This window comes from Hemiscyllium ocellatum, chromosome 10 (assembly GCF_020745735.1).
Source record: "Hemiscyllium ocellatum isolate sHemOce1 chromosome 10, sHemOce1.pat.X.cur, whole genome shotgun sequence".
Classification (NCBI taxonomy): Eukaryota; Metazoa; Chordata; class Chondrichthyes; order Orectolobiformes; family Hemiscylliidae; genus Hemiscyllium; species Hemiscyllium ocellatum.
In genome coordinates, this window is record NC_083410.1 from 88,616,280 (window position 1) to 88,760,458 (window position 144,179).

The 144,179-nt window shown below is 42.7% G+C and overlaps 1 protein-coding gene across 4 annotated transcripts; it reads right to left on the reverse strand.

Annotated features, from left to right (window-relative positions):
- Positions 1 to 18,258: 18,258 nt before the first annotated feature.
- LOC132819499 (synapse differentiation-inducing gene protein 1-like) lies at positions 18,259 to 84,291 on the reverse strand. 4 transcript variants are annotated; one of them, XM_060831046.1, is made up of 4 exons: positions 84,174 to 84,291; positions 63,128 to 63,707; positions 48,343 to 48,480; positions 18,259 to 20,825 (listed from the first exon to the last, which is right to left on the reverse strand). In XM_060831046.1, the coding sequence occupies exons 2-4, from the start codon at positions 63,608 to 63,610 to the stop codon at positions 20,667 to 20,669; spliced, it is 780 nt and encodes a 259-aa protein (XP_060687029.1). In that variant the 5' UTR covers positions 63,611 to 63,707; positions 84,174 to 84,291; the 3' UTR covers positions 18,259 to 20,666. The 4 variants fall into 4 exon arrangements, with proteins under 4 accessions (XP_060687029.1, XP_060687031.1, XP_060687030.1 ...); XM_060831048.1 differs by lacking the exon at positions 84,174 to 84,291 and adding an exon at positions 80,866 to 80,949; XM_060831047.1 differs by lacking the exon at positions 84,174 to 84,291 and adding an exon at positions 68,894 to 68,948.
- Between the last annotated feature and the right edge of the window lie 59,888 nt (positions 84,292 to 144,179).

The window sequence follows — 144,179 nt, forward strand, 5'->3', positions numbered from 1 at the left end:
ACTCCCAAGGTAAGTCCCTTTTAATGCGGAAAAACTCACCCTTCTCGGCAGCCCTCGCTCCACCTCTCCTTCTCTCCTCGCTGCTCTGGCAAAATGTTAATGTAGATAAGTCACTAAAGGTGGAAAGACAAATAGAGGGAACTTATGAAAGCATATAGTGTTCTAGGCCCCAAAAGTGGGGGCATAGATTACAGGGAGGTTCTGATGAATTATATAAGGCACTAGTTAGGCCTCAGCAGGAGCATTGTGTACAATTCTGGGCACCACACTTTAGGAAGAGAGAGTGCAACAGTTTACAAGAATGGTTCCAGAGATGTGACGCTTCAGATCTGAAGAAAGATTGGAGTGGTTGTAACTGTTCTGCTTGGAGAGGAGAAGGCAAGGAGGGGATTTGATCGAAGTTTCAATATCACAAAGATTCAAAATCATGACATCTAGCACTCTCCAGGGAAGGAGTTTGCCTTCCTTATTGGTCTGGCCTATATGTGAATCCAGATCCACAGCAAGATGGTTGACTCTTAGCTGCCCTCTAGGCAATTAAGGATGGGCAGTAGGTGCTGGCCTAGCCAGCAACATCCTCATCCTGTAAATGCATTTTAAAAAATCATAAGGGGTCTGGACAAAGTAGATAAGGGGAAACAGTTCCCAGTCGTAAGTGGATCAAAAACTAAAGGGTATAGTTATAAAACATTTTGCAAAAGGGGCAAGTGCAAGATGAGAATAATAGTTAGGGTCTAAAATGCACTGCTTGGGAGAGTGCTGGAGGCAAGTTCAATTGAGGCATTTAAGAGGACAATAGATAATCGTTTTAATATTGGATTTTGATTTGATTTGATTTATTTATTGCCACAAACATTTTGTTGCAAAATACAGTGAAAAATGGTTGTGCAGCATTGTTGCTCTCTGGTGCCACCTTAAAACACAGAAAAATGAACCAAAACGTAGAACATGAAGACATAAAAACAGAGAAATAGAGAAACAAAGTTCATCTCCACAGCCCTTCTTGCTAAACGCTCAGCCATAGGCTTGGATTTCCCCCTCCATGAGTGCTTGCTGGAAGTGGCCAATGCAGCTACTGCTGATGCCCCAGGGTCTCACCCTGGATGGTGACTTGCCTCTGCTGCAACCACCAAGAGTCTGCTCTGGCCCACTTCATCAATGCAGAAACCACCAGGAACACTTCAAAGGATTCAGTAGATATTTACAAGGATGTTGCCAGGGTTGGAGGGTTTGAGCTACAAGGAGAGGCTGAACAAGCTGGGGCTGTTTTCCCTGGAGCATCGGAGGCTGAGGGGTGACCTTATCGAGGTTTACAAAATTATGAAAGGTACGGATAGGAGTAAATAGACAAGGTCTTTTCTCTGGGTTGGGGGAGTCAAGAACTAGAGGGCATAGGCTTAAGGAGAAAGGGGAAAGATTTAAAAGGGATCTAAGGGGCAACTTTTTCACACAGAGGATGGTGCATGTCTGGGATGAACTTCCAGAGATGTGGTAGTGGCTGGTACAATATTAAGATTTAAAAGGCATCTGGATGAGTACATGAATAAGAAGTGTTTAGAGGGATATTGGCCAAATGCTGGCAAATAGGACTAGATCAGTTTAGGATATCTGGCCAGCATGGACAACTTGGACTGAAGGGTCTGTTTTCATGTTGCACATCTCTATCACTCTATGACTCTAATACTTGCAAGTTTGTGTTAGCTGCAAATTTTGAAATTGGACCACAAGTTTACATCATTAATATATATCAAGGGAAGCATTGATGCCAGTCCTGACCCAGAGCAAACTTATTATATATTAGTCTTCAGTCCAACAAAGAACTGTTCACCACTGTTCACCTCTGTGAATATCGTCTGTTTCCTGTGGACTTGCCAATTACATATTCATTCATTTTTTATTCTGTGGCTTCAATTTTGCTGACAGTTTTATTATGAGACAATTTTGTCAAATGCCTTCTGCAAGTCTATATATATCTCATCAACTGCATTATCCGCATCAATTCTCCTTGTTACTGCTTGAAAAAATCTCATCCAAGTTAGTTTTGTACAATTTGTCTTTAACAAGGAAATAAATCTGCTTCTTTAAAAATCTTGATCCAAGTACAGTCTTCTGTATTGGAATGAAATGTTATTTTCTGCACAGTTTTTCAGTCAGTTTTAGCAATCTATTTTAATGCATGGTGCAATACTGGGTTGCTGCTCTCTATGCATAATAATAGTACTAATCTCCTTGAAACTGAGAAATCTCCGTATTCTCTGTAATATTGATTTACTCTTTTATAGTCAAATTAATTCATATTGTGCTTAAACTAGAATTCCTGTTTGTTCTTCATTACAATGTATATTGCAGAGGCCCACCTGATTAAATAAGTCTGTGTCCATGCAATGGATATGTCTTTGTGAAAGGTACAATGACGGGAGGAGGCCGGTTGCAGAACTGACATAGCTCTCCTCAGCCAGGCTCTCTCTCGGAATGGAATTGCTGGTCAATTCAGTAACTTATTTAAAACACACACACTGCAATAATTGATGCTGAACAGTTGAAGGATCCATGTGCTTTATCTGACATATGAAGAAAAGATGGATCAGTTTTGAATAAAGTCCATGCCAACAGTTAACAATTCTTTCACTCAGTGATACCTTGAGTCAGAAGATGCAGGTTGTTTTAGATTAGATTACAGTGAGGAGTTCTGGTGAGCATCTAGTTAATTAGATTCCCTTCAGCCCAACAAGTCCACACCTACCCTCCGAAGAGCAACCCACCCAAACCCATTCCTCTATACCGATCCCTATGGGCAGTTTAGCATGGCCAATTCACCTAACCTGCACATCTTTGGACTGTGGGAGGAAACCAGAGCACACCCACGCAGACACAGGGAGAACGTGTAAACTCCACACAGACCGTTGCTTGAGGTGGGAATTGAACCCAGGTCTCTGGCACTGTGAGGCAGCAGTGCTAACCACAGTGCCACCGTGCTGCCCACTTTTAAACACTGTCATTGAGAGTCACATGAATGGAAACAGGATGTATGGATCCCAATTCTAGATCATTAACCAACAGTAGTGGCTGTGGATGATTCCTCCTAAACTTCCATCATACTGGTTGTGAGAGCACAGAAAACCTACCCAACACAGAGGTCCACCATCTGGGATAAATGGGTTGAATAGACATGGAAGGGAGTTCATGTTGTGACTTATCAGACTGTTAATCAGACCATAAACATTTCAAATTTCACTCTGCTTTTCCAAGAGAACACTTTGGAGACACAAAAAACAATCAAACTACCATCCTGTGATATTATTAATCAGTTTATGAAGGTACAAAGTCAACAAAAGCTTAGTTTGCACAGCACAGTGAGGGCTGGAATTGAGAAGGCAATTGAAAACCCATCTAAGTTTGGCAAAAGTTAATAAGCCATGTGTATCAATCTAAAATATTTGACCTGATTGGTTCAAGTGAACCTCGAGAGATTTCAGATTGATCACTGATGTAATGCGTTAGAGTATTATTGAAGTGGCTCATATAGGATTATAAATGCTTTCTCCAAAAAAACAGATATGGAACCATGCAAGAGTGGAGAGCTAATTTACTTTGGTTGCACCATGAAATGGAAAGGATAATTGAAAACAGAACAATTTGATTTGCATCCGTGACTGAAGTTTTTCTCTGAGAAGATGTTTTATAGTTTATCTGTAAATTCTGAGCCACATAACACCACTGCAAACATTGGTAACTAGTCAATTTTTTTTTAAAAACAAAAACAGAAGTTGCTGGTAACGCCTCAGCAGGTCTGTCAGCATCTGTGTAGAGAAATTAAAGTTAATGCTTTGGGTTCGGTGACCTTTGCTCAGGAGTGTTTTCCAAATCCTTTTTGAGATGTGGCATTTATTATCGATCCTTACTTGCTAATATTGGTGTCATAGAGTCATCCTTCACATACCTAATGGGCTTTACACAAAATTACATAAAATATTTTAATTAATTATGTGGTTACAGAACAGGAACAGGCAATTCAAGCGAACAGGCCTTTGCTCTGTTTATGCTTTGCCTCTGCCTCCCCACATTTTTCATCATGTCTCCTTATTAGTGTATCCTTATATGTCTTTTCCCCTTGTATAATAAAACCATAAGACATAGGAGTGGAAGTAAGGCCATTTGGCCCGTTGAGTCCACTCCGCCATTCAATCATGGCTGATGGACATTTCAACTCCACTTACCCGCATTCTCCCATTAGCCTTTAATTCCTTGTGACATCAAGAATTTATCAATCTCTGCCCTGAAGACATTTAGCGTCCCGGCCTCCACTGCACTCTGTGGCAATGAATTCCACAGGCCCACCACTCTCTGGCTGAAGAGATGTCTCTGCATTTCTGTTCTGAATTTACCCTCGCTAATTCTCAGGCTGTGTCCACGGGTCCTAGTCTCCTTGCCTAACGGAAACAATTTCCTAGCATCCACCCTCTCCAAGCCATGTATTATCTTGTAAATTTCTATTAGATCTCCCCTTAATCTTCTAAACTCTAATGAATACAATCCCAGGATCCTCAGCCGTTCCTCGTATGTTAGACCAACCATTCCAGGGATCATCCGTGTGAAGTCCGCTGGACATGCTCCAGTGCCAGTATGTCCTTCCTGAGGTGTGGGGACCAAAACTGGACACAGTATTCCAAATGGGGCCTAACCAGAGCTTTATAAAGTCTCAGTAGCACAACAGTGCTTTTGCATTCCAACCCTCTTGAGATAAATGACAACATTACATTTGCTTTCTGAATTATGGACTCAACCTGCATGTTTACCTTTAGAGAATCCTCGACTAGCACTCCCAGATCCCTTTGTACTTTGGCTTTATGAATTTTCTTGCCATTTAGAAAGTAGTCCATGCTTGTATTCTTTTTTCCAAAGTGCAAGACCTCGCATTTGCTCACATTGAATTCCATCAGCTATTTCCTGGACCACTCTCCCAAACTGTCTAGATCCGTCTGCAGCCTCCCCACTTCCTCAGTACTACCTGCCTGTCCACATAACTTTGTATCATCGGCAAACTTCGCTAGAATGCCCCCAGTCCCTTCATCCAGATCATTAATATATAACGTGAACACCCTTTGGCCCCAACACTGAACCCTGCGGGACACCGATTGTCACCAGTTGCCATTCCAAAAAAGAACTTTTTATCCCAACTCTGTGCCTTCTGTCAGACAGCCAATCATCAATCCATACCAGCCTAGACTCCTTTTACCTTCATCTTCCTACATTCAAGAATTGAACTTGGCCTTTGAATCCTTAATAATGAAAGTTAGAATTCTAAAAGTTCTGCAGATCCACGTTCAAAAATCAATTTGCTTCAACAGTAAGTGGCAGATTTATTACATTTGCTCTGATGTGTGACCTCCAAAAGGAATTGTACATATATCTGTTTTAGCTGGATCTTTGTTATGAACTGGCTTGATAGACTTTCAAAAAACAGAATGTGTCGAAGAATAATTGTCAGGGTTCTATTGTAAAATCAAATGCAACTTACACAAACCTGAACATAAGCAATAACTACTAATGTATATATTGAACAGGTTTTGGAACTGATTCTAAACCAATACACTATATATACAACTTAGATTCTAATATTCTGGATATACATGAGGCAAATATGGGTTAATAGACAAACTGTGGCTGAACACTCCTCAGACTGCACTTTAAATGGCTAATGTTTCAAGGCAGATTCTACCCAAACATATTGGTCACAAATCACCAATAAATTTCTGTCTCATTTGCAAGGGATTCCAAGTCTTCAGTTGGAAGATCCATCCTTGGAATGTTTTGATGGTTTGATCTCTTATTTCAAGCCTCAGTTCTCCAAGACTCCTGAGTCTACTCCCAAAAGTCTAAATACCAACAAAATTTCAGCTTTTATTCAACATCTGCTTTACCAGGTGTCTCTCAGTTTCTTTAAACTCTAATCTTTCTCTATCTACACCAAGCAAATGCAGCTTGTGGGCTTCCTTCATTGCTGTCTCAGTTGCACTGAACTTTCAATGGCTTCCAGGGATTTGTTTTAGCCCGATCTTTCTATATGGCAAGGAGACACAACTCCCTTTGACTTCTCTTGAGCTTTAATTGCCCATAGTCGCTGAAACTCTTATGCTTAGTAGGTATTTTGCATCCTCACTTCCCACACTTCAACCTTTGAGCCCCACCCTTCCAATCGCAACAAAGATGGAACCTTCCTGGTTCTCACCTTCCAACCCACCAACCTCCAGATCCAACGTTCATCCTCCGCCATTTCTGCCATCTACAAACAGATTCTACCACCAGAAATATCTTGCCTTCCCCATCCCTCTCTGCATTCCGCAGAGACCATTCCCTCTGTGACTCCCTTGTCCAAGCCCACCACCAACCCACCCACCACTCCTGGCACCTTCTCCTGCTACTGCAAGAGGTGTAAAGCCTGCGCCCATACTTCTCACCTTACCTCCATCTAAGGCCCCAAAGGATCTAGCAGAGATTTCCCTGCACCTCCAAACACCTCATCTACTGTGTCCATGACTCTTGAGGTGGTCTCCTTTACATTAGGGAGACAGGATGCCAACTTGTGGAATGTTTCAGAGAACATCTCTGGGATACACGCACTAAACATCCCCACCGCCCTGTCGACGAACACTTCAACACCCTCTCCTATTCTGCCAAGGGCATGCAAGTCCTGGATGTCCTCTACAACCAAATTCTAGCCACCCGGTGGCTGGAGGAAGAGAGCCTCAACTTCTGCCTTGGGACACAAGGGATCAATGTTGATTTCACTAGTTTCCTCATCTCCCTTCCCCTACCTTATCCCAGATCCAACTCTCAAACTTGGCACCGCCCTCTTGAACTGTCCTACCTGCCCATCTTCCTTCCCACCTATCTGCTCCACTCTCCATTCCGACCTATCACCATCACCCCCACCTTCATCGACCTATTGTATTTCCAGCTACCTTTCGCTCAATCCCACCCCCCCCTCCCATTTATCTCTCAGCCCCCTTGGGCCTCCCCACATTCATGATGAAGAGCTTATGCTCAAAATGTCGACTCACCTGCTCCTCAGATGCTGCCTGACCCACTGTGCTTTTCCAGCACCACACTTGTTGACTTTGCACGCTTCAACAATTTCCCAGCCACGAAACTTACAATGAACTGATCTCCCAGCAAACACACAGATTAATTGAAACTGAACAGTGAATGGGATGGTTTGAGGAGTGACAATCTCAATCTCAAGCAGATTGTCACTGTGGTCCTCTTCTTACAAAAACAAGGGAGCTCAGCATTTCTGAGAAGAGATTTCACTTGGGGATCCCACAGAAATACAGAAGCATTCTTCCACCACATGTAGATGAAGGTAAATCATGTTCCCTCTCCACAGCAGTCAGCTGCCGTATCCTGAAGTGTAAAGGTTCTGAAGGCCACTTTGCCAGTTACTGTCAAACCGTATGTACAGGAGGGCAGTGTGATGTTAAGATGCCAATGGATAGGGCTAAAGGTCAGTAGGATGCCAGCTGGGAAATGAGTCAGTTGTCAAGTGGTGGGGTGGCATGTGAACATTCCAGATGAGTAGGTAGCAAGGTGCTAGGAAATAAGGAGCCAGACAGGAAGGGGATGGGTGCCAGGTAAGTTGGATGCCAGGAAAATAGAGACCAAGATAATAACTGTGTAGGGTTCCAAGCTGAGGAGGAGGATAAGGTGTTAGGTGGATCGAATGCCAAGGGTGAGGGGGTAGCATGCCATGCAGTAGGGAACAAAACTGTAAGGTGGCAAGGTAAATGATTTGAGGTAGTTTGAGCTATTGGGCAAAATTGGGTTTGCAGGGGAAGGTGGGTGTCGGGTCTGTGTGTCTTGGGTTTGGCAGGTTTTGGGGTTTTGAGTCAGTTTGGGTAAGAGTGGGTGTGGAATTGGGTCAGGTCTAATGGCAGAGGGGGTCAGGATGTGTACAGCAATAGGAAGGGGAGTGTGGGAATGGTGGGCTGGTCCCAGTGGGGGGAATTGGGTTGGCATTGGATTGTGAATGACAGGACGTGGCAGGTTGGGTCCCACTGTGGAATTGGGGAGGGGTGTGTTGGGTCAGTTTCAGGGGCAAAAATGTGTGGGGGGTTGGGTTCTATGTTGTGCCAGAGACTCAGGGGTGTAAGTGGTTTGGAGAACGTATGGTTGGTTTTGGGGACTGTGAGGTATGAGTGGTGTCTGTTAAGTAGTTACTCTGAAGTTAGACTACATATGTAACAGTTTAACACTTCCTGAGTCACCATCTTACATAATTTCATTGGAAACCTCCAAAATCTTCTACGTAAGTGGACACTTTTGGAGAATTCCAGATATTGAGGAATTTCCCAGTGGGAAATTCAATTTCCTGGACAATTCCTTTGGAGTCTGCTATAATGGAGATTGCCAATCTGCAATTCCTACAACTCTGGAATAATGACTGCCTGGCCAGTGGAAAAAACCTGGGACAGCATTCCTCAGATTTACCCAGTTCTCATCTGTCCTTATCCTATCTTTTACTTTAAATGTCCCTTGTGAACTGTTTCTTTGCAGCCTTTTAAGATTCATGGAATACTTTTGCTCTCAAAACAAACAATCTCTCTGGACTGCTTTGATTACGAAAAGCAGCATAGACACCATGAGCAGAACTTTCATCAAAAATCAGCCTGAGTGTCAATCGTGGGGAGTTTCATGGGAGGGGGAGAGGTGATCTCTCTCTATGAGCTTTAGTGAGTTTTCTTGTGCTGTTCTCTGCCTCATTAACTATGCACCACGCCTCCATGCTACCCCACACACACTACCTTCCACTCAGCGATGACAAAAATATTCGCTACTGCCTGGACTTCCTGGAATTCCTGACACTGGTATCATTTTTATTACCGGAAATGGTCGAAAAGGATAACTTCTCTAGAATGTCAGCACAAAGAACGAAACAAACACATGCTGTAGTGGCTTCTGGGACAAGCACAGGGTCCACTTGCTTGTTGAGCATTAACAGATTTAGAGTCAGTGTCATCTCTGCACCCAACTCATGTCTGTTGGAACTGGATGTCAATAAAATCCTGTCCGACTTGTTATGTCTGAGACTGCAGCACTTTATCATGCAGGAGGCAATGTCTCTCCTGCATGGTGTTGCTGCTGCTGCTTTCCCAGCACTTCACAGTCCATCTCATTCACTCCTTGCCTCCAGATGTGCAGTGCCCAGCATCCTATGATTATGCGACACTGTCTTCAGATCGTACTGTAAGGACCCCAACCCCCTCCTGCTCCCCAGACTTAACCAGGCATCAAAACCTCATTTTCAGGAGGCCTTTGATCTGCTCTATGAGAACCCTGGTTGAAGAATAGGTTGCAATGTATCTACACTCAGCCTCAGTCAGGGTGTTGCATGTTGGAGTCACCAGTTGCCAAGGAAAGCCCTTGTCTCCCCATCTCCTGTTAACCAGCTTGTAAAGCACCTGCACCTTGAAGCAAGAGCATGATAGTCCTCAAGGATATTGGGGTCAAGGCAGCTCTCAGGTTACCTGCCGCATACCTGTATCAGTCAAAAGTCAAGAGTAGTTTTATTTGTAATTTCTACCTTATAGTAAAAACAAAGCAGCATTTCTCTAGGACCAGGGCGCTACATGGACAGCTCAAGCTACATGATCATACACAGGGCAGCATAAGGAGCATAAGAAGTGCAAAACCTGCAAGGCAGCAAGGTAATACCTGACTCTCAAGACAGTAGGCAGAGTGGTGTACAAATTACAGCGTAATAAAAGAATGATAATGAATAAAACATTGTTCTAGCAGCAATTCGAAGTCTTGCAAAGAATTTAAGATGGAATAGAGTCCGATCATACTGTGTTAAGGAGCCTGATGGCTCAGGGGACGAAATTGTTGCATAGTCTGGCCGTTAGAGACCAAATTCTCCAGTATCTGCTGCCAGATGGCAGGAGGGAAAAGACTTTGAGTGAGAGGTGTGTGGGTCTTCCGCAATACTCTTAGCCTTTCGGATGCAGCGACTGGTCTCAATGTCTGTAATGGAAGGAAGAGAGACTCTGGTGACTTGTTTATTAATTGAATAGAAATCTTTTCTGTGGATGAAATCAACTGCCTGATGATACAGTGCTCTCAATGTGATGTTTGGCATCCCGGCCCTGGGGGAGGGCAGCTTTGTTTGTAAAGTTAACTGCCCAGGCTGCAACTCTGACCGCGTCACAGGGAAACATGTGATCTGGCACAAATTCCATCTTCAATATCCTTGATCCATTTCTGGATTGAGGATTGTGAGACCCCTCACAGGTCCCCAGTGGAACTCCAGAAGCAGCCAGTTGTATAAAGTCTAGCACAGGTCTCACCTTGACCACTTGACTAACCACTCCATCAGGCCCCACTCCAGCAGTTCTGTGATGGTGCCCCGGAACATTCACAGCCTGTGATGGACTTGTCCCCTCGGGCACCTGGAGGAAATGACATCGAGGATGATAGACTCTGGGCCTCCTCTGCACCTGGAGGAGATCTTCAGCTGTGACTTCATCTTGCAACTGCTGCTGACTATGACTTGTTGAACTGTTGCCATCATGCTTAATATTTGCCCTGCTGCTAAGTTTTGAATCCTCCCCAAACTTTGAAATGATGTTCCAGGCCTAGGAAAACTATAGTGGCAATACTGACACCTGTGGAGCCCATTATGAGTTTCTGTCTACGCTGAAAAACATTTGTTCATCATTACCTTACAACTATGTGCACCGGTAATTACCGGTCTCTTTAATAACATGTTTTTCTATTTTTCCAATGAAACTTTGAAAGCCCATGTGTGTAACCTCTGTTGCCTACCTCCATGAACCATCTGTGTTACTTCATAAGAGAACTCAGTCAGGTTCATTGGACACAATGTTTCAGTTACAAATTCATCCTATCCCTTATTAATTTCTGTTTCTGCGAGAATTAATTTAGTCCTTGACCAACCGTGCCTGGTAGTTTTTCAGCATGAGTTAGATGGACTGGCCTGTCATTATCAGACTTAATTCTGACGTTTTTTTTCAACAAGAGTGTAATGTTTGTAATCTTCTGCTGTGACTCTGATTGGAAGGAGGACTGAAATACTGTGGCCAGAACGTCAGTGATCTCCATCTTACCTTCCCTCAGCAATCCCATCTGGACCAGGTGGCTTGGTAACTTTGGATGACGTCAAATTGTCAACCACTTGTCTATTCAATGTCACCAACCTGCTTCCTGTACTGTGATACTAATCTCCTCTTCTCTATTTTCTGAAAACAGTTCATCCAGTACTACAGTAATGTCCTTTGGCTCTACATGACTTTCTTGTCCTCTCTACCTATAAAACTAATTGTATTATTTATGACTTATTTATATCACAACGTTGCAGAACTGTTACAGTGCAGAAGGATACTGTTCAATTTCTTTTGATGGTCTTTACTTGAATGGATGTTAGTCACTAGTCTGAGAGGCACACTATGACCTTGTTTCCTTTAACACATGAAATAAGAAATTTCTTTAACTTCTAGATAATGGGAATTCATTCCTCTTCAATGATTAATGAGAAGAATCGTTGTCTGTGGGAATAAAACAGAATTGTGAAGACACCTCAGCATGAAATATAAATCATCATTATCTTGTCCTTGAAAGATAAGGTGCGTTTAAGCCCTGGCACATGAGATTGGTTGGCAATGTCAAATTGTTAATAACTGCGTTTATATATGATGACTGCGGCAGTGCTAAAGAAAGAATGATGTGGATCCTATTAAAAATAATCCAGTCAGAAGCCAAACTGTTGATGATAGAAAATGTTCTCTTATGACTAGAATGCCAATTCAGCAAGTAATCCATTTAAAAAGTAGGATTTTTTTAAAAATAGCAAAAATTGCAAGCAACCATGCTGCTGTACCAAATAAAGGGATAACTCTCACTTCACATCATGGTTCCAGGATAGAGTTAGTGAGATAACAATGTACAACATTAAAGACAACAACTAACATTTATATAGCAGACTTCCTGGCCTCAGACATCCAACCTTCTATGGCCAATTAAACACTTTTGGTGATGTGGAGGAAGCAACTGAGTTAATTTGTACAAGCTCCCACAAGTCCTGATGTGACATATAACTGGATGTTCTGGTTTTCAGAGTGGTGGTTAAGTTGTTGAAGGTGATTCTAAGAGAGGAATTACATGCATTTGGAAAGGCAAGGACTGATTAGGGATAGTCAGCATGGCTTTGTGCTTGGGAAAACATGTGTCACAAATTTGATTTAGGTTTTTGAAGAAGTAACCAAGAAATAGAGATGAAGGCAAAACCTACATGTTGTTTTCAGGGACTTATGCAAGTCCTTCAACAAGGTCCTGCATGACAGATTGGTTGATAAGGTTAGATCACATGCAATCCAGGGAGAAATAGCCAAAATGGATATAACATTGGTTTGATGGTAGAAGACAGAGGATGGTGGTACAGGATTGTTATTCAGACTGCAGTCCTGTGACCAGCGGTGTGCCATAAAGATTGATTCTGGAACCACTGTTGCTTATCATTTGCATCAAAAATTTGGATGAGAATATTGAAAGTGTGGTTAGTAAGTTTGCGAATGATACCAAAATTGGTGGCATAGTGGACTGTGAAGAAGGTTATCTTAGAGTACAAGATCTTGAACAAATGGCCAATGGGCTGAGAAGTGGCAGATAGAGTCTAATTTAGATAAATGCAAGGTGTTGTAATTTAGTAAGGCAAAACAGGGCTGGATTTACACAGTTAATGGTAGGATCCTGGGGAGCATTGTTCAACAGTGGGACATAGGTGTGTAGGTTCATGGTTCTTCGAAGGTGGAGTTGCAGGTAGACAAGATGGTGAAGAAGGCATTTGGCATGCTTGCCTTCATTGATCAGAGCATTGAATATTGGAGTTAGGATGCCATGTTGCGGCTGTACAAGACATAGGTAAAGGCCACTTGTGGAGACTTCTGTACAATTCTAGTCACCCTGCTATAGAAAGGATGTTGTTAACCCAGAAAGGGTGCAGAAGAACTTTACATGGATGTTGCCAGGACTGGACAGTTGGACTTGTAAGGAGAGGCTGGATAGGCTGAGACTTCTCTTCCTGGAGCGTAGAAAGCTGAGGGGCAACTTGACGGGTTTATAAAATCATGAGAATGATGACTAGGGTGAATAGCCAAAGTCTTGCCCCCAAGTGTAGGGGAGTCCAATACGATTGGGCCTATGTTTAAGAGGGGAAAGATTTAAAAGGGGCCTGAGGGTGGTGCGGGTATGAAACGGGGTGCCAGTGGAAGTGGTGGAGGCCTGTACAATTACAGCATTTAAAAGCATTTGAGCAGGTACATGGTTAGGGAAGATTGAAAGGAATTTGGGCCAAATGCAGACAAATGGGACAACTTCACTTTGGGAAACCTGATCAGCATGGACAAGTTGTGTTGAAGGGTCTGTTTTAGTGCTGTATGACTCTAAGACTGTCCTAAATGTCAGCCGCAGCAGTGCACTTCAAGATAACACCCTGGAATCTTTCCCTTTTTCTTCCAGAAGCTGATGGAGCCTCATTTTAAAACTCCTCTGAAAATGGCCACTGTGGCACCGGGAGGGTCAGCTGGATCCTAGGCTCACAGTTCTGTTGCGGGACATTGGCCAGGCTCTGAGAATGGGCTGAATCAACATGGAAACACAGTGTACTTTTGAGGTGGTGGGCGGTGAGACAACTTTCTCAGGAGGGAGGAAGGTAAAAAAAAAAATCCTTGCAAGGAGTTAAATCGGGGGCGGAATGGGTAAGAACTATTGAGGAAAAGGGTCCAATGGAACTATGGGTATTCTGAAGATGGTCACTCAGCTGAAATGTTTAATAGAATTTCTCTGTGGCCTCTCTTGTGGTGTATTTGGAAGAGAGAAGAGTATTTAATTCGTTGAGATGGTGGCACATCTTCTCATCTGCATCAGGTAAGGGGCCTGTGCTTGGACTTCCTGACCCTCTGCCAATCAAAGGCTTTAAGTGGATAGTCAATGATAACATTAGGACCTCCTCCCATCAGTGCTGCCACTATGTGGTATGAGTGAAAGAGAAATCTATGTGGCCTGTGTGACAACCTTCCCCCCCACCCCCACAGACACACATTCTTCTCTCTGTGATAGCCCCTTCCCTGTATCCCTCTTTCCCTCTATGATTCATCTATGAACTGGGTTGATCTTTAGCTGGGTGGATTTGACTTGAATTCCAGACAAAGAGATGATTTTGGTGGATGGAGATGCAAAATGAAGAATAGACAATATCCCTGCATATTTTGCGTTATTCTCTGATGTGTGAAAATAAATTGCTTAAGCCACCTGGCAGATGGCCAACAGTGAAATCTCAAATAAATGCATAAATATTTGCAGGTCATCATTATCAATGATGATTGTTAGTTCAGAGCGTATTGATGAAGACCTATCTAATCCTTGCTTCTAAGTCCACATGGAAAAGCACAGATAACGATTTATGATCAGAAGGTTCTGAGACACTGGTTTCCCTGATAGAGCTCCTCCAAAGATGGCCACACATTTTTTTCATCTTCCAAGCTGCCAAAACATTTTTTATTTCACAGTGTCATTTTATTTGACATTAAGTTCCATAAATCTACAATCCAAACCAATGCTTGATAAACAGTATTGGCCCTTTGGAAAAGGTGCATCCTTAAGTGAGAAATGACACAAACAAGTGGAAGGATGTGAGTCAAAAGGTGAGGAAAGATCTGTTACATTCTGCTATTGGTTAAACATCTCTTCTGTAATGATTGCATCTTAAATTGAGCTCATGGAAGCAAGTCATAATTAAGAGGGTTTCAGTAATTGGAGGGGTACAAAAAGTATTTACCTGTGAGATAGTCTGCTGTTAGCTTTGCTGTAAAATCTGTGGGAAAACTGCTACCTCTGAAACAGTGAAGTACACAGAGGGTGTTATTTTCGGTAGTCACTCATTGCCCACAATGGGAAGAGGCTTTGAAAGTGACATTTATGCATTTTCCAGATTGTATTATGGACATAATTAGTTACATTGGAAGGTAACAATTCAATTATTAATTTTTGTCTTCCGGACGTCTGTTGATCCCAAAGGAAGAATTGTGTGCCAGTTACTCTTTGTGGTGCGATCATAAATTTATTTGCCAAACTCTCTATTGGTCAGCGCTTTTACTACAATCACAGTCCCCACTCTAGCATCCTACAAATAGGACAGAGCAACATTCGTCTAAACCACAACTTCTATCTCTGCGCAGAGCTGGCTGGACAGGGAAGGTGATTATTACTCTTGTCCTGCCTCTTGTGTCCCTAAGTGTATAGTGAGAAATTTAATCAGCAAATTTGGTGTTCATCAAAATCATCTCTGTTGCGTAGGTTTGGGGGGGGTGGAAACAGTGAAGATTTTGCTTAAAATATTAGGGCAAGTGCAGTGGCTCAGTGGCTAGCACTACTCCCTCACAACGTCAGGACCCAGGTTCGATTCAACCCACAGGTGACTGTAGAGTTCCCAGGATTACCTATGGGAAATGCAGGGCTACGGAGATAGGGTAAAGGGGTGGGTCTGGGTGGAGTGTCATTGTGGACTTAATGGGCTGAATGGCTTGCTTCCACACTGTAGGGATTCTGCTTTAGTTTGAAATTTGTCTTGGGTAATAGCAAATGGGCTGCCCATTGATTTCATTTCAGAAGGAAATGATGAAGTGTTGAAATAGGCTGCCAATTCATTATTACCTGTTTTATGCTGTCACTGTAAACCTGTTTCAGCAGTTGCAACATTATGCTCCACAGATACCATAAAAACAACTGTGTTTTCTGGGACAATAAGGAGGTCTCTCAAGATCTGAATGTGAGTCAAATCTGACTTGAAATGTTAACTCTGTTTTTTTCTCCACACTTGCTGCCAGATCTGCTGAGTTTCTCCAGCATTCTCTGACTTTTGTTGTTTCTTTAGGGTGGAGCAAGAAGACAGGAGGTTTTATTTTTTTCAATGCATCACAAGAAATGCAGGAACACAGTTGGTTTATTACAAATCAGGAAGGGACCCATCAGCTCCTTGAGCCTGTTCCAACAATCCATTAGATCATGGCTAGTCTGTACCTTAACCTCACTTTGCTGGGATTTTCTTTTCTATGTCCCTTACCTATTAGAAGATCTGTTAGTCTTGGACTTAGTAGCTCCAATAGATTCTCAGGATCCACCCATATTTTGGGGAGTGGGTGTCAGGTTTTCAGTAGCCATTCTGCAAAGTTCTTCAATACAATCCTAATGTTAGAACTCAAATTTTAAGATTGTATGCCTTATCTGGATTTACTGGTCTGAGGAAATTGTAATCTACTTTATTAAATCACTTGATCCATTTTGAACGGCCTCCACTTGGTGATCATACTATCCTTTTAACTCAAGGCAACTCACATGACCTGTCCTTAGAATTTTGCTTTTAAGCACTGGAATCATTTTGATAAATATGTGCTGCCTTCCTTCCATGGCCAATTTGTCCCTCTTGAGGTACAATGCCAATGAACTGAATGCAAAACTCTTAAAATTAGTCTGACCCATATGAAGTGGGGGTAATTTTGTCTTAGCTCATAGTGTAGAATGGGCGACAGTGAATTGGCAGTCTGTTTTATACTCTTCCCTTGACTTCAGTTTATAGCATGTATACATACAAGTTGTAGGTGCTTATGAAAAACCAAATCATTAGAGACACGGCCAACATAACTTTGTAAAATGTCAGGATCAGAACAACTTTAGAATTGCAATTCACAATTAGCAAGAGTGATGAAATATAGCAATTACGTTTATGGAAATGTATTTAATTTTCAAAAGTGACACCCTTTCATAATCTGTAAATTAAAGTGCCTGACTGTCAGTCCTTATGAACAACACTGGGCATTAGTCCCAATGGTACTCAGTTTGTTTTCATCAACCTTAGTCAAAAATTCTTCACTCAATCCAACTGTAGATGGACACACCCACAGTTTCCCAGATGCCATATTTTGTGGACGTTAATCACAATTTTCCAGGATCTATCCAGTCCGACATGTTTTGATAGACATTGGCCACCATTTCTCAGGAACTACATGTTTCAATGTGCATTATGCAGGGTCATCGCCGGAATCATTTTAATCAATGGTTTTGATGATCATTGGTCATAATCTCTCACAGGCTAATAGGTGGACATTAGCTGCAGTCTCTCTCACTGTTGAGATTTCATTCCAATGCAAACAAAGTATATAAGAAGTTTTACTTTGAGCACTGAAGCTAAAGCTCATCCAAAAGTCTCAGAAAAATATATACATGTGCCAATTGTTCTGTTTTATATACACACACACATATATATCCATAAATGGGCAATGTATAAGGACTCCTGTGATCTCCTGCATGTATTCTGATTAATACACATCCAATTTTACATGCAAGTAGCTCTTAAACATTGTCTTAACAATAGGGCATTCGTGATTTATAGAATTTGAAATAACATACAATTACCTTTATTTAATCTTCTGCATGCTTGACTTTCATGAATGTATTCAGTGACTAAATCAATTTCTTTTTAAGCTTTGCTTTAGCGGACAGTTCTACATGCTCCAGTTAAATTGTTCATCTCCTGGTTTAAGCAGGTTTCACATTATCTGATTGGCCAAATGAGTATCCAGCAAAGGAAAACGTTTCAATCTCTAGAGGCCGCAGTTAGCATTGGGAAAGGATTTGTTACTGACTCTCCTTGGTGGAATATGGTCATATGTGTTATTGGCACTTTCAGGAACTCTAGTAATAGCCAACAGGACTTTGTTGTATATCAGTTATTATTGATGTAGATCTGTTCAGCATGAAATGAAGACTGAGATTTTGCAATTCATAATTTTGCTTTTCCAACTTCAGCAATTTCTCTGGAAGATGTGATTGTTGGCAAGGTGTCATCACTGATTACATCGTTGCAGACAATTCTGATCAAAGGTCTTGGTACAGTAATATTATTTCCAAAGACGATGGGTTGTAGTCTCCCCTTTGTGAGTACCTTTACTGGATAGCAGACACAAGGAGAAAACAGGGCGACATCAGCTAATAGCCACTTTGAAACGAGAGAATCCTTTAAGTTCCCAATTCTGTTAACTCTTTAAATAGTTACATATCAGGGATTAAGACACCCTGTCCAGTTTCAACTTCCAGAATGTTAGAATGTCTTATATAGCAGAATCTGATTTCACGATATCAGATTGTAATTGGCTTTGCTTTTGTAAAGAAATTGGAAGCCGTTTGATTTGGAAGATAATGTTTTTTACCCTGTGGAAAAGGTTACAATGTTGGGATGAAACGAACGTTGCCCCATACTAAAACAGAAATTGCTGCAGAAACTCTGTGGGTCTGGCAGTATCTGTGGAGAGAAAGTAGAGTTCTGAAATTCTGAAGGAGAGTCACCAGACTCAAAATGGTAACTTTGTTTTCCCTGCACAGATAGTGCCAGACCTGCCAAGTTTCTCTGGCAATTTCTGTTTTTGATTCAGATTTCCAGCATCTGCAGTTCTTTGTTTTATTGAAGGTTATCTCATTTCTGTTTCAATTATGTTTTTGGATCAATACAAACAAGGATTGTGTTGGAACAGGAAGAGGTCATTCAGTTCCTTAAACCTGCTCCACCATTTGTGACTAATCTGTATCTCAACTCTGTTCACACAACTAAATGTCTGCAACTCTCAAAACACTTATACTACAAAAATATACCAATCTTGGTTATGAAAGCTCAAATCGAACCATCAAGAGGTTTTCTGGGAGTTTTCTTAACATTGTGGGTGGCATGGTGGCTCATAGTGTCAAGGACCTGGGTTCAATTCTGGCCTTGGATAACTGTCTGTGTGGAGTTTGCATGTTCTCCCTCTGTCTGTCTTTGTTTCCACTGGATGTTCCAGTTTCCTCCCACGGTCCAAAGATATGCAGGTTAGGTGGCTTAGCCATTTCCCATAATGTCCAAGGGTGTGAAAGCTTGGTGCATTAGCCTTGGGAAATGTGGGAGTTTGGGAATAGGGTGGTGGGTCTGGTTGGGATGCTGTTTGGAGGTCAATGTAGACTTGATGGATTGCATGATCTCTTTCTGCACTGTAAGGACTCAATGAAATTTACTGCATATTATGTGAAAGACTCTTCCAATGGCTTTGTTCTTAGATTTTACCAATGTTCTCCTTTTTGCTCTGCAGCAAAATTGATTCATACTGTAATAGTTAGCTTCAAACAATTATTCCTTTTTACTAAGGAGATGATAAAATGACAGATTATTAATCCCCAGGATGTGGAAAGTGGAGATTCAGTGGTGGCAATAATGATGAATGTTAAGGGAAGATGGACACATTCTGTCTTGTGCAAATGCTCAGTGTCTTACACTTTTCTTCAACAAATATCACTTGCAAATGACCAGCCCCAATAATTCAGGTCTTGCTACTTGCAGGCGTGAACTACCTTATCATCTGGGGAGTGGTGAATGGGAATGAATGATGTGCATTCATTAGCAACTATCCCATCTCTGAGCTGGTGATAAATAGAAGATTATAGATGAAAGAGGTAAGGATGGTTAGTTCAAGGACACCACCCTGAGCAACTCCTGCTATGGGGACCTGGTGCTGAGATCATTAACTCTATGGTCCTTTGAGATAGGCATGATGATAACCAGTGGAGAGCTTTTCCCTGATCCCCACAGTAATTTTGCTGGGGCTTCCTGATGCCATACTCAAGCATTACCTCAAGATCAAGGGCAGTAACCTTCACTGCACCTCTGTAAATCAGCTTTTCGCCGATGTCTGGAGCAAGATTATAATGAAGTCTGGTGCCATTATGCACGATGGTGCATCGACCTGGATTGTTGGCAAGTTATTCCACCATGAAAGGCATTAAAAGTCTCATCACAGACCTGCACTGCATTCTTTCTCTGGGCTGGAGTGTGCACATTATATCACAAACTAGATCCATCTTTGGCACTACCAACAACTGACGACATAGTCCCTATATATCCAGCTGATTGGCAGCAGGACTGAGATGCCTCCCTTGGTGGATTTTGTAGACTCCTTCCCAGTGACATCAGGCTCAGGGCAGACCAGGGAGGGGCATGCTTTGGTTTAAATGGTGTCCATCATGGATGCCCCGTGGCAAGTTCTCCTGGGAAGGCAGATTCTTGTCAAAGATTCATTGGGCAGTACAGTCACACCCTGGCTGGTCTGATGGTCAATTGGAGAGTGCCATTAACCAGAGGAACACGCTATTTACCTTTGAGGAGATCAACAGAAGCTGACAAGAGAGAATGAAATTGATACCTATTGCAGAGCCTCGTCTTCACAAAATGTTTATAAGGTTACCATAAGCCTTGCTTTCTGGACAGTCTGAATATTACTGACACTGCTCTGAAAGGCTCCCTTGTATGTGGGACAAAGCTTCCCCTCTCTTGAGTTGATTAAATTACCAGTTTGGATAAAGACCATTTTAATGAATTTGATTGTCTGTCCTCCCTATTACTGAACACTGATGCAATTGATCGGCACAATGAACACTGATGAGTTTTGTTGTTTGAATCAAATGCTCCATCGGCCATGTTGGAGTTGATCAGTTCGACTTCTGATTTTGAGGCTGCTCTTCCACGGTTCAATAGGTCATAGGTCTGAGGGTTGTATGTGTCCACATTGGGCAGAGTCCTACAAATGGTTGTTCTTGGACAGGTAGGCTATCAGTGCCACGGCAACACCCACGTAAATGCCAGTTCCGATGGTGATTGAGAGCACAGCCAAGAACAGCGCACGTCTGGAACTTGAGCTGGCATGGTGGTAGTCTCCCTTTGCCACACCCTTGTTGGTCTAAGGAGGAGTGAATAGAAATAAATGGTTTTAGTCAGTGAGGAATGCACATTTTTCATAAGTTATTCACTGATCAAACACATCTTTAACCAAAGAGATTTTTATCATTTTCAATCAAAATGGTATTGTATCATAACACCTTTAGATATGCTGCTGTTTACAAAGTATTTATATCAAGGAAATCAAACCCTTCACAATGCAATGTACTAACAGTCAGGAATAGAAGATTTCAGTACCTAGTGTTAGCATAATCTCTGACAGCAGGTTCAAATAAAACAATCACATTACTCAGTGTTAATTTTTCAATAAGATAGCTGTAGGTTCAACTCCCACTTGAGAGATGCCGGCACAGTACTGAGGGAGTGCTAGGCAGAAGTGGGTACTTCAGATGCTGGGGACTACAGTCAAGATTAGTGTGGTGCTGGAAAAGCGCAGCAGGTCAGGCAGCATCCGAGGAGCAGGAAAATCGACGTTTTGGGCATAAGCCCTTAATCAGGAATGAGGGTGTGCGGCTTTGTTGAGAGGCGCTTGTATAAAACAGTGAACCAAGATCCTCTCAGACGGACTTAAAAAAATCCCCAGGACACTATTTTGAACGAAGCTGTGAGGAAGCTTGAGGATTTTCAACCTTGGAATACAATTTCTGAGATTTAGTTGCACAGAGGGATTTAAGATTGCAAATTGTGTGGAAAGGGTGAATTTGAATTAAGTCACAGTGTCAGTTTCAAAATGACATTAGAAATTATTTTATCATTTCCTAAGTAAAGAAGTGGAGGTGAAACCCCTTGAATCATTTAAAACAGTTGGACCATTCCAGATGGATGGCGTAAGATGGGCCAAATAACCTGTCCTCTTTGGGCTTATAATTATAGAACATAGAACGATACAGCGCAGTACAGGCCCTTCGGCCCTCGATGTTGCGCCGACCGAATCCTACCTAACCTATACTAGCCCAATAACTTCCAAATGCCTATCCAATGCCCGCTTAAATGACCATAAAGAAGGAGAGTTCACCACTGATACGGGCAGGGCATTCCATGAACTCACAACCCGCTGTGTGAAGAATCTACCCCTAACATCTGTCCTATACCTACCACCCCTTAATTTAAAGCTATGTCCCCTAGTAACACCTGACTCCATTAGCGGTAAAAGGTTCTTAGTATCTACCCTATCTAAACCCCTAATCATCTTATACACTTCTATCAGATCTCCCCTAAACCTTCTCTTCTCCAATGAGAACAGCCCCAAGTGCCTCAGCCTTTCCTCATAAGATTTTCCTACCATTCCAGGCAACATCCTGGTAAACCTCCTCTGCACTCGTTCTAAAGCTTCCACATCCTTCCTATAGTATGGCGACCAAAACTGCACACAATACTCCAGATGAGGCCGCACCAGAGTCTTATACAACTGCAACATGACCTCAGGACTCCGGAACTCAATTCCTCTGCCAATAAAGCCCAGTACACCATATGCCTTCCTCACAGCACTATTTACCTGGGTGGCAACTTTCAGAGATCTGTGTACATGGACACCAAGATCCCTCTGCTCATCCACACTACCAAGTAGCCTACCATTAGCCCAGTAATCCATCATCTTGTTATTCCTACCAAAGTGAACGACTTCGCACTTAGCTACATTGAATTCCATTTGCCACATTTCCGCCCAGCTCTGCAACTTATCTATATCCCGCTGTAACCTACCACTTCCTTCCTCACTATCCACAACTCCACCGACTTTTGTGTCATCCGCAAACTTGCTTACCCAGCTTTCAAGTCCTTCCTCTAGATCATTTATAAAGATAACAAAAAGCAATGGTCCCAAAACAGATCCTTGTGGTACACCGTTAGTAACTGCGCTCCAAGATGAACATAATCCATCAACTACTACCCTCTGTCTCCTTCCAGCCAGCCAATTCCTAATCCAAACCTCTAATGTATCCTCAATGCCATACCTCCGAAGTTTTAGCATTAGCCTACCATGGGGAACCTTATCGAACGCCTTACTAAAATCCATATACACAACATCTACTGCTTTACCCTCATCCACTTCCTTGGTCACCTTCTCAAAGAACTCAATAAGGTTTGTGAGGCACGACCTGCCCTTCACAAAACCATGCTGGCTATCCCTGATCACATTATTCCTACCCAGATGTTCATAAATCTTATCCCTTACCATTCTCTCTAAGACTTTGCCCACCACTGAAGTCAGACTCACTGGCCTATAATTGTTGGAGTTCAGAAGAATAAGAGATCTTCTAGCAACATGTAAGATTCTGAGAGGGCTTTGGTGATGCGATGTTAGTGTCATGGGTCAGGAGGTCAGAGTTCAAGACCCACTTGATTCCAATTTGTGTACGAACAAATTGACTAAAATAACTCTAAGGTACTGAGATTGTTTGAAAATCTAGAGATTGAAAAAATTGTTCTCTCTTATGAGGGAATCTAGAATGTTCTCTCTTATGAGGGAATCTAGAACGAGGGGAACAGCTTAAAGATAATGGCTCTTCCATTTAAGATGCAAATAAGGTGCAATTTCTTCCATTAGAAGGTGATTGGTCTTTGGAATTCATTCACACACATAAGCATTTCACATATTTAGATATTGAATAGATCCTTGAATATATGAAAGTGAGGCTTGTAATGGAATACAGGGCTTACAATCATGTTTCATTCGTGATGTGCAAGCATTGGTTGATTGTCCGTGACAGATTCAGATGTGCGACAATCTGGAGATACACTGATCAGTAAAGAGGCTAAAATTTAACTTTGTTTCGCAATTTTTTTCCACCTTGAAAAGAAATTCCTGCCATCCAGGGAACAAAACTAACAGTCAATATCTGTAGGACTCCACAGCAAAGAAAGCAGCCATTGGGCCCCACAGATCTATACAGGTATTGTTCCATCCTAGCATCTTCAGTGCATAATATTAATAGCCTCTATCCCATTCCCCCTCATGTGGATATCTAGATGCCCCCCCAAGCAATCCATGTAGCAGCAAGCTTCACATTTACACTGCTCCCCAGGGTGAAAGTCTTTCTTCTGAAATCCTTATGAGGTATGGTAGTTTGTCTGCTATATATACTTCATCTTTGGTGCACAAAGATGGGGTTCTTTGAAAGAATGTAGAGGCTACTTGAAAAGATTAACCAGAGTTTTCAGGAAGGTTGGGAAGGTAAGACAACAATTCTTGAAAACAATTCAGCCCTCTCAACTTCACAAATCTCTGGATGGATCTCAAAGAGCCAAGAGAAAACAAAATTGCTGCATTCAACCTTCCTTCTCTTTACATGATTCGAGCAAAAGTACAGTGTAAACAGCATCAGTCTCCTCCTGTGTGATTTACGTGTTGGACCGTATGGGTGCATTGCTGTCTCGGTTGTGAGTTAGGACGTTGTTACTTCCGCTGAGGGCATGCTGCACTTCCAGCTTTCCATTGAGAGGCTTCACCAAAGTCTATCCTCCTGGGTGTTTGCACAAAGATATTTTGTGGTATCTGCCCAAGAACAGGGGTGGGACTTCTTCAGGGCCCAGATTGCTATTTGCCCTTGAACTCAGCACTGAAATAACTCAATAGAGGCCAGTATCCTGTCACCAAGTCACCCCTTCATTATACATGGAGAGTCCTTGACACTGATCTAGCTCCCTCAGAGCCAGCTCTCAGAGTGAACAGAACCTCTGACACTCACATTGATATCTACCTGCAAGGATTAACAGGCCCAATTAGGGGACTCATGTTCTAAGAAGTCCACCTGGTTGACTTCATTACAATCACCACCAGAACAAATGTGGCTGTTACTGTATTGCTGTATTTGGGATCTTGCTGTGTACACATTCCTCCAATTAGAAACACTGCGTGCACTTCAAAAGCACTTAATTGGCTGTGAACTGAGATGTATCAAAGTTGTGAAAGGCGCTCTCTTGCTGGAGCCCCTCTCGCTTTATTTTTCACCGGGTAAAATTCTGGAGCGACAGATTTTAATTATTCATGTGCACACTCTGCAGCTGCCTTGGATGTAAATAAGTCATATTTACGGCATAAAGAGCATTACAGAAATAGCTGCACAGCAGCAACGTGAAGCTGCAGTGTTTGACCCTTTCCTGGCTGGATGCCATTCCACGTTTTCAGTCTACCTGCTGCCTATCACACTTGGGAGAAAGGGAAAGTCACTGCGCAGACCCACAAGAAAATGCCTGGAAAAAGGAAGGGGGAATCGAAGCTATGTTACAAAGCTGGGTTGAATCACTTTTGCTCTTGACCCTTCTAGAATGATATTTTAAAATTAGGATTTCATTGGAAGTGGTTGCTGAGGAAACCAGTGAGGCCTCTGCGGACTAATTCAGAGGATGGACTTGCTACAGGGACTGGGCCCTGCATTTCTGTGCATGAGAGATCCAAGGCTGCTTTGAGGTGCCTGAAAAATAGCCTAATATTTCCCAAGAATCCCTGGAGCACAGCTAATTGAACCCTGAAATCAGGTAGCATTGGGTCTGTTTTATACCTCTTCAAAGGGCACAATGATGCCTGATTTTTATCTGAACAATTCTATAGTAAAGCACCATAAATAAAAAGCAGAGCAGTGCTACAGCAGGGAATAGATAGATAAAATATACACACAAAATGATGCATAACACACACCAAGTTTTTTTGTGTTAAATAAAATCACTACAGCATTTTTTACGAGACAGTGGAATAACCCACTCCATCATCACTTATACAACAGGCCACTGCACCAGCTGCTTTATTTAATTGACAGGAGGTCATTGCATATTTTAGAAATATTTCACACGCAGTTGTTTGTGGGGGGAGGGGGGGCACACAAATAGCTGAAGAAGATTGAACTCAAGCAGCGACTCAGCATAATCCAAGGTTGGTGAGATAGTGTGAAGGGCTCGTTCTTTTATTGCCTCACATTTATCTCTGTCAGTGTGTTCAATTCACTTCCTGCTCCTGTTGGCCAGAATCAAAACTTTAATCATCATTGTTTCCTTTGCAGGCAAAAAGCCAGTTTGTGTTCACACAGTCAGCTAAGCCTTGCCATGTTTTGGCGAAGTGTCAAAGGTGTTGGATTCCACGGAGGGTTTTTCTCCCTGCCATCCAGAGAGATTATTGGTCATAATACCCCAAACTTGTCTCACTAATTCTCTACAAACCAGCACCTCCCCATCCCGCCTCCATGGCGATGTTCTCAATGATATTCTGCCACTCATCTTGCCCAGAAGAACTAACTGCTAACATCCTTGGCACCCACGCCATCTTTATCCACCTGGACAAGCACTGGCATTCTATAGCTGTTTGGCAGTGGCATCAGTCTTGGACCTGGTAGAGAAGGGGGGAATCAGCTTCTCACTTTGTGGATGGGCACTGGCAGGTCCTTCTGCACAGGGTGGTGCTGAAGAGGGATGGTCCTCTTTACCCCAGGACCAGCAGTGTAGTTAGGACACCAGGTGATCTCAGCCGCTGCCCGACAGTGGCAAAAAAAGCTCAATGACCTTCTCCACTCTGCCAATGTACATGCCATCATATTCTCTCTGCTACCTCATCCTGTCTCTGTTACTGTTCCCATCTCCCATCAAGACTCATACTCTCCCTCTCCACTGGCACCCGCAACTCTATCTGACCTACTCCAACCCTGACACCATCAATGCTGCACACCCCTCTGTGCTGCCAACTCTCTCCCCTGGCACAACTCACCAACTTCCATTGGTCTGTATCAACACAAAACAGCTGTGCCCCTCCCACTCTATCTCACTCAGCTCTTCCCTTTCTGTCATTACAAGTGAAAGCAGACCACTATAGGGCAGAAAGGGCCAGGATTGGGGTAGGGGGTGGGCTGCCAGACTTTGAGTTCCTAGCACTTTACAACACAAGGATCCTGATCCTGACTGCCCTGAGTCAGTGAGTAAGTGACTGCGTCCAAGCCCAGGGGCCAGGATTGGAGGCTACCCTTGACTTACTGCATTGGGACCTCCTGCACAAGACAGTCTCCCTGAAGACGAACAACCATCACAAGCTCACTTGCTTTGTGTGTATGCCAAACAGCACAGCAAGACACAAGTGATGGGAGCCTAGTAGCTCTGGCTAAGTCAGCAAGTGCGGAAAAGCCTGTATTATTGCCTTGCTTTTTCTGGGATCTTGACATTTCTGGCACATTTCCTGCAGTCACTGCACTTTGGAATATTTCAATGTTTTGAAACATGAGTTCAGTAAAGGTGATAGCGTTACCTATTGATCTATGGCTGAGTGCATGTAGTGAGGCCATCTCTGGGTTCTTGGTAAAAACATAGTCCACAGTCAAGTCACTGAATAGGAACAGGCTTCATGAAGTGCAAGTATATAGTAAAGCAAGTAAGTATAGTCTCCATGGTCCCAGATTTTGAAAGGCTTTTAATTACTAGTCTTAGAAAATTCTTAACTTACAAAGACATCCAAAGGGATTTTATGAACATTTTAAAGGAGAGAACAGGTCCCCTTAAAGACCAACAAGGCTATCTAATGTGTGAAACAGCAGGAGATGAGTGAGATACAAAATGAGCATTTTGCATCAGTATTTATTGTGGAGAAGAATATTAAATCTAGAAATCTCGGGGAAATAAATAGTGATAGCTTGAAAACTGTCCTTATTGCAGAAGATGAGACATCTTAAATGCATAAAGGTAAATAAATCCCTGGGACCTGATTGGGTTTATCCCAGAACTTTGTGAGAATCTAGGGGAATGATTGCTGAGCCCATTGCTGAGATATTTTTATCCATAGCCACAAGTGAGGAGCCTGAAGACTGGAGACTGACAGCACAACATTAGTCAATCAAGAAAGGTGGTGAGGAAAAGTCAGGGAACTATAGACTAGTGAACCTGACAGCAATTGTTGGAAGAGGGTGGGATTCTGAAGGACAGGATTTACATGTATTTGGAAAGACAAGGACTGATCAGGGAGAGTCAACATAGCTTTGTGCATAAGAAATTGTGTCTCACTAACTTGATTGAATTTTTTTGAAGAATTGACCAAGAAGATTGATGAAGACAGAGTCGTATATGTTGTCTATATGGACTTCAGCAAGGTGTTTGACAAGGTTCCACATGATAGATTGGTTAGCAAGGTTATATCAAATGGAATCCAGAGGGAACTAGACAATTGGATACAAAATTGGCTTGAAGGTAGGAGACAGAGGGCAGTGGTGGATTCTTTTTTGGACTGGAGGCCTCTGATCAGTGATGTGCCACAAGGATCGGTACTGGATCCACTGCTATTCATCATTTATTTAAATGATTTGGATATAAATGTAGGCAATGAAGTGAGGAAGTTTGCAGATGACACCAAAGTTGGTGGTGTAGTGGACTGTGAAAAAGGTTATCTTAGATTCCAAAGGGTGGAGGAGAGGCAAATGAAATTTCATTTAGACAATTGCAAGGTGTTGCATTTGGATAAGGCAAATCAAGTGCAGGATATAGACAGTTAATGGTGTGGCCCTGGGAGTGTTGCCAAACAAAGGGACCTTGGAGTACAGGTGCATAGCTCCTTGAAAGTGGAGTGGCAGGTAGAGAGGTTGGTGAAGGTGGTGTTTGGCAAGCTTGCCTTTATTGGTCAGTGCATTGAGTATTTGGAATAGTGCCTTCCGTTCTCCTCTCCCTGCTGTAGGAAAGATGTAGGTAAACTTGAAAGGATTCAGAAAAGAAATTACAAGGATATTGCCTGGGTTAGAGGGTTTGAGCTAGAAGGAGAGGTTGGATAGGCTGGGGCTTTTCTCGCTGGAGCATCGGAGGCTGAGGGGTGACCTTACAGAGATTTATAAAATCATGAAGGGCATGGATAAGGTGAATAGTGAAGGTGTTTTTTTTCCCCAAGTGGATGAGTCCATAACTAGAGGGCATGGATTTAAGGTGAGAGGGAAAAGATTGAAAAGGGACCTTTGGGGCAATGTTTTCACTCAGAAGGTGGTGCGTGTATGGAACAAGCTGCCAGAGGTAGTGGTGGAGGCTGGTACAATTATAATATTTAAAAGGCATCTGGTTGGTTATATGAATAGGATGGGTTTAGAGGGATATGAGCCAAATGCTAGCAAGTGGGACTAGATTTATTTGGGATATCTGGTCGGCATGAATGAGTTGGATGGAAGGGTCTGTTGCTGTGCTGTATAACTTTACGACTCTGACTGTATAAATGAGAAGAATTTGACTCATGATTTATTCTTGTAATATCCCTGACTACATGCAAGTTATTAATATCTGATGGAGGTCTAGTGCTCAATTCTACAATTTTTCAACAAATGGCCATGAAATTGTTCAGTGTATTACTGATGGTACATTAAAACATGAGGGGTTTCTTAGCAACCAAGTAGGTTTCTAAGCAACAGTCATGTAAAACAATTGAACAGATAATGAAGAAGTACATATTGAAACATTTGTGAGCTTTTCTCAAGACATTCAATTGGTTTTCCCAATGGGAAACTGAGAACGACCTTATATTAATTTATTGAACATTTTCAAATTTGGATCAAATTCAATTTCTTGCAGTCAGTGAGATAAATGGGGCTGTGTGTTTATCCTGTGAATGCTTAATGTCTCCATATCAAGTGGTATCAGCTATGGTTCAGTGATAGCATCTTGCTTCTGAGGTAAAAGTGGTAGATTTCAGTCCCAATCTAGAGAACTGGGTCGGCATTCTCGCTCCTGCATCAGGTAGTGCAAGTTGGACAATTTCCTGGTTCATCTGCACACACAGTGGGAAGCCATGCTCTGAATCTTTGTTCCAGGGGTGTATGTGGGATGGAGACACACCCACCACCCATGCATATGGATCAAAGGAGCTGCAGATTGGCAATCTCTATGAGTTTGTCTTGCTTGTTTTCTTGAAGCAAGGCTTTTTAGGTCTTACTATTTATATGTCTTCACCCTATGTCATACATGCTAACCCATGATCCCTAGCTATTTCCTTGGCTCCCATGCCAGCTTAGTGCCAATTCATGCCAAATACACTAACTACTTCTAATGGCTGTCATATATTCCATTCTGACCCAATGCTCCAACTTATCCCCATGGCTCCTATCGCCTCTGTGCCACCTTATTGCCAACTCATGTAACCCCCAGCTATTCCCTTTTAGATTCTACTGGTACTTAATGCCAATTCACAAATGCGCTTAACACCCTTTGTCTTTACATCCTCCACATCAACCAACTCAGGGTCTACCTTGAGCAGATCTGCGATTAAACAAAATTCTAAATATCTGTTGCAGAGTTTACTATTTACTAATCAGGGGAAGCTGGTGGTTTAAATGTGATATTACTAGACTAGTAATTCAGAAATCCAGAGCTAAAACTGTAGGAGCCCAGATTCAAATTTCAACATGACAGTAAAAGAAATTTATATTGAATCAAATATTTAAAGAAACAGCAAGAGAAAGCTAATAAAGATGGTGGTAACCGTAAAGCTCACTGCTTGTTAAATTCAATCTCGTTCACTGTGAATTAGTGCTTTTTAGGGAGGCAACTGGACCATCTTTACTTTGTCTAGCCTACATGAGATTCCAGACCTAGATTAGTGTGACTGATTTGTACCCGTCTCCAAGATGACTTAGTAAGCCATTCACTTCAAATGTAATAAATACTAACCTGGTGAGTGACCCCATGAAAAAATAATTTTTCAAATCCATTTGAGAAAACCTATTTAAATACCCCATTCCAAACCAACCCTTACAGTACTCAGTCCCTTACCAAAGCAGACAGAAACCCACATCCTTAAATAACCTCTGAATTGTTAATTAAACTCTGAACTTGTAACTCACCCATTGTGATAATGATAGGTTATGGAAAGCAAACAAGCATTCATAATGTTGTAATGATTGCACTTATGATTTTGTTAATAAGCATCAGGATAGCTTTCTTTTAAAAACTTGAAAAGACTAGCCCTTTAACTAAATTGACAGTTTTACATAGCTCACCTGTCCTTCATTTATAATTTCTGTAAAGATTTGTAACTCCCATGTTGCAGGTTAAGACTCTGGCTCTAGCGAAAATGGAGTCTGTCTGAACTTAGCGGAGTTAATATGGCCCTGTTAGGTTCAGGAGTTGGATATGTAGGAGTCACGTCATATGTTCCCAGCAAAAACGGGATCTGTCTGTGAATGGATCCGGACCTCGCTTCTAGTTTGAAAGGTCCTTGGTACCTTCATGAAAATCCAGCCCTTAAGCACAAATCTCAGCTGATGCCCCAGTGCAGAACTGAGAACGCTGCCTGGTCAGACATATCACCTTCCAGATAAAATGTTAAACCAAGGCCTATCCTCACAGAAGGATGTACAAAGTCCATTTGCACCAATCAATAGCAAGAGCAGACTTCCCAGTGTCTTGGCTAAAATTTATCCTTAAAGTTAAAACAAATGATCTGGTACTGACTTCATTTGCTGCTTTTTGGAACATGTTAACTCTCAATTTTCTTGACTTGTTTCCAACATTAAAATGTTGACTGTATTTCAAATGTACTTTGTGAGGTGAAGGAAAATCTATTTGAATCTTTTTTCTTCATGCTTGGGGTGCATCAGTGCTTATCATCCACCACAGCAAAGGAATTTGCTACCCTGACTTCCTGAGAGAGAACGGAGAGGAGCCTAACATGTTGGGGCTGGACTACATTCACAAAGCAGCAGACTCAATTTCCTTTCCTACTGAACTTTAGTAACCAATCAGATTCTCTTTTCAATAATTTAATGCCATGGTCACTTTTACTGAGACCAGCTTTTCATGGTCAGATTTAAGAATAACATAAAAATAACTTGCATATCATGGTTGGATTTGGTTTATTCCAAGCCACCACACTATTAGACCTGTCACAGACCATAACCCATAATCTTTTTACCCTCAATCTATCCTCTGCTAAAGACCTTTCTAAATATCATTTGAATCCATTTTTATTTCTTTCCTCCATCCTTACACAGGTCTGTTACTCTGATTTGAAAAGGTCTCGCTATTTCCGCTTTCCTGTGCTTTTGTCTTCTTATGTATGAAAAGAATGAACTTGCATTTATATAGCATCCTTCATTATCTCATGACATCCAGAAGTACATTACAGCCAATAAAACATTTCTTCAAGTGGAGCCACTGCTGTATCACACAGCACTGCAAGGCACAGCATGGTCTCAGTCAACAAATGAGAAGATGATTGTACAATGTATTTTACTGATTTTGGCCAGGACTTCCCGCTTCTATGAAATAAAGCCATACATTTTCACATTCATTGGTGGAGACTCGGGGCTTGGTTTAACATCTGATTTGATCCACTGTAATTATTCAGTATTCTCCCAGGACAGAGCTGGACTGGATGGGAAACTGACTCAGAATCCAGAGTACCAGCGCTGAGGCACTAGTAATACTGATGGCTTGGGAAAAGGAAGCTGAGATATGACAATTTCACTCACCTTCCCCCCACCCAACCTCCCCGGTGTTAGTCAGCCAACTGGGAGGAGAATGGATAATGTTCAATTTAGCACTCTCTGCCATGAGCACATGAAGGGAAATAGATTTTTGGTGTGAATACAAAACAGATGGCAATCTATTGGACTGAAGCCCTAAAGGCAGACTGAGTTAACAGATGGACAGGAATTTTTTTTGCCACTTTGTTTTTCCATTTCTGCACAAGGTTTTGTGATACCTGGTAATGCCAATGGATCAAAAACTCCAAAATGAAACCTAACAAACTGCCTTCAGGTATAAATGGGTCAAGAAAAGTGTTGAATAATTTCATGTGATGCATAGGTCTTGTGTTAAATCTCAGGGGAAGATGAATTCATGGAGACCTTTCACGGTGTGACAAAAAGGCTAGCTAGACAAGGGAAGGAACTTTGACCTTTTGAGGTTTGGGCAGGTTCCAAAGATAGAGTCATGCAGTCTCACAGCTTGGAAACAGACCATTCGCTCCAACCAGTCCATGCTGACCATGTTGCCAAAGTAAACTAGTCCCAACTGTCTGCACTTGGCCCATATCCCTCCAAACCGTTCCTATTCATGAACTTATCCAGATGCCTTTTAAACTTTGTAACTGTGTCTGCATCTATCACTTTCTCTGGCAGTTCATTCCACATATGAACCACTCTCTGTAAAAACATTGCTCTCATGTCCTTTTTAGAACTTTCTCCTCTCACCTTAAAAATATGCCTCCTAGTTTTAAATGCCCCCACTCTCAGGAGATGATCCTGGTCATTCACCTTTGCCTATCATCCCTCATGATTTCATAGACTTCAATAAGGTTGCCCTTCAACTTCCTATGCTCCAGTGAAAACACTCCCAGCCTTTCCAGTCTATTATTATATCTCAAACCCTCCAACATCCCAGTGCATCTTTACTGAACTATCACCAGTTTAATAATATCTTTCCTAAAGCAGGGTGACCAGAACTGTACACAGTACTCCAGAAATCAGGGCAGGACTTAGAAACACAGAAACATAGAAGATTGGAGGAGGAGGTGGCCATTCAGCCCATCGAGCCTGCTTTCCCATTCATCATCATCATGGCTGATTGTCCAACTCAATAGCCTAATCCTGCTTTCTCCCTATTACCTTTGATCTCATTTGCCCCAAGTGAATCTAGCCACCCTTGAATACATTCAATGTTTTGGCATCAACTACTACCTGTGGCAATGAATTTCACAGGTTCTCACCACTCTTTGGGTGAAGAAATGTCTCATCTCCATCCTAAATAGTCCACCTGAAATCCCCTGGTTCTGGACATACCCACCATTGGGAACATCCTTCCTACATCCATTCAGTCTAGTCAAAGAATCAGAGTCATAGAGATGTACAACATGGAAACAGACTCTTTGGTCCAACATGTCCACGCCAACCAGATATCCCAACCCATTCTAGTCCCAGCTGCGAGCACCCAGCCCATATTCCTCCAAACCCTTCCTATTCATATATCCATCCAGATGCCTTTTAAATGTTGCAATTGTACGAACCTCCACCACTTCCTCTGGCAGCTCACGGTGGCCCAGTTGTTAGCACTGCTCCCTCACAGTGCCAGGGACCCGGGGTTCAATTCCTGGCTCGGGTAACTGTCTGTGTGGAGTTTGCACATTCTCCCTGTGTCTGTGTGGGTTTCCTCCAGTGCTCCGGTTTCCTCCCACAGTCCAAAGATGTGCAGGTTAGGTCAATTGGCCTAGTGTTAGGTGAAGGGGTAAATGGAGGGGAATGGGTCAGTATGGGTGCTCTTCGGAGCGTCGGTGTGGACTTGTTGGGCCGAAGGGCCTGTTTCCACACTATAAGTAAGTAATCATGCACGTACCAACCTCTGCATGAAAAAGTTGTCCCTTAGGTCTCTTTTATATCTTTCCCCTCTCACCCTCAACCTATGCCCTTTAGTTCTGGACACCTCAACCCCAGGGAAAAGACCTTGTCTCTTTATGTTATCCATGCACCTCATGATTTTATAAACCTCTATAAAGGTCACCCCTCAGCCCTGTTAGAATTTTATAAGTCTCTGAGATTCCCCCCCCTTACTCATTTGAATTCCAATGAAAACAATCCCAGCCTAGTCAATCTCTCCTCATACGTCAATCCCGCCCATCCTTGGAATCAGCCTGGAAAACCTTTGTTGGACTCCTTGGAATGCAAGAGCATCCTTCCTCAAAAAAGCAGACTAAAACTGCACTCAATATTCTACATATGGCCTCACCAAGACCCTGTAGAACTGCAATGACACATCCCTGCTCCTGTACTCGAAACCTCTTGCAGTGAAGGCCAACATACCATTTGCCTTCTTTCCTGCCTGCTGCAGCTGCATGCTCACCTTCACCAACTGGTGCACAAGGACACCCAGGTCCCTCTGCACACTCCCCTCTCCCAATGTACAGCCATTCAGGTAGTAATCTGCCTTCTTGTTTTTGCTTCCAAAATGAATACCTCGCATTTATCCAAATTATTCTGCATCTGCCATTGATTTGCCCACTCACCCAAACTCTGGATCAGTGGTGCTGGAAGAGCACAGCAGTTCAGGTAGCATCCGAGGAGCAGCGAAATCGACGTTTCAGGCAAAAGCCCTTCATCAGGAATGCTGCCTGAACTGCTGTGCTCTTCCAGCACCACTGATCCAGAATCTGGTTTCCAGCATCTGCAGTCATTGTTTTTACCTCACTCACCCAAACTGTCTAGATCATGCTGAAGCATCTCTGCATCCTTGTCACAGTTCATTCTCCCATCCAACTTGGTATCATCAGCAAACTTTGAGTTGTTACATTTAGTTCCCTCATCCAAATCATTATTATATATTGTGAGTAGCTGGGGTCCCAGCACCAAGCCCTGTGGCACCCCACTAGTCACTTCCCTCCAATTTGAAAAGTAATGATAAATGTATAAGGTAAGGTCCTGGGGAGTGGTGCTGGACAACAACACTCGAGTGTACGTTCATTGCTCTTTCAAATTGGAGTCTCAGGTAGATAGACTAGTGAAGGCAGTGTTTGGTATGCTTACCTTTCTTGGTCAGAATACTGAGTACAGGAGTTGAGAGGCCATGTTGTGGCTGTACAGGACTTTGGTTAGGCCATTTTTGGAATATTGCATGCAATTCTGGTCTTCCTGCTCAAGGAGGATGTTGTGAGGGTTTAGAAAAGACTTACAAGGATGTTGACAGGTTTGCAGGGTTTGAACTATAGGGAGAGACTGAATAGGCTGGGGCTGTTTTCCCTGGAGCTTCAGAGACTGAGGAGTCACCTTATAGAGGTTTATAAAATCATGAGGGGCATGGATAAGGTAAATAGACAATGTCTTTTCTTTGGGGTTGGGGAGTCTAAAACTAGAAGGCATAGGTTTAAGGTGAAAGGGGAAAAGATTCAAAAGGGATCCAAGGACAACTTTTTCACGCAGAGTGTGGTACATTGATGAAATGAGCTGCCAGAGGAAGTGGTACAAGACTGGTCCAATTACAACATTTATAAGGTTCTGGATAGGTATATGAATAGAAGCAATTCACAGGGATATGGGCCAAATGATGGCAAATGGGACTAGATTTATTTTGGATATTGGGTCGGCATGGGTGAGTTGGATTGAAAGGTCTGTTTCCATGCAGTACAGCTCCATGACTCTAAGAGGTCTCACCAACGTCCTCTACAACCTCAATATGATGTCCCAAGTCCTATACTCAAATGTCTGAGCAATGTAGGCAAGCGTGCTAAACACATTCTTTAATCACCCTGCCTACCTACCTAGGCCACAAATTTCAAAGTATTATGTGTTTGAACCCCTCAGTCTCTCTCTCTCACTCCCCCTAAATCTGTGGATGATTATAGGTTGGCAACAGTGACACTGTGTCTAGGAGGTTGCAACCACTGAGGATCTAGTGGTGTGATAGGGAAGTCAGTCTGAGGAGAGAGAGATCCGGAGGTCCAGTAGTGTAAAAAGCAACCTGGGTGCATGGGATGGTAGTATGTTCCAATATTGTTGGCAAAGGAAGATCCATTATCCTCTTGGGAGAATGGAACTCAGGAGAATGGGACCCAAATTGTTAATGACACTTATCAAGCTACCAGATTAACAGTTCATTGAACATTCTCCTCGTGAGTGGTGGGTGTCCATATTTATGTTGCTGCTTTTAAGGATTTTTTCCTTAAGTTAATGAATAGAAAAGAGCTTTATTCATACAGCACCTCTGGACACCTCAAACCGCTTTACAAATAAAGATGTTCTATTGAAATGTACCTATTATTGATACAAGAGAAAGATTTGGAAAGGTTTTTAAAAATATTTTCACTGAGTTAAAAATTCAAGCAGGGCTTTCACAGTTACAAAGGATAGAGTCAGCCAATTATTAATCTGCTGTCAAAAACCAGCCTTTCCTCTTAAAAAAAAATCACTTGCCATTTTGTTTTAAAAAAAGGATCAAATGCTGCATTTAATTTAACTCCGGTCATTCCTGATAGTGTGACATCAGACAGGGTGATTTCCTCTGAACCTGACTGGTTCTATAAGAGAGGGAGAGTGGGTAACGAGAGCTCAGAAAAGGGGAGGCAAGTGAATGGTAGTAAAAGTGCATTGGGTGGGTGATGGAGAGAGAGAGAGGCAAGCCAACACAGACACAAGTTGTTGGGTGAAAGTGAGGACTGCAGATGCTGAAGATTAGAGTCGAAAGGGTGGTGCTGGAAAAGCACAGCAGGTCAGGCAGCATCCTAGGAGCAGGAGAATCGACATTTCGGGCAAAATCCTGATGAAGGGCTTTTGCCCAAAATATCGATCTTCTTGCTCCTGTGATGTTGCTTGACTTGCTGTGCTTTTCCAGCACCTTACCCTTGATTCGTTGATGGGTGCATGGCAGAGGTGGCATAAACTGTGCAGTTTCTGGCAAATGCTCTGGGTGCCAGCTACAATAAGTGCATATAGCTGTTTGTGACTCTGGCCTGGTTGGCGTTGGGAGTTACAATATGGCCGACGGGTAGAGCTGATAATCAAACTGTGCCCTCTCGTGCCTTCTCAAACTGCTGTTGCCCTCTCAATGTCAAGGTTTGAATCTGTTTCAATTGGCCAGAATGGAAGCAGATTGCACAACATCACTACGCTCCATGTGAAGAAGCTACGATGTTACTTACTTTCATTTCAGGGACAAACAGGGTTTCTGTCAAGCTGTGGGTAACTAATACTAGAGACTTGAAATATTTCCAATTAGGGCTGCATGCAGAAAATTCACAAACCTATTGCTGGGATGCCTCAATGCACAGTGCTTGCAGAAAGTTATTTCCTTTGAGGTTCTTAGATTGCAGTTTAATATTGTCCTGAATTTTACAATGTTGTTATCTACCTTCATTGTAATGCAATCCTAGGGACCAGTCCTATAATGCAGAAAATGCCAGGCTGCACACCCACAATACAACACAAAAATCAAACTGCATCCAATAGCTTTAGAACAGAGACTTTACAATTACCTTTAATGAGATTTACTGCTGACCATCTAAATATTACTGACAACACTATACCTCCCCCTCAGAAATACCAGGCAGATTCATCTAAAGTATTCTGCAATTGCTTGCTTGCATGCAGTAGAATGGTTGTTGGAGTTATTCCCTGTTCTATACACAAAAGGTTCACTGAAATGAAATGTGACTGATGCCAAAAATCCCGGGATGACAACAAAATAAAAATGTAGTGGAAAGGCGCAGGAGGTTGGGTTGTCAATATAACATTTAAACGATTCTCTTTCAGTCATTTCAGTGAAGATCTGTGTTCTTACTCTGCAAACCAGGCTGTGGGGTGAATACGGCCTGTTAACAAGGAAACGAATAAAGCACTGGTTAGAATTTTCTAATCATAAATAGACAAACGGAAGGAGGAACGACTTTTTATTGTTTACGTGAAAAAACAAAGCAGCAGCTTACTGTTCCTCTGTTTCAATAGGCACAGGGACCACCCAATCAAACACTGGGGGGCTAATTTTCAAAGAATCTTAATGGTCAGCCTGTTATTACATTTAACCTAAGTTGCAGTTAATGCTAATAGTCATTATCCACTGCTCTCAACTCCTCTTGTCCACGAGGGGATAAATGTATACGGCATAATCACAACAAAAGCATGCACGTCTTGGAAGGGGTGTATTTTCAACTGTTGCCGATCACTACCACCTTGACAACATGTGATGCATTAATCCCATGATTTATACAGATAGCAGTTGTAATCTACTTAGTCCCAAGTATATACTCTCATTTCCAAGTGAAGAACTCACCTTGTTTCACCTGTCCTGTGATTGGATTTAATGTCAAAGAGAACAACGTATCATGTTGGCAATATGTCTTTCTGAAGATTTGACTCTGAGCCTCAACCTTTCAAACATTGTAGAAGAACAGGTATGGAAGGGAAATGACTAGCAAGTTCCAGCTCACCATGTAATAGCAGTTCAGGAGCTCTGTACATACCTGCCTGTCATTCCTTATTTAGACTCATAGAGTCATGGAGATGTACAGCGCAGAAACAGACTCTTTGGTCCAACTTATCTATTCTAACCAGATATCCTAAATAAATCTAGTCTCATTTGCCAACATTTGGCAAATAAACCTTTCCTATTCATAAAACCATCTCGGTGCCTTTTAAATTGTATCAGCCTCTATTAGTTCCTCTAGCAACTCATTCTATACATGCACCACCCTCTGCATGAAAAAGTTGCCACTTAGGTCCCTTTTAAATCTTTCCGCTCTCACCCTAAACCTACGCCCTCTAGTTTTGGACTCCCCCAGCCGTCTATTTACCCTATCCATGCCCCTCATGATTTTATAAACCTCTATAAGGTCTCCCCTCAGCCTCTGAAGCTCCAGGGAAAACAGCCCCAGCCTATTCAGCTTCTCCCTGTAGCTCAAATCCTCCAATCCTGGCAACATCCTTGTAAATCTTTTCTGAACCTTTTCAAGTTTCACAACATTCTTCCTATAGTAGGGAAATCAGAATTGCACACAGTATTCCAACAGGGGCCTCACCAATGTCCTGTCCAACTGCATCAAGACCTCCCAACTCCTATATTCAATTCACTGACCAATAAAGGAAAGCATACTAAATGCCTTCTTCACTATCCTATCTACCTGCAGTTCAAGGAGCTATGAACCTGCACTGCAAGGTCTCTTTGTTCAGCAACACTTCCCAGGACCTTACCTTACCATTTAGTGTAAATGTCTTGCCCTGATTTGCCTTTCCAAAATGCAACACCTAACATTTATCTAAATTAAACTCCATCTACCACTTCTCAGCCCATTGGCTCATCTGATCAAGATCCCGTTGTACTCTGGGGTAACCTTTCTCGGTGTCTACCACACCTCCAATTTTGGTGTCATCTGCACACTTTTTAGATCACAACTCACTCTAAGCAATAGGTCAGGCCCCAGTAACTTGTTTAAACCTGCAACAGATTAAGAGGTATATGTTTATTTATTGCGAAGTTTAAGCAGTAACAGTATTAAATAGCTCACTCTGTAAAATCTAATTTTAAGCAGAACTCACTGGCATGGAGACTCTGTTATTATTGCTTAAACATAGTCATATCATGACTGACTAATATCTTCCAATGTCATGTCAACCTGATCTCTCTCTGGCAATAAGGAATCAAACCAATTATTTAATACTTTTCCTGTTTCACAATCATTACATGGAATTTTATCCAACACATCCCTTTGCGGCCCTATTCCAATTTTCATTTTGTACATTATTAATGCAAAATATTTTATTTGTTTACTTTATGCTTCCTGCCTTCCTAATTATTGTTTTAAATGTCTCTCCTAATTTTTCGTTGCTCTCTTGTCATTCTCGCCCCTTTTGTCCATGTCCTTGCCATCGCTTTTCCCTGTTTCTATATTCAGCCCTCGAGTATAATTAGTATTTCTTTTTTCTTACTTTTCAACATCAGAACTTATTTTTCAACAGGAACTGAACAGTCTAAAATGTTACTTATCATTGTTCTCCATCATTACTTGCTATTTTTTTTTTCAATTCATTTGGAGTTCTATGTTGAGTTCCTTAAAATAAACTTTTCACCAATTTATTACCTTGGACCGGTCTTTCTCAATTATTACCTTGAAGCATATTGCATTAAGCGCATTATTGACTAGTTGTTCCCTGCCTTAACTTTACTCATCTACTTTGGTTGATTCTCCCTTAAAATATTCAATAGCAAGTGTTCCTTTGCTGGGAGTTTTGGGTTTAAAAGGGTGTCTGAACACACAGATTTAATTCTCTCACAGGCATCAATGGAAACAGGAATAGCATCGGCAATGCAGTCTCTCAATCACTGCTCTGTCTTTCAATTAGATCATTGTTGATCTTCCACCTTAATTTCCATTTCCTGCACTATTCCCATTCCCTTCATTTTGAGTCATAGAGATGTACAGCATGGAAATAGACCGTTCGGTCCAACTCGTCCATGCCGACCAGATATCCTAACCTAATCTAGTCCCATTTGCCAGAACTTGACCCATATCCCTCTAAACCCTTCCTATTCATGTACTCATCCAGATGCCTTTTAAATACTGCAACTATACCAGCCTCCACTATGTCCTCTGGCAGATCATTCCATACACGCACCACCCTCTACGTCAAAATGTTGCCCCTTAGGAGCCTTTTATACCTTTCCCCAGTCACCCTAAACCTCTACCCTCTAGTTCTGGGCTCCCCCATCCCAGGGAAAAAGTTTTCTCTATTTACTCTATACATGCCTATGAGGTCACCCCTCAGCCTTTGATGGTCCAGCCTATTTCTTTCATATCTTGAAATATATTGAGGTCTAGTTTCAATTTGCTCACCGACTGATCTCCATAGGCTTCAAGGTAGAGAATTCAAAACATTGCCATCCTCTGGGTGATTAAGTTCCTCCCCATCTGAGCCCTAAATGAGCTTCCTCTCATTCTGAGACTGTGCCCCCCGACCAAAGACAAGTAACTGAACAGTTCAGCATCCAGACAAATTGGTAAATTATTTCATCAATAACCTCTACAGCATATTGGTAAACTTTGATTACTGATCTTTGAAATCAGGATTCATAGGATACACAACTGTTGCTGGAATTATTGTTGAGTCTTTATCAGATTTATTGCAGCCTCAGGTTCATTTTGGACAAAGCTAGTCAAGTTGTGTGGAAGAAGAAATTGAAGAGGTGAAGAAGTAACATACTCTTGAGAGAAGAAGAGAACAAAAGAACCTATCTACTCTACAAGGTGCAAATAGCCTACTTACACATTTGACCAGCCAATGCAAGACTAGGCACAACAGCAGATATGAAGAGTTAGTGCCAATGGAATAAAACAAGCCTCACAAACATAAACAGTGCCCAGCTATGGTAAACAAAATGCTATATCTGAAACTACAGGTCATTTTCATATTTAAGATACAAGGCTTGGGGCAGGGAAAAGCCAAACACCTAGGAGATTAATGTGTTAGCACCTCCAGCACTGGAAAAGATATCAGAGGCATTCCAAAGGGAAATTAGTTATTCAACAAATCCAGGTTTGATAGATAGTTTGACAGGTTTGAAGGGCTATGAACCAAAGGCAGGTATATGGTGTTAGGCCACAGATCAGACATGATCTCATTGAATGTTGTAGAACAGGCTTGAGGGGCTGAAAGGCCGACTCCTGTTCCTACATAATCCTGAGATGGTAAGAGTAACCAAAGTTTCCCAAAAGAAACATTCTGAACAAAAATGAGCTGTACAACCCAGTTGAGCTCAGCAAGGAATCAACTGAAGTTGATCAGACAGTGGAACAGACTTGTAAACAAATTGGTTTAAACTGATACAAGCTTAAAAATAAAGGTTCTGGATGGAAGTGTTGAAAGATGTCACCAATAGTGTTATCAAGCAGCACCTGCTCAGCAATAACCTACTCCCTGGCAGCCAGTTTGGGTTCTGTTGGAGCCACTCATTTCCTGGGTTCATACATGAACAAAACAGCTGAATTCCAGAGGTGAGGTGAGTGTGACATTAAGGTCATATTTTACTGTTGCCATCAAGAAACCCTAGCAAAGCTAGAATTAATGGAAATCTGGGGCAAACATTCCACTGGTTGGAGTCATACCACATAGGACAACGGTTGTGGTTGCTGGAGGTCAGTCAGCTCAGCTCCAGGAGTTCCTCAGGGTATTGTTCGAGACCCAACCATCTTCAGCTGCAATGACCTTCCCTCCATCATAAGGGGTCAGAAGTGGGAATGTTTGCTGATGATTGTATAATGATCAGCAACATTCACAATTCCACAGATATTAGAGCAGTTCATATTCAAATGCACCAAGTTCTGGACAATATCCAGGTTTGGGCTGATAAGTGGGAAGTAACACTCAATCTAGCCAAATGCCAAACAACGACCATCTCCAATAAGAGATAGAACATAGAGAACAAAACAGCACAGAACAGGCCCTTTGGCCCTTGATGTTGTGCTGACCTGTGAACTATTCTCAGCTCATCCCCCTACACTATCCCAAAATCATGCATGTACTTATCCAAGGATTGTTTAAATCTCCCTAGTGTGGCTGAGTTGACAACATTAGAGGGTAGGGCATTCCACGCCCTTCCCACTCTCTGAGTCAAAAACCTGCCTCTGATATCTGTCTCAAATCGATCACTCCTCAATTTGTAGTTATGCCCTCTTGTACACACTGACGTCATCATCCTAGGAAGAAGACTTTCACTGTCTACCCTATCTAATCTTCTGATCATCTTGTAGGTCTCTATCAAATCCCCTCTTAGCCTTCTTCTTGCCAATGAGAACAGGTTCAAGTCTGTCAGTCTTTCCTCATAAGACCTTCCCTCCAGACTAGGCAACATCCTGGTAAATATCCTCTGCACCTTTCCCAATGTTTCCACATCTTTCCTGAAATATGGCGACCAGAACTGTACACAATATTCCAAGTGTGGCTGCACCAGCGTTTTGTATAGTTGCAACATGATATTGCGGCTCCGGAACTCAATCCCTCTACGAATGAAACCTAACACACCGTATGCCTTCTTAACAGCACTATCCACCTGGATGGCAACTTTCCGGGATCTATGTACATGGACTCCAAGATCCCTCTGCACATCCACACTACCAAGAAACTTTCCATCGACCCAGTACTCTGCCTTCCTGTTATTCTTCCCAAAGTGTATCACCTCACTTTTAGCTGCACTGAACTCCATAGATGATCTAACCATTACCCTCTGACATTCAATGGTGTCACTATCACTGAATCCCCCACTATTAACATTCTGGATCAGAAACTCAGCTGCACTCACCACACAAACACTTTGGCTATAAGAGCAAGATGGGAGTTAGTAATTCTGCAGTGAGTAACTCATCTCCTGACTCCCTGAAGTCTGTCCACCATCTGGAAGTCAGGAGTGTAATGGAATACTCCCTCCTTGCCTGGATGAATGCAGCTCCAACAGAACTCAAGAAGCTTGACACCATCCAGGACAATGCAGCCTGCATGATTGGCACCACATTCACAAACATCCATGCCCCACCCACCACCAATGCTCAGTGGGAGCAGTGTGTACTACCTACAAGTTGCACTGCAGAAATTCACCAAAAATCCTTAGACAGTACCTTCCAGATCCATAACCATTTCCATCCAGAAGGACAAGGGCAGCAGATACAAAGGAATATCAGCCATTACAAAGATCCTTTTCAAACCACTCACCGATCTGACTTGGAAATATATCACTGCTCCTTCACTGATGAAGGGTCAAATCCTTGAGTTCCCTCCGTAAAGACATTGTGGATCAACATATAGCACATGGTCTACTGTGGTTCAAGAAGGCAACTCCTCACTACAAGGGCAAATAGAGATGGGCAATAAATGCTGGCCAGTCAGTGATGCCCATGTCTATGACAGAATTAAAAGTAACAGTGTCAGACAATATTTGGTAAATACCATTTCTCTAATACCACAGATGACGATATGAAAATTCCTAGTCAACTCGGAAGCCAGACTAACATCCAAGGATTCAAGACATGATTGAGAATAATATCCTGGTCTGAGAAGCTAGGTTATTACTATATGTTTCAACAGAGCAGCCATCTTCCATGATGGACATCAATAAGATTAAAGGTCCTACAAATGAGGTTATGTGGAAACTAGCTGAGATCACAGGGAAAGATTCATCTGTACAGGGGGAGGAGAAAATTAAGGGTCCTCCAGATAAGGGATAGGATCAACTATTGAGTTTAATAGGAATGATATCCTCCACAAAGATAAAAGATCTCTAACTAGGAAATGATTTACAGTGAATCAGAATCAAGGTCTTCATTTCTCAGGTCAAAGCCCAGACAATCTTCCAACTCCAAAGATAATACATTCTGGAAGAACTGCCTGAGTTTGTGAAGTCAGAGACAAGAGGAAAGCTGGGATTTGGTAAATATTATCTGGAAGGAAAAAGGAGGTCCACATGATACAGTGTAATGGTTAGGAAAGGTTTCATATTTGTGATTGAGTACCATCTGTGGCTCCTGTTAAAATTTACACAACTTAGTTAGGCATAAGTGCAGTTTGTATCTATTTCTAAGATGCAGTAAAGTGCATTTTGTTAATACTCATGAACGTTCCCTCTTCAACCTCCTCAACAGGTCTTAGATTTGGCTTAAAAAGGAAGATTAAGAGCTATTGTGACACAATGGTTCTAGTCCCACCTGCTCCAGAGGTTTGTGATAACATATTGATCAGAGAAAATATCTAGAAAGAGAGTTAATGTAAGTACTCTACTCCAACTTTAATCTGCTAGTGGTTGATGCTGCAGATATATCATAGGTTCTAGACTCTCCAGCTAGGGAAACATCCTTCTTGCATCTACCTTGTCAAGCTCTGCTGGTGTTTGATATACTTATCACCTTAACTACCTCTTCTGGCCAACTAATTTCAGGACGGTTGAAATTGGCCAATGACATCTTCTGTTAACCATTTTTTTAGATGCGACATTAAACTGAGATTCCCCCTGCCCTTTCAGATGAACATTAAAGATCCTATACTTGACTATTTCAGAGATGAGCAGGGGAGGTATCCCAGTGTCCTGGCCAATCATTACCAATCAACATCCCAATAAAGGTTATCTAGTCATGTGTGCTCCATAGGGGTTTGCTGTGTGTAAATTGGCAGCTGTGTTTCCGATATTACCATCGTGACTGCACGTCAAATATTATTGCATTCGCCGTAAGGTATTTTGTGAAGTCTGTCATTTGTGAAAAGCACTATGTAGATTAGATTAGATTAGATTAGATTAGATTTACAGTGTGGAAACAGGCCCTTCGGCCCAACAAGTCCACACCGACCCGCCGAAGCGAAACCCACCCATACCCCTACATCCACCCCTTACCTAACACTACGGGCAATTTAGCATGGCCAATTCACCTGACCCGCACATCTTTGTGACTGTGGGAGGAAACCGGAGCACCCGGAGGAAACCCACGCTGACACGGGGAGAACGTGCAAACTCCACACAGTCAGTCGCCTGAGTCGGGAATTGAACCCGGGTCTTCAAGCGCTGTGAGGCAGCAGTGCTAACCACTGTGCCACCGTGCCGCCCACCAGTTGCTAGCCTGTCTTTCTTTTGATTTCCCTGCTTTCTCTGCATAGTTCTTCCTTCACCTCTCTTCCATTATTAAGTAATCTGCAGAATACACATATTATCCTTTTTTTTTAAAGAAGTCTCCACCAATATAGACTCTATTTCCCGTTTACAGATTATGCCATCACTCATTTTATTGCAATTATGTTTTCTGTTACAAATACTCTTCCCTCATCTCCTCTTTCTCCCCTCCTTGCCTTTATAAATAAATTATGCCTCACAGCGCTGGGGAAGTGGGTTCAATTCCACCGGCAGGCAATCGTCTGTGTGCAGTTTGCTAAATTGCCCGTAGTGTCCAGGGATGTGCAGGCCAGTTGGATTAGTCATAGGAAATGCCAGATAATAGGGTAAGGGGGCTGGATGAGATGCTCTTTGGAGGGTCAGTATGGAATCGATGGGCTGATGGCCTGCTTCCACACTGCAGGGGTTCTGTGACTCTATTTTCGTAACTGTGCCTCCGTAATTATTATTCCATTTGGCTTCTTGCAATGGATCAAAGCTTCTACTTTCCCATTCTGTTCAGGACACTGTGTACAAAGCTGTATATGGATGACTTAACTCATTTTAAAAGCAGTCTGTTTTGCTTTACTTTTAATGATTTTTTTATATGTACATGGGAAATAGGAGCAAGAGTAAGACATTTAGCCATTTGAAACTGCTCAAGCACTTAAACAGGATAATTACCAACATTGTACCTCAACTTCACTCTCCCTCACTATCGTTTTATTTCTTGATTTTGATAATATCCAAAAGCTATTGACCTTGATCTTGAATATTCTCAAAAATTGAACATCTGCAGCTCTCGGAGTAAAGAATTCCAAAGGTTTATATGACAAAGTTTTGTTTCCTCTCAGTCCCAAATAGACAGACTCATTATTGTGAGACTCTGACCCATACTGTGGGCTGCCCAACCCTGGGTAACATTCTCCCAACATATAGCCTGTCAAGCCGCTTAAGAATTTTATACATTCAATGTGATCACCTCTCACTTTCTAAACTGCAGGGAAGGTTGGCTCAGTCTACTCAATCGCTCCTCAAAGGTCAAGTGTCTCAATCCAGGAATCGGTCAAACGAACCTTCACTATACTCCCCTGGTGCAAGTATGTTCTTCCTTAGGGAATGAGACCAGAAATGCATAAACTGCTCCACAAGTATCCTCACCATTTCTCTGTGTAATTATAGTAAGATTCTTTAGTCTCATAATCTTTTGTAACAGAAATTACTTCGCAATTTTCCTTCCAAATTGCTTGCTTTAGCAGCATGTCAATATTCAGTGATTCACTTTCAAGGACACCCAAAGTCCATTGGAATACAAATACTTTCAAGTTTCGCACCATTCAAAAAAATTGTTTTTTTTTAAAAACCAAAAATGTTTTTATTCTCTGTCCTAAAATGCTTCATTCTCAGACCATTCCCCGACTTGCTTTAGTCTGTCCACTGCTTTTCTCCTTTGTTTCATTTCTATTGAGCTTTGCTTCATTTTCCGGGGACACTTTCCTCCCATAATTCTACTTTGAAAAGCTTTGCTACTCCAATTATGCCCCATTTCATTGAGACATTGGTCCCACTCCATTCCAGGGGAAACATGTCCCATTGATACTGTTCCTTCTTGACCCAGTATGCCAATGAAAAGAAACACCCCTTTCCTACTGCAGCTTTTAGGCGCAGCCCTTTTGGGGGAGACAAATAGAAGAGAACATGGTCTCCAAATAACAGGCCTCACATTTAAGAGAGTGACAGGGAGCATTCTTTCTCTCAGTGGATCGTGAATCTGTGGAACTCTCTTCCACAGACAGCAGTGGAGGCAGTGTCATTGAATAATTTTGATACTGAGTTAGATGCCTTCTTACTATTGAGTCAGTCAAAGGGTATAGGGAATAGGCGAGAGAATGGAGTTTGCAATCCAAATAGATCAACCATGTTCTGATCAAATAGAAAGCAGGTTTAAGGACTTACTTTTGCTCCTGTTTTTTTTTTCTTTAAATTAATTATTGTTCACTATATCATTTTAATTGCATGACACTGTGAATGTTTGCTATAAATTACATGATTTATGATCTTGCCCCACTAGTTACCAGATGAAGAAGCAGCTCTCTGAAAGCTAGTGCTTCCAAAAAACCTGTTGGACTATAACCTGGTGTTGTGCAATTTTTAATTTTGTACACCCAATCTTGATTTATCAGAGACCACCACAATTGGATTTTCCCTGTCCTTTTCAAATTCCTCTCCAGAAGCCTCGAGATATACCATGTACTCTGCAACTGAATGGGTAACACTCACTTCAGGACTGAATAAACCGGTGGATCAAAGCAAATCAGGAGAAGCTCCATGGATTGTGATCGATTGGCCTGATAGCATTGCTGCTGCTGGAGCAGAACAAGGCTTTGGTAATCAGTCACCACACTGATGCCAGCCAATGTGTGATGATGTAGAGTGATGTTTCCTTCATTGAACTGTCCTTGGGACCTTTCGTCTCTACTTACTTCGTGTGAAAGGTAGAAGGCAGCGATTCCCAAAGGCCAGAAGCAGCAGAGCATGGAGAAAACGCTGAGGCCCAGATGGTCCCTGGGTGGTATCATCAGAAAATTGTCCTCACTTTCCGTTTCACTTGAGTAATCACTCTGCACAAAATCAAAAAGCAAGTTAATTGCACACCTCTGTATCGTTTCTTCATTTCAAAACAGAATGGTCAGTTCATAAGGACATCCAGGAATCAGGTATAGAGTCAATGAACTGTGATTGAATCTCACAAAGGCTGAAAGCTTGCACTTTAACATCAGGACGTATGAAGGAATTCCCAATATCAGCAAGTCTCTGTTAATCACATCTGCTAAATGCCAATCTAAATAAACAGAATCCGGTGATGTCGCTCGACAATTGCAAGTCCAGAGCCGAGACCAGTCTCATAGGATCTCTACAGTGTGGAAGCACACCTTTTAGCCCATTGTGTCTGCACTGACCCTCTGAAGAGCATCCTATCCAGGTCCATCCCCCTTACACTGTCCTTGTAACTGCATTTCCCATGACCAATTTCTCTAACCTCGACACTATGGAACAGTTTAGCACGGCCAATCCACCTAATCTGCACATCTTTGGACTGTGGGAAGAAACCGGAGCACCCAGAGGAAACCCATGCGAACTCCACACAGACAGTCAACCGAGAGTGGAATCGAACCTGTGCCCCTGATGCTGTGAGGCAACAGTTCTAACTACTGTCTCAACAGAGGTTAAAGCAATTCTTAAAGAACTACGTTTGTCAATCTTCAATTTCGCTTTTCCAGGGAGGCAAGATTTGACTTAAGATCCTACAATTCTTTGCCAATTGAGATAGGTGCGCCACTGACGCATTCAGAAAACAGTGGAAATAGATTGTGCTGACTTGAGAAATACAAAAACTAGAAATAAACTCAAAGGAGGAGAATAGGAACGATTGTGAGTTGTTATGAAAAAGAGTCATTTCAGATTTGAAGCATTAGCTTTTTCTCTCTCCCCAAATACTGCCAGACCTGCTGAGTTGCTCCAATATTGTGTTTGTTTCTGATTCCCAGTTTCTGCATTACTTTGTTTTGATTTAGCTACAAATTCCTTTGAAATTACCCCATTCCCATGGTTTTAACAAAAATGAATCGGTACCAATAACATTTGACTTTTATTGTTCAGTTTAATTTTCTTCCCATCTTTTGTTCACAGGTTTTCATAACCAAGTCTGACATTTCCTATTGAAGGGAAAAACAGAGAACAATCGGATTGATCCCAATTTTATCTCCGGAATAAAAATAGTGAAGAAGAGAGCCTACTTAAATCACACACATATTTGAACAACCAATTTAATCAAGTAGTAAGGATTGGCCATTGAAGGTCAGTTTTCAAATTATTTTCTTCCCCCGCCTTTACTCATGAGGTAACCTAGTTTGATTTGAAATGAACTTTAATGTGAAGTATTTCAACCAATATATAGATTCTAGGATAACAAGACATATTATGTTTGGTGATTCATTTCACTTATAAATAGGAGCATAGGATTGTTATGAAGAAGATGTGGGTGTCTGTACCTTTAAGAAAGTTAAAAGCTAACAGAACTACTTGACAGTACCAAGTAACCTTTTGGTCCAGCAGTTAGTGAAGCTGGTTGTCTGGAGACAAAAACAAATTTGAATTAGGTCAATTAGTTTAAGTGAAACCTCCCAAAAAATGCCAAGCTCCAATCAATTTTAATATAATCAAATTTGAATTGAGTATATTGACAATACTAAAAGCCAATTACATAATCCAATGCTTTGTGGGGTATAAGACCAGGAAAATTGAACAGTTGGGAGATAACTGCCAAAAGATCGACAGACATAGGCTGCTAGTCAGAACTGTCTGAGAGGAACTGGTCTAGAGAAGGAGTTTGCACAGAGAAAGACATCAACACCAACCTGGAGAGCAAATCTACAGAGGAAGATATAAACAGAAGATACGACCACTGGCTGGTTTTGATATTTGAATTGTTCAGTAAATCTTAATCAAGGATTTTACCAGACTAGTATTATAGAAGGGAAAGTAAAAGATAGGTTACAGGAAGTTATTGTAAATAATGGTTAGTTAATTATTCTCGGTTATACTTTAAGAAATAAAGTTGTTAATTTTTACTTGAAATAGTTCTTGGCCTCTCGGACTTTCATAGATTACAGCATGGGATAAATCTTTGGGTTTCTGGTTTAAATTAAGGAGCGTTTACCTCATATTGTAACAGGATAAAGCATTCATCTTAAGCACCTTAACTAGCCAAAGTGCTACATGCCCCACCTCCGAGAATTAATGTGTGTTTTTTTTAAAAATAAGGGCTAGAGAAAGATGGCTTTGTCAACCTTTATCACTCTCCAAGATCTCAAAAGGTAGATAGTCTTCCTGTCTTTTCTTCTTACTAGGTACATAAAACATACTCTCTCTCTCGTAGAATTTTACTGCTTTATACTTTTCTTCCAGTTGTTTGAAACCCTCTCTCCTATTTTACCATTACCTGTTGCTTGAAGGAGTTGCCCAAACAGATTTGAAGTTGCCCTGTGACTTTGTGCAAGAATGTTTGCTGTGAACAAATGCAGTTGCTCCAGCCAATGGTCACAAAATGAAGGAACGATTGGTGCTGTTATGATACTGGACATTGATCTAGCTGACTTGCTGTCAACAGTCACACATCACCTGGGCATGGAAACCCTTTCAATTCCGTTAGTGGGCAGAGTTGACATGTGATACCCAGAAAATGCTGTGCAGGTGGTGTATGGCACCCTTTAATCCTGGTGGAGACATAGATCACTGTGCAGGGGTCTCTTTAGCAAAGAGAATGCAATGCAGAATGCCAGTGACCTCTCTTACATAAGTGGATGGAAGACTGTGAGATGCTGTAAACATCTCCAGTTCTAACTTATAGAAAGAAAGACACAGACACAGTCATTCTCACTGGCACTGCTGCTCTTATCCATCTCCTATAATTCTATTGTGGCTTTTGCAGGTAGCAGATTTCAGTAAGAACCTCCTAAAGTAGGATGGAAACCCCGAGACAAAGATGTTCATCTGCAGAGGGCACTTTCTCCACCACCTCCTCTTTACTCTTAAAGCAGCCTACCCTACTCTGTATGACCTCTGTTCATTCTCCCGATCACGGTCTTTTCCAAAGGAGAATGGTAACAACTGAACTCATTCCTGGGAACAAATGGTTTATGTAGAAACCATAAAGTCAGCACAAATTCCTTCAACAAGAGCCAAATCTGGTCACTTGTAATCTTTTACAGCTTTAAACTTCAGAAAGCTCAAAACATTTTGTAGAATTGAAGTCAAACCTAGTGATTAATCAGTGATGGTCCCAATTTGTGCTGTGGGAGAGGGGTGGAGGTTACCTTCCTTATACGTGTCAAACTGTGAGAGTTTAAGCTTGAGAGAGTGAGATTCACTGCTGGAGTCACATCAGTGTTTCCTGTTGGTTAATGCCAAGATCTACCTGCCCTGTGCATTTACTCAGCCTTTCACTTTGAATTTGTCTCAATACAGTGTCCAGCAAAACTCACCCAAAAGGTATGTGTGTACCCCATGAGCTGCCTTTCTGATCCTCAAATAACAACCATGGCATGCAAACAGTGAAAGGTTACCCATCCCAATGTCAAACAGCTGAGACCATCCTTCCAACCAATTATTTCTGCATTATAGTTTAGGCTCTATTGGAAACAAAATTAAAGAAAAAAATAAATTGCTATTCTCACAAAGGGCATAAAAAACATTCAATTGTGGACTGCTTCAGAAATCTTATTCAATCAACTAACATGACTTTGAAACTAAACTGAGTAAAATCTGATTAAGATGTTCATTTCTGAAAAAGGAGAAAAGAACCGCCTCATGCTGGAAATCAGAAATAAAATCAAAAATGGAGTTTTCCCAGCAATTTCTGTTTTGGTTTCTGTTCATTCCAAAGTTTATGAAGTGATATTATAAATAATGGGAGGGTGTTGGTGGTGTAAACATGATCCCACTATAATGGGGCAAATGTGCATCATCCCATTATTTGGGGACGAAATGCAGTGCACATTCTATACTCACAACTAAATCAGCTGGGTCAAAGGGCCAAGCAGTGGCAGATGCTGTTTAATTTAGATAAATGCCATTTGTTGCATCTTGGAAGGCTAAACCAGGTCAGGACTGACGCAGTTAATGGTAAGGCCCTGGGGTGTGATGTCGAGAAAAAGAGACCTAGGTATGTAGTTCCTATAAATTATTCCCTTCCTGATGTAGGGCTTACGCCCAAAACATTGACTCTCCTGCTCCTCGGATGCTGCCTGACCTGCTGTGCTTTTCCAGCACCACTCGAGACTCTGATCTCCAGCAAGTGCTGTCCTCATTTTCTCCTCATTCTTTTAAAGTTGTGTAACAGGGTGGTGAAGGCAGCGTTTGAGATGCTTGCCTGCATTGGTCAGAGTATTGATTTTAGGAGTTGGGATGTAATTTTGCAACTGCACAGGATGTAGGTGAGGTCACTTTTGGAATACCACATACAGCTCTGGTCGCTCTGCTTTAGGAAGGATATCATTAAATTAGAAAGGGTGCAGAAAAGATTTACAAGGATATTGCTGGGATTGGAAGATTTCAGTTAAGAGAGGCCATATAGGCTGGAACTTTTTTCCCTGGAGCATAGGAGGTTGAGGGGTGACCCTATAGGGGTTTATAAAATCATGAGGATGGGGGGTGAAAAGCCAAGATCTTTTCCTGAGGGTGGGGTAAATTCAAAACTAGAGGGCACAGACTAAAGGTAAGAGGGGAAGAATTCTAAAGGAACCTGTGGGACAGAATTCTCACACACAGGGTTGGTTTGTACATGGAATGAATTGAAAAATGTGTTGCTGGAAAAGCACAGCAGGTCAGACAGCATCCGAGGAGCAGGAGAATCAACGTTTCGGGATAAGCCCTTCTTCAGGAATGAGGAAGGTGTGCCAAGCAGGCTAAGACCTGCAATCTTCTTCCCGACCACTCCGCCCCATCCCCTCTCCGGCCTATCACCCTCACCTTAACCTCCTTCCACCTATCGCATTCCCAACGCCCCTCCCCCAAGTCCCTCCTCCCTACCTTTTATATTAGACTGCTTGGCACACCTTCCTCATTCCTGAAGAAGGGCTTATGCCCGAAACGTTGATTCTCCTTCTCCTTGGATGCTGCCTGACCTGCTGCGCTTTTCCAGCAACACATTTTTCAGCTCTGATCTCCAGCATCTGCAGTCCTCACTTTCTCCATGGAATGAATTGCCAGAGGATGTGATGGGTGCAGGTACAGTAATAACATTTGAAATGCACTTGGACAGGTATATGAATGGAAGCTTTTAGAGGGATATGGGCTCAACACAGGCAAGTGAGACTAGTTTAATTTGGGGAACGTGACTGGCTTGGACGAGCTGGAGTGAAGGGTCGGTTTTTAGTGTTGTATGACTCTAAGGTTTGTAAAGTCGTGCTCATTTCCAAATCAGAATGTCCCACTTCAGACTGGAGTCTATGAACTAGGCTCGAACTCCCAGCGACTACCAGGAAGATTAAGGAATGATCTCTACTTGAGGAATTTGTAAGAGTACTTCATTTTAAATGTAAAACTAGGCCATTTAATAAAGTAAATTCAGAAGGTACTTTGTGATGCAAAACATATTAGAAATCTGTAACCAATGCCCTCAAAATATGATTGATTCTGGGCCAAATTGTATGTTCAGGACTTGAAAGTTTTCCACAAATTTTGTGGGATAAAGGTATTGGTAGATATAGAGCAATGGCAGGTCAATGGAGTCAAGGAGCAGATTGGCCAGGACCTATTACAATGGAGGAAAAGGAGCTGAATGGCTGATCACTATTACTGCGAGACACTATAGGTTAGTGGGACCCTGATTTTGCTGCTGCATCAGGCTGGGATAGATAAAAGAGAAGGAGAGCCAATTCTGCGATGTCTGCTCCCATTTCCACCTTCTTCCATTTTCAAGGATGCAGGACATTGGTGAAATGTTGTTAACATTCATTCAAAAATCCCCAAAACTACTGGGTTCATGGCAGGTGCGGTGCTTTCTGAGCTCTTGCAATCTCCAAGGGGTTGCTGTTGACTTTGGAAATCTTCTGAAGATGATATGGTTCATTTCAGGTCAGATGCATTGTGAAACATGTCAGAAGCCTATCTAGGTTTGGGGGTCCTATTTTGCAGGTAAATCTTGAAAATGTGTTGACAACTTGACACTTGAAAAAAATTCTACAACATTTTAATTAAAGTGTGATTTCATTACTGTGATTGGTCATAGGCAGTTGTTCGTACAAATGTAAGTGGCCATAAAATTGACCAGCAAAGTGAAGGCATTCAGATGCTTTAGGGTACTTTATCCAGTGGATCAATATTCTTTTGTATTGAACAATATGATTACGACTGTCATGTATTGGTTGAACCAAGTGCTTTTTGCCTTTCATTGACAGGCCAGCCATCTGTTCAGCCTTTGCTCAGTGGAACAGATGGCTGAGTTTTACAACTGACAACTCAGTCATCTTTTCAGCATTTGAAATGTGAAACTCCTGGGATCTGTTTCACTGCATGAAAGGCTTTAATACATTCACGCCCTAGGCTCTTTGCCGACCAGCCTATGCCATGAAATCTCATTATGAATGTTTGGTGAAACTTCAAGCCCCACTAATGGGGCCAAGTTTATTTCTGGCTAGACAGTTAAAGAGAGGTTCTATTTTCCATCCTTTGGGGAAGAATTGCATTTTAAATGTCAGCCTAAGTGACTTGTGGCTTTCAGAGATCATAGGGCCGATAGATCAAAGTAGAGGCAATGGGCTAAGGGTATTATCACTGAACTGTTAACCCAGAGACCCAAATTCTACCCTGGGGACTTTGATTTGAGCCTTACCACAGCAGATGGTGGAATTTGAATTCAATAAGGAAATCTGGAATTAAGAATCTAATGAGGACTGAATCTATGGCTGATTGTTGGAAAAACTCATTGAGTTCACAAAACTGCTATCCTTGCCTGGTCTGGCCGACATGTGACTCCAGACCCACAGCAATATGGTTGACTCTTAACTGCCCTCTGCACAATGATGGATAGACAATAAATGCTGCACTAGCCAGTGAAGAGCAAATCCTGTGAATAAGTAAAATTTAATAAGCCCCTTATCCCTAATTTGCCAATCAGACCATGGGTAATCCAAATTTTACTTCCATTTCTCCACTTTAGTCCCATATCTCTCAATGACAAAAATATATCCCTTCTGAATTTCACCATTTTGAACTGATCTAGTATGATGCTGGTGGGTTGGGAAAGTTTCAGAATTTCACTTGCCTTTGAGGAAATCCTTGCTATCATGAACAGACCAGCTGTAATTTTAAAATTATGCTCTTTGCTCTTGAATGTCACCAGGAGGAAGTAATTTCTCTTGTTACTGTAATCTGTACTGTAGAAGAATGAAGGGGGAGTCTTACAGAAACACACAATTTTATAAGGGAATAGATCAGATAGGATCAGGGAGGTTGTTTCTACTGGCAGGTGAAACTAGAACTTGTGGGGGGGGGGGGGGGGGGGGGGGGGGGGGGGGGGGGGGGGTGTGCGGAAGGAGGGGAATAGCCTCAAAATAAGGCAGAACAGATTTAGGACTGAGTTGAGGAGGAACTTCTTCACCCAAAGGGTTGTGAATCTGTGGAATTCCTTATGCAGTGCGGCTACCTCACTGCATGTTTTTAAGGCAGAGATAGATTTTTGAACAGTAAAGGATTTAAGGGCTATAGTGAACAGGCAGGGAAGTGGAGCTGAGTCCACATAAAGATCAGCCATGATCTTATTGAATGGCGGAGCAGGCTCATTGTGCCAGAAAGCTTACGCCTGCTCCTAGTTTTTATGTTCTTAATCACCTCAATGAGGTCACCTTTTTATCCATTACAGTTACTCAAGGGAATACAAATGTGGTCTATGCAACCTGAAGCCTTTTTAGCTGGTGAATCTGCCTGGGAAGGGCTACATATTTTCTGAGGTGTGGTGCAAAGAACTGGGTGATTTGAAATAACTTGGGGTAGCCGATACTAAAGACTACATCTATAACTCTCACACAAACAATGCCACGTGCAGAGCAAAAGAATTGGAGAAATCTCTTTCAGAGAAAAATGAAGGGAGGATAATTGAGGAATTTTGACGGAATAATGCTGATCATGCAAGACTGAAATTTGTCTAAGATCCATAAGCTCAGAGGACATTGCCCAGCCTGAAGAGAGATTGGACAACTGGGATTATTTTCCTTGGAGCGGAGGGGACCCAGGGACAACATGATTGAGATGTATGAAATGACGAGGGTCATAGATAGAATAGAGAAGTCAAAAAAGAGCCTTGATGATCAAGGGCATTGATTTAAAGAAAAGGGCAGGATGTTTAGAGGGGATGAAAGGAAAAAAAGGTGAAAATTTGGAACTCACTGCCCGTAAGGGTGGTAGACGCTGAAACACCCATAACATGTAGGTCGTATTTAGATGCACACTTGCAGTGCCAAGACTTAAGGCTGTTTGTTTCCTGCTGTTGCTCTTGACTGGCACAAACTCAATGGACCGAAGGACATTTTTGTGTACTGTTGACCACTAGGAGTAGGTAACTCCTCTCAGTGACATTGTTTGATGGATAATTGTTGATTAGAATATCAAAGATTCTTCCCCTGCTTTATCTTTGATATTGTTAATCTTTTATGTATCTCCGATGCCCATCTGGGAGGATGGACGTGGTTTCAGATTATTATTCAGAGCAAACACTGACAGCTTTATGCACACACCACTGTCTCTGTACTGGCACAGGGTTTCAGCCTGGATTGTGGGCTCCAGTCTTTGAAGTGCAGGTTGAAGGCATGATCTTCTGACTCAGCCAATACCAACAGCACGGAGATGAAAGCTGATAAAGCTGTAGGAGGAATGGCTACGAAAGGTGTTAAGAAATTAAAAGTTCCAAGTGTTTAAAACAGAGACTCTGCATAACATTGCAAATATTCTGAATGGTAACTGCCTCTGAGTAGTCGCAAGAGAAGGCATGAAACACACGCCTTCTGAGAACGAAAATAAAATAATAACCTTCGCTATGGAGCTACCATTTGGGCTTAATAGACTCCGAAGGAATATATCTCCAAGAATACATGGCACTTATTCCTGAGAGCTAAGAGACACTATACAGAGTGGATTTATGAGGGATGAACAATCATTATCAGACAGCTACTTTGAGCAATAGGTAGTACTAGCCATTTGGGTGGCATGGGGACTCAGTGGTTAGCACTGCTGCTTTACAGCACCAGGGATCCACATTCGATCCCACCCTTGGGCGACTGTCTGTGTGGAGTTTGCATATTCTTCTTGTCTCTGCATGAGTTTCCTTCAGATGTTCCAGTTTCCTGCCACCGTCCAAAGATGTGCAGGTTAGGTGGTGTGGCCATGGAAAATTGCCCATATAGAGTCCATAGATGTGTAGGATGGTTGGGTTAGCCACGGGAAATTTGGTATTATCAGGATTGGGGAGGTGGGTCTGGGTAGGATGCCCTTCAGAAGGTTGGTGTTGACTTGATGGGCCAAATGGCCTACTTCCACTTTGTAGGGATTCTATTTCATGCTGCTATAAGGCAGCAACAACACTTATATTAAATTCTACTAACAGAATTCTGCCAACCACACCAATGACTGTACGAACTGCAATGCTGCTGCAATGTCAGGCCTGCAGACCATATTAAACAACACATCCCTTTGGCTGTTTCCAATAGGTAGGCTACTAACTATAAGCAACCAGCCTACAGTTGCAAAACTCAGAATATAATGTATTATGTTGAATGTGATTTTGTGGTTGGACAGCGCTTGGTGAACAATTCTTAATGTGCTGCCAGCTAAACTTTTAACTAATTTAAAACTATCTGGCTGACTTGCAAAGTAGCTCACATACTCTTGTTAGAATCAGTATATATTCATGTGGAAGACTCTGCAAGTTAAGGAGTAGGTACAGGGATTGCACATGACATATACAGGTATTGCAACGGTTTTGAATTCAGCAAGTGCCTGGGGAGACTGGGTCCCTGGTGATTTCTATAAACCAATTGGCATTCTTTTCTGAGAAGTAGAAATTGTTGCAGGATGAAAAGATTTGCTATGCTGCCATTTTTTCAGCAATACTCATTATCAGTGAATTAATGGACACTGCACAGACACAAGAAGCTGAAGGAGACGGGAAATGGGAAGCAGACACAGGCAGTTATAGATCTACTAGTTCTACCTTAAATCCCATAAAATGCATTGACTATCTGAATGAACAAGACAATAATAACAACCTGGTAAACAGTAGTCAGCATGGGAAGATGCTGGTTGGTTAACATGTCAAATTTTTGATGAGTAACAACTTTAGTGTAGCTGAACTCAATGCCAAAAACTAATTGGATAATAAGAACACCAGACACTTTAATGTGTTAGGGATAGCAATGGGAATAGATTGCAATAGATCAAAAGGCAGACCTAAAAGGAAAATGGGATTGATGCAATCAGAAAAGAAGTCGTAACTGATTGAAAACTGTTGCCATTAACTTAATGCTCAACACAGACAGTGAGGCCAATAGCATGGTTGGATAACCTATGCAGCAGAGGAGACTAATGTTGTCATGGGACACTTCAGAGTCCCAGTCATGCAGACTGTTGTTGGAAGTTCCCAGAAACTGGAAATTCTGCTGGGCAATTCTCCTGCACTCATATGCCCCTGAAATAATTCAAAATGGCAGAGAACAGGGAGAGTATGGTTTCCATTGAGTTACCTGGGACCAATAAAAACTACAGGTGAAATATTAAGACCAATTTATAGCACCACCTACTCACCCAGCTATAGCTTCCCTGAATATTTCTGACAACAACCCTGTCCTGACTAGATCCCTCAACCCAACCCAATGCGATTCCATCCTCTTGACATAGAAACCCCTCCTGTCACTGGTCTGAAATCCCAGCACTAACACCACATTTTCCCTTGAGCCTTAACTCCCACTGGCCTCAACATCACCCCAATCCTCTACCACCTCTGACCCTGACATAACCACTCTCACTTGGCATACCCACAGCATACCATCACTTACCTGGCACCCTAACCCCACACTTGCCTTAAACATTTACCCTTTTACAGCAGTCTGCTGGATATTGAAATCTCAGAACTTGGCACACAGTCTGTTGTAAAAAAAAGGGATCTGGCTCGACATTCCATGATTATCCTGCACTACAGGGGAATCTATGTCCAGCTACACTCTGCATTCCTAAAGGTGCCAGGATCACCACTCCTAGATTGGAAGAGGAAGCTCATTACTAAAAAGTAGAGTAGCAACCTGATTCCAATATCTGGGCTATTGTTGCCACCACAGTAGATTGGAGATAGGGGCAGCCAATTATGAAACAGAACTCTAGGTAGACTGCACGTTGAGAACTGGATCCAGTTCTGATCACTGAAACAAGGGAGACATTTAAATGGTGAAGGCAGCACATTGAAGAGCTATGGGGCAGATAGCTCAGACACTAGGTTATGAGGCAGACCAGAAATCATTGGCTTATTTGCCTGGAGAGGTGGTGTCTGAGAAAAATAGATTAGAGTCATGGGGGTGGAAAGTGTAAATTATTCCCAGCTTTAATTTAAAGCAATACATGGGTTCAGGTTAGTAAAAAACGTACATTTAAGACAGACCATTATTTATGAAGAGTGATCAATGCCTGGAATATGTTTAGACAGAGCAGTAGAAAATTCTCGTTATTTAAACAGATACTGGAGGTGGGAAAGGTGGATAATTTTATATAGATGTGTATATGCGCACATCATCCTCATATCTGCATGCTTACAGAGACAGAGACATACATGTCCTTTGAAAGGAGCTACCCAATTAGTTCCACTCTCCTGCTCTTTCCTCACAGCCCAGGTACATGCCATTCTAAAGTAAACATCCAATTCATTTTTGAAATTTATTGTGGAATCTATTTTCACCAGTTTTTCCAAAGAGTTTGTTCCAGTTCTTAATTTTTCAATCTGCGAAAAATAGTCTCACCTTGCCTCTAGTTATTTGTTCAACAACCTTAAATCTCTGTTCTCTGGTTAGATGGTTGAAGGTATTTTTGAGGTTAAATGGTTAAATCGCCTCATTTAAATTCAGAAAGCTACAAAGTTTTTCAGGGAATGACATTGTTAACATGACTTCTTCCTACAATCAACTCCCACACAGTAATTACTGGCAATCTGATTCATATCACAGAACTGTGTTTGCTTTCACTTCCATCAAAAAAAAAGAATTTAATGTGAGAACCGAAAGGTAATTCTATGACTTCAATAATAGAACAGTTCATCAATCTGGTCTTGATGATAATGACTCCATTTTTGACTGAGTTGAAAATGTGTTGCTGGTTAAAGCACAGCAGGTCAGGCAGCATCCAAGGAATAGGAAATGCGACGTTTTGGGCATAAGCCCTTCATCAGGAATGGGCTTATGCCCGAAACGTCGAATTTCCTATTCCTTGGATGCTGCCTGACCTGCTGTGCTTTAACCAGCAACACATTTTCAACTATGATCTCCAGCATCTGCAGACCTCATTTTTTACTCCATTTTTGACTGAGTTTAGTTTAATAGGAAGAGGCTGGAGGGAGCCCTGACATGACTTGTAAATGTGGCTCTGGCTCAGTGAGCTGAATTCTTACTCTTGAGCTAAAAGGTTGCAGGTTCAATATCCACTGCAGAAACTTGAGCAGACTAACACCCCAGTGCAGCAGTAGATTTGTGGTACTGGTCAGTGGGTGTTGTCTTGTGGATGAAACATTAAACTGAGTTCTCTCTGCACTTTGACATGGACAGAATAGATCCAATGAGGTACAGTGAAGTTCTCTTCAGGTTTCCTGGGCAATGCTTATTCCTTGACCTAACGCACATGACCTGGTTCTTATCCTACAGCTGTTTATGACTGCCATGTTCCCCTGTATTGTGAAAATTATGCCACTTCAAAAGCACTTAATGGGCTGTAAAACTCTGCGGGAATGTCCTGGGGTGGTCAAAAGTGTGATATCACTGAAATGTTATGGTGCGGAAAGAGGCTATTAGGACCATCATCCCTGCACTGGCTCTCCCAATGAAAAGCAGGAATTAGTGCCATTCTCCTGCCTTTTCCCTGTACCTTTACACATTATTTCTTGTGTAAATAAATAGAATGCCCTCTTGAATGGCACAACTAGATTGGTGTCACCGCACTTTCAGGCAGTGCATTCCAGACCTGAACAATTCATAGTTATTTGTTTAATGATCTTAAATTTCTGTTATCAGCTTACAAGGTTAAGGAGATTTTCTGGAAGTTAAATGGATAAATTGCCTCATCACATCGCCTTTGCTTATTTTCCAAATCACTAAATATGTGCCTTTTCATTCTTGATCTTTTATAATCAAGAACCAGGCAGTAGAGTTGCTCAGTGGTTAGCATTGCTGCCTCATAGCACCAGGAACATGGGTTTGATTCCACCCTCAGGTGACAGTCTGTGTTGAGTTTGCACATTCTCCATGTATCTGTGTGGCTTTCCTTCAGGTACTCCAATTTTCTCCCACAGTCCAAAGATGTGCAGATTAGGTGGAATGGCCATGGGAAACATGGGGATAGGCTGGGTCTGGCTGAGAAGCACTTCAGAAGGTCCGTGCAGACTTGATGGGTTGAATGGCCTCGACCTACATTACACAGAATCTAGGATTCTCTCAGTTTCTCCCTACCCTCCCTCCCTCTCCAGCCACCTCACAATTTAGAAAATTTCTACCACATTGCTAAGCCTTCTTTTCACCCAGGAGAACAACTCCAAATTCTTTGACCTACATTCATAACTGAATGTTTTCATCGCTGGAACCATTCTTATAAATATTGTCTGCACACTCACATATCCTTCTTATAGTATGGCACCCAAAACTGTGCACAATACTCCATGTGAAGCCTAGCCAATGTCTTAAACAGTTTTGACCTAACTTCCTTGCATTTGTAACTTTTGTCCATGTTAATAAAGCCCAGGATGCTTTATGCTTATTAACTGCTCTCTCCACCTATCTGGCCACCTTCAATGATCTGTGCACATATACACTTTGATACAACAGTGCAGCCTTTCTTGTTGGACTAGACACATACTGCTCTAGGAAACTCTACCCAATTAAGGAACATTTTCCCTTCACTGCTCTTCACCAGTATCCTTGGTTGGGTAATTGAAAAATCACTCATTAAAACTAATCTCGCATCCAATTGGTTTGAACATTTGTACCCAAACATATTTGACACGCAGTCCTGCTTCTACTTGATCCAGGTCCCTGTTATCACCAAAACATCAGACTCCCACATGGTGATCTGCATCTATAAACTCCCCAATCCTAGTAATGATAAGCTATACTCTATGAATTCACACACATGCACACTAACGCTGATTTAGAGGGTATAAATGCAAGTTGTTATTTAAAAAAAAACTCGTTCCTAAAACCCCTTTCATTATTCCTCAGTGAAAGTGGGAAAATGTACACTGAAATCTGCTCAGTGAACACAACCTTCAGTACATATTGGATTGTTGACAATTTTTACAACACTGTCATGGGCCTTCCCAGCTTCTGGCTCTTTAGCTGTGAGAGATCTCTGTCCTCTACTTATCCAGCCCATCTCTGACTCCCTTCACTTCACTGTTTGTCTATCAAGCATTCAGCAGCTCAAACCCAGGACAGAGTCTGAGGTAACAATTTGAAAAATGTTTCCTACCTCCAGCTCTTGGAAGTCATCCTCATCATCCACATCGTAAGACAGGGTTTGGACTTTATTGTCATCAGCTGATAGGTCGATGAATTGGCTGTCTCCAAAATCCAGCCCATCCTTTGTGGGGGACCTGCTTTCAATGAAAGTTGTTTCACAGCAATCTGAACTATTGCTCTCACTCCAGGGTCTCAGCATGCTCTCAGAGTACAAAATGATATTGGGTCGGTACTGGGCCTCAACGCTGTGCTGCAAGGTGCTGGGGTTGAGGACTTGTTGCTGGCCAGAGTCATTCCTGCTCCTCTCAATGTAGTTGTGAGATGGGAAGCTCCCCAATATGTGTTCCTGGTATTGAGGAGCTGAGTAAATGGATCCCAATCCATCCTTGCCATCTATTGCCAAGTCTTTGGTGTTGATTAGACCATTCCTCTTCCCAGTCTCATTGGCTGCTTTATGACTCAAACTCTTGCTTTGCTCCACAGGATTCTCCATTTTTTTGTGTCACCTCTTGATTGTTTTGACTTCCCAATGCTGTCCAAGAGGAAAAGTTATTTCAGTGGCACCTGCATTCCTCTTCTAGATCTTCCTCCTGATGAAAGAACAGAATTTTTTTTTTGCTCATTACTTCAAAACCAAGTTAAGACTCTCCATAGATTCCTCAGAGTTACTAGGCCCTCAATTCCCTCCCTTCCCAAAGTTTCTCAATTTTCAGGTCTCAAATCAACAACTCACTTTTATAAAAAAAAAGGGGCCTTTAATGCAAAATAAAAGGCATGAAGATGCTTCAAAAGGAGCATTGAACATAGTTTGAGGCTGAGACACAGAATGAGGTATTAGGACAGATGACCAAAAGCTCGGCTAAATAATTAGGTTTGAGGGAACATTTTAAAGAGAAAAAGAAGAGGCAGGTGGCAAGCAGAAAGGATATTCAAAATCTGCCAATGGTAGAGGAGGTAGAAGTGAAGGGTTTGCATAAAAGGCTGCATGATCATGTGGTCACTGGAGGCTGTAGTGAGGCTTGAAGCAATAGGAAGACTTTAAAACAATGTTAGACCATGTAAGGGTATTGGGGAATTGGAATCTGGTGCAATTGGGACACAGGCAACAGTATTTTGAATATCTTCAATTTTAGTCTTCAAAATCATGGAAACTTAGGCTTGTTGAATTTTGCCCTGTTGATTGTGCACTGATCGGGTGATACCTTTGGAGATCATGAATTAGGCCAGGCCTTTTTTTTTTAACCCCCCCCACCCCCACTGTTGTGGGTAGTGCTGGTTTGCAGAAGAGCAAATCAGTATCGCAGTGGAGGCCTCAAACAGGTATAAGGCCGATTATTTGCATGTGGTAAAGGGTCTCAATTAATAGACAGAGTTTTTGCAATTTAGCAGTATAATAGATGGTGCACTTTTACCGTGCACTTCCTGGCTGCCATATTGAAAGTTTCAGTTACTCTGCAAAAATACATGCACTGAGTGATCGATTTCCTATGTCATTTTTCTTTATATTTCATTTTACAGTTAATATGAAGGTCACTATTGTATTGCCAGGGAGCTGTTTTACCATCATGTCACAACCACTGGTTGAAACTGGGCTAGTTCACATCACCAATCCTTACTTGTGGATTTAAAACAAAAATCAACCTGCACTGACGAGTTATGATACACCTCTTGGGCAGAGGAGACGAGAACCCAGGCCTTCTGGTTCAGAGGTTGGGACGAGAGCCCTTTGAAATAAAGTTCTACAGAAATTTTAACTCATATCAGTGGATTCAGAGTATACAGTGCTTACCTTTGCACCATAGAATGCACCAGTGAGTAACATCTAGTGTATAGATATTTTAAACCAACCGATTCAAATGCATTAGGACAGATGGCTAGAGGAGACGGGATTTGAACTCTGGTCTCCTGGCTCAGAGAAAGGGACAACACAATTATCCCTTTATTTTTAACTAACTTGTTCAGATAGGTTATGACACACCTCTGGGGCAGCAAGAATTTGAACCCAGAATCTTCTGATTAGAACGTAGGGACATTACCATATCTAGGAGTCAGTCTATTATCTACCATTAATAATTAAACATTCATATTGTCTCAACTAGAGGCAATTGTCTTATATAACAAAGCATAATTAATTGCATGATACGATTGGGTATAATTAACATTAACTAGCTAGGAAGAATTACAGCGAGGAGAAGGCAGGATGACATGTTTGTTTCCTCAGGATTTTGTGCAAGGCTGCTTACTTTTCACCTAGAGACTGTGACAGGGCATCAAACTGAGTGGAGCTCAAAGCAGCTCAACATTAGCTCTTTCAGAATGATACAAAAATGACTGTTCCTCACTAGTCGTCTAGATATTACACACACAGGAGCTCCCTTATTGGTGGGTGGCACGGTGGCACAGTGGTTAGCACTGCTGTCTCACAGCACCTGAGACCCAGGTTCAATTCCCGACTCAGGCGACTGACTGTGTGGAGTTTGCACGTTCTCCCCGTGTCTGCGTGGGTTTCCTCTGGGTGCTCCGGTTTCCTCCCACAGTCCAAAGATGTGCGGGTCAGGTGAATTGGCTGTGCTAAATTGCCCGTAGTGTTAGGTAAGGGGTAAATGTATGGGTGGGTTGTGGGTCGGTGTGGACTTGTTGGGCCGAGTGGCCTGTTTCCACACTAAGTAATCTAATCTTATTACGGAAGTTTTGAATTGGCCAAGCCAACTGGTGTTCTGCATCGTGTACTTTTGGACATATTGAACTTATAATACCCACATATGCTTTGTGAAGGAGAACTTTGACAGCCAAAAGATGACTGTAGACATTAGTTCAGTGGATCAGTAATGAGACTTGTGGGCCAGGGGGTAGTTGCGAATGCAATAGGTTGATGAAGGTGAGGGTGAAAGTGATGGGAGGATGGAGTGTATAGGTGGGAAGGAAGATGGATCGGTCAACAGGGCAGTACTGAGTTGGAAGCTAGGGACTGGGATAAGGTGGGGGGTGGGGGTGGAAATGAGGAAACTGGTGAAATCCATGGGGTTGGAGGGTCCCAAGACGGGAGATGAGGCATCCTTCCTCCAGGCGTTGGGTGGTTAGGGTTTGGCGATGGAGGAGGCCCAGGACCTGTATGTGGGAGGGGGAGTTGAAAGACCTTTCAAAGACCTCAAGAACCACCGCAGGACCAACCCGGACAGCCTGGCAATGAAAAGCAAAAGCAGAAACCTGACAAAGAAGTGACATTACTTGATCTGGCTTTTTACAGCAACCAATTTGATGTTAGATGCAAGGTCACCCACTAACTATGTTAAAAGGAATGGAACCCTTTGTGATTTCAGCACATCTTCCCTCTAAACCATGTGCTTGCTTTCAAACCTTGGAGAAGTCACTAAGAATTTCCTTGCCCTGTGTTACAATGCAGGACCAACACGGTCACATAATAGGATGAGTACCAGGGATGAGTAATGTTTACTTTTAAAACTGCAAGAACCAGGAACTTACTAAGAGAATAAAGCCACATGATTCCATGGATTTGAACAACAGTAAACTTTACTACACAACATTGGAACAGTGTTATAAACCTACAATATATTGTATTTTCCAACTCCTTCAGATTAACAAGGCAAATGAGTAATAGACTGTCACTGAACTCCTCAGTCCAGAACAAATAACAAATCTGATCAAGCCGGAAATGTTTATGACACAATGGATGAACAAATCTCATTAAGCCTGACAGGGGATGAAAATCCTCTTTTTTTTAAACACGCCTTGAAAATCTCTCTCAAGAGCCTTCCATCATTACTGCACTCGGTCGAGTTGATCACTGCCCCTTCCTGGGCCTCCACTCCCCTGGACTCAAACTGCATCCCATCACTCATTCATAACCATAACTCCACTAAACTAAAACTGCCTCCAGCTTATTCCACTTCGAGATTCATTCTTGCTCTGTGGTATCTAGCAAGTACAGCCTGAGAGTTTTCAATTCACACACTCTAATCTACACTGATGTCTTAATGCTTGTAGGCTTCTTACAAGTCCCTCCTTACTCCCCCAAAACAGATTCATTCATTCATTCAAAGTGGTAAAATCGTTGACTCTGACTCTTGACCCCAGCATTTATCCCGTTGTTAGAATTTGCTCTAGAACTCTGACAGCTTAAAGCCATCCAACTGCACTGGACTCCTTCTCATGACCCCTACACAGGATCTGTATAGTTCAGCTCCCTTCCCAACAAAGCAGCTACACAGCACCATTTTGAACACTAAGTCAGCCTTGCTCCCTGAATTACATCCTTACCTCCCTGCCTGGAACCTTTCAACTCCTTTTCAGTGATCAACAATTTCCTGGTGTACCCAATCAAACAGCTTGCTATAGACCCTGCTCCTACTTCAGGGCAGAATTGCATGTGAATAACATTTTGTGCCTCCCCAATTCTGGTCATTCACTCAGTTGAGGCCATGTTAAACTCCTAAAAAGCAATAATTTAGATTAGATTCCCTACAGTATGGAAACAGGCCCTTCAGCCCAACAAGTCCACACGAACCCTCCGAAGAGAAACCCACCCACACCGATTGCCCTCTGACTAATGTACTGAACACTATTGGCCATTCTAAATTGCCCATGCATCTGGCCTGCACATGTTTGGACTGTGGAAGGAAAACAATGCATCCTGAGGAAACCCATGCAGACATGAGGAGAATGCGCAAACTTCACACAGACAGTCACCCAAGGCTGGAATTGAACCTCTGTCCCTGACACTGTGAGGCAGCAGTGTTAACCACTGAGCTATCTATGCCACACCATGGCTGTAGCTGAGAACTGTAACCAATTCTGGGCGTCACACCTCAGGAAATATGCAGCAAAGCTTTCGGAGAAATTTATTAGAATGCTCCATTGCTGAGGAAATTACATTTATATACATTGACTAAAGCTGCAATAATTACTATAAAAGGCAAAAAAAAAGAGATGAATTAATTGGTGGTGTTTGAAACCATCATGGGCGTAGACAGGGCAAAAGAAGAAAATCCATCTCCAATGGCTGTAGGATTAATAACCAGAGGACACTCATCAAAAAGGTGACTAGCAAAAGTAAAAAACAATGACAGCAAACAGATTTTTTATGCAACAACCAGTCAACATGAGAAGTATACGAACAGAGAATGATGGAATTAGATTTCAACGGCAGTCTTCAAAAGGGAAAAAGATATTGTGAAAGAGGAAAAAAGTGTGGAGGAGAGATCAGGGAATGGGACGCCCTGAATTGCCCTTTGAAATAGCTGGTGCAGACTCGATGGGCTGAATGGCCTCCTCCGGTGTTATTCTATGCTGTGATACACTCAGTTTAAAGCCTGGAATCACTGGTGAGACTTGCCTGGGACATTAGGAATGAGCAACAGGAAATACACAAGTAAGAGGAGGGGAGTCAATATAAAAGGATGGAGGAAATGTTTATAGAAATGGTAGACAGAGAATGGCAAGGGAAGGGACAGAGGAAAATAAAAACTTGAGAAGGGGAGGCAGAGACAGAAGGAGAATACTAAAAAGGAGAAGCTAGGGAAAAACCACAAATATTGACATTGGACAATAATGGGAAGGAGAGGATAAAATAGTCAGGGTGGAGGGTATATGAAGGTATGATGCCTGGCAGAATGAAAAGGGTACTGGGGCACTAGGGAAGGGAATAGAGTATAGGCTAGGGCAGAGGAGAGGAAGGGAGCAGAAATTAAGGGAAGGGGCTTTGCAGCTGTTGAACTAGAAATATAATTGAAAGTCTCTATCTGAAACAGTGACCTACCTTCCACGACAGATACTGATTTACCTACTGCACACTTCCAGTATTTTCTATTTTTACCACATCTTAATCACAGCCATTGCCGTCGTCAATTGTGTCTGACTCGATTATAAATAGAGGCAATGTGAAAAAGCCATAAATCGAGAATGGTTTATGCTACCAGTCAGAAAAACCTTGTAACTCACGACTGGCAAATTAGCTGTTCTTGGGCAAAATGAATGATGTCATTCAGTACATATGCTCTGTATACAAACACTGACATTGTTTTTATACAAACAGGACAACTGAAGTTCTATGAAATGCTATTGTTGTTAGAATTTTAAATGAATTCATTAAGATGTGAAGTGTGTTACTGGCAGGGTCGCTACTCCTTGGCCAACCCTTGATATTTTGGAAAAGCGATGGGGGGGCTATTTTTGTTCAGCCACCGCTGTAGCATTTGGACAGAGTGGTTTGTGCGGGCACTTCATGGGCAGTTGCACTAGCGTGGGACTGGAGTCACCTATCAGCCAGACTGTTAAGGTCAAAAGATTTCCTTCCCTGCAGGACAGGGAACCAGTTGGGTGTTTACAACAATCCTAGAGCTTCATGATCATTTTAACCAGTGTTTTAAACAAAAACTTTGAAAAACAAATGTAGTTCAAATTTTCAAGCCTCAGTGGGACGGTTTGAACTGACATTAGCTTGATTATTCATCCAGTGAGTTTCTGCATCACTGTTCTCCCACTGATGTAATTACAAAAATACTTTATCAGTTAAATTGCTTTCTCTTCTCAGGCGACCAGCATTTCCAATGTTTCCATTTCATTGGTGACATAGGTAGAAACCTCAGCTAATAATGCCTCAAATGGTAAACAACGTCCTTGAAAAGCTAATTACAACTTCAAGCCTTCCCTTAAAATCTCCAGTTCTCTTTGAATGCCTAAACTGTAGTAAAAACAGAGTTAATTGATTTATTTATTGCTCATCCTTAACTGCCCTTGAGGTGTTGGTGATGGGCTGCCTTCTTGTATTTCCCTTGTCCACATGGTGAAGGAACACCCACTCATTAGGAAAGGAGTTCTAGGATTTTGACCCAGTGACGAACAGCAATATATTTACTTGTTTACACGTTTGCATTCTATCTGGATGCATCCCATCGTGGTTTGGCAATCGTTCTTCCCAAGACCACAAGAAACTACACAGAGTTGTGAACACAGCAGCCTTCCATCCATTGACTCCATCTATGCTTCCCACTTTGGGAAAGCAATCAACATAATCAAAGACCTCTCCCATCTCAGCTATACTCTCTTCCATTGGGCAGAAGACAGAAAGGTTTTATACTCGTATAAATAGATTCAAGAACAGCTTCTTCCCCACTGTTACTAGGCTTCTGAATGGACTTCTCAAAAGTTTAAATTTAATGTTGATCTCATTATTTGTACATCTTCTGTGCAGCTGTAACATTGTATTCTTTGCTCTGTTGTATTACTCTGGAACTTTATATGGTGTGATCTGCCTGTACTGTATGCAAAACAAAACTTTTCACTGTATCTAGGTACATGTGACAATAATAAATCAAATCAAAAACCAAGTCTTGATTGTGTGTGTAGCCTGGAGAGGAACTTGCAGGTGGTGACACTTACATGTATCTGCTGTTCTTGTCCTTCTAAGTGGACGAGGTTGCATATTTGGAGGATACTGTTTAAAAAACCTCGATGAATTGTCACAGTGCATCTTATAGATAGTATACACTCTGCACCAGTGATGCAGGGAACGAATGTTCAACATGGTCCATAGGTTGGAAATCAAGCAGGCAGCTTTGTCCTGAATGGTGTCAAGCGTCAATGTTGTTGGAACTGCACTCATCCAGGCAAGTGGGATGTATTTCATCACACTCCTGACCCGTGCCTTGTGGATAATGACTAGGATTTGAGGAGTTAGGAGCTGCAGTAGTCAGTATTAAACTGAATTGGTACAGTTCAGTTTCTTGTCAACCATAACTCTCGGGATATTAATAGAACAGGATTTAGTGATGGTCAGTTTATTGAACGCTAAGGGACAACAGTTGGGAGTGGCATGTATATAGCTTGCCACTTGTCAGCCCAAGCCTGAATATTGCCCTGGTCTTGCTGCTTCAGTATCGGAGGAACCATGAATGGTGCCGAACATTGTGCAAGAATCCCTACTTCTGACTTATGATAGAGAGAAGGTCATTGATGAAGCGGCTGAAGATGGTTGGGCAAAGTCAGAAAGAGAGTCCAAGTTTTGCTGTCCATGGATGCTGTCCGACAAATATTGTCAGCAACTTCTCTCTACATTTGATTCCAGAATCTGAAGTGTTTTGCTATTATATTAGTTGAGACCTATTTATGACCAGGATAGTATGGGAGCGAGCTGGGATTGGCCAGATCCCAATCAGCAATGTACCAGGAGCAAGTTAGTCAAACAATAGCTCTGCACTTGAACCGGAATCAATGGCTGTATGGGCCATAGATTCCTTTGTGTGGCTCACAGGACTTCAAAACCATTTTGATTCCAGTTCTCCTTTCCAGTTGGTACAAATTCAGTTGGGTCCTTTGTAAAAAAAACCTAGTGCAGGGAAGTGGAGATAATGAAGCAAGTTGGCCTCATTTTACTCAGGATAAAGGATCCATGACTGTTGAATATTTGCTAGGCCACCTTAAATCCTGCCACTGACTGGAAAGCTGACAGGAACACTGACACATGTGATTTGTTGGCATTGGCAAATGCTCAAATCGTTCCTTGTGCCTCTTTAGTCAGGGGAAGGATGATTTTTCTTGCTCAAAATAGAAATGGTTGCATATTGCCACGGTTGGAGGATTTGAGCAAGAGAGAGATGTTCAATAAGCTACAGCTGTTTTCCCGAGAGCGTTGGAGGCTGAGGAGTGAGGACCCTATACAGGTGTATAAAATCATGAGGGGCATGGGTAGGATAAATAGACAAGTCTTTTCCCTGGGGTGGGGGAGTTCAGAACTAGACGGCATAGGTTTAGGGTGAGAGGAGAAAGAAATAAAAGTGACCTAAAGGGCAACTTTTTTCATGCAGAGAGTGATGCATGTGTGAAATGGACTGCCAGAGGAAGTGGTGGAGGCTAGTACAATTGCAACATTTAAAAAGGATATGGGCCAGGTGCTGGCAGGTGGGACTAGATTGGGTTGGGATATCTAGTCAGCATGGAGGAGTTGGACTGGAGGGTCTGTTTCCGTGCTGTACATCTCTACGACTCTATCTAGAGAGGGGATCTGAAATCGGTCTCACTCACCCTTGAGCGTAGTTGAAAATCCAGGTAGAGAATTGCAAATGCCAAAATTGGATCCGCTGAGAAAAGAAACTCCTCCTCATCTCCATCTTAAAAGGGAGGCTTCTCCATTCTCAAACTAAGTCACCAGATTCCCACACAAAAAGGAGAAATATCTTTTTGCCACCTATCCTGGGAAGCTTCCTCAGCATCCTTTAATAAAATCACCTCCCATTATTTGAAATGGAGCAGAGGGCCAATTCGCTCAATCTTTGACTAATGCACTAAGAACTAATCTAGGAATCAACCCACACAACCTTCTCTGAACAGCCTCCCAGGCAAGTATATTACGCCTTAAATCAGGAGTTTAAAATTGTATACAATATTTTAGCTGTGGTCTCACCAACATTCAAAACCATGCCAGCAAGTCTTTGCCACTTGTTAAACTCTGCTCCCCCATGTAATAAAGACAAATGTTTCTCCTGAGTTGCTTGTTGTACCTGCAATACTAACCTTTTGTGCAGGCATCCAGTTGCTTCTGTGCTACAGCAGTTTGCAGTCTCTGGGTAAAAACAAGGACTGCAGATGCTGGAAACCAGTCAAGGGGTGGAAATGTTGCAGTGCAGCATTGTGCTAGGTCAGTGTTATGTCTGCCTCACATGCCAACAGCTCACATGCTTCAAGCAGAAAGTCACGCTGGAAGGTCTAAGGGGAGTAGTGCTCAGTAAAGTCCAGGTAAACACCCTTCAGGCAGTGAGCCTCAGCACAGTAACTAGAAGGCAACCTCTGATACTAAACCAGGGGCTTGGACGCAAATCAGTCCTGCACCAGTGTTCGGTTCCTCCCAGCCTAGGGGTAAGGAGCTGAATGGTGGGTATCAGAGCTGGTTCTCTCAGTCGTATTGTAAGCCTGGAACGTGATAAAGAGAGATTGAGTGAGATAAACGTGGTTGACAGTTCTTCGTGCTGGTGTAGGAAGTGAGTGATCAGATTGTGCAGAGGGCATGCAGGGTGAGTAAGGTGGGATGTTGAGTGGGCATGAGTGGAGAAGTTGCTGTCTGTTACAGCGAGAGGTAGAACATTAGCCTTGATGGAAGGTGGATGTACTAGTAAAGACAGAGTGATTGTGAGGTAGCAGAGAAAAGATGGCAGCACTTACTCTGGTGGAGCAGAGCAAGTCAGAGACTGTGGAGACTGCACAGTGGGAACCTCAGACCAAGCTGGCATAGTTTGTGGTCTTGGTCTCCAATGGCCTTGATCGGCTGCACAATGACCTTTTCAATATGGTGCCAGTGCCAGGGATCCTGGGTAATCCCAGCAGTGGCTAGTACTTCTCCCCATTCTCATTTAAATATCACGAAATAATGCAAAACAAAAATCACAACAAATTGATATTTGTAAGATGATACCAGTGTTGAATTAATTTCAATCTGCAAGTAATGTAATCTAAAAAGATAATCCCAAATTATACCAATCTGATAAAGATTATATAAGAGAAGTGGCAAAAAAATTATCAGTAAGCAAATTCTTCAGGTCCTCTTCACAACTTGATTGCCAAATTGCACAACTTTTTACAGCACTACTCGAGCTTCTAAAAGTAATGCACGGTTCTTTATCTTCCAGGTAACTTCAAAGAGATCTGAAGGATTTCTCTCATTATTCCCCATCTATTGAAGGTTTTTGAGTCAAGCTGTGGCTGTTCAGGAACACGAGGCAGCAACTTAAACCCAATTGACTTCCTTACATTTGCCACAGCCTCCTTCAGTGTTTTCCCTCTCCCTTTATCTAAACTACTCCTTGCCCTCCCTCTCTCACCCTTACCTTCCTTCATCATTTCTTGCCCCCTCCCTACCTCTCCATGTCCCTCCATCACCTCCACCCTGTCACATCGCCATGTGCATCTCAGCGCTGGGTCTCTATTCAGATGAACGGCTAGCAATTGGTTGCCTGCAGTGACTCATTGGCAACACTAGAAACAGAAAGGGGCCCTGACGTATTGCCAACTGGAGAGGGACAATATTACAGTAAGGACAATGACATCCACCTGACCACCGGAAGTTCAAGACTTGCACAGACCTGGCCTGCATTCAGTTCATGTAGCACACCTTGATCTCCCTCAGCAAAACAGGATTGAAACTCAATGCTTTGATCCATCATTTCAGAATCATGGAATTGTTACAGTTAAAAAGAAAGGCCATTTAGCCAAGTGTGGCCAAACTGGCTCTCAGCATTTTAACTTAGTGCCATCTCCTGACTTTTCCCAATAAACTGGTAGATTGTTTTTATTTAAACAACCTAATGGCCTCTTAAGTGCCTCAGTTAAACCTGCTGCCTTTGCACTGCCAGGCAGTGCATTCCAGGCCTGACTATTCATTGCATTAAAAACAATGTTTCTCACTACACATTTGCTTCTTTGGCAAAACATTTTAAAACTGTGGCAAATGAAAACCAAAAGAACTACTGATGCTATAAATCAGAAGCAAAAATAAAATTGAGGAAGGGTCATCGGACCCGAAATGTTAACTTTGATTTTTCTTCACAGATGCTGCCAGACCTCCTTAGCCTTTCCAGCAACTTCTGTTTTTGTTAAAACCATGCCCTCTGGCTCTTGATCATTTTTGGAGCAGGCATGTTTTTCTCTAGCTACTCTGTCCAGAGCCTTCGTGATTTCTATCAAATATCTCAGTATTCTTCTCGGTGAAAAACTCTCTCAAATCTTTCATCATAACTGAAGCGCTTCATCCTTGGTACAATTCTTGTATAACCCTTTTGCATTCTCGCCAATGTATTCACATTCTTTCTATTGTATAGTGCCAGAGCTGTGCATAATACTCCTGCTGAGTTTTAACCAGTGTTCTATATAAGTCACTAGGACCTTCCTGCTCTTGTACTCGATATCCCTATTTTTGAAGCCGAGAATACAATGCTTGTTAACAGCCCTCGCTACCTGCCTTGCTACCTTTGATGACTTGAGGTAAATACATTTCAAGGTCTCTCTGCTCCTGCACACCCTTTAGAATAGTGCTATTTGTTTTACCCTGTCTCCAGGATCTTTGTACCAAGATGTACCTCACACTTTTCTGCATTGAACTTCCTGTACCATTTATCTGACTGCTCCACCATTGTACAAATTCCATAAGGGTGGCACAGTGGTTAGCACTGCTGCTTGACAATGCCAGGAACCCAGGTTCAATTCCAGCCTTGGGCGACTGTCTGTATGGTGCTTGCACATTCTCCCAGTGTCTGTGCGAGTTTCCTTCGGGTGCTCCGGTTTCCTCCCACAGTCCAAAGATGTGCAGGTCAGGTGGATTGGCCATGATAAATTGCCCATGGTGTTAGGTGCATTAGTCAGAGGGAAATGGGTCAGGGTGGGTTACTCTGCGGAGGGTCGATGTGGACTGGTTAGGCCAAATGGCCTGTTTCCATACTGTAGGAAATCTAATCTAATTTTGGAAGTCCACACTGCCCTCATCTTAAAATTCTCCCATACATGCATATATAAAACTAAAAGCAAGGTTTCCAATAGTGGCACCTGGGGAACTCCACTACAGACCTCCAACAAGCCTCAAAAATACCACTGACCATTACTTGGTTTCCATCCTTTAGCTAAGTTTGTATCCCAGTTGCCACAGTATCTCTTATTCCATGACCATCACCTTACTCAAGTCTGTTGTTCGGTCCTGCATCAAAAGCCTTCTGGAGGTCCACGCACACCACATCAACTACATTTCCCTCATCAATTGTTTCAATTACTTCTTCATAAAATGCCAGCAAATTAGATATGATCATCTCTCCAATCTGTGATGAAGCTTCCAAATCAATTCACATTTTCCCCTACATTTTATTAACTTTAACAGAGTAATTGTTTCCAGAAGCTTTCCACCCCTGAAGTTGACCGGCCTAGCCTGTAATTGCAGAGCTGATTTATAACACTTTTGTTTTTGAATAAATGTTAATTTTCACAATTGGATTAAATTCCCTACACAGTATGGAAACAGGCCCTTCGGCCCAACAAGTCCACACCAACCCTCCAAAGAGTAACCCACCCAGACCCATTTCCCTCTGACTAATGCACCAAACACTAAGGGCAATTTAACATGGCCAATTCATCTGACCTGCACATCTTTTGTGACTTTGGAAGGAAACCGGAGCACCCGGAGGAAGCCCACGCAGACACAGGGAGAAGTGCAAATTCCACACAGACAGTCACCCAAGGCTGTAATGGAACCTGGGACCCTGGTGCTGTGAGGCAGCAGTGCTAACCACTGAGCCACTGTGCCACCCTCCAATCAGCCCACACCATCCCCAATCCAGGGAAGATCAAAAGATTACTGCCACTGCTTCTGCAATAACCCTCAGCTTCATGCTCACTTACATCATTATCTTCAAGTGTAACTCATCTAGTCGCAGTCTCATTAACTTTAAGTGAAAATAACTTATCCAATTGCTGCACCTCTATTTGAAATCCTTCAGTCCGCTCACCGTGGCCTTGGGTAGCCTTTTGCCTCTGTATGTGAATACCCGTTTCAGTTCCTTTAAAATATTTAAAAGTTTAAAAACAGAGGACAACGATCACTGGCTGCTGTGAGACTGACAGTCCCTCCAGGACACAGCAAGAAGGGTCACTGGACTCAAAAAGGCATATAGAGTCCTGGAGATATATACAGCATGGAAACAGACCCTTCGGTCCAACCCATCCATGCCGACCAAATATCCCAACCCAATCTAGTCCCACCTGCCAGCACTCACCCATCCAGATGCCCTTTAAATGTTGTAATTGTACCAGCCTCCACACCACTTCCTCTGACAGCTCATTCCATACACATACCACCCTCTGCGTGAAAGAGTTGTACCTTAGGTCTCTTATATCTTTCCCCCCCTCACCCTAAACTTACACCCTCTAATTCTTGGGTCCCCCACCCCAGGGAAAAGACTTTATCCTATCCATGCCCCTCAATTTTGTAAACCTCTATAAGGTCACACCTCAGCCTCCAAAACTCCAGGGAAAACAGCCACAGCCTGTTCAGCCTCTTCCTATAGCTCAAGCTCTCCAACCCTGGCAACCTCCTTGTAAATCTTTTCTGAACCCTTTCAAGTTTTACAACATCTTTCCGATAGGAAGGAGACCAGAATTGCACGCAATATTCCAACAGTAGCCTAACCAACATCCTGCACAGCCACAACATGACCTCCCAACTCCTGTACTCAATACTCTGACAAATAAAAGGAAAGCATACCAAACATCATCTTCACTATCCATCAACTTGTTTTCCCTCTACAGACGCTGCCAGAACAGAGTTTCTCCAGTAATTTCTGTTTTTGTTTCAGATCTCCAGAAACCACGGTTCTTGTTTATACAAAACAACTGGTATAGACATGGGCAAATCCCTGCGGATTAAAAGGGAAATATACACGTCCATCAAGGATGACACTGAGCTGGTGTAAAGGAACTCAGCGTCAGAGGTTCGGATGGAGCTGGAGCCTGGTCTTTAGAGTTCCAAGATGCCCTCTCTTACCATCCTTTGTTCAAAATTTGTTGCTGTTCACTCACAATAGAGTGTAGGCCTTACATTGCTACAGATCTCCTCCCTTTTCAACCGTTGTAAGAGACTTTGTAAAGGGATCAAAAGGAAGACATAATTGGGATTCCAATCCAGGAGTTGAACAGTTGAAAGACTGGAGACAATGCCTGTGGACAACAACTGATCACACACCTCAAGCTCAGAAGCCATTGAGAGACATCATTTTTAGTCTCTTGGGCAGTTCTCGGAGATTCCTCCAGAATGGTGACAGGAGGATGGGACACAAACACATGAAAGTTTACAGTTCGAGTTGTTTTCACCTTGTGGACATTGTTGTGGTCATCTCACCCTCTAAACATGGTCTAGAAGAAGCATATACAAGATAGGAGTAAGGCAGTATGGTGTTTATGTTACTAGAGTAGGTATCCAGAGGCCTGAATTAATACGCCACAGAATCTGCATCAAAATATCACAAGGGTAGCTTTGACAATCAGATGAAGGACTTTTGCCTGAAACGTCAATTTTCCTGTCCTCAGAAGCTGCCTGACCTGCAGTGCTTTTCCAGCACCACTCTAATCTTGACCCTGATCTGCAGTCCTCACTTTAGCTTAGTTTTGACAATCAATTAGTCTAAAACCAAATCGGGAAATAAAAAGATGACACCAGTCAAAATAGTTACAAAGTTGCCAGATCATCATAAAACAAACTGGTCCACGAATGCCCTTTAGGTGAAGGATACCTGCAATCCTTGCCTAGTCTGCAACTTCAGGCACACTCTGACACTGTTGACTCTTAGCCTGACCTAGTCCAGCTAGCCACTCATTAAGGGAGAAACATTCACATTCAGAAAATTTTAGAAAACTAATAAGAACACAGCTAGGCAGGTGAACACAAGACAGAATGCCTTAGAATCTTTACATGGTATCATTCCTTCAAAAATTACATTCTTAGATTGTACAATTTACTAGGAAATAGTGTGACTGACTCTGAATGCATTAGGAGATTGGAACTGGGCTCCTTTCCCTAAGTTGCAGGAATGGTCGTGGATGAGGCATTTTTCTTAATTTGTTTCTCGCTCCACTCTTTTGCCAGCATGGGATTGGCCTCCTGATTTCTTTCTCCCAATGGAGATCCGTTTGCTAGTGCGCCTGCCTTTGATACTGAAGCAGTTGTTCACAGGAACTGGGCCAGGATTGGATGAAAGTCTGGCAATTACTCAGTTCAGACAGGCTCACTGAAATATTGAGCACATATTTCAGGTTAGCAACGCTTACTTTTTGTTCTGCAATTTATCTTGCATCTTTTATATGGAGGTTGAGATCCACAGTTACTCTGTGCTGTTTGTAGCATTTTGAATCATGGCCCTTTTGTTCAACATCACCAGCAGTCAAGGCTGCAAGTTTATATCGAACTGAAAGTATTTTCTTGACAGCAGAATGTTGACCGTGGAGTAGCTAAGTGGGTTTTCAAGGCAAGTATTCTTCTTTGAGGGCAGTCTCGTTTTAAACTGTGCAGTGCTTTATTCAGTACTCAGAGTTGCATTTTATTAAATGCCACCATTTCGTAAAGCTCCTATATCCTGGTGCATCTTGGTGAAATGTGATTGCACTCATCTGCTGCATCTGAGTGGAATTTAGCGCAATTGACAAATCTGGAGAGATCCTGAAAATGTAACTGAGATCATTTTCATTAAATCCTCAGTCTCCCTCCAAGTCAGCACTAGATGATGTGTTTATCATTAGTGTCAGCCTGGGAGTGTGCACCCCATCCCCTTCTGTGTACAAGCCCCACTGGAGTATATGATCCGGGCTGACACTCCCACTGAAGGAGTGCTGCACTGCCAGAGATGCTGTCTTTCAAATGATACATTAAGCCAAGGTAGAGTCTGTATTCACGTGGATTTAAAGCCCCTCAGCCTCTGAGGTGGATGCCCTGTTCAGCTTCTGTTACTCCCAAAAGCTTCTAAATCTATCAGGAGAGAGAAAAGGTGTCTTCTGCAGTAGTACCTTGCTAGCTCATTTTCCACTGTCTCTATAGAGCTGTTCGCAAAGATGGAAGAGAATTTTTTTTCAGAGATGATGACATGGATAAAGAACCTACTGGTTGAAAGTAACCCTCAGTACACTGTACAAAACAGAGGGAGTAACCCACCCTGGCTTGGTCAGTGCTTTGGCTGACATAGATACAATGTAGCACATATTTGCAAATTGCATTTGTTCTGCTAGTCTGTGCTGTAAATTCCTACCATTCTCTGAAAAGAGGGAATGAGGGAGACAAAGGAGGAGAAAGATGGTGGGGTGGGGGGAAATGGAAAATGCTCCACGCTTTGTGAGCAGCCCCCACCCTGCAAAAAGTCATGAGTTGATTGGGAGCTGTGCCTATTTTTGCAACTTGGGTTCCAAACATTCTTTTAAAAAAAACAAGTCCAAACAGGCTGTCATGAAACAGCTGTCTAGTGACTGTGTGTGTCAAAACATACACCTCAGGCACTCTGTTGTTGTTAGTGTCAGGGGTCCTCATTTCCTGATGTTATCTCCCCATCGGGGCATTACATCAGAAAAGGCTTTGCAAATAGTTAAAGGCACTCTCCCTGCCTGAAGATTACCTCTGCAACCTGACACTCGGAGCTGGCGCGATGCAGAAATTCACTCCAACTAGTATTAATGGAAATCAGAAAGATTTTGCAACATCCTTTTGACCCGTTGAGTGGGATTGGAGGACCCCGCCCTAGCCCCAGAATAAAGCTTGATCAGTAACAATGCCCAAGGGTACGCTGAACTCGTTTCGAGTAAAGCCTGTTTTCACACCAAAACTATCACATACAGTTAGCAGAGAGCGATAGTCAACCTCCCAGCGGTATCACGATATATGGGGGAAATTTAAACACCCAGTGATTGGAGAAAATCATGAGGAGACATGGAATTACCACAGAATCAGTGACTTGTCGCCCGGAGTTGATCAGAGACTGCAGTTAACAGTCACTAAAACCTTTATAGTTTAATGTTTGGTTTGCTCAAAAGGCTCTGGAAGAAAATAGGTAAAAACAATGACTGCAGATGCTGGAAACCAGAGTCTAGATTAGAGTGGTGCTGGAAAAGCACAGCAGGTCAGGATGCTGCCTGTACTGCTGTGCTTTTCCAGCACCACTAATCTGGAAGAAAGTACTTTGAGTTTTAGCCCTCCCCCCTACCTTTATTGGGAGTGCTACCCACCTGAGACACACACGATACTCCAGTCAGCCGCAGAAATCCTTGTCCTAATGGAGATAGCGCCTCTTAAATCTCCCGCAGTGATTAGTTACAATTCACTGGAACATCTTATTCATGAGGCGAAGCTCAACTCGGTGGACTCTAAGACGCGTGTCCCCTTTAAATGTTTAGGGGATTTTGCAAAACGGACAGAAATGTTTGGGGCAGGTTTGTCAGTGCGTGCTGCGTGGATAACCATGGGTACGCATATGATGTACAGGTCTGAATGTGATGTGAATGTTTGATGTGTGTGTGTGTGTAGATGGGTCAGTTTCACATCGTCGGTTACAACATAACCACTTCTCTCCCCCCCCCCCCCCCCCCAGCAAGACAGCACATTGTAACGCCTACCTTATCAGCATTACTCTATATTGCCTGCCCGTTACCAAACCCCTTCAAGCCATCCATTCGCACTTGCAGGGGCTAGTCTCTGAGCAATTCCCGGCACCGAGCGGTCCCTGCAGGTGGGGACCGCAGAATCGGAAGGCAGAATGCTGCAGTCTACCAGGCATATCTTTGCATCAGACTGCCCTGTTCAGAGAACTCGAATCTCCCATCCCGGGAAAAAAAAACGAGCACCTTCCACACCAACCTGCCCTGTGTACCTCACATCCACTGCTGCTCCATTCTGCAGAAACCTCCCAGTGATACAGTCTATCCATCAGCACCGTGCCAATAACGGAGGATGTGCGTGAGAGTGCATAGATCTGTGTGCATATCCATACACACCGTCATAGAGTCAAGCTGCACAGAAAACGTCCCTTCAGTCCAACTCCTCCATGCCGACCCGACATCCCAATCGGACATTGTCCCTTTTACCAGCACACGGCCCATGTCCCTCTAAACCCCTTCTAGTCATATACCCATCCAGATGCCTTTTAAATGTTGTAATTGTACCAGCCTCCACCACTTCCTCTGGCAGCTAGTTCTGACACCAGCCTTAGTGGAAAAAAAAGTTCCCCCTCAGGTCATTTTAAAATCTTTCCCCTCTCACCTTAAAACCTGTGTGCTCTAGTTTTGGATTCCCCCACCCTAGGGAAAAAAAACCTTGGGCTATTTACCCTATCCATGCTCCTTATGATTTTACACACATCTATAAGGTCATCCATCAGCCTCCGATGCTCCAAAGAAAAAAAGCCCCAGCCTATTCAGTCTCCCCCCCCATAACTCAAACCCTTCAATCCTTGCAATATCCTTGTAAAGCTTTCCTGCACCATCTCAAGTTTAACAACATCCTTCCTATAGCAGGGTGACCAGACCTGTATGCAGTTTTCCAAAAGTGGCCTAACCAATGTCCTGTACAACCACAACATGACCTCCCAACTACATAATGTTCTGACCAATGAAGACAAGAGGACTAATCACCACATTCACGACCCTGTCAGTGTGTGACTCCACTTTCAAGGAACCAAGTACCTACAAGGCAAGGTCTCTGTTATAAAAATACATATGTGTGTGCATTTTTCATTTTTGTCCAGATACATATGTCTACTTATCAATAGATTTATACTCTCAGCTGAGTGTTTTTGAACAATGATTGTGTAGGTGTGTATGATGTATGTGTGTTGAAGAATGTGTAGTGCATGTGGGTAACTATCAATATCTGCATGTGTGTATGTTACAATATGCATGTGTGGTCAACCTACTGAAAGTACCTCAAAGCATTGAAGGCACTTGACTTTCATAGGTTTGTCCAAAGCCAGTAGCAAGGAGTCCAGTCCAATGGAACAGTGCTTTCTCAATCCAGCATAGAGACACTAATCACAAAAAAAACCCAGCTCCACTTGACTGGATCCCTGACAAGACTCCTGAGGCTTTATGGACCAGGGCAGGTAATAGCAAATTCACCATAGCTCCAGAAGACTACAGGGTTGACCACATGAAAGAGGGAGAGGGACAAACAAACACAGACGATTTACAGGTCGCCATATCACAGGCAAGGGGACAGGCTGAGAAGGAGAGCCCTTCATGGCAACCTCAGACAATGTGGGAATTGAACTCATGCTGTTAGCACTCAGCTGCATAAACTAGCTATCCAGCCGACTGAGCTAACAGCCCATCTGTCAGGGCAAGACTCTCTCAGGAGGACAGCAGATACTCGATAGGGATAGTCTCAAAGAATCCCTGAAGTGAAACATTTGCCAATTTATTGGAGACCCTGGCCATGATGGACCAAACTGGATAAGGTTTATTCAGGAAGGCACTCAACACCTTGAGACACATTAGGATCACACAGAAGCTAAGCCGAGGAACTGCACAAACTGGCGAACAGCTCACCGACCCAGCCTTCTCAACACCATCTCTCTGCACATGACACAGGACGCCAATTACAGCTGGACTGCCCATTCACTGGAGAACCCATCAAACCGGAGTAGAAACGTCTCATCCTCACAGCTCAGGGTCTACCTAAGGCAGCAATTTCGAGAGTTACTCTGTGTGTGTGTGTGTGTGTAAAAAAAGTGTATGTATGTGAGACAGCACACATGACAGTGTGTTAATGTAAACCTATGAGAATGTAAATGATTTGTGAATGGGAATGTGTGTGTATATGGGGGGGGGGGAAGGAGGAGTGAAGAGAGAGGGATATAGAGTAGATGTGTGGGAGAGAGAATATTTGTGGGACAGTTGTATCAGATAGTTTGCGTACGAGTGAGAGATTGTTTGCATATGGGAGAGTGCTTGAGTGAGTGTGTCGTTAGACAGTTTATGAATACTCGTGGGAGAACATACAACAGAGCGTATGTGAGGGATTGTAGGAGAAAACGTGTGTGGAAGACTGCGAGTGAACATATGAGAGTGTATGGGCGAGAGTGGTGTGTGATTGTGTGCATGTGTTAGAACAGAAGTGTACTTGCGCGTATTGGGGGAGTATAAGCCTGCCTGTGTGTGTGAGACCATTATTTTCCCCATTAGGTTAACGCTAACATGAGGTTTATATCGCTTGTGTGTACATGCTATAAACAGCATAACAACTGCCTGACACAGTATAAATCGGGTACTAATGCAAGGAGTGACTACTTTCAATATAAGGAGAGCAGCCTGAAAAGCGGTGGAGTGAAAATATCACCTTTCAATGGATTCAGAAAACTTGTCATTCTCAAGTGGACCATCTTCACCGAGCTGCTAGTCCAGAGATACCACATAAAACGCCGAACAGACAGAAACCTGCAAGTTTAACCTAATCCAATTCTCCTCTCGTTCTGGCCCATCTCAGTGCTAAAACAGGGAAAGCACGTTGCGCTCCTGAGAGAGAGGCGAATTACAGACCTTACCTCTGTTTTGGGAATCACAATCCGAGGTGCAACAGTGCGAGTGATTCCCTTTGCGAAACATCGGCGTAAATCCCCGTGCGGACCCTCCGTGCAATCTTACTTTCTCTGAGTGAAGGCGTTTTCCATTGACCACTCTGCAACACAGGCATAGAGCACAGCTCTCAAAACACATTGGCTACTGCAGCGTTTCCCTCCGGTAAAACTATCTCCACGAAGCCACCGTGTACACACACAAAAAAAGAGTCCCGCATGACTTGGGTTAGATTGTAATGTAAACAAGAATGATGACTCCCACCCCCACACAGTACAGATAGCAGTGGCCCATGGGGCTGAACACCAACTCCTTATGTAGCTGTGAAATTTCCCATTTAAATTAATTTGGGCTCTGGTCGAGGTTAACAGAATTACTATGAGGGGTTTGCGTCAGGCAGCGACAGAGGAAGGAAACACGTTCTCTCATTGCAACGAAAGCTCACGCATCTGCAGATACTCAGCTGACTTTCCAAACTACTGCAGTGCAAGTCAGCAGAGATGTTGGCCACAGTCAGATACAAAAGGTGACAGATTTTGTGGTTTGTTTTATTGCTCTCTCTCTCTCTCATTTGGTGTTAGGACTTTGGTTTAGACCGTCCATCTGCTGTTCAATTAAATCTCCACTTATTTCCACCGAACCTGCCTCCAAGTTTATGACTCGGAGCACTTAACCGAACATCAAAATCTATCTAACTCAGCCTTGAAACCTCCGACTGATCGTATGCACACGCAAGTCGAGGGATTTTCCACCACACTTTATGTAATAGAGAATGAAGGCTTCCTGAAGGGAAGTTTTAAGATTACATTCTGACTCAGAATGTTGGTCACCCCAGAGACTTGAGCAAATGAGCTAGTCTGATACCGTGCAGATCCAGGAGAGCCGCATTACTACAGGCAACCACCTTCAGATGCCTCATTGAATTGCATGAAATGCTCACATTACAATGCTCAAAGAAAAGCAAATGAGTTCTCGCTGGCTAATATTCATTTCTCAATCAGCTTTGCTGAAAAGGATCATCATATCGTTGTTGTTTCTGGGAGTTTGCTATGCACAAATTGCCCATTGCATCTCTAAATTAAAACAGTAACCACAATTCAGAAGGAAGTACTTCATCATGGGCTGTGAAGCTCTTTGGGACATGAAATGCACAAGTTAAATTCCGCAATGACTTGTTGGAAATCCTCTCTTTGATTAATTTTGCTTGCATGAAATCTGACCTTTAATAAATGTAAGATTTGGCTCTTTAGAAACAGAATTCTTCACGACTTCCTCACTCTTGACTTTTACAAGTAATAACCATCCTTTTTAATCAACTGATTAAAATTTCTTGTTTATGCGTTTTTTTGGATGAGTTGGAATAATTAGAACAGCCCTGAATGATCTACAAAATACTGACTTTGCATTCCTTTTTCATCAATTTGTTTAATTGCATTCATCAGTAGAATGTGTTCGTAGACTAAACGATGCTACGCACCATTGCCTTGAGAATTCCTAAACTCCTCAAATAGAATTCAATTTATTTTAGAGTGACAAACAGAGGACGAGTTTACCAGAGTATAACGTTAAAGGTTGTACATTTACTTTACAGCGGTATCCAGACAGGCTCCAATGTTCCAAATCACTCCAGATTTGACTGCCCTTCATTCATTTTAGGTCTTTGTCTTGTTCTGGCTCCTTGCCTTTTCTCTCTTCCTCCTATAGTTCACCATGCTGACATAACTCAGCATTTCCTGGGGCAGCAAGATGGCTCAGTGATCAGCACTGCTGCTTCACAGTACCAGGGGCCTGGGTTCAATTCCACCTTTGGGTGACTGTTGGTGTGGGTTATGGGTGTCTTCTGGCTTTCTCCTAGAATCCAAAGATATATAGGTTCGGTGGATTAACTGTGGGGAATGCAGGGTCTGGGTGGGATGTTCTTTGTTGGGTAGATGTGGACTCAATGGCCAGCTTCCACATTGTATGCATTCTATGATTCTTCTTCACTCCTTCTGTGTCAGATAGTTTGGGCCTGAAGGGATGGAAGCATATCAATTGGAAAGGTTGGAATAATTAGTTTTGGTTTTGATTCCCTGGAGATGTTGGTGCAGTGGTAATTTTAAAAAAAACACTCACGAGCATCACTGGCTGGCCAGCATTTATTGACCATCTCTCATTGCCCTTGAGAAGATGGTGATGAGCTGCCCTCTTGAACCAATGCAGTTCATGTGCTGTATGGCAGACCCAGAATGCCCTGAGGGGGGAAGTCCCATGATTTTCACCCAGGGACACTAAAGGAACAGCGATACATTTCCAAGTCAGAATGATGATTGTCATGGAAGGGAACTTGCAGGTTGTGGTATTCCCATGTGTCTCCTGCCCTTGTCCATCTGGATTGAAGCAGTCATGGGTTTGGATTGTACTGTCTAAGGATATTGGGCAAATTTCTGCTGTACATACTGCTGCTATTGAGCGATGGAGGTGGAGGAAGTGGATACTTTCACCACGCCAGTAATTAGGGTCCCAGGCTAATGTTCTAACTTTCAACACAGGTTCAAGTCCTGCATGGTAGTTGGTGGAATTTAGATTCAAATAATGTTGTGGTTCTGTTCGCCGAGCCGGGCATTTGTGTTGCAGACATTTCGTCCCCTGTCTAGGTGACATCCTCAGTGCTTGGGAGCCTCCTGTGAAGCGCTTCTGTGATGTTTCCTCCGGCATTTATAGTGATTTGCACCTGCCGCTTCTGGTCGTCAGTTCCAGCTGTCCGCTGCAGTGGCCGGTATATTGGGTCCAGGTCGATGTGCTTATTGATTGTATCTGTGGATGAGTGCCATGCCTGTAGGAATTCCCTGGCTGTTCTCTGTTTGGCTTGTCCTATAATAGTGGTGTTGTCTCAGTCGAACTCATGTTGCTTGTCATCTGAGTGTATGGCTACTAGGGATAGCTGGTCATGTTGCTTTGTGGCTAGTTGGTGTTCATGGATATGGACCGTTAGCTGTCTTCCTGTTTGTCCTATGTAGTGTTTAGTGCAGTCCTTGCATGGGATGTTGTACACTACATTGGTTTTGCTCAAGCTGGGTATCGGGTCCTTCGTCCTGGTGAGTTGTTGTCTGAGAGTGGCTGTTGGTTTGTGTGCTGTTATGAGTCCTCGTGGTCGCAGCAGTCTGGCTGTCAGTTCAGAAATATTTTTGATGTATGGTAGTGTGGCTAGTCCTTTGGGTTTTGGCATGTCCTCATTCCGTTCTCTTTCCCTTAGGCATCTGTTGATGAAATTGCTGGGGTATCCGTTTTTGGCGAATACATTGTATAGGTGGTGTTCTTCCTCTTTTTGCAGTTCTGGTGTACTGCAGTATGTTGTGGCCCTTTTGAACAGTGTCTTGATGCAACTTCTTTTGTGTGTGTTGGGGTGGTTGCTTTCGTAGTTCAAGACTTGGTCTGTGTGTGTGGGTTTCCTGTATGCCTTTGTGGTGAAATCTCCAACGGAGAACACCTAACAGAGATTTCACCACAAAGGTATACAGGAAAGCCACATACACAGACCAAGTCCTAAACTACGAAAGCAACCACCCCAATACACAAAAGAAGTTGCATCAAGACACTGTTCAAAAGGGCCACAACACACTGCAGTACACCAGAACTGCAAAAAGAGGAAGAAGAACACCTAGACAACGTATTCGCCAAAAACGGACACCCCTGCAATTTCATCAACAGATGCCTAAGGGAAAGACAATGGAATGAGGACATGCCACAACCCAAAGGACTAGCCACACTACCATACATCAAAAACATTTCTGAACTGACAGCCAGACTACTGCGACCAGAAGGACTCATAACAGCACACAAACCAACAGTCACTCTCAGACAATAATTCACCAGGACGAAGGACCCGATACCCAGCATGAGCAAAACCAATGTAGTGTACAAAATCCCATGTAAGGACTGCACAAAACACTACATATGACAAACAGGAAGACAGCTAACGGTCCACATCCATGAAACCAACTAGCCACGAAGCGACATGACCAGCTATCCTTAGTAGCCACACACTCAGATGACAAGCAACATGAGTTTGACTGGGACAACACTACTATTATAGAACAAGCCAAACAGAGAACAGCCAGGGAATTCCTAGCGGCGTGGCACTCATCCACAGATACAATCAATAAGCAAATTGACCTGGACCCAATATACCGGCCACTGCAGCGGACAGCTGGCACTGACGACCGGAAGTGGCAGGTACAAATCACTATAAATGCCGGAGGAAACATCACAGAAGCGCATCACAGGAGGCTCCCAAGCACTGAGGATGTCACCTAGACAGGGAAAGAAATGTCTGCAACACAAATTCCCAGCTCGGCGAACAGAACCACAACAACGAGAACTGAGCTACAAATCTTCTCCCAAACTTTGAGATTCAATTAATGAATCAGGAATATAGTACTGTAACTGCTGGACATCTACCTACAAACAGAAAATGCTGAGAGAAACTCAGCAGGTCTGGCAGCATCTGTGTGGAAAGTGAAAAAGAGTTAACGTTTTGAGTTTGAAATGACTTCTTCAGAACAGTAAAGGTTGGAAAGTTGTGTTTTTTAATTCTGTTGATGGAGGGGAAGAGGAGAGAGTGGAACAGATTGTGAGAATGTCCAGAGCAAAGGACATAGGAGTTGCTAATGGTAATGAATCAGAGATACAGCTATAAAATGAGTGTAAATGAGAGACACGAAAAGGAGAATATTAGGTTGCTGTGCAGAGAGAAAAGTCAAACAAGACCTGGCTGTGGGAAAGGGGAAGTGTAAGAAAAATAGAGGTGATTACAGAATAAAACCTACTGTTTTCCCACTACTTTCAGTTCTGGATAAGTCATATTGGATTCAAAATATTAATTATTTCTCTGCACAGATGCTGCAACACTTGCTGAGTTTCTCCAGCACTTTGTTTTCTTTCCAGATTTTATTATGCCTTCAGGGCTGAAATCGGTGGATGTGGTTGGTTTGGCCTACACTTGACTCTAATCCCACATTACATATCATTCATGAAGGATTGCAACATGGTGTGATGGGAAGTCTCATGTATCCCTTTGACTCCGTAACCTGGATTGGTAAAAGCAGCAGCCCTTTCTGTGGGTGTCATTGGATGAGAGGCAGGGAACTGTGAATCAAACTAATAAACCACCCAATTTAAAACAATTTTTTTTTCAACAATGAGAACACCTAGAGGCAAAACAAACATGTTCCATACTTTCAAATATAAACAGCAGATGTGGACAACTGTTGCATAGTGAGCTGATAGTCCAGCAACATCTTGATGTGGAAAGATAACAAATGGGAGAAATGCGTTGCCAATGTGACTAACTCATGACACAATTGATTTAATTTGGTGGAATAAACATTTAGGGATGACCCAAAGAATACTTGGTATCTAAAATAACAAATACATTTCAATGTTGAGGACAAGTTACATGACTATATATTCTTGCCCAGTATATATTTATTTGCTGACATGTGAATAGACAAGAGCACTTGGCATATGAATATGTGTTCTGAAGAATGGTCACTGGACCCAAAACGTTAACCCTGCTTTAAGACCATAAGATATAAGAGCAGAAATGAGCCCGTTCAGCCCATTGAGTCTGCTCCATCATTCAATCATGACTGATAGGTTTTTCAAACCAATTTTCCTGCTTTCTCCCCATAACCTTTGGCAGTCAAGAACCTATCTCTCTCTGTTTTAAATCTACTCAATGACCTGGCCTCCACAGCCTTCTGTGGCAATGAATTCCACAGATTCACCACTCTCCGGCTGAAGAGGTTTCTTCACATCTCCATTCTAAAAAAATCTTCCCTTTACTCTAAGGCTGTGTCCTCAGGTCCTCATCTCTCCTGCCAATGGAAAAGTCTTCCCTATGTCCACTCTGTCCAGGCTGTTCAGTTTCAATCAGATCCCCGCTCATCCTTCTAAACACCATCAAATACAGTCCCAGAGTCCTCAAATGTTCCTCATATGTTAAGCTTTTCATTGTGTGTGTGTGTGTGAGAGAGAGAGAGAGAGCGCGTGTACGTGGCAGCATATGTGTGCACAGCAAGATCCCACAATGCATCTAATGAACAGCCAAACTGACACTTCCTGACTGTTGAGAAGAAAATAGAATCATTGACTAGAAACCTTAGTTCTGTTTTCCCTTTGACAGTTACTGTCCAATCTGCTGAGGAATGCTAGTGTTTTCTGAGCCTGAGAAAGTTTGCTGACCGTGATGCCTCATCCCTCTGAACCCATTCTGCCTCAGTCTGGTTTTGCTTTTGATCAAAACAATGGGACTAAATAAAGTCTTCCTCTGCAACAAGACCACTTCTAATCATTTACATCTCCTTTTCCTCTGTACAATAGTCTTTCTGCCCCCCAAACCCCCATCCCAATCATTTACCTTCTCTGTTTTGGAGGAAATATTCCTTTAACTTGTCATTGATGTCACCTCTGGCCTTTCAGTGCCCGTAGTCTCAATCTAAGACAAACCAGGGCGAGACTTATATAGTCAATAGTCGGGCTCTGGGTAATGTTGCTGAACAGAGGTGCATAGTTCTTTAAAAATTGTATCGCAGGTTGACAGGTTGGTGAAGAAGGCGTTTAGCATGTTTGCCTTCATTGACCAGAGTATTGAGTATTGAGTATAGGAGTTGGGATGTCATGTTGCTGTTGTACAGGATATTGATGAGGCCTCATTTGGAGTACTATATACAGTGTCCAGAGATGTAGAGGAAAGGATTGCAAAGGTGATTTTGGATAGGAGCGAGAGTAACAGGGTGGTTGTTATGGGGGCCTTTAACTTTCCAAATATTGACTGGGAATACTATAGTTCAAGTACTTGAGACAGGTCAGTTTTTGTCCAGTGTGTGCAGGAGGGTTACCTGACACAGTATGTAGACAGGCCAACAAGAGGCAAAGCCACATTGGATTTGGTACTGGGAACTGATCAAGTGTACCCGAGAACTCTGTGGGAAGCTAGAGAAGTAATTGCTGGGCCTCTTGCTGAGATATTTGTATCATCGATAGTCACAGGTGAGGTGCCAGAAGACTGGAGGTTGGCAAACGTGGTGCCACTGTTTAAGAAGGGCGATAAAGACAAGCCAGAGAACTATAGACTGGTGAACCTGACCTCGGAGTTGGGCAAGTTGTTGGATGGAATCCTGAGGGACAGGATTTACGCGTATTTGGAAAGGCAAGGACTGATTTGGGATAGTCAACATGGCTTTGTGCGTGGGAAATCATGTCTCACAAACTTGATTGAGTTTTTTGAAGAAGTAACAAAGAAGATTGATGAGGGCAGAACAGTAGATGTGATCTATATGGACTTCAGTAAGGTGTTCGACAAGGTTTCTCATGGGAAACTGATTAGCTAGGTTAGATCTCACGGAATACAGGGAGAACTAGCCATTTGGATACAGAACTAGCTCAAAGGTAGAAGACAGAGGGTGGTGGTGGTGGAGGGTTGTTTTTCAGACTGGAGGCCTGTGACCAGTGGAGTGCCACAAGGATCGGTGCTGGGCCGTCTATTTTTTGTCATTTACATAAATGATTTGGATGCGAGCATAAGAGGTACAGTTAATAAGTTTGCACTTGACACCAAATTGGAGGTGTAGTGGACAATGAAGAGGGTTACCTCAGATTACAACAGGATCTGGACCAGATGGGCCAATGGGCTGAGAAGTGGCAGATGGAGTTTAATTCAGATAAATGCGAGGTACTGCATTTTGGGAAAGCAAATCTTAGCAGGACTTATACATGTAATGGCAAGGTCCTAGGGAGTGTTGCTGAACAAAGAGACCTTGGAGTGCAGGTTCATAGCTCCTTGAAAATGGAGTCACAGGATAGTGAAGAAGGCATTTGGTATGCTTTCCTTTATTGGTCACAGTATTGAGTATAGGAGTTGGGAAGTCATGTTATGGCTGTGCAGGACATTGGTGAGGCCATTGTTGGAATATTGCATGCAATTCTGGTCTCCTTCCTATCAGAAAGATGTTGTGAAACTTGAAAGGGTTCAGAAAAGATTTTCAAGGATGTTGACAGGGCTGGAGGATCTGAGCTATAGGGAGAGGCTGAACAGGCAGGGGCTGTTTTCCCTGGAACATTGGAGGCTGAGGGGTGACCTTATAGAGGTTTACAAAATTATGTGGGGAATGGATAGGATTAATAGATAAAGTCTTTTCCCTGGGGTCAGGGAGTCCAGAACCAGAGGGCATACGTTTAGGGTGAGAGGGAAAAGATATAAAAGAGACCTACGGGACAATTTTTTCACGCAGAGGGTAGTACATGTGTGGAATGAGCTGCCAGAGGATGTGGTGGAGGCTGGTAAAATTGCAACGTTTAAGAGGCATTTGGATGGATATATGAATAGGAAGGTAAAAACAATGACTGCTGATGCTGGAAACCAGATTCTGGATTAGTGGTGCTGGAAGAGCACAGCAGTTCAGGCAGCATCCAAAGTGCAGCCCTGCTTTTGCCCGAAACGTCGATTTCACTGCACTTTGGATGCTGCCTGAACTGCTGTGCTCTTCCAGCACCACTAATCCAGAATATGAATAGGAAGGTTTTGGAGGGATATGGGCCGGGTGCTGGCAGGTGGGATAAATTGGGTTGGGATAGCTGGTTGGCATGGACGGGTTGGACCGAAGGGTCTGTTTCCATACTGTACATCTCTATGACTCTATGACTCTAATTAATGTTAGATTTGGAGGTAGCTGAAAATGTGTTGCTGGTTAAAGCACAGCAGGTTAGGCAGCATCCAAGGAACAGGAAATTCGACATTTCGGGCCAGAGCCCTTCATCAGGAATGAGGAGAGGGTGCCAGGCAGGCTAAGATAAAAGGTAGGGAGGAGGGACTTGGGGGAGGGGCAATGGAGATGTGATAGGTGGAAGGAGGTCAAGGTGAGGGTGATAGGCCGGAGTGGGGTGGGGGCGGAGAGGTCAGGAAGAAGATTGCAGGTTAGGAGGGCAGTGCTGAGTTCGAGGGAATCGACTGAGACAAAGTGGGGGGAGGGGAAATGAGGAAACTGGAAAAATCTGAGTTCATCCCTTGTGGTTGGAGGGTTCCCAGGCGGAAGATGAGGTGCTCTTCCTCCAACCGTCGTGTTGTTAAGTTCTGGCGATGGAGGAGTCCAAGGACCTGCGTGTCCTCAGTGGAGTGGGAGGGAGAGTTAAAGTGTTGAGCCACGGGGTGGTTGGGTTCGTTGGTCCGGGCGTCCCAGAGGTGTTCCCTGAAACGTTCCGCAAGTAGGCGGCCTGTCTCCCCAATATAGAGGAGGCCACATCGGGTGCAGCGGATGCAATAGATGATGTGTGTGGAGGTGCAGGTGAATTTTTGGCGGATATGGAAGGATCCCTTGGGGCCTTGGAGAGAAGTAAGGGAGGAGGTGTGGGCGCAAATTTTGCATTTCCTGCGGTTGCATGGGAAGGTGCCGGGAGTGGAGGTTGGGTTGGTGGGGGGTGTGGACTTGACGAGGGAGTCACAAAGGGAGTGGTCTTTGCGGAACGCTGATCGGGGAAGGGAGGGAAATATATCCCTGGTGGTGGGGTCCGTTTGGAGGTGGCGGAAATGACGGTGGATGATACGTTGTATACGGAGGTTGGTGGGGTGGTAGGTGAGAACCAGTGGGGTTCTGTCTTGGTGGCGGTTGGGGGGCGGGGCTCAAGGGCGGTGGAGCGGGAAGTGGAGGAGATGTGGTGGAGGGCATCGTCGATCACGTCTAGGGGGAATCTGCGGTCCTTAAAGAAGGAGGCCATCTGGGCTGTACGGTATTGGAACTGGTCCTCCTGGGAGCAGATGTGGCGGAGACGAAGGAATTGGGAATATGGGATGGCGTTTTTACAGGGGGCAGGGTGGGAGGAGGTATAGTCCAGGTAGCTGTGGGAGTCAGTCGGTTTATAGTAGATGTCTGTGTTGAGTCGGTCGCCCGAGACAGAAATGGAAAGGTCTAGGAAGGGGAGGGAGGAGTCTGAGACAGTCCAGGTGAATTTGAGGTCGGGATGGAAGGTGTTGGTAAAATTGATGAACTGTTCAACCTCCTCGTGGGAGCATGAGGCAGCGCTGATACAGTCATCGATGTAGCTGAGGAAAAGGTGGGGTGTGGTGCCAGTGTAGTTGCGGAAGATGGACTGTAGATTTGGAGGTAGGTGAGCACTTTGGTGATAGTGACCACAGTATGGTTATGTTTACTTTAACAATGGAAAGGGATAGGTATATATCGCAGGGCAAGAGTTATTGCTGGGGAAAGGCAATTATGATGTGATTAGGCAAGATTTAGGATGCATAGAATGAAGACGGAAACTGCAGGGAGTGGGCACAATTGAAATGTGGTGCTTATTCAAGGAATAGCTACTGCATGTCCTTGATAAGTGTGTACCTGTCAGGCAGGGAGGAAGTGGTCGAGTGAGAGAGCCGTGTTTTACTAATAAAATTGAATTTCTTCTCAAGAGGAAGAAGGAAGCTTATGTTAGGATGAGACATGAAGGCTCATTTAGGGCACTTGAGAGTTACAAGCTAGTCAGAAAAGACCTAAAGAGAGAGCTAAGAAGAGCCAGGAGGGGACATGAAAAGTTGTTGGCAGATATAATCAAGCAAAACCCATAGGTATATCAGGAAAAATTTGGGCCAATCAAGGACAGTAGTGGGAAGTTGAGCATGGACTCCAAGGAGATAGGAGAAGCGCAAAATGAATATTTTTTGTTAGTATTCACACTGGGGAAAAGCTAATATTGTCGAGGAGAATACTGAGTTACAGGCTACTAGACTAGACGAGCTTGAGGTTCACAAGGAGGTGGCGTTAGCAATTCTGGAAAGTATGAAAATAGGTAAGTCCCCTGGGCCAGATGGAATTTTCCTAGGATTCTCTGGGATGCCAGGGAGGAGATTACAGAGCCTTTAGCTTTGATCTTTATGTTATCATTGTCTACAGAAATAGTGTCACATGACTGGAGGATAGCAAATGTTGTCCCCTTGTTCAAGAAGGGGAGTAGGGACAGTCCTGATAATTATCGACCGGTGAGCCTTACTTTTGTTGTGGGTAATGTGTTGGAAAAGGTTATAAGAGATAGGATTTATAATCATCCAGAGAGGAATAAGTTGATTAGGGATAGTCAACATGGTTTGTGGAGGGTAGGTCATGCCTCACAAACCTTATTGAGTTCTTTGCGAAGGCGATCAAACAGGTGGATGAGGGTAAAGTGGTTGATGTGGTGTATATGGATTTCAGTAAGGTGTTTGATAAGGTTCCCCATGGTAAGCTATTGCACAAAATACAGAGGCATGGGATTGAGGGTGATTTAATGGCTTAGATCAGAAATTGGCTAGCTGAAAGAAGACTGAAAGCTGAAAGCTGAAAGGTGGTGGTTGATGGGAAATGTTCATCCTGGAGTTCAGTTATTAGTGGTGTACCTCAATGATCTGTTTAGGGCCCACTGCTGTTTGTCATTTTTATAAACAACCTGGATGAGGACGTAGAAGGATGGGTTAGTAAATTTGCAGATGACACTAAGGTCGGTGGAGTTGTGAACAGTGCCAAAGGATGTTGAGGTTACAGAGGGACATAGATAAGTTGCAATGCTGGGCTGAGAGGTGGCAAATGGAGTTTAATGTGTGAGATCATTCGTTTTGGAAGGAGCAACAGGAATAAAGACAACTGGGCTAATGGTAAGATTCTTGGCAGTGTAGATGAACAGAGAGATCTCAATGTTCATGTACATAGATCCCTGAAAGTTGTCACCTAGGTTGATAAGGTTGTTAAAAAGGTATATGGTGTGTTAGCTTTTATTTATAGAGGGATTGGGTTTCAGAGCCATGAGGTCATGCTGCAGCTGTACAAAACTCTGGTGCGGCCGCACTTGGAGTATTGTGTACAGTTCTGGTCACAGCATTGTAGGAAGGATGTGGAAGCTTTGGAATGGGTTCAGAAGAGATTTACACAGGATGTTGCCTGGTATGGAGGGAAGGTCTAATGAGGAAAGTCTGAGGGACTTGAGGTTGTTTTCATTAGAGCGAAGAAGATTGAGAGGTGACGAAATTGAAACACGTAAGATAATCAGAGGATTAGACATGGTGGATAGTGAGAGCCTTTTTACTCGGATGGTGATGGCGAGCATGAGGGGACATAGCTTTAAATTGAGGGGTGACAGATATAGGACAGATGTCAGAGGTAGTTTCTTTACTCACAGTAGTATGGGCATGGAACACCCTGCCTGCAATAGTAATAGACTCACCAACTTTAAGGGCATTTAAATGGTCATTGGATAGATATATGGATGAAAATGGAATAGTATAGGTTAATGGGCTTCAGATTAGTTCCACAGGTTGGTGCAACATCGAGGGCCGAAGGGCCTGTTCTGCACTGTAATGTTCTATGTTCTATGTTCTGGTTGCCCTGCTTTAGAGAGGATAATATCATTTGGAGAGGATTGAGAAGAGATTTACAAGACTGTTACTGGGAGTGGAGGGTTTGAAATATAAGGAGAGGCTGGATAAGCTGGGACTATTTTTCACTGGAGTGCAGGAGGTTGAGGGGTATAAAATGGAGGATTATAAAATCTAAAGGGGTATGGATAAGATCTTTTCCCTGGAGTTGGGGAGTTAAAAACTAGAAGGTATAATTTTAAGCTGAGAGGCGAAAGATTTAAAAGGGATCTGAGGGGCAACGTTTTCACACAAAGGGTGGTTTGTATGTGCAATGTATTGCCAGAGGCAGTGGTTAACTCAGGTACAGTTACAAAGTTTAAAATACTTTTGGACAGGTACATGAATAGGAAAGGTTTAGAGGGATTGGGTCAGACACAGGCAAGTGGGAATCTTTTAGTTTGGGAAAATTGGTTAGGGTGGATAAGTTGAACCAAAAGACCTGTTTCTGTGCTGTACATCTGTATGACTCTGAGACCCACTGCTCCCTTTCTGCAATCAAATTCATGCTTAATCTGAGCTATGGCATGTGCAAAGTGATTCTTGAGAGGGACAGCTTACTTGTGACCTCTGGCTTCAGAAACTCTTCAACACTAGGTTCCTTCACATCCTTTCCATGTCTGGTGGGCTCTAATTAATAGAGACTGATTGGCCTGGCTATTCATCAACTCCTGCTGTTATTCCACCATGGGACTACCAGAATAACTAGATATAACTTGATCTTTTAACATCAAACAATTCTCTGTTCCTATTATACTTATGGATCATCCTGGAGATCAAGGGTAAACCATATATTTCCCTTCCCTATCACAAACCTACTGCCACAAACCTTGTGAGGTAAATTCAACCCTTAGTAATTATTATGACAAGAGGAAACTTTCCCTCCTGGTTCTTCCTGACCTGTTTGCGGGTTGGCTATACCATCCTTCTCCTTTGCCTCTACCCTGTTGTCGAGTTGGATTTTATTGCTCTTACATGCTCCCATTCTCACCCAATCACAGCCAGAGAATCACTTGCAATGGTTTTTCGCCCTGCTTCTGCACACTTACCTCGGGTGCCCTTCAAAGATTGATCCTGAGCTCCCTCTTATTTCTCATCCATTTGCTAGTCTTTGAGAAAACAGTGTTCATTTTTACATGCATCCTGACGATGTCCTGCTCTATTATCCAGCTGGCACCATATCCCTCAGGCACAAGTAGGTACTGCAAATGCTAGAGATTCGAGTCAGGAAGAGTCTAATTATTCCTGATGAAGGGCTTTTGCCTGAAACGTCGATTTTCTGGCTCCTCAGATGCTGCCTGACCTGCTGTGCTTTTCCAGCACCACTGTAATCTTGACCATATCCCTTCAGCCAATTCCCTTCACATTAACCTTACACGCTAATCTTCACACTTTACACCTTTACCTAACCTCACTAGCTTGTGAGAGAGGCTTACTTGAAGAATGAGGGGCCATCTTATCAAAACCTCTAAAATGCTAACAGGACTAGGCAGGGTAAATGCAGAAAGGATAATCCCAACGAGTGGGGAGTTCAGTATCAAAGGTCACAGTGTAAGGATACAGGGTAGGCCATTTAGAACTGAGATAAGGAGAAATTTTGCCACAAATGAAAGTGGCGAGCCTGTGAGAATCTCTGCCCCAGAGAGTGATTCAGGTCAAAACATTGAACACTTTCAAAAGGAGATAGCTAGAATTCTTAGGGCCAAAGGGATCAAAAGAAATGGGAGAAAGTGGGAACGGGGGTGATCAGCCATTATCGAATTGGGTGGCACAGCAGAATCGAAGGGCTGAATGGCCTACTCCTGCTCCTATTTTTTATGTTTCCAAAACAGCAGCTATTGTTCTGTGGCTTCAGTGAAGGTACACTCTGACACTGCCTGCCTGATGTGCATCTCCTTTGGAGGCTGGACTCAGAAAGACATATGAAGGTAAGAAAGGTACCTCTTGTCTGATCTGGTTTGGAATTAGGGATCCCAGTAAAGATTAGAAGATTTGCGCATTGCTTTTAGTCCCCACTCCAACTGTTCTCGATACCAACTCCATCCCGCTCCCTGTATCAATCTGAGAGTAAGCCAGTATGTTAAAGTTGATCCCCAGGTGAGTTTCCATTCTTGTATTCATACCTCAGACTGCCTACTTGCATGTCTGTAACAATGCTTGACAAATGCTCAACCCTAACCGTAACCTTAACCCTGCCTCAATTCATCCTCCGAGGCCATCATTCCTTACTCCGTTACCTCTGGTCTCAACAATTCTAACATACTTCTGGTTGTTTTCATACATTTCACCTTCCAGAATCTTGAAGTAATCCAAAACTGTGTTGCCCATGTCTTTATTCAAAGTGAGTCCCATTTACCTCTGGCTCCTAGCCAAGTAATGTCTTCGGAACATGAGAACAGGAATAGACCATTCAGCCTGTCGATCCTGTTGCACCGTTCAATGTGATAATGGCTGATTGAGCACTTCAATGCCTTTGGAATACTGTATCCCCATTACCCTGTATGCCACTCGTAATCAGAAATCTGGGAATCTTTACCAGAAACATACTGAAGGACTGAGCTTTCACACCCTGTCTACCAGAGAATGGCAGAGCTGAGTAAGAGGGTGGCATGGTGGCTCAGTGATTAGTACTGCTGCCTCACAGTGCCAGGGACCCAGGCTTGATTCCAGCCTCAGGCAACATCTGTGTGCAGTCTGCATGTTCACCCCGTGTCTGCGTGGGTTTTCTCTGGGTGCTCCAGTTTCCTCCCACAGTTCAAAGATGTACAGATTTGTGGATTGGCCATGCTAAATAGCCCATAGAGTCCAGGGATATGCAGGCCAGATGGGTTAGCCATGGGAAAATGCAGGATTACAGAGATAAGATTGAGGGGAGGTGGGGGGTGGGAGGGGCAGGGTTGGAGTTGAGGGTGTCGGTGGATGGTCTTTGGAAGGTCAGTATGGACTCAATGGACCAAATAGCCTACTTTCACACTGTAGGGATTCAATGATTCCAAAAGAAAACTGTCCTCATCTCAGACAGAGGTTGTTGAGGAAATTCTGATGCAAAATTGCTCTTAATTTTAAATTGTATTCCCTAGTTCTACACTTGTCAATCAGAGGAAATGTTTTACCTACATCAAACTTGTCCAACCCTTTCAGTATTTTGTAAGTTTCAATGCCATCACCTCTCATTCTTAGAAACTCGATGGTATACTGGCTCAGTTTTCCCCAGTTTCTCCTCATCGGACATCCTTGACAACCTGGGAACAAACCTGGTGAATTCTTGCTGCACTTCCTCTGTGACAATAACACCCTTCCTGAGATAAAGAAATCAAAATTGCACACAGTGCTCCAGAGTAGTCTAATCAAGCTTTGAGAGAATTGAAACAAGCCTTCACTACTGCTGTCCTCACATCCTTTTACAATAAAGGTCAACATTGCATTAATCTTCCCAATAGCTCGCCAGATCTATATGTTAGCCTTCAGTAACTTATTGACAAGGACACCTAAGTCCTTTAATACATTTGCAATCTCTAACCTCTTCCCGTTCAGGAAATGCTCTGCGTATCTATTTCTCCTCCTGGGATAATCTACATTTTTGCACAATATATTCCATCTGCCATGCTCTTGCCCATTCACTAAGCCTGTCCACATCTTCCTTTAACATCTTCCTCATGACACACATTCCTACTTCACTTTGCAACATGAATTGACTTGGTCTAATTCTTATCCTTGCTTTTCAATCCCTCCTGTCTCTGAAATCTGCTCCAGACCCACAATCCTCTGGGATAACTATACTGACCTAATTCTGATCTCTTGTAAATCATCAGTTTTAATCCCTCCACTACTGTGTGCTGTGCCTTAAATTGCCTTACCCTCAAACTGTCAAATTGCCTCTGTGCACATCCCTGCCTCCTTACTTCACTTTCCTCCTTTAAGAGATTGTTTAAAACCTAAATCCTTGACCATGCTTCTGGTCAGCCAGCATAGAATGTGACTTGCTGTCATATTTTGAAATGCTTCAGTGAAGCCCCTTGGGACAAATGTGCTCTATACACAAAGGTTGCTGGAACTCAACATTTGTTTTAGAAATTCGTCAGCTACCTCTGCCTCCTCCATCATATTTGTTTTCCTGTCATGTGTCTCACTGTGCCCGACAAGTTAAATTCATGATGTTACTTTGGCTTTCAGCACTGCCTTGGGCTAGTTCCATCCCAGTCCAAGTAACCTGCTTCAGTTACATTGCCATCACTGCTTTCCTCCTCCCTCTGCTTGACTTTTGTAGGCTTGGCTTTCAGTCATTGATCCCTTTCTCTGGAAGTCTATCTCTTTCCATGGCAGACCTCCAAAGTTGTTCACCTACTTCCCTTCATTCAACCTTCCGTTTGTGCTCCATGTTCAGCTCAGTCCATTGTAAAGTGCACAGAGGCATTCAGTCTTGCTTTTGCTCTGATTGAGTCAGAGGCGATTCCTGAATATATTACAGGCTTCATCTTGTGGAGCTACCTTCTGATCTGGGGTCTAGTTGGATTGAAGTGACGGGTCTAGTATGAATGAAAACAAAAACAGAAATTGCTGGAAAAGCTCAGCAGGTCCGGCATCTGTGGAGAGAAATCTGAGCTAATGTTTCGGTTCTCAGAACTGGACTCGAAAAGTGAATTCTGATTTCTCTCCACAGGTGCTGCCAGACTTGCTGAGTTTTTCCAGCAATTTCTGTTTTTGTTTCTGATTTCAAGTGTCTGCAGTTCTTTTGGTTTTTATCTAACATGAATGGAGTTGTCTCCAAATCTGTACTTTGCAATTAATTGAACATTCTGAAGTGTACAGTTGTCGTCCTAATGCAACGAACAAAGTAACCAGATCACATTCAGCAAATCCCCACAAGTAGCAACTTGTTACTGAGCATTGAATTGACCTGAATGATATTGTGGGGGTGGGGGTGGGGGTGGGGTGTACGTATTGGCCAGAACCTCCCTGCTCTTCTGTACAATGCTGTGGGTTTTTATGTGCCCACGTGAGAGACCTCAGCTGAACAAAAAAAACCTTGAGAAAGTCTTGCATTACAATGAAATAGTAACACATTATTTTGCAAATGTTGTCTTGGCTTATTTGCTGGAGGTGTTAATTCAGTTATTTCACAACAGCTGAGAGAGGTGTCTCAGATGAATGCATGAAGTGCTTGTACATACGTATCCTAGAGAATTATTGTGGGAACTTTGACCCTCAGCTCATTTTGGCCAGTGCTGTAATTGATATTATGTTCTTTTGACAGTATGCTGCTCCCAAATCCTCCATAGTAATCACTGGCATTTTTCCCACTTTCAGCATCTACCTTGTGTGTTTCTACATTGAGTACCATCTGTACTATCTTACCAACCACAAGCAGGATGTTCTACATTAACCTTGATATCACCTTCCAACTCCAGTATGTCTCCCTTTACTCAAAGCTGAATATGTAGGAAAACAGTGAATGAATTATGAGATGGCTATCTCTTTGACAGTGGCTATTCTCAACCCTTTTACAAAGCATTGACTGTCAGACCAAGTGTGTATTCAATGCCTGATTTCTGATCAAAGACCGATTGCACCCCAATAATGCTCTCCTATAACCTCTCCCAGGAGGCAAAAGATACAGAAGTCTGAACACACGCACCAGCAGGTTTAGGAACAGCTTCTTCCTGGCTGTTATAAGACTGACGAATGGACTCTGTCACCTTAAATAATGCTGATCTTGCCAACGTTGATCTCGCCTAGTGCACGCCCTGTGTAATGTAACTTGTATGCCTCTGTTTAAGTTATTTTGACTGGTATATCCTTGCTTACTATGATATTCTTGTACTGCTCATAAACAAAACCTTTCGCTGTATCTCAGTACATGTGACAATAAATCAATCAATTTCTTTTTAAAGGAGAAAACAGCTCAGAAGAACAAGAATGTATCACCTCAACCTTTCTCAAGGCTCCAGCCCAGAAATTCCTGCTAGAGTCACAGTAAGAGGTGAGGGTACTAGAACCAAGGCTTTTACTTATGTTATGCCCTCAGCATAACTAGATGGCCCAGGAAATTTCAGAGGAGCATTTTCAAGATATCTCTGACTCTGAACCTCATAAAGATTTTTTGGATGGTGGTGAAAAGTTCAGTCAGAGTGAAGATATACAATGATGTGCAAGAGGCCTGACACGAGGGACCAGAGGATGACAGGGCTGGATGAGGTTATGGAAATAGGAGATGTTAAGTCCATGGAGGGATTTTAACACAAGGTTGAAAATTTTAAATCTGAGGTGTTGCCAGACCTGGAACCAATTTAAATTGGTGAACGCAGGGGATGATTAATGAACTTCGGTGTGAGTTAGGACGTGGATAGCAGAGGTTAGGATAAGCTTCAGTATTTTTAAGCTTGTGAGGTGGACAGCGGATCATTTAATATGAGAATTGAAAGGGCTGGAAGCGTTGGACAGAAGGGATAAGCATGCTGTCGGGCTGATTAAAGAAATGTCAGCACAGAGGAACAGTGCTGAAGCCTTGGACACAGTGACGGAGAATGCTATGTCAGCCAAAGACAGGGTGCTAGCAAGACCCATTTGGAACTCGACTGGAATCTTAACCAGCTCAATTTCTCCACAAGGACCTATGCCAGCAGCTATCTGGCAATTGATTCAACTCTGCTGTCACTTTGAGATGGAAGTGTATCTTCTTAAGCATTGGCAAAATGATAGCAAATTAATCCTGTGTGAAGCGTGTAAACTGGGAGACATGGTTAGCAACAGCTAGGGACCAGGGACTCTGTATGGGATCTGTTCACCTGAATGTATGCATGGGCCCCCAATAAAATGTCGATTCATTGATTTTGCATTCAAAACTATTTGAAAAGACATTTATATCCATTGCACACTGACTGATATTGAGTCCCAGTCAAGGGAAGACCCCTTTCTAAAATAAATTCTATTCCGTGTGTTCATTTCCCTCCATGGCCTTGTCCATCCTCATCTTCCAGGTAACAACGTTGGAACTTCCTGTGATGCACCATTTCTGCTGGCCTAATGTGCATCCCTCTTGTTTTGTTTTGCTCTTGTTAGCTGTGCCTTCAGCGGCCTACATCCCAAAATCTGGAATTACGCCCTAAAAACCCCTTTATTGCTTCACAGCTCTCTCTTTTGAGACACTCTTGTAAGCTTACGTATTTGTCTAAATGCTTGACACCTCTAACTATCTTTTTTGGTCAAGCTCCCATGATGCACCTTAGAACATGTTTCTCCATGAGAAGCTAAACGTCAGTGTAAATTTCTGCTTCTAAATACTTGGGGCATCTGGACTGAAAGTAACAAACTGTAGGTTACAAGAGGAATATTAATCAGCACTTTGAACAATTGACATTTCTAGAGGACAGTGTTACAGAAAGTCAATAGAGCTAATATAGCAACGCATTGTACCACAGAAAAGGCTCAATCATCATTTTCAGTGGCTTGTACTCAATACTTAGAATGTTACAGAGTTGGTGAAATGGAAGAAACATGATCACAGTATATAGACATTGAATGCAGGATGTTGCAAAGAGAAATGTATTGTGCTTATGGTGGTGTAGTTACTCTTGTTGTTGGGCTGTTTTTCCAAAGAAAGTACACAAAAATTGGACCATGACAACTTGAAAGTTTTGATCATATATATAAAAAAAGTCAAAAAATCCTAGACTCAGTTAAAATGATTAAGGATCTGTTGGAATGTTGCAAAGATCCAATCAGTTCACTTCTATTCAGTCTGGACTAAACATGAGTATAGTCCATGTTTGTCTTTCAAAATAGGTTCTTGAGCCATCCATTTCTGTCAAAGCACTATTGGTATTATGTAGAATTACAAATGATATACAGCTCAGAAACAGCCCATTTGTCTTAACATGCATATTCCCAATTTTCTCTGCCAGTAAATTTTGATATCATTTTGCACTCAGTGGAAATGAACCAATGTTGAGAGTGTGTTGCTGGAAAAGCACAGTAGGTCAGGCACCATCCAAGGAGCAGGAAAATCGACATTTCGGGCTGGAGCCCTTTGAAACATCGATTTTCCTGCTCCTTGGAATGCTGCCAGACCTGCTGTACGTTTCCAGCAACACACACTCTCGACCCTGATCTCCAGCATCTGCAGACCTCATTGTCTCCTAGGAAATGAGCCAATATCATATTCACTCACTTGTGATCATCTGTATTCAAAAGTGCTCAATGCAAAAATGACCCCGTTTTCTCCTGCAGCTGTGATTTTAAACAATTCCTCCCCTTTCCAATGTTGGAAGCTTTCTCTTATCTCATCCATGCTAATTAGACCCCTGCACATCTGACATGAAAAGATACCTTGACCTCTGGCAAAGTTGTTTTACATCTCTCCTTTTCAGGATCCTCTTAATTCCATGAGTGTAATATGGATCTTAGCACAAGCTTTATAGGCATTATTACGGGTACAAAGATGACACCCATTCTACTTACTGTGAAACTAAGGACCCTGACAACATTCCTACAATAGTGCTGAAGACTTGTATTCCAGAACATGCCATGCTCCTATCCAACCTATTCCAGTACAGCTATAATATCGGTATCCAGCTGAAAATGTGGAAGTTTGTCCAAGTATGTCCTGTACACAAAAAAGCAAGACAAATCCAACCTTGTCAATTATCGCCCCATTAGTCTACACTTGATCATCAGTAAAGTGATGGAAGGCGCCATCAACAGCGCTATCAAGCAGCATTTGCTCAGCAATAACCTGCTCAGTGATGCCCAGTTTGGATTCTGTCAGGGCCACTCAGCTCATACAGGCTTGGTTCAAACATGGACAAAAGAGCGGCGGCATGGTGGCACAGTGGTTAGCACTGCTGCCTCACAGTGCCAGAGACCCGGGTTCAGTTCCCGCCTCAGGCGACTGACTGTGTGGAGTTTGCACGTTCTCCAACAGTCCAAAGATGTGCGGGCCCGGTGAATTGGCCATGCTAAATTGCCCCTAGTGTTAGGTAAGTGGTAAATGTAGGGGTTTGGGTAGATTGCGCTGCGGTGGGCCGAAGGGCATGTTTCCACACTGTAAGTAATCTAATCTAAAGCTGAATTCCAGAGGTGAGGTGAGAATGACAGACCTTGACATCAAGGCTGCATTTGACCAAGTGTGGCATCAAGGAACCTGATCAAAACTGGAATCAATGGGTATCGGGGGCAAACTCTCCAATGGTATGGAGTCATACCTGACACATAGGAAGATAGTTGTGGTTGTTGGAAGTCAGTCATCACAGCTCCAGGACATCCCTGCATGAATTCGTCAGCGTGGTGTCCTAGGCCCAACCATCTTCAGCTGCTTCATCAATGACCTTCGCTCCCTCCTAAGGTGAGAGATGTTCACTGATGGTTGCACTATTTGTGACTCCTCAGATACTGAAACAGTTCATGACCAAATGCAGCAAAATCTGGATGGTATCCAGACTTGGGCTAACAAATGGCAAGTAACATTCATGCCACACAAGTGGCAGATGATAACCTTCTCCAACAAGAGAGAATCTAAACAGAATTCCTTGATATTTGATGGCATTACCATCACTGAATACTCTACTATTGACATCCTTAGGTCGTTGTTGTCTAGAAGCTGAACTAGGCTAGCCATGAAAACACAATGGCTACAACAGCAGGTCAGAAGCTTGGAATACTGTGGTGAGTAATGTATCTCTGGACTCTCCAAAGCCTGTCCACCATCCATATCCATCAGAAATTCACCTGCACCTCCACACACATAATTTACTGCATTCACTGCACCCGATGTGGCCTCCTATACATTGGAGATACAGGCCGCCTACTTGCGGAACTTTTCAGAGAACACCTCTGGGACACCCGCACCAACCAACCCAACCGCCCCGTGGCTGAACACTTTAACTCCCCCTCCCACTCCGTCAAGGACATGCAGGTCCTTGGCCTCCTCCATCGCCAGACCGTGGCAACATGACGCCTGGAGGAAGAGCGCCACATCTTCCGCTTAGGAACCCTCCAACCACAAGGGATGAATGCAGATTTCTCCAGCTTTCTCATTTCCCCTCCCCCCACCTTTTTTCAGTCCTAACCCACAGACTCGGCACTGCCTTCTTGACCTGCAATCTTCTTCCCGACCTCTCTGCCCCGCCACCCCCTCTCCGGCCTATCACCTTAACCTCCTTCCACCTAGCGCCCGTCTCCAAGTCCCTCCTCCCTACCTTTTATCTTAGCCTTCTTGGCACACCCTCCTCATTCCTGAAGAAGGGCTTATGCCCAAAACGTCGATTCTCCTGTCTTTTTGATGCTGCCTGATCTGCTGCACTTTTCCAGCAACACATTTTTAAGCCCTGTCCACCATCTACAAAGCACAAGTCAGGAGTGTGATAGAATACTCCCCATTTGCCTGAATGGATGCAACTCCAACAACACAAGAAGCTTGACACTATCCAGGAGAAAGCAGCCTGATTGATTGGTACCACATTCATAAGCATCCACTCCCACCACCACTGGCGCTCAGTAGCAACACTATGTGCTATCTACAAAATCATAGGGTTATAGAGCTGTACCGCATGATCCAAGTCGTTCATCCCGACCACATTTCCTAGTGCCATTTGCCTTCATTCGGCCATATCCTTCAAAACCCTTCCAATTCATATACCCATGCAGATGCCTTTTAAATGTTGTAATTGTACCAGCCTCCACCACTTCCTTTGGCATCTCATTCAATACACTCAGCACCCTCTGCATGAAAAAGTTGCCCCTTAGGTTCCTCTTAAATGTTAAGCTCTCATCCTAAACCTATGCCCTCTAGTTTTGGACTCCCCTACCCTGGGAAAAAAAGACCTTGGCTATCCATGCCCTTCATGATTTTATAAACTTCCATAAGGTTATCCCTTAGCCTCCGACAGTTCAGCTCAGCTCCCGCCACAGCTCAAACCATCCAAAACGACAAAATCCTTGTAAATCTTTTCTACATCCTTTCAAGTTTAACAGCATCTTTCCTATAGTGAGGAGACCAGAACTGAATGCAGTATTCCAAAAGTGACCTCACCAATGTCCTGTACAGCCACAATATAACACCTCAACTCCTATACTGAATACACTGTTCAATAAAGACAAGCATACCAAATGTCTTGTTCACTACCTTGTCTACCTGAGACTTCATCTTCAAGGAACTATGAACCTGCACCCTAAGGTCTCTTTGTTCAGCAACACTCCTCAGAACCTTACCATTAAGTGTATAAGTCCTGCCCTGATTTACCTTTCCATATACCTAAATTAAGCTCCATCTGCTACTCCTTGGCCCATCTAATCAAGGTCCCATTGTACTCTGAGGTAACCTTCTTCGTTGTCCACTACACAGCAATTTCAGCATCATCTGCAAACTTATGAACCATTCCTCCTATTTTCACATCTAAATCCAAGATGCACTGCAGAAATTAATCAAAGTTCCTTAGATAGAACCTTCCAACCCATGACTATCACCATCTGGAAGGACAAGGGCAGCAGATATATGGAAAGGTATACTGTTACACTGACTGTGAGACATAACATATCATTCGGTATTTGCTTTTCAAAGTTTAGGTAGGGTGGGTACTGAGCCACCTAATACAACCACTTTCAAGTGTGTAAAGTCATTTTCCTAATGACCATGCAGCTTATAATTATAGTACTCAGAGAAAAATACACTGGAAACAAAATAGGCTTAATTTATAAATATATGTTCCTTGCTTTTAGGTTTTTGTTCCAAGTTGTTTGGTTTAGTATTAACATACAGAGGGGGCAGTGGGTGACCCTCCCCTGAAAACCCCTGGAAAATTCAATTCAGTCAGTGAAGACAGACATCAGCATGTCCTCCATGATAATCCTCAACACTGGTGCCCTGCAAGGACGTGTTCTCAGCCCCCTACTGTACTCCCTGTACACTCACAACTGGATGGCCAAATTCCATATGAATACAACTTTGCTAATGAAACTACTGTGGTAGGCCAGATATCTAATAAGTTACGTCAGAATCCAGGAAGGAGATAGAGGACTTAGTGTCGTGGTGCTGTGATAAGAATCTCTTTCTTTGTCAATAAAACAAAGGAACTGATCATTGACTTCAGGAAGAAAGGAGGAGGATACACCCCTATCTACATCAGCAGAGCTGAGGTGGAGAGAGTCGAGAACATCAAGTTCCTAGGAGTGACGATAACCAACAGTCTGACCTGGAGCTCCCAAAAGACACAATGGTCAAGAAGGGACAGCAGTGCCTCTTCTTCCTTAGGTGGCTTAGTAAATTCAGCATGTCCAAAAAAACCCTCACCAACCTCTCCAGATGCATGTAAGGAAACATTTTATCTGGGTGCATAACTGTCTGTTATGACAACTTCTCTGTCCAGGATCGTACAAAACTACAGAATGTTGTGTGCACGGCCTAGACTATCATGGAAGCCAACCTTCCATCCATGGACTCCATTTACACTTCTCACTGCTATGGAAAGGCTGCCAATATCATCACAAGCCCCTCCCACGCCGGTAATGCTCTCCTCCAATCTCTTCCGCCAGGCAGAAGATAGAGAAGCTCGAACACATGCACTAACAGGTTCGAGAACAGCATCTTCCCTGCTGCTATTAGAAAGAGGAATAGCAGCAGGAAAGACCTCCCTAATTTTAAATAATATTGATCTTGCGAATGTTGATCTTGCTTTGTGCACCTCCTGTGCCTTGTATGCTTTGCATGTCCTTGTTTGCTGTACTGTTTCCAAAACACTGTTCTTCAGTACATGTGACTCCAATAAATCAAATCAAATCATATCAAACCCGTCAAATTCTGCTAACAGGCCAGAGACCTGTTCAAGGAAACACTAGTTATGGAAGCATGTGTATTGTTGTAGCTAATTGACTGATGTGCTTTATAGTATAAGATGGCTTCTAGGCAGTTTGATGATTCCTGAAGTAATCAGGAGTGACCAGATGTTAAAAAGTGTCAATTGAGAGCTTGATAACATTTAAAAAAAACCCCACTCCAAGTAAATTACATCAATATTGCTCACTTCTTCCAGTACATATGACAAACAGGAAGACAGCTAACGGTCCACATCCATGAAACCAACTAGCCACGAAGCGACATGACCAGCTATCTTTAGTAGCCACACACTCAGATGACAAGCAACATGAGTTTGACTGGGACAACACTACTATTATAGAACAAGCCAAACAGAGAACAGCCAGGGAATTCCTAGCGGCGTGGCACTCATCCACAGATACAATCAATAAGCAAATTGACCTGGACCCAATATACCGGCCACTGCAGCGGACAGCTGGCACTGACGACCAGAAGTGGCAGGTACAAATCACTATAAATGCCGGAGGAAACATCACAGAAGCGCATCACAGGAGGCTCCCAAGCACTGAGGATGTCACCTAGACAGGGAAAGAAATGTCTGCAACACAAATTCCCAGCTTGGCGAACAGAACCACAACAACGAGAACTGAGCTACAAATCTTCTCCCAAACTTTGAGATTCAATTAATGAATCAGGAATATAGTACTGTAACTGCTGGACATCTACCTACAAACAGAAAATGCTGAGAGAAACTCAGCAGGTCTGGCAGCATCTGTGTGGAAAGTGAAAAAGAGTTAACGTTTTGAGTTTGAAATGACTTCTTCAGAACAGTAAAGGTTGGAAAGTTGTGTTTTTTAATTCTGTTGATGGAGGGGAAGAGGAGAGAGTGGAACAGATTGTGAGAATGTCCAGAGCAAAGGACATAGGAGTTGCTAATGGTAATGAATCAGAGATACAGCTATAAAATGAGTGTAAATGAGAGACACGAAAAGGAGAATATTAGGTTGCTGTGCAGAGAGAAAAGTCAAACAAGACCTGGCTGTGGGAAAGGGGAAGTGTAAGAAAAATAGAGGTGATGCTCTGAAGTTATTTAGCCACTATCTCCTCCTTACAGAATAAAACCTACTGTTTTCCCACTACTTTCAGTTCTGGATAAGTCATATTGGATTCAAAATATTAATTATTTCTCTGCACAGATGCTGCAACACTTGCTGAGTTTCTCCAGCACTTTGTTTTCTTTCCAGATTTTATTATTTTAGATACCAAGTATTCTTTGGGTCATCCCTAAATGTTTATTCCACCAAATTAAATCAATTGTGTCATGAGTTAGTCACATTGGCAACGCATTTCTCCCATTTGTTATCTTTCCACATCAAGATGTTGCTGGACTATCAGCTCACTATGCAACAGTTGTCCACATCTGCTGTTTATATTTGAAAGTATGGAACATGTTTGTTTTGCCTCTAGGTGTTCTCATTGTTGAAAAAAAAATTGTTTTAAATTGGGTGGTTTATTAGTTTGATTCACAGTTCCCTGCCTCTCATCCAATGACACCCACAGAAAGGGCTGCTGCTTTTACCAATCCAGGTTACGGAGTCAAAGGGATACATGAGACTTCCCATCACACCATGTTGCAATCCTTCATGAATGATATGTAATGTGGGATTAGAGTCAAGTGTAGGCCAAACCAACCACATCCACCGATTTCAGCCCTGAAGGCATGATTGACGAATTGGGGATACTGTTTCTAAAGCGTTAACGTTTAAAACTTGTGTTGGCTGTAACATGATTACCTCATGTTACTGTTTCTAAAGCACAATTCTTCTAAAATGTGGGGTTACACAAGCATGCAGCCATCTTGTTAAAGAAGAACTACCTGTAGTTAAGAAAATGTAAGAGCCTTATATTCAGTCCTCATCTGTCCCAGCTTCCCAGAAGCTGCTAGTGATATTTATACAGCCTGTTCAACTTGTTCCTAGTTTGTGTTTCCACACATTGTTGGTGTCAGCCATATTTGTGAACCCCCTCCAGTCAGTCTGTATCCTTTCTATAATTTGGTAATAAGAAGGAACACAGTACTCTCTATGCAGTCCAATAAAGGCCTTATACAAATTTATCTGTGTTTTCCAATATTATCTCTCTGGCTTTCATATTGCCCTTATTAAATTTTGGTGATTTGTGTGTTTGTACGCCCAGATCATTTCGCTCCTCTACCACATTAGGGTTATTACCTTTCAACTAATTTGTGACCTTACTTTTGTCACCAAAGTATAATAACTCTCATTAATCCGTGTTGAAATTTTATCGGTTAATAAATATGTCAGCTCATTGTGTTTTGTTCATGACCTCCTCATACAAACTTTCTTCTTAATTTGATGTCCTCTGCAAAGTTACAAATTGTGCTCTTGCAAAGTCTAAAGTTGCTACTCAAAATACTGAACAATAGAAGGAAGACGTTTGAGGGACTTTTCCACCTGCTGCCTCATGGAAAAGCTATCTCTTACCTCGACTCTTTGTTTTCTGTCCTGTCGTTTGTGAGCTATCATTTCCACCACTTAACTTTTGAATCCATTGACTCTGACCTTATTATATACCACTTCTGTAAATTTAGATAAATTACACTAATAGCATTATTTTTATCAATGCACTCTGTTATTTCTTCAAAGCATTTAATGTTGCTGGTTGTGCAATACTTTTCCTTTTGAAATCCATGCAGACTCTTCATTATTATATTTTTGGTCTTGGAGTCAAACAGCATAAAAACAGAGCTTTTGGTCCAATCAGTCCACACCAACCATGTTCCCAAACTAAACTGCCTGCGTTCAACTCTAAATGTTTCCTCTTCATGTAATTAGTAGAAAGTGAGGTCTGCAGATGCTGGAGATCAGGGCTGAAAATGTGTTGCTGGAAAAGCACAGCAGGTCAGGCAGCATCCAAGGAGCAGGAGAGTCGACGTTTCGGGCATGAGCCCTTCTTCAGGATTCCTACAGCAATTTCTGTAGATCAATTGGACCATTGCTATGTTGTTTGGACCTCAATCCATGTAAATGGTCTGTTTGGATTTCCATATTGCAACATTATCTACTCTTTCATTGGCTCCAACAAGTTTTGAGGCATCCTGAAGTGGTAAAGGCGATGGCGATGTGGTGAAGTGGTCAATGCAAATTCTTTTCTCCTTCGATTAGTTAGACAAGCCAATGTGAACTGTAGCTGCTCAAGAATGTACAATTGCTTACAAGCCAGATATCTTCATGTCATTTCCCAATGTTCATATTTTATCTCATCATCTACTTCGATCATGTACGCAATGGATAATTTATATCCCAAAACAGATTGATGAGAGACACGGCTGGTCCTTCAGTCAGGTGTTTTGTAGGAGGTTGAAGTGAGGTATTGAATGGGTTGGATTGATATCTCTGTTAATGTGCAGGGAAGATGTTATTTCATGTGGTCACGGGCTTCCCAGTTCAGTATTTATACAAACCAGATGTTTCGTGAGTTAATTGGCAAATGGCTTTGTGAGTGAGTTGGAGGTTCTTGCTACAGGCTGGATGTTCTGGGGTTGAGGGGTCCTCTGCCATATTTATAGGTCTTTGGACTTCATTTTGCTCACTGTAAAGCCTTGAAGCTTCCCATGGTCCATGGTGGCCACTTCTCGAGCCACCATGATGTTTCCTGAGCAATCCAAGATGGCTGCCAGTTACCCCCATGCTGCCCTCCAGATGCTACTGGATGGGGGTCACTGACTGAAGGGACCTCCTCTGTCTGGCTGAATCCACCAGGGGGCATCTTGTCAAGCCTGTTCTGCCTGGGCTGAGATCACAAACAAGCCAGTGTCTTCCAAAGTACTGGAAGACAGTGCAGGGAATAAATCAATTACTTCCTGCACTCTGCAAGTGTTGATGGCACCACCTTCTTTCTGCTATCTCACACTCACTGGGACATCACTGTGTCCAATTTATGATGTGCACTCAAGAGCAAGCAGCATCTTATCCTATCTTCAGGCTGAGACAGAAAACTTTCTAATCATTGAGGAAAAATAAAAACATTGAGGATGAGGCAGGAAAGTGGAGTTGAGAATCATCAGATCAGCCATGATCTCATTGAATGACAGAGCAGATCTGATGGACTGAATGGCCTGCCTTATGGCTGCGATCCGAGAGACTGTGTGCCTTTCCAATGGAGAAGATAAGCTATTGAATGAATGTTTCTTGTCCTATTGACTCTTTTTGACCCCAGTTGGCAAGACATCAATCAGGGCTCAATGTCCCCTCAACCAGGCCTTCTGGTTAGAATTAGAAAGCGTAAGGAAGCCATTTTTTCAGTCAACTTGTTTGGATATATTGGCATACACCTTTAGCACAGGTGGGACTTGAGCTTAGACCATCCGGCTCAGAGGTAGGGACATTACCACTGTGCCACAAGAGGAAAATTCGATTTAACATATAATTTTGGAAATTAATAGTGTATTCCACCCCCTGCAGTGTCCAATTACAATGGAAAGCCTTGTGCAAAACAACAAACAGCTCCCACTTCTTCTCCGGGGACATCCGAGCAGAGACATAGCTGAGGAAGAGGGGCAGGTAGTCAGTCAGGCTGAATGGTCCATTCACTGTTATTAGGAATTGGGATGTCTTGTTGCCGCTGTACAAGATGTTGGTGAGGCCACATTTGGAGGATGGTGTGTAGTTCTGGTTGGCCTACTATAGAAAGGATATTATTAGACTAAAAAGAGTGCAGAAAAGATTTACGAGGATGCTGCCTGGACTGATTTGGGTTATAGGGAGAGGCTGGATAGGCTGGGACTTTTTCCCCTCCTTTTTTCTCCTAAGAGTGTAGGAGACTGAGGGATGATCTTATGGAGGTCTATAAAATCATGCGAGGCTTAGATAAGGTAACAGTTTCTTCCTGTGATGGGGGAGTGTAAAACTAGAGGGCTTAGGTTTAAGGTGAGAGGGGAGAGATACAAAAGGGTCCGATGTTTAGTGGGTAAGTGGCTGGAACGGGCTGCAGGAGGTAGTGGTGGAAGCGAGTACAATTTTGTCATTTAAGAAACATTTGGACAGGTGCATGGATGGGATAAGTGGTGGAGGGATATGGTCCAAATGCAAGCAAATGGGATTAGATTAATTGTGAAAACGGGGTAGCATGGACTAGTTGGGCTGAAGGGGCTGTATCCATGCTGTAAACTTCTATGGCTGCCTGGACCTCTTTATGGGCCACCTTGGCCTAGCCCAGGGGCAGCCTCATGAGGAGCTCCTCTGATCTGGCCATCTTCCTGCAACCAACCTGGATGACCAAAGATCAGGAGTGTGGGGCTGAAGTGCTAAAAACATCTGAGAAACAATGCCCTTGAGAAGTGAAATAGAAGTGAAGTAGTCTTGAGCTGGATATGACATAAATCTGTTGTCTGGTCCAGGATTGTAAGAGATACATGACGGCTTAAAGGAGCCATGAGAAACAAGGTAGATCCAAGCCATTGCTCACCACCAGCTTCCCAAGGGTCAATAGAATGGGCAATAAACGTTGGTCTTGTTTACAGTACCCACATCCAGAAAATGAATAAAAGTCGCATGATATTCATGAATGATCCAAAGCAAGTACAGAAATGAAGTGGTTGCACCCTGAAGGAAGAGTAACCACAGAGCACTTAGGGTTCAAATCATCCGGGATGTCAGAAATACCAAACAAGAGAAACAGTCAGTCCATGTCCAACTACAGCCAGTCCTGGGCAATATTCAAATTTAGGCCGCCCAATCTAAAGTAACATTCATGCCACAAAAATGTCAAGCAATGGCCAACTTAAACAAAAAGAATCTAACTGTTGCCACTTGACACTTGATGACCATCACAGAAATCTCCCACTATCAACAACCTGGGGGGTACCATTGACTAGAAACTGTACGAGACTCGTCACAAACTTAGCATGGCTGGTCAGTGGCTAGGAATCCTTCAGCAAGTAACGTATATCCTGACTCCACAAAACCTGTCCACCATTTAAAGGCAGGGCCACCTGGATGACCGTAGCACCAACAACACTTCTGAAGTTTGGCACCATTCAGGACAAAGCAGCCTGCTTGATTGGCACTACATCCACAAAAGTCCACTGTTTGCACTTCTGATGCTCAGTCATAGCAGTGTGTACCATCTGCATGATGAACTGCATAAAATCACTGAGGGGCTCTGGATAGTACCTTCCAAGACCACAACCACTTCCATCAGGAATGATGGAAGGAACATAGGAACACCATCACCTGCAAGTGCCCCTCCAAGCCACTCACCCGCTTGACTCAGGATGTAGTGTATTATCGTTACTTCACTGTTACTAGGTCAAAATCCTGGAATTCTCTCCCAAAGGGCATTGTGGGTCTACTTACAGCACATGGACTGCAGCGGTTCCAGAAGGCAGCTCACCACCACCTTCTCGAGGGCAACTAGAAATGGGCAATAAATGTTGGTGCAGCCAGTAATACTCTTATCCCATGAAATAATTTTAAAAATTGAAACGTTATTGTGTAGCTGATTTTTGGATCCATATGCTGAGGTTTACATTTTACTTGGCAGGCCCTGCAAATACATCCCCACTACTCAAATGTACTAATATATAGAGACCCCGATGTTCCTGAAAAACTCATTTGATGCAGCCCTTGATGAAACCATTAATATCCCCTTTTAAAGCTCGGAGCCCCTGATTATCAAGGTGACAATGTCTTTGCTGGTCCTTCACCCTCCCCATATCAAGAACAGAATGAGCATGACTTGCATAACACCCCTTCAAGACCTCACATCCCCAAGATTACCCCCTAACATCTATTGTTTCTTCCTGAAACTATTGACCACTCCTTCAACTGCTTAATACAATCAGGTCAAGGTGGGAGGTGAAAGGAGGGATAGTATGGGCAATAAATAGAAGGTTTAAATAAGGACTAGGAATCAGTGCAGGCTTGTTGGGCTGAAGTGCTGTGCTGTGTTGTATTGCATTATTGTACTATATTTGTCTGCTGTCTTGACTGATGCTAAAACCTCCCTGGATTATGTGTGATCCTCACTCCAACTAATGGACTGCAGTTCATACCTGAACTGACTAACTGAAGACGCTAGGATTGACAGTGGCTCAGTCCCTGGATTTAAGCCCTTCAAATGACAGTGCAGTACCCCCTGGCTGACTGGAGGCCATTCTCACTTCACTAATCATGCATTTCCTTTCCCATTGTCATGCTGTCCTGCTGGCAAATGCACCAGCTCTGTGTTGCTGCATCTCTGTGCCATTCAGCATCACGTATCCAAGCATGTACTCTTCAATGCTTCCTACAGGCACCAGCTTCTATGCTGAAGTTTCATTGATGAAACAACAACTGTTGGCTGATTCTGCCCGATGAAGCTCATGCTGGAGCTTTGTCTTCACTCAGTTGATGGAGTGATGGTCCAGGGACACACTGTGTGTTAGTCAGCATGGACTACCTGAAAATGCATTGCTATTATATCAGTGGAGGCAGTGAAAACTGTGTATCCCCCTGTATGTGAGGCACAGGAGCCAAGTCAACAGATATGTACTTGCCTTATGCAAAGACTGTCTAAAATGTTGAGTATCTTGATTTGACAGGTAAATTGGGAAGGGGGAGTAAATTGTGGCATTAAGTAATGAATGAGACACAAATGAACAAGACCGTAAGATATAGGAGCAGAATCAGGTCATTCAGCCCATTGAATCAGCTCTATCATTTGACCGTGGCTGATATGTTTCTCAGCCCATTTTGCTTCCTTCATCCTGTTACCCTTGGTCCTCGGTCTAAAATATACGCAATGACCTGGCCTTCACAGATTTCCGGGGCAATGAGTTCCTCAGATTCATCACCTTCTGGCTGAAGAAATTCCTCTTCATCTCAATTCTAAAGATTCGTCCCTTCAGTCTGAGGCAGGGCCCGTGCGTCCTATTTTGTCTTACTGGTGGAAATGTCTTCTCCACTTTACCCAGGGTCCTCAGCATTCTGTAAGTTTCAATGAGATTCCCCCTTATCCTTCTTAACTCCATTGAGTACTGACCAAATTCCTCAAGCACTTCATCCCTGGGATCATTCTTATAAACCTCCTCTGCATCCCCCTCCAAAGGTAGCATATCTTTCCTAGATACAAAGCCCAAAACTGCTCATAATGCTCCAAATGCAGTCTAACAAGAGCCTTATACAGCCTCAGTAGTATATCCCTGCTATTGTATTCTAGCCCTTTTAAATGAACACTAACATTGCATTTGCCTTCCTGACTGCCAGCTGAACCTGCATGCTAACCTGGTGAATCGTGAACCAAGATTCCCAACTCCCTTAGATCCTCAGATTTCTGAAGCCTTTCTCCATTTAGAAAACAGTCTATGCCTCTAATATTCCTATCAAAGTGCATAGCCTCATACTTTCATACATTGTATTCCACCTGCCACTACTTTGACCACTCTCCTAGCTGATCACTGTCCTTCTGCAGCCTTCCCACTTCCTCGCCACTACCTTGTTATAGAGTCATAGAGGCGTACAACATGGAAACAGACTCTTGGGTCCAACTCTTTCATGCCAACCAGATATCCTAAACTAATCTAGTCCCCTTTGCTAGCACTTGGCCCATATCCCTCTAAACCCGTCCCATTCACATACCATCCAGATGCCTTTTAAATGTTATAATTGTTGCAGCCTCCGCCATTTCCTCTGGCAGTTCATTCCATCCATGTACCACCCTCTACATGAAAAAGTTGCCCCTTGTGTCTCTTTTAAACGTTTTCCCTCTCATCCTAAACCTATGCCCTCTAGTTCTGGACTCCCCACCCTAGGGAAAAGACCTTGTTTATTTACCCTATCTATGCCTGTCATGATTTTATAAACCTGTATAAGGTCACCCCTCAGTCTCTGACACTCAAGGGAAACAGCTCCAGCCTGTTCAGCTTCTCCCTATAGCTCAAATCCTCCAACCCTGGCAACATCCTTGTAAATCTTTGCATAACCCTTTCAAGTTTCACAACAATCTTCCGATAGAAGGAAGACCAGAATTACACACAATATTCCAAAAGTTTTCTTGCATTTATCTTTGTACCATTTGAAAACTTAGCAACAATGTTGTCAGTTCCTTCCTCCACATCATTAAGGTATAGTGTGGATAGTTGTGGTCCCAACACTGACCCCTACGGAACCCCACTAGTCTCTGTCTGCCATCCTGAAAAAGACCCCTTTCTCTGCAATCTCTGCCCTCTGCCAGTCAGCCAATCCTCTATCCATGCCAAGATCTTGCCCCTTACACCTTAGGCTCTCATCTTATTTAGCAGTCCCCCAAATTAGCTCATTTGGCTGGATGGCTGCTTTCTGAAACCAGCAGCGTACGTTCAATTGTTTGACTGAGGTTACAGTGCCAGACTCTCCTTCTCAACCCCTCCTCTTGCCTGAAGCATGGTCACCCTTGGGTTAAGCCATCGCCAATCATCTCTGTTTAATGAGAGAGTAGGAGAATGGTAACTTTATTTGATCAATAGCAGCAGATGATAGAAGTCGGACGTATCCACTAAGCCCCCAAGTTGGCATTATTTGTGTCGATTCTCATCTTCAAATTAAAATAAACCATATTGTTTTGCCAGTCCTTGTTGCCTGATGGTACCATTAGGTTGAAAGAACCACATAATTTGGTGGCAGCATACTTTGTGATGATTAACTGAAAAGTATGCAGCTTTAACACTTCACACATGACAGAAGGGAATAATTGATGTGAAAGGGAAGCAACCATCAAAACACTTTGAGTCTGAATGATTCTACAGCTCTTTAGGAATTCTGTTCTCCATGACTTCGTACGAGGACATCCCTACAACATGCTCCAGGCAACAGGGATTAGTTAGGATTTTTCAAATTTAGGACAGTCCTGAAGAAGGGTTACACCAGAAACACCGACTTCATCACCTCCCGACGCTGCCTGGCTTGCTTAGTTCTTCCAGCCTCCTGCCTGTCTACTTTGGATGCCAGCATCTGCAGTTGTTTTGTCTCTAACCAAATTTAGGAGAGGCAAACTAGATCAAATCTACTTGCCGCAAGAACAGAAATAGTTGACTTTGGGAAGTCTAATTTCAAGCAAACTTCACTGTCGTAGATATCCATTTCTGCCCTTTGCTGCAATTCTGGGAGGACTGACTACACACTATAGACTGAGCTGGGAAGACAAATATCCTCCAGTAACTGCGGGTAACAGCCGGAAAAAAAATGTTAAAAATATTTATTTTAGTGTTGAAGCACACAGTACAAATTGGTGCTTAAAGTCACCACTTTGTTGGTGAAATTTAGAATAAAATGAGGGTTCAGCAGTGTGACCATTATAGTCAAGGAATAACCCATGACCAGTTATTGTGTTGCTATAGTCTTACCAGACCATAGGGGCTTCTCTGTCATCAGTGAGAAGCAACTGGTGGTGATTTAACCCAATGGCCACCAGACTTCAGGTGAGGAAAGAGGTTGAGAAGGAGAGTCCTTTATGGTAACCTCAAACCAGTAGTGGGAATTGAACCCACATTGTTAGCATCATACTGCTCTACAAACCAATGACCCAGCCAACTGAGCTAAACCAACTCACATAACCAGTTGAGGCATTGCCCACAAGAGGTCATGCAACTGAAAGAGACAAAACGCCTGCATCAAGTTGTTGGAACTTCCAGATAGCATTCAAACTCCTGCAAAAAAGCAGGAGGTGACAGCAACATTTCCGAAACTTAATTGGAAAGCCTCTGCTTTGTTCTAACAATAAGATTGTTGGAACTAGGAGCAGGAGGAAGCAATTCAGCCTCTCAAGCCTGCTCTGCTAATTAATACGATTGTGGCTGATCTCATCTGAGCCTCAACTCCACTCCCCTATAACCCTTTAAGACATTACTCATTAAAAATCTGTTAAATTTATTCAGTCTCCCTGCATCCATTGCACTATGGGGTAGAGAATTATACAGACTTATGATCCTTTGAGAGAAGTAAATCCTCCTCATCTCTGTTTTAAATGTGCACCCCAAAAATCCCTCCCCCTAACCCCCCCCCCGTTGTGTGAAACTATGACCTCTCATTTTAGATTGCCCCATGGGGAAACATCTGCTCCAAGTCTACTTTGTCAATCCCCTTTAGAATCTTATAAACCTTAATTAGAGCTCATCTCATTCTTCTAAACCTCATGAGGCTGCGTTTTCAGATCCTCAATTTTTCTAAACCAGACAAACAAGCCATTAAAATAAAAACTGCTGCAGGCAATGGAGGCTTCCAATGGTCTGTCCAATGACCATCTCAAAAATCCAGTTAAATACGGTCAGGACTCGAGAATCAATTAGACCTGAAGCTCATCTTCTGAACATATTATCGGAAAGCCATATCCTTTGGACACAACCCTCAGACATTAGTGGTCAACTCATAAGTAGATGCAGAGTCAAGGGACACAATTATGACTATTGGCACAGTGGTACAAATATAAACCTATTCCAGTGCTCAAATTATATGACCACAAATAAAGATTCAGCATAATTTAAATAGGAAACTAGATATTGGTGTAAGTGCAAATATTTTTCCACCTGATAAACTGCAATGTATGAACCCACAGAAGTGGCCAATGATGATTCAAACAACCAACAACAATTTCACCGTCAGTTACATACAGCGCCGAAACAGACACTTTGGTCCAAACAGTCCCTGCCAGCTATAATCACAAACTAGCCTGCACTTGGCTCATATCCCTCCAAAGCTTTCTTATTCACGTACTTATCTATATTTCTTTTAACATTGTAATTATATCCACATCCACCACTTCCTCTAAAAGTTCATTCAACACATAAGCCACTCTCTGTCTAAAAAAAAATTGCACCTCATGTCTTTTTTAAATCTTTCTCCTCTGATCTTAAAATCTTTTAATTCATCCACAGATAACATGTAAGCATGCTGATAAGGACAGAAGAGCAGTAAAAACAGGTTCAGGATCACAATAAAAATAATTTTGATCAAATGTTGTTCCAAAGTTTCAAGAGGTTCACCCAGATATTTCATATTATTGATGGACGCCATAGGTTCTGTGATTGTAGACCTAGCGATGAACAAGAATTATGAGAATATGGGAAAAGCCAGATCTTTATGGAAGCATTTGATAGACGATAAAATTTAAAAGAGGCAAAATGCACGGAGGAACTAAGGGTGAGATGATAAATGGCAGGATTTCAAGGTTGAATTGAAATGCCGAAAATTATTACATAAACAAAAGAAACATGAGCAGTGATTGCTAAGTAGATACATGAACAGGTAAGATAATAAATCCAAACCTCCATTTATATCCGATATGTTCTCTCTGGGGCAGCACAGTGGGTTAGTGGTTAGCACTGCTACCTCACAGCACCAGGGTCCCAAGTTCGATTTCAGCCTTGGGTGACTGCCTGTATGGAGTTTGCACATTCTCCCTGTGTCTGCGTGGGTTTTCTCTGGGTGCTCTGGTTTCCTCCCATAGGCCAGGTGAATTGCCCATAGTGTTAGGTGCATTAATCAGAGGAAAATAGGCCTGGGTGGGTTACTCTTTGGAGGACTGGTTGGGCTGAAGGGCCTGTTTCCACACTGTAAGGAATCTAATCTATAAGTTAGACTTGAACAGTTAGGGTTAAGTTGAGGTAAGTAGGCGTTAATAGACAAACTGTGATCGAACACAGAATTGTTATGATGTAGATGGATACGATGGGCTCATGCACTGCAGTTTATCAGGTGGAAAGATGTTTGCACTTATGCCAACGTCTAGTTTTCCATGTAAATTGTGCTGAATCTTAATCTGTGGTCATATAATTTGAGCACTGGAAAACCACTGTGCCAATAGACACTTGAATGTCGCAATTCTGTCCCTTGACTCTGCATCTACTTATGAATTGATCAATAATTTCTGAGGGTTGTGTGCAAAGGACATGAATTTCCAATATTTTCAGTCCAGCGTATCTGAAATGGCTCTGTTGGTATTTAACTCAAAGTAGTTCTCCTACCTTTTCCCCGTACCCCTGCCCATTGTTTCCAATTAAATAACATCTAAAGCTCTCTAGAAAGCCTCAGTTGAACCTGTCTCCACTATAATACTTGACAGTGCATTCCAGACTCAACTACTTGCTGTGTGAAAAAGTTCCTTTATCCCCCCACTATGCATTCGCTTGTTTTGCAAAACTGCGCTCTTGGGTTTTTGATCTTTTGATAAGTGGGAACAGTTTCTCTGGATTCCCACTGTCCAGACCTCACATGATTTTGTAAACATCTATCAAAATTTGAATTGAATTGAATTGAATTGAATTGAGTTAGCTTCATTGTCACATGTACTGAAATGAGTATAGGGAAACGTTTGCAATTCATCAATTACTATATCATTTTAGGTGCACAGGTAGCTAGTTATAGATTGTTCGAGACAAGCTCTTAGGAAAAAATAAGAGAAAAATAAAGAAATGAAATTTTAAAAAATTATCTTAGCCTTCTCTGCTCCAAAGGAAAATAGTCAGTATTGTTCCAATCTTTCCTCATAACTGAAGTGCCTCATCCTTGGGACCATTCTGTTATACCTCTTCCACCCTCTCTCTTGAGTCACAGAGATGTACAGCGCGGAAACAGACCCTTTGGTCCAACTCATCCATGCTGACCAGACATCCAAACCTAATCTAGTCCCATTTGCCAGCACTTGGCCCATATCCCTCCAAACCCTTCCTATTCATATACCCTAGTCTCTGACCTGCTCTTGTAGCCACTGTGTTTATTTGGTGATTCCATTTGAGTTTCTAGTCAATGATAACCCCTAGGACATTGATAATGGGGGAATTCAATGATGTTAACACCATTGAATGCCAGTGGGTGGTGGTTAGATTGTTTCTTATTGGTGATCACAGTTATGTAACATTCAATGGCATTACCATCACTGAATTCCTCCACTATCAACGTGCTGGGAGTTATCATTGACCAGAAATTCAACTGAAATCACCACATAAACGCAGCGGCTACAACAGCAGGTCAGAGACTAGGAATACTGCAGCAAGTAACCCACCTCCTGACTCCCCAAAGCCTGTCCATCATCTACAAGACACAAGTCAGGAGTGTGATGGAATACTTCCCACTTGCCTAGATGGGTGCAGCCCCAACAACACTCAAGAAGCTTGACACCATCCAGTACAAAGCAGCCCGCTTGACTGGCACCACAGCCACAAACATTCATTACCTCCACCACTGATGCTCAGTAGCAGCAGTGTGTACTATCTATAAGTTGCACTGCAGAAATTCACCAAAGATCTCACATAGCACCTTCCAAAACCCACGATCACTTCCATTGAGAAGGACAAGAGCAACTCATACATGGGAACACTACCACCTTCACGTTCCCCTCCAAGCCACTCACCATTTGGGAATATATTACTGTTCCTTTGCTGACTCTGGGTCAAAATTCTGGAATTTCCTCCTTAATGGTGGATCGACCCATAGCAGGTGGATTGCAGAGATTCAAGAAAGTAGCTTACTACCTCCTTCATAGGGGCAACTAGGGACAGGCAGTAAATGCTGACCAGCCAGTGATGCCCACATCCCAGCAATGAATATTAAAAAAAAAGTCTCTTGCCAATGTAGAGTCAACACGCTGAGCAATACAATTATAAATGGATATGTATTGCAATTCTAAATCTGTAAACTCCATTGTACTGCAGGGCCAATTCAGAATTGCTATTCAGTAGACAGTATTCGGTGCAGATAACACTAACCAATCATTGCTAGTCAATGCCCTCAGGAATACGTGATGTCTTGATCAAAGAATGGGAAGATGAAAGATTCCCAGCACTGGCTTGTGGGTAGCATATTATCAAACCTGAACATGGGACAGAATGTTTGAACACTGATGGTACGTGGAATCCAGTACAAATCAACAGAATATGCCCAGAGTCAAGGTTGCATCAAGTACAAACATCAAAATGCATGGCAGTGAGTCCTAACAGATGCCAAATCAGAACAACACCACAACCATATACACCATTGCAAACAGAACACAGTCTAAGACACAACACCAGCACAGTATGCTCAACCGACAGCCTGGAAGTGCACAGCAGCCTCCAACAATGATCACCAGAACTGAATTTGGATAAACAACTGACCAATATATTTCAGAATTATGTAAATGTATTGACTTGCATAATGACTTGATTAGACACAGTGTTATTTACTGCCATAAATACAGTTTCATTCTTTCAGAGTAATCTTTTATTTAAAAACAAGGGGAACTTTGCAAATGATGCATTTGTAGCTTTAAGGGAATACATGTCAATCATTGCCACTTTGATAGAATGTGATGTATTAATCCCATAACTTTATTAAATCTACAGCAGAAGACGGTCGGGAGTTTAACATTTATACTTAGTGCTCTAATTAATGTATCATTTGGCAGAATGCCTCATTATCAGAACTTTCCAGCAAGGACCAAGACATTGTTTGGTTGAGGAGGGTGAAGGAGGCATCATCTGTGAGATTCTTCCTGAATGTCCAGACAGGACCTGATCGGGTGTACACGAGAACTCTGTGGGAGGCTAGAGAGGCGATTGCTGGGCCTTTTGCTGGGATATTTGTATCATCGATAGTCACAAGTGAGGTGCCGGAGGACTGGAGGTTGGCAAACGTGGTGCCACTGTTTAGGAGGGGCGGTAGGGACGGGGAACTGTAGACTGGTGGGCCTGGCCTCGGTGGTCGGCAGATTGTTGGAGGGAATCCTGAGGGACAGGATGTACATGTATTTGGAAGGACTGACTGGGGAGAGTCAGCATGGCTTTGTGCATGGGAGGTCATGTCTCACAGACTTGATTGGGTTTTTTGAGGAAGTGGCAAAGAAGATTGGTGGGGGGGGAACGGTGGGTATGGTCTATATGGACTTCGGTCGGGCGTTCGGCAGGGTTCCCCATGGGAGACTGATTAGCAAGGTTAGATCTCATGGAATAAAGGGAGAACTAGCCATTTGGATACAGAGTTGGCTCAAGGGTGGAAGGCAGGTGATGGTGGTAGAGGGTTGTTTTTCAGACTGGAGGCTGTGGCCAGGGGAGTGGCATGGGTATCGGTGCTGGGTCCTCTGTTTTTCGTCATTCATACAAATGATTTTGATACGAGCATAAGAAGTACAGTTGGTGGGTTTGTAGATGACACCAGGGTTGGAGGTGTGGTGAACAGCGGGGAGGGTTACCTCAGATTACAACAGGATCTGGACCAGATGGGCCAATGGACTGAGGGGTAGCAGATGGAGTTTAATTTGGAAAGGTGCGAGGTGCTGCATTTTGGGAAAGCAAATCTTAGCAGAACTTATACACTTAATGGTAATGTCCTGGGGGTGTTGCTGGGCAGGGGGACCTTGCAGGGGCAGGTTCATAGCTCCTTGAAAGTGGAGTTGCAGGTAGATATGATAGTGAAAAAGATGTTTGGTATGCTTTTATTTATTGGTCAGAGTACTGAGTATGGAAGTTGGGAGGCCGTGTTGCGGCTGTACGGGACATTGGTTAGGCCACTGTTGGAGTGCTGCATGCAGTTCTGGTCTCCTTCCTGTTGGAGGGATGTTGTGAGGCTTGAAGGGGTTCAGAGGGGATTTGCAGGGATGTTTCCAGGGTTGGAGGATTTGAGCTATGGAGCATTTTCCCCGGAGCGTCGAGGGCTGAGGGGTGATCTTGTGGAGGTTTGCAGGATTGTGGGGGGCATGGATAGGATGGATGGACAGGGTCTTTTCCCTGGGGTTGGGGAGTCCAGAATGAGAGGGCATTGGTTTAGGGTGAGAGGGGAAAGATATAAAAGAGACCTAAGGGGCAACTGTTTCACACAGAGGGTGGTATATGTATGGAATGAGCTGCCAGAGGAAATGGTGGAGGCTGGTACAATTACAACATTTGAGAGGAATTTGGATAGGTATATGAATAGGAAAGGTTTGGAGGGATATGGGCCAGGTGCTGGGAGGTGGGACTAGATTGGGTTGGGATATCTGGTTGGCGTGGAACAGGTTAGACTGAAGGGTCTGTTTCCATGAAGTACATCTCTATGACTCTATGACTCCTTGTGCCATCACCCACTGCTGTGGCAGGGCTACGTGGGATTGAGATTGTCCCACATCTTCTTCAGGAATGTGCCTTTGCAAAGGAAGTCTGGAGAAAGATGCAGTGGTTTTTGTAGAGGTTCATCCTGAGCAGCTCTGTGACGCAGGACTCTGCTCAACGGTCTGTTCTCCGGGACGCACACTGAGACAAACATTGATTGTGTCTGCAGTATCATCAATTCAGTGAAAGATGGTTTTCGGTCTGCCCAAAACTTGCTGGTCTTCAAGAGCAAGGCGTTGACCTCGATTGAGTATAGCAGACTGACACATTCCAATGTCCAGGACTGCGTGCTGAAGAGCGCATTAAAGCTTGGAGCATCTGCCACCAAGGCACAGTGAGGCAAGGCCACCAATTAAGGTCTTTCTGCCAAAGTATAATGGGGAGCTGTCCAGTTATTGGACCCTCCCAGTGCCTCAAATGTATGTGAATAGTGTCTTATACAAGTTAGAGAAGCCTTGGGTGTGTTTGTTCTCCATATAAAAGACTGCAAACAGAATGAACTGTTCTTGTGACTGTATATATATAAAGACTTTTTATGAATAAAGCATATTATTGAAACTTTTAAAAATGTATTTTTATCTTCATTTTGAGGACCTACATTATTGTTTCATCATTCCTTGTCACTTGATTGTTCTGCTTACTTTGAGGAGAAGAATCTAAAATCCTTGTTAGCTAAAAAAATTCAAGGCATTTTGTCACCTTGTCCTTAGCTATAAACTACAGCCATTTCCTGATCACAGATATTGGGTTAACAGGTAACAATTTCCACACCAAAAGACGGGAGAACAAGATTGAGGCTGATTTTTCAGAGCGGCGCTGAGGGAGTATGGAACTGTCAAGGTCCCGTCTGTCCTCTCCGCTGGATCTAAACAATCCCATGACTGCATTGTGAACAACATTCAGGCTTTGGAGTCCTGGCCAATATTTATCCCTCAACCAACAATTAAAGCAGATAATCAAGCCATGATCACATTGCTGTATGTAGACTGTGCTGTATACAGACTGACTGCTGTGTTTCCTAGATTGTAGCAGTACTATTGTACTTCACTCCTGCAAGACAATTTTAAATGACCACAGGATGTAAATGGTGCATGTGAAGAGGCAAAAAAAAGTGATAACAATTTCTATTGTTGTTAAACCCAAACTTGAGACATTATAAAGTAAAGGTATTCCACGTTTAGTACAGGAAAGAATTGAACATCATCCCAGATGAGAAACATTGCATGGAATTGAAAACTAAGGTAATGTCAGAAAGGACATTCTCCAATGTGTTGAATTACGAGCTGAATTTATGCAATGCTCTTCAATTAACTGAATGTAGCATCAGCAGAAGGTTTAGCTGCTCTGTTGTGACCAGATTAAAGGTCTTTCTTGTTTGTGAGACCACAAGACATCCTTTCCTATTTGCTCTTGTTCTCCTAGTGTTCTTGGGAAATGTAACTCTTATACTTGAGAGGACTCATGCATCATAGGTCATAGTTCATCACTGACGCTTTCCTTGAGTTGTCTTCATGAGGAGGCAAGGGACCAGCCCTGGATGGCTTCTTTAGAAATTCCCCTTTCACTTAATAAGATCTGGGTTAATATGGTAAAGGGGGGTGGGGGTGGGGGGGTGCGCATGGAAAAAATTGAGCACATGTTACTGACTGGTACCATCATAGAAGAACACAGGGATCTACCACCTCAGCATTATAATAGCACTGTACATTACGGCCATTTAACTCATCCCAAATAACCACCATCTCAGCTAAGCTCTAATTTAGACAAAGATGTACCAAATCTAATACTTATTGGATCAACTGACTTTGAATGTGTCAGGGATTGATTAGTTTGCAATGTGTGTCTAATCATGAAAGATTGCTGAAGGATGAATTTGCATCATCGAAGAAATAATGAGAAGTATCACCATTCAACAGCATTGTGTACTGACATCCAGAGGTTCCCAAAATCTATCCTCAAGTTTAGGGTACAAAGAGGGATAAAGCGTTGGAAAGACTGCAAAGTGTAGAGATTCACATCTTCAAAAGACTTGCACAAGGACTTCAAATGTTCAATGAAAACGTCTTTCAAGTTTGGTGATTAAACTGGAAGAATTGCAGTCAAAGTTATTGTTCAATAAAGTACTGGTTCCGAAAGGATTAATGTTGAAGACTGCATTAAGTTCTACCCAATCAGATGATATCTGAAAGGCTTGTGGGCAATAAGGTGGAACATTTTAGGATCTTATGGATTACTGACATATATCCACAGGTCGCCTCATAGCCTTAGTAACAATATTGATCTTACTAATGTAACTGTTTTCCATCATGAGACAAAATGATATCTCGCTAAGACAGGAGCGTTTCCTTGTTCAGATTCACTGGTGTTTGTTCCTTTACCAATGTTGGTCTAAAGGTTTATTTGATTTGATAAGGAAAGGAAATAGTTCCATAAATACATTGCTTGATACTGCAAGGTATTCTGGATGAAAAGATACCAAAAAGAGAGCTTCAATATTGATTGTTGCTGTTCTTGACAGTATGTCTGGGAAACTAACTGAGGATCAAGAATAATTTGGGCTGACATGCAAAAGTAGAATGTAATTCTCAATGTTCAGTATTCGTCCATTGATGCATTGTTCCAAGGACTCTAGAGTCAGATGTCACTGCAGTTGTTTTCTTGAACTGACAGAACTGGGCCTAAGAGTAACCTGGGTTCAGGAGCAATCCCTGAGTATGGCTTCTCGTACAGAATCTCTGTAACATGAGGCTCATTCTCCTCCAATATGACAGAAAGAGGAACGTCTTCAAGCTGGTAGAACTCTTGGAATTTCTTCATAAAATATCACCTAATTGTCTTGGGACAAAGCTTCAGTGAAAATGCTCTGGAAGATCTTCACAAAATGTCCAAATTTCTTCACATGGAAGGTCATGTTTCTGGAGGGGCTGAGGTAATGCTCACAAAATGAGACATAAATATTATCTTGACAAAGTGTACATTGCACTCAGGTTGGAACATCTAGTTGCTATTGTAGAAGACCAGGTTATACACAAGCTTGCCAACATGTTAAAGATTTGTTCAGATTCTGTATGATATAAATAAGTTTGTCAATAACGTTACTGTTGAAGGTAAACGTTGTTTCAAAATAGCTTTTAACTGAAAGTACGTGACCTCTCAGAACTTGAATCTTGGCTATTGCTTGTTGAAGGTATACAATATGAACTGTTCTAAATTGGCACAGTCATTGTTGTGCCTGAATGAAGATAATATCTTGGTGTCAAACATCTTGGTTTTCAAGATTACTGATCAATAATCTTAGATCATAATATTGTGTTCTGGGTCAACACTATCCAATAAGAATGCATATGATCGCCATATTTTCTTGAAGAAAGTGAGGACTGCAGGTGCTGGGGATCAGAGCTTAAAAATGTGTTGCTGGAAAAGCGCAGCAGGTCAGGCAGCATCAAAGGAGAAGGAGAATCGACGTTTCGGGCATCAGCCCTTCAGTGTGAATGGTATAGCCGTATCATGGTGATAGAAAATGCCTTACTTTAAGGAAAAGGTTTTGTGTAGCAACTATTATTGTTTTTGACAGAGCTGAGGTGATCCATTATTCAGAAAGAATTATTAAAAGCCATTTTATTAACCATGAGAACCAACACCTGAAAAGATTGCGACAATTCTACCTATTTTAAGTAAAGCTTGTTTTAAAGATGACTTTACTGACAAAATTATAATTAAATAATATCATAAAACATAATAAAGCAGGACCTATTTTAATTTTGACTTTTTTTCTCACCAATATTGATACCTAATGTCATCCAAAGAATTTTGTCCAATATATATATTAATTACACAATCTGCTGGAGACACGTTGGAATTTGCCAAGTAATTGGTTTAGTTAATTCTCTGACACAGCATGGCATTCCTCAAACATCGGCACATTGTCTAGTCCAAACATTGTTTCATAGGATTGTCAGAATGATGTACTGTACATATGTGTTCTTCATGAAATGTAGCCTTCTGCCTTGTTTTCTTTTCCTCCCACCTTCTGTCTCCGAACGGGCAGCATCCAAATGTATAGCTGTCCAAAGCTTCAACGTTAAAGACAACAATATCAAAACTGATTCTGGAATATCCTTCATCCTTGAGGTGAACAGTTTGACTTACTTTTGCAAAACACTTTGAAAATTACAAAATCTGCCGCAGTGAAGGCCTTGACCACCCCCTGCTGGTCAATCCTGTCCCATGATTTGCCTTCTCACACCGAAATGCCGATACCACAGAATGGCGGGTCCCATCTTTTCCTCTTATTCACTGGGTAGGAGGACAGCTTTGGGCCTAATCAACTGACATGTTCAGGCCAAGCTTCTGAGTTGCAGCCAATCACCCCATATGTTTGGGCCTTGCACTCAGCTTGCGTGGTACACTGGGCCACCTTGATCTGGCATCAAACCTTGTTCGGTATACAATAAGTCAGGGAGCATGCAGTCGAGAATCCTGATGAGCTGATCCATCAGAACCGCATCATTGCTTGAGTTGGCTCTACCACATGCAGCCACTTTGAAAAATAACTTTGCCTCACTTCGGGTACGTCTTCAATAATGTCACCTCACTTCCAGTAAGTTTTCAAGTTGCTGTTCAAGAAAGACACTTTTCTTGTGTTTCCTCAATCTTGTCTTATGGTTACTCAATGTTGCAGTGGTTCCCTAACCCTGCCTCATGACTACTTCATGTTGCAATGTGGCTTTTCATTTCCACTGAGAAAAACATCACCATCAACTTGAGAGCAGTGTCTCCACCTCTGCTACAATGTTTCAGGTGTAGGCTGTTTGGCTCCCCATACAAGTTTGGACCAGACCTGTTGGCTTCGTTTAAACAAAGATTATTAGCAACATGCCCATGGTGGTGAGGCTGTAGGGCCTGATGCTGTAATAGGTTGCACCAAGTTCCAACCTTCCAGCAGAGTCCTATCACATGACCATTGAGATCACAGTTACATCACGTCTTACCCGAGAGGCTCATTTATATATTCATTAAACCTTATTTCTACAGGCTGCGCATTATAATTAGTAGGCAGTAGGAGGTTTGAGTGAGACTTCATTACTTTGCTTGGGTTAATCACATCCCTTTTTCTTTGCCCTTGAACACGCAATCCAAGTCAGGAGTGAACAATGAATTTTTCTGGCCTGAAAAGTCTTCTATTAATCTAAATTAAAAGAAAATCTATTGAGAAGAGATCTATGTAAGGTCAGTGTTGCATAGTGTCATTTAAGACATAAAAAGAGACAATTCGACCCATCTACAACATTTCGGCTCCTTATGCAGAAATCCAGTCAGTTTCACTCACTCAAATAGCTCCTGTGACCTTCCAAGTTTGTTTCCTTCAAGTGCACATAATTTATTTTGGAAATTATTCATTGTTACTACCTCCACAACTCTTATGGACAACAAGTTCCAAATCAGTGTCAAAATATTCTTCTTCACACCTTTCCTACCCTTCCCCAGGCATGTCTTCCCCAAAAGCTTAAATCTGTGTCCCCTCATCCTTGCACAATAAGGTAATGTCATAATCTTGCACATCACTATCAAATCTCTTGCTCCCACCCCCCAAAGTTTTAATTTGTTTTGATTTATTATCACCGCATGTACCTAAGTACAGTGAAATGTTTAGTTTTGCATGCAGTACAGGCAGATCATACCATTCAAGGTCATAGGGTGATAGAACGAGGAATACAATGTTATGGATGCAAAGAAGGTGCATAAGAAGCAAGATCAACATCAGATTTGAAATCTGAGAGATCTGTCCAGAAGTCTAGTAACAGTGGAGAATAAGCTATTCTTGAAACTGTTGTACATGTGTTTAAGCTTGTGTATCTTCTGCCTGAAGAAGAGGTTGGAAGAGAGGGGTCTTTGACTACCTTTTCTGCCTTTCCAAAGCAGTGGGAAGTGTAGTTGGAGTCAACGGATGGAAGGTTGGTTTGCATGATGGACTGGGCTGTGTTCACAACTTTCTGTAGTTTCTTATGGTCCTGGGCAGAGCAGTCCCTATATTAAGCCATGCTGACAGGTTGAAGTTGAAGGGCAGAAAAGACAGAGGGAGAGTTTTCACACAGCTCCCTGTTAAACTTCCAACCAGTTCAAGACTGAACTAAAACTTCTCAGCTCAGCTGGAGAGCTGACCACTCCCCTTTCATTACACAGGTCGCTTCTAAAACATGACCACTTTGGCCTGAAGCCTCATGTGTTTGCATATAAACAAAAAGCCTCTCAAAATCCTTTTCATCTCTGTATCAAAGAAGACTGATTCAGAGCCCGATGATAGAATACTTTCCACGGTGCATCTGTAAACGTTGGTGAAAGTCCTCATGGACATGCTGAATTTCATTAGCCTCTGAGGAAGAAGAAGCATCATTGTGCCTTCTTGACAGTCACATCAAGTGGGTGGACCAGGATGGATTGTTGGTGATTGTCACTCCTAGGAACTTGACACTCTCAATCATCTCCACCTCAGCTCCATTGAGTAATATCCTTTTTACTCTAAAGTACACACCTAACCGTGTAGCTGAAATTCTCTGGAACCAGTTTGGTAAATCTCTCTGCACTCTGTCAAGAATCCTCACATCCTCATAGATATGCAGTGACCAGAACTGGCCACAATTCTCTATAAAGCTTTGGTCAGACAACAATTAAAGGTTCTGCATAACTTCCCTACTTCTGTACTCAATGTCTCTATTTGTGAAGCCCAAGATTCCTCATGCATTTTTAGCCACACTCTGTCACAAAGCTAGTCCCTTTTCTTCCTAAAAGTTGTTCCTTGGCTTCATTTGTTTTCAGAGGGGTAATAAACCAGGGCAGGCTCTGATCAGTTTGGTTTGGTACAGAGATGAAAAGGATTTTGAGAGGCCTTTTGTTTATATGTAAACAGATGAGACTTCAAGCCAAAGTGGTCATGTTTTAGAAGTGACTGGTATAAAGAAGGGAGAGTGGTCATCTTTCTAGCTGAGTTGCGCTGAGCTGAGCAGTTTTAGTTCAGTCTTGAACTGATTGGAAGTTTAACAGGGAGCTGTGTGGAAACTCTCTCTCTTTTCTGCCCTTCAACTTCAACCTGTCAGCATGTATTCCATTCACACTGTTTTTTAAAGGGAGTTTGCTTATTGAGACTGTTGTGTATATTCGGAACAGCATAATTAAGTCTAGTTGGATAGGTTGGGTTCTGTAGGGTTCTTTATTCTATTATTTGTATTTCATTGTGTAATTTTGTGAATACATTTTTGCCTGTTTTAAAATCTAGTCGTCAACCTTGCTAACTTAATCCAAGTATTTTTCACTATACACTTACCGGAACAAATTGCAAAGTTATGGTCTGAGCTGCCTGCTTAAGAATGTTTTGAATGGTCTGACCTAGTCCATAACAACTCTCAATGTGTCCTGCTCCCTTTAAAGAATTGTGTACATGCATCCCTGAGATTTATTTGTTCCTTTGTGAGAATGGTACCATTACATCACTCTAGCCTCTTCCCATTCCTCTGTCAGAACGTATCACATCATATTTCTCAGTATTAAATTCCATTTGCCCCATTCTGTCAGTACATCTATGACTTGTTGCAGACAATCCTTTGTCATCCCCATTTTTTGCCATTACCACAAGTCTAGTATTAGCAGAAAATTTTGAAACTTTACTCAACATTTCTAAATCCAAGCAATTTATATATGACAGAAAAATGTGGTACTCGTAGCGTTGACTTGTGTGATGTATAACTACCAACTGCCCTCCAGTCTGAAAAGCAATCATCTGCCATGATGCCCTGAGTTTAATCTAATCTCATCTAGTCAATTCCTTTCTCAAATTGTTGAGAATTGAGGAGGATGCAGCCATCCTCATAAATCTACCTTTTATAAATCTGTCCAGGCTCTTCTGAACTAAGTCAAACCTTTCCAAGTGTCTGTTAATTATTTTTCCCCTAAATAAGAATTTCAAAACCTTACTCCCCACTAAAAGTAAATGAACTGGTTTACGTGCTGGGACAGTCATTCTACCTCTTCTTAAATAATGGTGTCTCATTTGCCAATCTTCAATTCATTGGCTCTTCACCCAAATCGAATGAAACTTGAAAAACTAAAGCAAGCTTAAAAAGCCTTCTCATTATCTCCACACCAATTTCCTTTACTGACCTGGGGTGTAAGTGATTTGGAACGACCATCGTGATCAAAGTTCCCAGAAGCTCCTTCCTCTAAATTTTCAAACTGAACATTTCCTGCTCTCTCTCTGGTTTTTCTGATAATTTGCCACATACCTGTTTCTTAAAAAAAAGCACGCATACAATGATCTCATTAACTATGCCCTACATCATTATGCACCCACCATCCCCTTTATCCTTAATCTGACCTATTCCATTTCTTCCTCCTTCTTTTATCATGTGGTTTTGATAGCACACTGGGAATTTGGGCTCTTTCCAGTCTGGGTCAAGGAGAAGGCAAAGTAAGGTCTGTCCTCAGGCTTGGGCTTAAAAGTGACATTTTTATTATACATTAAGACTAAATACTGATTACACAATAATCATAGATATACTAGAACCTGGCTTCCAGTTACATTTGGTCAGGATTCATCCGTCCCTATTGAGTGTTTATGTCCATGTTGTAGTCTGGTCTGGTGCAGAGTGCCTTCCAGTGCATTCTAAATCCATACATACACTGTGGTATTTACACTCAGTGATGTGCAACTCCTTGACATCATTACCATGTTTCTCTCATGTCCTCAGGACCTCACACAACAATACCTGTTCACAGTGTACATGCTGGTCGAGGCTTTTGACTTCGTTTTACATTGATCAACACTGTATTCTTGAACTCCTCCAGATTTCTTTTCCTCTTCACCTCCTCTCTCAACCTATCAGTTTTGATATTATTGTCTTTAACGTTGAAGCTTTGGACAGCTATACATTTGGATGCTGCACGTTCGGAGACAGAAGGTGGGAGGAAAAGAAAACAAGGCAGAAGGCTACATTTCATGGAGAACGCATATGTACAGTACATCATTCTGACAATCCTGATGAAACAATGTTTGGACTAGACAATGTGCCGATGTTTGAGGAATGCCATGCTGTGTCAGAGAATTAACTAAACCAATTACTTGGCAAATTCCAACGTGTCTCAGCAGAATGTGTAATTAATATATATATTGGACAAAATTCTTTGGATGACATTAGGTATCAATAGTGGTGAGAAAAAAAGTCAAAATTAAAATAGGCCCTGCTTTATTATGTTTTATGATTTTATTTTAATTATAATTTTGTCAGTAAAGTCCTCTTTAAAACAAGCTTTACTTAAAATAGGTAGAATTGTCGCAATCTTTTCAGGTGTTGGTTCTCATGGTTAATAAAATGGCTTTTAATAATTCTTTCTGAATAATGGATCACCTCAGCTCTGTCAAAAACAATAATAGTTGCTACACAAAACCTTTTCCTTAAAGTAAGGCATTTTCTATCACCATGATACGGCTATACCATTCACACTGGTATATTTAGAACATTTGATTTTTTTTTATTAAGACGTTGATTTGAAAGTGCAGTTAATGATTCATCCTTTATTCCCACGACAAAATCATAGCACTTACTTTTCTTGATTTAATGTTGTTTTAGGCTTTTTTCATGCCAATGAAATTCATCTGGAAAAGGTTGGGATTTGCAAGTAAAGAACTGCAGGTTGCAAGCCATTGGTTTAGATGGACACTTTCAGGACAATACTGAGGGAAAGCTGCACAGTCTGAAGTCTGTCTTTCACAGGAAACATTAAAAAGAGGTTTTGTCTGCCTTTTATATTAATGTATGAAATTCCATGGTCTAATTTTAAATAAGAAACTGCATTCATGCAGACCATTGAGTATAGGAGTTGAGATATCATGTTGAGGATGTACAGGACGTTGCTGAGGCCACTTTAGGAGTTCTTCATACAGTTCTACTCACCCTGCTTTAGAAAGGAAATTATTAAATTAGAAAGAGTTCTGAAAATACATACCTTGTTGTTGCTGGGACTGGAGGGTTTCAGTTATACCGAGAGGCTAGATAAGTTGGGACTTTTTTCACTGGAGCGCCGGAGGTTGAGCTACAGAGGTTTATAAAGTAATGAGGGGTGTAGAAAAGGTGAATAGCAAAAGCCTGTTCCCAAGGGTTCAGGAGTTCAAAACAAGGGAGCATATTTTTAAGGCTATTGGAGATAAATTTAAAAGGGACCTGAGGGGCAACTGTTTTCACACAAAGGGAGGTTCATGTGTGGAACAATCTGCCAGAGGAAGTAGTAGATGCAGGTCAAGTTGCAACATTGAAAAGACACTTGGACAGGTACATGAATAAGAAAGACTAAGAGGAATATGGGTCAAACATGGGCAAATGGGATTGATTTAGATTGGCAGGAAGCCTGGTTGGCACGGATGAATTGGACTGAAGGGTCTGTTTCTGCACTGTGTGACTGTATGAGAACTGCAGAAGCACTGCAAAGCACTGACTAAGTTAGCCTGCATCTGTAAAAATACTCACAGAATTAAAGGTGTGGACATTAACAAGGGATTACACATCGGAGTGTGCATGGAAACTTGGATGGGCAACCAGAAGTGTGGAATTCCCTGCGTGCTAGGTTAGGTCCAGTCTATAATCCTGGAGGAGCTTCTGCTCCCAGAATTTAAAATCCCATGAGGTTTTGTCCACAATCCTTGGGGTGGGGGAGGGGTGGGGAATGATCAGTCTCCAGTAGATTTTGCCCATCTGAAGGGGGCAGTTTAAGAGTTTCCATGGAGAAATAGTCTGTTCCTCTTGGCCCACAAGCAGTGCTTGAAATCTTGGTTGGCCACTTTTAAATCAGAGGCACAGGAGAAATCACCAGGACTGATGATCTGCTCATTATCACTTTGTAATTTATCTGGAACTCTGAGGAGGTGAGCTGCTACATAAATGGACGTTCGTTCCCTTTAAACCTAGAATGAGAAAATTGGTACCATTTCAATGACTCATGGGTTAAATTCCTTCTTGGATGACTGGTTCTTAATCAGACAATGGCCTCATTACATGTTTGTATTGCCACAAATACAATGCATCAATTATTTTTAAATTTTCTGGCTGAGCTGTTTGGAACAAAGCCACAAATTTTGTCTTTGGTCTGAGTTTTCTTCTGCGCTATTTCAGCCCTCATCAATCAGATTGAGGTCAAGCATTCTATTTTCTCTTTGAAATTGCAATCTCTGGTTTCCTGTGACCTTTATAAACTTATATTAAAATACATAACATAATTAGTGTTTGCCAATACACAGTGAGTCCTTTTCATAACTCACTGCAGGAGACATCTGAGACCTGAGCTGCATTGAGCATTCTACAGAAAGGATGCCTTGTTGACTGTCATTAACTCTGCAGGATCATCAGCGCTACATTGAAAGCTACAGTATGTCACGAGATATTAGAAGAGAGGAACAACAGCGGGCCATTCAACCCATCATGTCTATTCAATCATCAATCAGATTAAGGTTGATCTGTTGCTCAACAGCATGTACCTGCTATTGTTCCACACATCTTCATGGATGACGCTATCAATCCTGCACAACAACAACAACTACCAGAGTGTGCATTTTTATAGCTCCTTTCATTTACTAAAATGAGTTAGAGTGCTTCATGGGAGAATCATCAAGCAAAATTTGACATTGACACCTGAAAGGGGATATTAGACAACTAATTATCTCATCGAAGAGCTGGATTTTAAGGAGCATTTTGGAGGAAAGAGGTTGAGAGGTTTAAGAAGGGAATTCTTTGGGGTGTGGGGTCGGGTGGGTAAGGGTAAGATGATTGGAATGAGATTTGACAGCAGGACCTCATAGAATATGAGTTCCCTGATTGTTAACATGATCCAGTTAGGGAGTCCTGGCTAACAGATATAAACAGGAGCGTCAAGGGTTCTGGTCACTCTCGGAGCCAGCTCTGCGCTACCTGGATCTGTGACATGTACTACACATGTGCAAATGAAGGGTGATTTGGTGATAGGATACTGGCCTCTGTGGAGTTATTTTTCAGGGTGGGGGAGCACTGTTGGGGACGGATGATTGTGGATGAGGGCTGTCAATGGTGTGGGGAAGGGATGAGCATTGTCATCACTGCTGAGGGTGAGTCTTGGGTCTGCTCCTTCTATAGAATGTACTTAAATGTCAACTGCGAGAGCTATCAACCTTGCCTGCACCTCCTTACTACATCTCTCCTAGCCCCAGCACTAGTCAGTCAGTATTAGAGATACCTCGAAAAATAGGAAGGATTCCAACAACACTATCAACAAATCAATGCTCTCAAAAGCACTTTAAAGCCACAAGATCAATTACTTCACCATTGATTTCATTTTGTAATACTTCTGTAATTAATTTCCACAATTTATATCGAGGCAAATCTTATGGTATATTTGACAGTGGAGAGGGCTCATAAAATAAAGTGGGTAGTCAGTCACTCATCCCTGTCCCCAAATATCAATGGGTATGGGAGGTGTCAAGATGGCAAGGGGTACAGATGGTACTCTGGGTGGGGGATTTCAATGTCTACCTCCAACAATGACTTGGCAGCAGCACTATTGATCGAGCTGGTCAGGTCCTAAAGGACATAACTGCTAGGCTGGGTCTGCGGCAGAGGGTGAGGGATCCAACAAGAGGATAAAATATACTTGGCCTCATGCCTAACAATCTACCAGCTGCAGATGCATCTGTCCAGGGTGGAGCAGGCTTGAGGGGCAGAGGGGTGAACCCCCCAGTTCACACATTTAAATCCCAGGATAGAAGGAAGGAAGATACTTCATTTGGGGAGTTTCCTGTGCCATGGGAACGTGGGTGGGGGGGGTGGGGTGGGGGTGGGGTTGGTGCCATCACCACTTGGATGGAACACCCCAATTTGTGCCTGCTCCCCATCGCGGACTCTGTAACCCGATCTCTCAACTCCCAGTTGCTAGGCTCCCCAATTTCTCTCTGATCTAAGACCCTGGACTTACCCGAGGTCTAGTACGGGTGGATCGTCTATAACACTCGTTTCACAAACACGATTTGGATGTAGCATGATTCGTGAATTGCAGACTGTCATTTTTATAAAGCAAACTCCTGTTTGCTGTTTCACAGTGCCATGCCCTGTATCACCAGCGGCTGTGATTTATTCTGCTGGTGCATCGATTGCAACATGTTGCCATCTACGTGTGTGTATTTTTTTGCTTCTATCAGCAAATAAGGCAGGGGAAGTGAACATTGGAATATTTTGATCATGCTCAGAGTTGAGGGAGGTGGGTGCCGAGGAACAGGAAGAGAGATAGGGAGTGAAAGAAGATGCAAATACATCAATATCCAGTGAGTGTTGGAGAGGGAGCAGGGCCTTTTGTTAAGCAGAGGCTCAGTTGCTGGCTATCTGAAGCTTCAACAAGAGAGGGTGTATGTGATTGGAAGGGGGGAGGTGTGAAACTAAGGATGAGCCCTCATCCCCCCACTCCCCCATCCCCAAGTCGTGCCTGATCCAAATTCACCCAGTCTCTGTTAGAAAGGGGGTTGGGAGGATCTGAGAGACCTGGCCCCTCATTCTCACTGAAGCCTGAGACCCATCAAAACCTCCAGCCGTTCAGAGTATCCCAGCCATTTAGCAACCTCCTTTTAATAAAAAGAGGTTTTACTCACACTGAAAAAAAAACTTCCAGGAGTTTCACAAAGTTTACTGGCAAAGAGCTAGATTCTGGATTAACTCCACTGCACACGGTGTCGGGAATACAACAATACTTTGGGAAGTTTCTGGCACTGCTGAGACAGGTTGGCCAACAGATCATGAGGATGTGACCAACTATGCCTGAGATGGGTGCATGTCCCACAGTCCCCATGTTCAGGCTGCTCTCTGAGCATCATGGTTGAGGGGGGAGCCTGTTATAAAATTGGTGAGCTGCTGATAAACGCTTCTAGCGGATTTGGGAGGGAAGCTGATAGCTTTAAAAACACTGAAGAACATTAAAACAAGACTTACGACACCACTACATGGCTGCTGGTCTGCAGAGGTTGAATTCCAACAGGGCTTGGCCTTGCTGCATCTTGTTGGCGACTCTCTCTAACTGTGGCTGTGCCGGTGAGAGGGGCAACAAGTCCAGTACAAACCAGTAAGGCCACAGTTTGAATCCTGTGAGTGACCTATGCTTTGCTCTCCCTGCTGACTGGAAGAGCTGGGTAAGGATGACCTCCATAAAAATAGATATTTCTCACAGAATACAAAGTTTGCTGTGTTTCATAGTGCACAATAGTGAATGTTTAGCATGAGTACAGATCGTTGAACGTGTGCTTCAGCAAACTAGCTTGCTAGTTGTTCAAGTGTGACAGGCCTCATCGGCAGAGTGCTTTCCACCACTGTACACCATGTCAATGATAATAGTCAAATAATCAATTGCAAGTCAGAGATTGATTAACTCTGAGGGGAAGTTTATTTAAAATAGTAAAATACATAACATTGCAAGTTATGAAGCAGATATTGCAACAACCCTTTGCAAATCAACTGTTCCCTAGATTTAGTTTGCAGACCCAAAGTAGAATAACTGCCAATCAAAATATTGCATTCTCCCTCTGGGCTTCAATTACTCTCTGTCTCTGTTACTCCATCTGGGCCTTTGTTACTTGCTCTCTCTATTACCCTCTCTGTCTCTGTTACCCTCTCTGGGCTTCATTTACTCTCTGTCTGGCCTCTGTTTCTCTGACCCTGTTATTCTCTCTGGCTCTCTGTTACTCTCTCTAGGCCCTTATTCCTCTCTGTCTTTGTTACTCTGTCTGGACCTCTGATATGTGTATATATCTGAACACAAACTAATAAGCAGAACGTAGCTCTCAATGGTGGGATCAGAAGTGGCTGTCACTTCTGCTTCCATGTTGGGAGATGCTCTTGGTAAAAACACAACATAGTCTGTATAAGGGTGGTTGAACACTCAGGTGCCCCACATGTGATCACAGAGCAGGCATGAGGCCATCAGCTGACTGAACTGGAGGTCAGAGTGGGTAATAAATGGCTGTGTCCTCAAACAGTCAGTCTCTGCAGACTGCACAAACTGCTTCTGATTAGGAGAAGTCTTTGCCCAAATGGAGGGCCACTGGTAAATCTCTTTGTGTCTCACCACCAACATCTCCTTTGACATCCAGCATCAATGGATCTCCATCACTCTCTCCTTTCATCTAACAATTCATTCATGTGGATCCCTATCACTCACTCCCTTGTCTGTTCTTTCTAGAGAAATAGAGCAGCACAATGGTTCAGTTATGTCCCCCACCGCAGGTTCTCCACCCACTGTCCAGGAAAACCCAAGAGTTTCTCTTCCCCAACAGTGACTATAGAGTAACCCCTTGCTTGACGCAGCTACTCTGGATGGATAGTGCAGAGGAGGTGAGCAAACATTAGGTCCACCAAATATTCTGGGTGCAGTGATACAATTTGAGAGAAGCAACCTAGAGAAACACAGTATATTCTGGATGGTATAAAGACTGTACTTCTTTATTTTTATGTATTTTTGATTGTGGTCTGAAATGGGAAGAAGGGTTGTTTTAAAAACCGAGCACTGCAGGAAAGTGAAACCGTCCTGGAGAACAGGGATTGAAGAACAACAAATTCTGGAAAGCAAAAGGATTATGTCAGCCAACTCTGTTGAGAAAGGCCTCAGTTGAGAACTACCTTCCCAATTCTCCTCTCCACCCATTACACCAATTTTGTTATTGTGTGTATCGGGGGGAGTTTATTTAGAGGGTTTAGAGTTTTAACTCACAGTTACATGTCAGCAAGGTGTCATTGCTTACCTATAGTTAGAATCATTTTACTTCTAAGTTTTAGAATCATTTTTATTTATCCCTGACAATTACAGAAGTTTGGTCTGCATTTTCTGATAATATCAGTCTAAACAAACAGATAAATTAAGGAATTTTGTGCCCTTTGATAAAATCTTTTATTTTTTCTGATAACCGTGGGAATAGGAGAGTTTGGTTTCCTGTATGCTACTTTAGTGAGCTGTAACAAAGGTACCATAGTATGTGAGTTCACGACCTGAGGGTCTTTGGGATAAATACTCTCAAACCCTAGAGTGTGGCTGGGCATCTTGAAAAGATGAAGAAAGTATGTGGGATATTGGGATTTGTAAGATGGAGCATTAAATACAAAAGCTAAGAAGTTATGGTAAACGTTTCCAAATCTTTGGTTATGTCTGCATTGGAGTTTTATGTACAAATATAACATTCAGGAAAATGTCAATGCGTTGGAGGCAACTACAGAGGAGCCATAGAAAATGCAAAACCTGTGCATGGATATATTTCCCTCCCCACCCCTATCAGTGTTTCAGAGAGACCATTCCCTCCGCAACTCTCTTGTCAGGTCCATGTCCCTCACCAGCCCCCACCCCATTCTTGGCACCTTCGTCTGCCTCTGCAGGAAGTGCAAAACCTGCGGCCACACTTGCTCCCCCTCACCTCTGTCCAAAGCCCCAAAGGATCCTTCTACATTCAACAGAAACTTACCTGTACCCCCACCAATGTCACCTACTGTATCTGTTGCACTTGATGTGGTTTCCTTTACGTCGGGGAGACAGATTGCCAACGTTTGGATTGTTTCAGAGAACATTTCTGGAGCACCCGCACCAACAAACCCCACACCCCCCCCCCACCCCGTGCCTGAACACTTCAACTCCCCCTCCCACTCCACCAAGGACGTGCAGGTCCTGGGCCTCCTCCATTTCCAAAACTTAACCACCTAATGCCTGGAGGAAGAATGCCTCATCTTCTGCCTTGGGACCCTGAAACTATATGGGATTAATGTGAATTTCACCAGTTTCCTCATTTCCCCTCCTGCCACCTTGGCCCAGTCCCAAGCCTCCAATTCAGCACTGCCCTCTTGACCTGTTCATCGTCTTGCCCATCTATCAGCTCCACCCTCCTCTCCGACCTCTCACCTTCTCCCCTAACTTCATCTACCTGTTGCATTCTCAGCTACCTTGCCCCCAGCCCAGCCCCCTCTCACTTATCTCTCACGCCCAACCCACAAACCTCACTCCTGATGAAGGACTCATGATCGAAAGGTCGATTCTCCTGCTCCTCGGATGCTGCCTAACCTGCTGTGCTTTTCCAGCACCACATTCTCGACTCAGATCTCCAGCATCTGCAATCCTCACTTTCTCCTTGAGGAGCTTTAACCCCAGGTTGATGCCAGGAATTATCATTCAGTTATGTAAATAGCTCCGAAAAGCTGCAATTGTTCCTCGTGGGGTTGAAAATTAAGAAGACACCTGTTAGAAGTATTCAAAATTATGAGGAGTTTAGCAAATTTTTCTCCCAGCATTGTGTTGACCATGTAGGTATGAGGTGTAAAGTTGAAATGCAATTGGCAAGGGGAGAAGTGAGAAATGTTTTCACACAGTGTGTTATTGTAATCTGGAAACTGTGGTAGAATCAGATACTATTGCAACTTGCAATTGGCAATCGGAGATTTAGATGTTTGAAGAGAATTTATTTGGAAGTTTAGGGGAAAAACAGAGGTATGGAACAAAGCTGAACAACACATTCAGAGAACTCAAACCTAACAGGATATATTGCCTCTCTCTGTCCTGTGTGATTAATTGATTCTACAGTATATAACATAGATTCTATAATCAGGGTGGTGGGCAATATGCAGGGAAGTGAGTAT

Coding starts and splice junctions, on each gene's coding strand:
- LOC132819499 (XM_060831046.1), bottom strand. CDS start 63,610: ATGGAGAATCCTGTGGAGCAAAGCAAGAGTTTGAGTCATAAAGCAGCC. Junction 48,481..63,127: donor ATGACTTCCAAGAGCTGGAG/GTAGGAAACATT, acceptor GATTTTGTGCAG/AGTGATTACTCAAGTGAAAC. Junction 20,826..48,342: donor CCTTCTACCTTTCACACGAA/GTAAGTAGAGAC, acceptor ACTCCTCCTTAG/ACCAACAAGGGTGTGGCAAA.